General features: G+C 42.7%; 2 protein-coding genes and 1 long non-coding RNA gene across 3 annotated transcripts; 1 reads left to right on the top strand and 2 right to left on the bottom strand.

The window, feature by feature from the left end:
• Positions 1-23,310: 23,310 nt before the first annotated feature.
• LOC145343441 (uncharacterized) lies at positions 23,311-38,978 on the bottom strand. The gene is made up of 3 exons (XR_013886704.1): positions 38,843-38,978; positions 36,708-36,856; positions 23,311-26,110 (listed from the first exon to the last, which is right to left on the bottom strand). It is a non-coding gene; the product is annotated as an uncharacterized LOC145343441 (long non-coding RNA).
• Positions 38,979-46,629: 7,651 nt separating this feature from the next.
• On the bottom strand, positions 46,630-53,299 carry LOC145343440 (cryptic protein-like). The gene is made up of 6 exons (XM_080189676.1): positions 53,277-53,299; positions 53,146-53,192; positions 52,891-53,061; positions 52,176-52,290; positions 51,979-52,091; positions 46,630-46,745 (listed from the first exon to the last, which is right to left on the bottom strand). The coding sequence occupies exons 1-6, from the start codon at positions 53,297-53,299 to the stop codon at positions 46,630-46,632; spliced, it is 585 nt and encodes a 194-aa protein (XP_080045802.1).
• Positions 53,300-70,071: 16,772 nt separating this feature from the next.
• On the top strand, positions 70,072-132,816 carry LOC145343030 (leucine-rich repeat-containing protein 2-like). Its single transcript, XM_080188773.1, has 9 exons — positions 70,072-70,212; positions 96,468-96,620; positions 101,848-102,073; positions 103,320-103,476; positions 114,614-114,750; positions 123,055-123,200; positions 126,154-126,306; positions 129,355-129,491; positions 130,543-132,816. Exons 2-9 carry the CDS (start codon positions 96,496-96,498, stop codon positions 130,590-130,592), a joined length of 1,131 nt encoding a protein of 376 aa, XP_080044899.1. The 5' UTR covers positions 70,072-70,212; positions 96,468-96,495; the 3' UTR covers positions 130,593-132,816.
• Positions 132,817-144,179: the final 11,363 nt, after the last annotated feature.

Here is a 144,179-nt window from a genome sequence, read left to right as displayed (position 1 = left end):
CATTAGTTCATTGGGAACTCAACCTTGGAGCTGGGAGGGGGTCCCTGCTTTTGGAGCAGCAATGTGAGTGGCTGGTGCGGCTCTGAGGGCAGTGCATCTGAATGCTCTGCCTCATCCCTATCCTCATCTTTATTTGACTCTCCAAAACCTTGTTCTTCTTGCAGCACCAAACGTTTTTGATATGCAGTGTTGTGCAAAATGCACTGCAGCATAGCCATTGAAGAGATCCTTACTGGAGAGGCTAAAGGGCACATTCAGATCAACCAACCATCAACCAAGTTCGAAGGGGGATCCTTTGTCTCCTCTTTACCACCTCTTAAACCTACTTACAGATCCAAAGACATCAGAGAACTTGGACAATTGTAAATTAAAAATATCATGGCAGCTCCCGGGGGGAATCTGACCACATTTACAGAAGCCTTTCCATGCTTTACACCAGCTGAACGTTGCTGGAATGGAATCCGTTGCGATTTATGAATATTTCTGGTTGATCTGGAGATGCTTGAAATACCTCATGTGCAGCCCTAAGTGTGTGGGAAGCCAGCCAGAGATGCAAATCTAGCAGCATCACAGCTGAATTTGGTATAAATACTAGCCCTGGCAAGCAATTCATGTGCCACCTGCCTTATGCATATATGTGTGGCTGAGTGGCAGATTCTCACTGTAGCCTGGATTTTTGCAGAGTTGGAACGGTGTCAGCGCTCAAGTGGGGCTCCCTCCCCCCACATCCTATCAGTCATGAGCCATTTTCACCACGAGGAAAGGATGGGGCAGATTTTGCCCATCCATGTTTTACAGAAGGGACAGCACATTTAAAAGTGTGGCTGACAGCAAGCAGAAACGATTTTCACTTATGGCACTTCTTCCAGAATCCAAGTCATGTGACCCACGACTAGGTGTAAAAGTTAAAAAGCTGGCAGACATTTTTGGAGAGATCAGGAACTGTTTTGGAGGGTGCATAGAAGAGTGTCATAGACACCCATGGGTGTTGAAGAGTGTGGCCTGTGACCTTGGAAAGGCATATCTTTCGGGACTCCAGACTCGAGTATCCAGTTGTGCCAGATAAGGGTATGAGTGCACATTGTGCCAAAGAAGCTGCACAATGGGGTTAGCACCATCACATATTCGAGCCATAGAGGCACATGAGCAACGTACAGCCAAAGGGAGGGGATAAGGCTAGGAGCTGCGGCAGCATGCATCAGAAAGGAAGAGGTAAGAATGAACCAACTCCGGAGGTCAGACCTGGATATGACAAAAAGCAGTGCAGAAGGAGGCACAGATTAACCTGAGAATTAGTTACAGAGTTATATGCCAGAGCGCCACAAGATCTGGTACCGCAGTCTGCAGATCCACATACCTTGTCAGTGGCACAGGCAGTGATAGTGCCTCTATTTTTTATGTTGCCGGTTCTTTCCACGGGTCAGCCACAGGCCACACACAGATGCACTTAGGCAGTTACAGCTTCCCTTTTTGCTTAGGTGGGAGAGAAGATAAACGTCCCAATAGATGGGTCAGCGCAGATACAGAGCTTTGCAGAAGTAGGAAGCTTCCCTCAATTACAGGGAGCTGTCGACTTCACAACTGTTGCCTTAAGGGCATCCAAGTCCTCAACTGGAAGCCATCATTTACAGGAAATCCTGTAACGATTCTTTTATACTGGGAAGTCTGCAGCTCCCTCAGCTTTTTCAGATACCAACATAAGTACATGGTTGACCTCTGATGGAATAAGGAAGTGGCTGATGAACCCTTTAGGCGACCACACGTGGAGCCTGACCTGCAACACAATGGAGCAGACTACATGAAAATGTGCTTTAGGTGCATTGGCCTTTCTGGAGAATCTCGACAGCATTGCCCTGCAGCGATCTCCAGAATAATCATCGTGTGCTGCATGCTCCACAATGTACTTCAGCAGAGGAGCTTACAACCATGGGGGCAGGAGCTAGCATAATAGTTCTGATAACTGAGAAGTAGGAAACCCCCACCTAGGGTCATGGGGATGACATGGAGGAGCAACAAGGGGGTGACAGTGGAAGACCTCCTGAGGGTAGGCCCATGTACACAAATTCACCAAAGATCCTTAGACAGCACCTTCCAAACCCACCACCATTTCATTCTAGAAGGACAAGGGCAGCAGATACATGGGAACACCACCACCTGAAAATTCCCCTCCAAACCACTCACTATCATGACTTGGAAATATATCACCATTCCTTCATTGTCGCTGGGTCAAAATCCTGGAATTCCCTCCCTAATGGCATTGTGGGCCAGCCCACAGCATATGGATTGCAGCGACTCAAGAAAGCAGCTCACCACGACCTTCTCAAGGGCAACTGGGGATGGGGCAATAAATGCTGGCCAGCCAGCGATGCTCATGTCCCATGAATGAATCAAGAAAAAACCCTAGCAGAATTTTTACAGGAGATGGTTATCGCCAGAAGCCTTCTAGTTCTGAACAAATTCTCCTGAAATGTCACCAAGTACATCAGCCAGTCCCAGTGAGCAACTTCTATATAATTAACTCATTAACATACAAACCACACTTCCTCAGAAAAAAGCCTGCCCCCAACAAAAGAGAAAACTGACCAAACATGCTGAAAGTCAGTATCATAAACATGGCAGAAACTACAGCCACCGTAAACCTTGCCTCACCATAATGCACAAATATATCTTGAGAAACCCAATACAATTTGGAACTTGCACTAATATGTTAAAGGCTGTCAAAGAGTCAGCAAAGAACACTACCTTGCTTCAAGTGAAACTGTGCCCACTACACAAAGAAGGCCTATAGGAAACATGACTCTAGATGCACTTTAGATAGGATTTTTTGTGCTGACAGTACTGCAGTGACTACGCTTTGTGCAGGGTGATGCCACATGTGTGTTTGCCACTCCTATTATCTTCCACATTATCCATCCACCACCAGCATCCAGTGTCAGGAGTTTGTGATATCTGCAATGCTGCAAACACCTCGGCTAGGATGTTATGTTGGCAAATCAGGACTGCTGCCATTCTGTGCATGTGTAAAATCTGGTATGATGATAATGCATCGCAAACCCAATGTTAACAAGCCATTTCTCATAATAGAGCAGGCAGGCGCACAAACCAACTGCCTATCAACCATTTAAAATAAAATTCATTAACAGGCAATTGAGTTTGTTAAGCCAGTTTTCCCAAATATTATACAGTCCATGCCATAGTGCAATTTGTGTGAAGAGGTGGGCATGAGTGGGAAGTCTGCTTTTGCAATCTGAGGTGAAAAAGTAGGAAGCAGGGTGGGGGGGTGGGGCTACATCCTCAATGATGGTGCCCTATACACATCGGGGGGCACCTCCAAGATAATTCCCCAGCCCCAAGATGACACCTTCCCTTTTGTGCCTTTCCCCTTTTGTGACTGGCCTCCGACACCAAAGTCCACAACCCCCTCGCCCTCCTGTCTAGGATGCCCCATGCCTTTCTGCCAGAAAGGCCTGACTGGCTGAGTCTCTGATCCATTGCTCTTTTCATTGTGTAGTCCCAGCAGCACCCACCGCTGTGGCCTGGGACTGCTGGAGCTGCTGGGACTGCTGTGAGTGTTGGGACTGAAGAAGCTGTAGGGGCTGCTGGGATTGCTGGAGTTACTGGGATTGCTGGAGCTGCTGGGATTGCTGGAGCTGCTGGGATTGCTGTGAGTGTTGGGACTGAAGAAGCTGTAGGGGCTGCTGGGATTGCTGGAGTTACTGGAATTGCTGGAGTTACTGGAATTGCTGGAGTTACTGGGATTGCTGGAGTTACTGGAATTGCTGGGGCAGCTGGAGTTGCCAGCTACCCTATTGGTTGACTGATCTTGAGCGTGGGTCTTCCTCCTAGTGTGGGGCAGAAGTCTCACTCTCTGCTTGTTTGGGTCATCTGCCAATCGTGGAACCTCTTCCTACACTGTGTCCAAGATATGATCCCCTGCCGTACCCTTGGCAGAGGCTATCTTCTGCCATGTCCTCTTTATGATTGTGGTGAGTTCCGCCAACTACTCGGGTATAATGTGCTGCTGTGTCTCTGATTTCCTTAAACAGGATCTGAAGACCCTGGTCACTGAAATGGGGCGCTGCTTCTCCTGCTCCTTTCCCACTTGACTTCCTTTGCGACATTCTGGCGTGATTATTATAAAAGACATGTGAATGAGTTCCTGCTTAGATATATTAAACATGTTCTCTAGTTCAGCAGTGCCTGATGTTGGGTCAGGAACAGGGGATGGGGCTGCACGAGTGCAGTGGGCCTGACATCTGTTCCTGTCAGGAACACCAGAGGGCACGTTGTGCTCCCAAACACAAATTACCCAGTGGACCTGCTCCATCAGAGTCACACCGTTGTGCGAGTCTGCAGCTGTGAGAGTTCTAGATTTGGCCCAATTACATGGCTTCATCCTGAGAGATGGGTGGAAGGGGCAGAGCTCTAAGGTGCTCCATATGGTGTCTAGCAATCATCCCTGATGCATTATGGCAATCTGAATCAAGTAAAAAGTCTGACAACACCAGGTTTAAGTCCAACCGATTTATTCACTAGCTTTCGAGGTTTCCCTCTTCTTCAGGTGAATGGAGAGTCCTGGCCTCCAATCAATGCAGAATGTTGTGAGTAGCTTGCAGTCTTAAGATGCAGCCACCTCCATGGCTACATTTTGCAATGCTTTTCCAGTCTTGAATGGGGTCCTTCATTACAAGGCAACAATAATCTCTACATTTTTCTCTGGTGGTGGGTCATTTCTGCTGTGTCAACTAGTTGGACAACTATTAAATTTAGTGCTCACCTGACTCTTGGTTGACATCTCCTCCCAGAATCAGCACCACTTCCTGCCTCAGAGCAGTAACTCCTTACAGGCTCGCCTATTATACCACATCCAAGATGTGCTCACCATGCAGGGCCCACCTCTGCATCTCTATTGCTGCCGCTGTATATAGGCTTCCACCCCACACCCAGAAACGGTCTCCCACCATCCCCCTCCCCACAAGTGAAAATCTTGCCATTTGGGGCAGTTCCTTGGAAGGATCCAGCGGATCTAGAGGGTAGCCTAATTGCACAGTGGTTAGCACTGTTGCCTCACAGCTCCAGGGACCCAGGTTTGATTCTAGCCTTGAGTCACTTTCTGTGTGGAGTTGCACGTTCTTCTCGTGAATGCCTGGGTTTCCTCTGGGTGCTCTGGTTTCGTCCCACAGTCCAAAGAAGTGCAGACAGGTGGATTGGCCATGCTAAGTTGCTCCTTGGTGTCCCAGGATGCATAGGCCAAAATAGATTAACCCTGGGAAATGTGTGGAGTTACAGGGATAGTGCGGGGAAGAGGGCCTGGGCTAAATGCTCTGTCAGAGAGTCAGTGTAGACTCAATGGGCCAAATGGCCTCTTCTACACAGAAGGAATTCTACGATCCTATGATATGATTCTATGAAAACAATATCGAAGATGGTGCTTACTTTTGAAATCAGTAGCAATGTCCTGGTCCAGCAGGAGACTGCATGGTGTCTTCCACCACCTGAAGTAATAATTTGAACCTTTGGAAACAGTGATGTCTGACAGTTCAAGAAAGCTGAGTCTTTGCCTGTAAAACCTATTACATTATTAGCGCCTTCTCAACTTTAACCCCTCTGTTGCTGCCTCCTCAGATGACCAGTAGGCTATTGCTGCTGCAAATGGACATTTTGTTCCATGTCCTGATGATGTGAATGTTGATACTTTCACAAATTGATGTCTCACAAGAATACGAGCATTTATATGGCACCTATTGCAACTTTGCCACCATCCCAAAGGCATGGTGGCAAAGTAGTTTCCTCCCACACTTCAAAAGTTGCCAGTTAGGTTGATTGGCCACACTAAATTGCCCCATAGTTTCAGGAGGTTAGCAGGGTAAATACGTGGGGTTATTGGGATAGGGCCTGGATGGGATTATTGTCGGTGCAGACTCAATGGGCTAAATGCCATCCTTCTGTACTGTAGGGATTCTATGATTCTACTCTTTGAAAGCTGTTTCCAGTCAATGAATTATCTCTGAAGTGCAGTCACTCCCAATGTGGAAAACACAAGTCAATTTTCACAACAACATGACATTAACCAGATAATCTCTTTCAGAGACGTTAAGTGAGGGACAATCATTGGCCAGAAGAATGCCCAAGCTCTTCTTCAAAAAATGCCATGGAATTATTTACATCTGCATGAGGGCAGACCTGGCCTCGTTTAAAATATCATCCAAAGGGCAATCCCTCTGAAACTGCAGCACCCCCTCAGTATTAGACTAAAGTGTCAACCTAGGCTTTATGTGCAAGTCTCCGGAGCAGGGCTTGAATCCACAACCTTCTGACTTAGTGTCCAGCAACTAAAACATGGCTGATACCTGAATATAATACTCTCACCAAATCCTTTCCCAGTGAGAGATAAGGAAGTGGATGTGAGTAATGGGCCTTTTAAATCTTTGTGTTTGTGCCTTTTACTTATTTCTGAACAGTCTTCTTGCGTTTCTTCCAGTGGCAACTGTCAGGAACATCAGGAAACCTATACCTGATCTGTGGGGTTTCAATGCCAGTGAAGATCTCATTAAAATTGTCTGGATAAATTTTGGAATTGCTAACCTGGCTCTCCAGAGGGGATAATAGCCAAAGGCATTTAAGTTAAACCTGAAAGTCAACATATCAGAGCCAGCATCTAACCATGCTTTCATTTGCGGTTCTTTAGCCCACACACCCGAGTCCCAACTAATACGGTCTTGACTATATAAACTTTTCCCTTAAGAATCAAAGCACAGTGTGTGATTGGAGTCACCTATAGACCAGAAGAGCTAAGCTCCCCTTCCTGGTTCAGTTTGATTTGAGAAAACAATCCAACAGCTTTCATATTAATCTTCTGATACTGTCCTACAAATATCACAGCTTCCCATGATAAAATCTGAATTGCCGATATCTTTGTTGCTGGTTCAGTACTAGAACCAGCTCTGTCTCATAAGAGAAGATCCCTTTTCTGCACTGTGGCTAATGAAATTGCAAACCTCTTTTTAGAGCTGGGAAGTGGGGAAATGTGAAAGAGTCATTTTGGACTCCTCAGCAGTTAAGTGATACTTTAAAGCAGAAAACGCACTTACTGAAAAACACTTTGTGCACTTTCATAGATTCAAAGAAGGGATATCTTTACAAAGGATCAACTAAGGGCAATGAACTTTACACAGGATATTATGTTGGTGATAGTCCAATGTGCGCTTCTTTCATTAATGAGAAAGTCAAAACCTATGTTTGTTGTGGAAATTTGCAGCAGGTGCAAGGAACACTATAAAGCCTTTGAAGGTGAACTATTCCTGTCTGAAGTTTGGAAACTGATGTGATGAGATTGATACCGACATATCAGACCATTTTCTAATTTGATTATGGATTTGCAATAAAAGAATTCTGATATTAATTAATCACCGTCATCTCCAGAGGTGCTATCACTCCAGGATCAGTAATGTGTAAATACTAGTCTTGAGTAACACTAAAGTGCAGCTTTGATCTTTGTTCCTTGTTTTGAAATGATGGACATGTAGCAATATGTCGCATCAATGATACAGAAAATCCCATCAGATCAAGCTATTAATACATTTGGCCGTTTATTAGCACTATTCACAGAACAGTAGGATAAAATTAGATTTCGGATTCTCTAATGTTGGTATTAAGTGTGCAGAACAGTCTGTTCAATCAGCAGTGCACTCAAGTACATATTGATGAAGATCTGACATGCCACATAAGTATCATGCAATGACCAACAAGACAGGCAAATAAGAACAGAAATAGGTCACTCAGATCCTTAACTCTATTTTGTCATTCAATTAGATCACAGTTCATCTAATTTGATCTACCTCTCATGGGTTTCTGACCCCAATATCCTCGCCTAACAATAAACCATCAATCCTAGCTTTGAAACTTTCGATTGACCCAGTCTTGAACTATTTGGGAGAGAGTTTGAGATTTCCGCTGCCGTCTGTGTGAATTAATCTTTCTGACATCATTCCTGACAACCTAGCTCTAATTTTAAGGTTATATCCCATTGTTCTGGACTCCTGAATGTTTTTTTTAAATCTAATTTATTAGCTCCTTTTATTGTCTCTAAAATCTCAGTAAGATCACTCCAAGGAAGATAAGCTTAATCTCTGCAATATGTCCTCATATTTTAACCTTTCAGACCCTGAATCATTCTGATGTATCTGCACTGCACCTTCCCCTAGCTAAGGACATGCAGTGCCCAGAACTAAACACAATATAGGACTCTAAATGGGGTACAACCAGAACTTTGAACAGCTATAACAAAACTCCCACCCCTTTATATTGCTGTTGATTTGAGTACACATCCGTTATCCCTATCATTACCAGAGAAATCAATAACCAGTGACTTGATTAAAGTAAATAGTAGAAAGATTAGGGGGAGTTAAGAAGAATTATTTTTCACACAAGAGGTGGTAAGGGCTGGAACTCATTACCTAAAAGGGTAGTAGAAGCAGAACCCCTCTTTGCATTTAAAAGGTGTCTGGATATGCATTTGAATTGCAGTAACCTACAAGGCTTTTGAACAAGAGCTGAAAGCGTGAATATGCCAGATTGCTCTTTTTGGTCAACACAGGGTCAATGGACTGAAACTCTGTGTTGTAAATTTCTATGCTTCTATAATTCTCTCTGTATAGTACCACCTAACCAATTCCCCTTACGGCCTCTTCTTCCATAAGCTTACATTTTTTGTTGACAGCCTCTTATGTGGACCCTTCTTAATTATCACTGGAAGTCCATATGAATAGCATCTATGAACGCTCCCTTATCTAACCTCCTCAAAATATTCAACCACATTTGTTAGACATGATTTACACTTGCAAACCTGGCAGTGCCAACCTATGCCTGGGTAAGTATCAGGGTGGACCATAGTGGAAGCCTCATGACAAGGTATGTGTAGTGGGGAGGGAGAGAATGTTCGATGAAGTGGGGGGGTGAAATGTGGCAATGATGTTGGGGAGAGGAAGAAGGAGATGCTGCCATTGAGTGGGAAGGGATGTGGGAAAGAGATGCTGGCATTGATTGGTGGCAGGCATTGTTCAGTAAGGTGGGGGAGCAGCCCTGGAGATCTCCATAGCGGGGTCAGAGGGAGGTTAATCTTGATTTGAGTGGGACGCCATTTAAAAACGATGCCCCGATCTCGGTGGAGCAGGCTTTACTGGCGTGTTTATGCCCTGCCCCTCAAAATGACAGCTTGAAACATGCCCCTTTTTTTGGACAAAGTACCATGAGATCTGGTGAGAAAGTCTGCCTGTTTCTCTAGAGAGAACCATGCCAGCTTTCAGACCGTCCCTGACACTTTGCCATTGTTTGGTAAGATTCTGCCCAATATGCTGTAATTTTACATTTTACTTTGATGCACAGCTGGATTTTCAGAACAATGCCTTGTTCGGTTTATGTTGCTCCTTCTCTTTGCTATTAATTAAGGTGCTGTGGTGAAGTAAAGTTAACTACAGCATTAAAAGGCTGTTAAACTTCGGAAAAAACTGTACTCAGTATAGCTCCTCCCCATCTTGTTGACTCTGATGAACATGGCTGTCCCAGTGGATGTACAAACCAACATGAGGAAGTCAGGAAGAATGCTGAACACTGGCTTCAGGTTGATGAATTTCAGGTAAGATTTGAATGTGTACTTTTCAGAAGGCTAGTCAAGATTTCAGTTCTCATTCAGTCTGACCTCCTTGTGCAGAATGATCTAGCCACATGCTTACCACTCTTGCAGAGTCGGCATTAGCCTAGCTAATCGTGGCTAAGATGTAGGAGTCAATGGCCATAAACCCTGATCCCTTCTCTGCTGCCCTGGAGTAAGAAATACTCTTGGCCAACAAATTGCTGCACTGAGAATTCTCCTTATGTCACTCTGGCATAATGCCTTGTGAGTCAACGTGTTCTGCTTGATGACCTTGGCTTGTCAGAAACTTGATCAACTCACCGAGCTTGAAGCACTCAACCTCCCTCTACAGCTTTTTCCTCCCTGGGAAGTGACAAACTACATGTCCCTGACATAACCCAAGACAATCCTGAAAAGCAGTTTGTCCTAATCAATGAAGTATCTCTATTCATTCATAATACCATTATTAATATAATTGAAGAATACTATGCGAATGGTACAGGTAGTGGCCCCTGGCAATAGTGGGTGGGATTCTATGGCCTCCCTTGTCCCAAAACCATAAAATTCCGCCAAGGTCATCGGACCTTCCCATGCTCCGCCCCTTGCCTGCTCCAATTCCCGTGGCAGGTGGGCCAGTAGAATTCCAGCCGGTGAATCTGCCTGGGTCCACGCAATGCCGCTGCATAAAGAAATTTCTCCCTGACATCATTTGGTCATCAATTTTTACTTTTTATTTATTTGGGTTTCCTCCGGTTGCTCTGGTTTCCTCCCACAGTCCAAAGATCTGTGGATTAGGTTGATTGGCCATGCTAAATTGCATCTTAGTGTCAGGGGGATTAGCAGGGTAAACATGTGGGGCTATGGCCTGGATGGGATTGTTGTCGATGCAGGCTCAGTGATCTCCTTCTCCACTGTAGGAATTCTATGATTCTGTGATTTACAGTTGGTTTCAGATGAGCCTTTTTTCACACAGATGGAAGAAAAAAATGAACGGCAAAATTCAGAAGATTTTTAAAAATCCTCCTTTCAAGAGGTTGGATGTATCAGAAATTTTGAATATTGCGTTTTGCAGTTTGACAATGTGAATATGAACACTGCCACATGATATGTTATGACGAATGGTAATTGTACTGCAAAGGCTTTACATCCAGGAGGATTTGTGGAATTTCATTTTGGTCTTATTAATGTCTTGGGGAACCTTTGCACTTTTTAATCCCTGTTGTCAAAGCTTGACTTTAAAATGGGAGGTTTGCATGCACTAACCAACTATTAAAGTTGTTTAGTGAATGTGGTTAGGCAGACTTCAACAGTTTGGCACAGATAATCACTCAGGCAACTTAACTTGCCTGGCATTCCTTTGTTGTTCCTCTTTTTTTCCCCATGGTCTTCAGAGGATTTGAATTGAAACAATAATGGCCTATGTCAATTAAAAAACTCACAAAGGCTCATGAGAACCACACTGCAAGCAGGGAGAAAAAAAATGAAAAATGGATCACAAATGCCATTAAATTTTTGAACGAATTTTCATTCTAAGCTTTTTAAACTTACTTTCATCTTAAGTTAGTATCTGGTGGTGGGTTATACATCACTCAGTTCATCTGCTGGATTCAAACCCGGATCCCCAGAACATTTGCTGAGTTTTTGGATTAATAGCCCAGTGTTCTTGTGTTAATATAATGAAGTTCCTTTCTCTGTGTAGCATCCTTGCTGTCCAAAAGTCACTAATCATGGCTCAATGATGCCATGATGTCACAATGGGGCAAATGGAAGAAGCAGGCCCTGAGAAATACCTCAGCCATTGTGGGGATAGAAGCCACACTGTCAGCATTATTCAGTCCCAACTGAACTAACCAATCCTATATAATGAACCTTCAAACAAGAACTTGCTACACCCATATCCCAGCTGATTTGAAATATATGCATATGCATGAGAACATATTATGGATTCCTGCCTCTTTTTGCTTTGCATGAATCCCTCAAGAACTGGCATACATGGGCCTTTCGCAAGAAGAAAATCAATTAGAAATTTAAGTCGCACATTTGTCTGGAGACCATGCCACAGCATCAATGCGGAGATTAGAGGATAACTTTAATTTTGCTCATCTAAATATTTTGATACAACCATGATGAAATCCTAGAGGACCTTTATAGTTAACAAAGGCCTAAAATTGTAAATGTTAACCTAGTAAACAAATCTCATAAATTTCTACTGCACAAATGGCCGATGTTTACAGTGTAACATGTAATGTTCAATTGTTCTGTGTTTGATTAGATCATCTATTTATTGTGTTTGATTGGTTAAGCCTAGGTGTGGACTCAGAGAAAAAGTAAACTGTAGAAGCAGAACATTTAAACCCCGTTACACACCTAGAAACAAGTGTTATCTCTACATAGTTCAGTGATACCAAATATAAAACACAGTATAAACTTTACATGTGAAAGGCACAGCTTCTTTCAGATGTGGTTAGAGGATAAAAATAGCTGAATGTTATATTTTTAGGAAATTCCACTGTTCCCATAGACCATGGAATCCCTACAGTTCAGAAGTCAGCATCAACTCCATGTCAGAGTATTTTACCCAGGCCCCTCTCCCCCGCCCTATCCCTGTAACCCCACACAGTTTACCATGGCGAATCCACCTAACTTACAAATCTCTGGATACTAAGGGGCAATTTAGCATGACCAATCAACCTAATCTGCACATCCCTGGACACTAAGGGGCAATTCAGCATGTCTAATCAACATAACCTGCACATCCCAGGACACTATGGGGCAATTTAGCATGGTCAATCCACCTAATGTGAACATCTTTGGACTGTGGGAGGAAACCAGAGGCCCCAGAGGAAATGCATGTAGACATGGGGAGAACGTACAAACTCCACACAGACAGTCACCCAAGGCTGAAATCGAACCTAGATAGCTGGCACTGTGAGGCAGCAGTGTAGTAATGTAGTGAGAAATAAAGTATGTATTAGCTCACCTTCCCGAGCACATTACAATAGCAACAACATGTAACGTAGCAGAACAGTCAGAGGCACTTCATAAAAGAATCCAGTAAAATTTGCCATCCAGTCTGGAGATAATAGGACATTTGACCAAAAGCTGAACAAAGAAGTAGGTTTGAAAATGTGTCTTAAAGGATGATAATCAGGTTGAGGTGGAGGGGTTTTAGGACGGAACTCCAGAGCATATTTCCTCAGCATTGAAGGCACTGCTATGGATGGTGGAGCAATTCAAATTGGGAATGGCCAAGAAGCCAGAATTAGAGGAGCGCAGAGATAAAGAGAGGTTAGGCCACCGAGGAATTTGGAGGTCAGGATGAGAAATCTACAATTGTAGCATTGCTTAATTGAGAGCCATTGTCGGTCAACAAGGACCAGGGTAGGGGTGGAGGGAGACGGGGGGGGAGTGGGTGGGGGCGGTGTGGGAGTTGGGGGGGGTGCGGTGAAAAAATGTGATATGGACTAGGAAACGAGCAGCAAATTTCTAGATTTAATGGAGGCTGAAAAGTGGGAAGTCAGAGAGGAGCATAATGGAATAATCAAGTCCCAAGGAGCAACAAAGGTATAGCTTTGGGTTTAGCAGCAGATGAACTCAGGCAGGGACGGATTGGTTGATGTTACAGAAGTGGAAATATAACATTATTATTGCATAATAATATAAGTAATCTGCTGCTTCTGTTGTGTCTCCCAGAGATCTAACATCAGTCCCCTCCTAATTCTCATCTACAAACTGCCCCTCAGTGACTCTATCTTGCAACACCACATCAGCTTTCATGTACACATTGATGACATCTAGTTACACCTCAACATCATTTCTTACAACTCCTCAGTTTTTTCCAAATTATTAGATTTCTTGTCCCACATCCGGTATGCGATGAGCAGAAATGTTATACAGCACCAATCTGCAAGCGGTTTAGTTAGCCTCAGACAGGGAGAGGGATAAAGTCAGAGGCTACGGAATGGAGTTTATCACAAGGGATCAAAGACATAGGGCAGGATTTTCCATGCCCCCGCAACCACTGGCCAGCAGGGGAAACTTCTGCTCCAGCTGCTGTCTGTGCATGAGAAGTGGGTTTCCCAGCAGCGGGTGTGCACCATTGACAGGACTGGAAGATCCCACTGATGGCCAATGGCTTCAATCTTATTTGTTGGCAAAAAGAGGGACGCAGTGGTGTGGTGGTATTGTCACTGCACTAACATCCCAAGGCTCAGAATAATGCTCTGAGGATGCATATAGACAGTGAAATTTGATTTGAATAAAAATCTAGAATAGAAGTCTACTGATGACTATGAAACCATTTTGATTGTCATAAAAACCATCTGGTTCTAATATCCTTCAGGGAAGGAAATCTGTCGACCTTACCTGGTCTGGTCTACATGTGACTCCAGAGCCACAACAATGTTACTCTTACAGGATAATTAGGGATGGGCAATAAATGCTGGTCCAGTCGTGAAGTCCATGAAAGAATTTCTTAAAGAATTACTTTTTCATCCCAAACTGGATGTAGGACAAGAAACCTAATAATGTGGAGAAAATGGAGGAGTTGTAAGAAATGAGGTGTAACTGGATGTCATCAATGTGCATGTGAAACCTGGTGTGGTGTTGCAAGATGGTGTTACTGAGGGGCAGCTTGTAGATGAGGATTAGGAAGGGGTTGATGATAGATCTCTGGGGGGAACAACAGAGGTTACAGATTATCTGTCACATGTTGGGAGGTAACAGAATGAAAGTTCCTATCTCATCTTTTAAGCTTGCAAAAGAAATCCATCACTCTCTTCAATATTAGAAATCAGTGAGATTAGACCAGTCTCCTGCATGTCCTGAACAGCCTGAGTTTTGAAGGACGTTTATTGCCAGGAATCTTTCTCACATTAGATCTGTTTTTCACACACTCTCTGAAGAGGGTCACCACCATAATATCAAAAAATCCATCCCAGGTGTTGATCATTGCTTTGTGAAGAAATACTTTCCAGCTATCAATCCAAAATATGCCTTCTACTAGTTTGAACCTCTGTCCCATTGCAATTTAATTTTAAGTAATGTTTTAGATGTATCTTTTTCATTCTCTGTATGAATACTGTGGTAGAGAACTTCAATAATCTGTGAGTTAAATTGCCTCTGTAACATAATAAAGTTGAGGATCATTGTAATTAAACCAGTTGGGCACAAGTGCAAGTGAAATCGGTTCTCTCTTTCCCTTCCAGTTAACACCTGTTCTCTAACTTGTTATCCAAAATGCCCCAGGGCCAACTACAGCTTTGCTGAGATTATTATCTGATCCATCTAAAAACATACCACCCAGTTCACTGGGAGCCTAAAGCAAGATCAAAAATCCAGACGTTTTATTTCTCCCTTACCAAGGGTAAACCTGTGATACTAATGTAGAAATAACTGGCCTCACATCCAAGCCGGATTGGTGAAGCATATTGGCAACACCAACATTTGCAAATTACACCTGTAGATTTAATGTATTCATCAAACCACATTACAGCCTCAGTAAAACCACAATTTTAAAAAAGTCTTATTATTATAAACATAATATTTAAAATCTATTACGTAATTACTGAAGTTTTAACTTAATTCTTCATACCTATTTTCTTCTGTTTTAATGCATTTACTTTACTCCATTTGTTTACTATATCTTTTCAATGATTTGGTCCTGAACTTACAGTAATATAAATATTTTATATGTTCTCCTGTCACTATAAGAATGTTAAGATCCTGGCCTGAGTCAGGAATGAATAGTTGATATGTGAAAGTGAAGTTAAATAGGTCAGAGGCACGTAGTAAAGACTGAGTGATAAAATGTACTGGAAATACAGTGATACTATGCCACAAAGTCTCCAGCTTGTATGAAAATTGGAGTAACTCCCGCTGGTTTTTTTGGTGTGATTTCCAGACGAATCTCCCACACTTTGTGTATCACAGAGTGCCCTAGTGAGATCCACTCTGAAAATCAGTGGGCAGAGCCTATTCCCACTCGAGAGGCCAGCAGCATAATGCTGAGTGGGCACTGCTCATGCACCAATATGTTAGCGCCAAAATTGTTGCATATGTAATAGCCCTGCATTGCCGGCCTCCTGATCGCTGGCCAGACTCGCGACCCTGCATTGCTGCCCTGCCAACCACCCCACCCCCTCAATCACTGACCCCCTAGACCACTGCAGGCTAGCCCAATTGTTTCCCCCACTGGCCAGATGACCCACAGGCAGTCCAGATGTTCCCCCACCTGAGTAGTTCCAACCACCCACGGCAACCCCCCCACCTACCCCCACACCCAAATGGCCAGCCCCGAACACTATCCACCCTCCCTCTGCTTGCAATACCATTGTAGAATACCCTGCACCACTACCGATTGCCCCTTTTAGACCCTGCTGCCAATAGACCCCGTCGCTCTATCCCCCTGCCCTTGGGCATTACCAGTTTGCCCCTTGGGCAGCGTCAGAGCGCCAGGCTGGCACCGCCAGGTTGACACTGGCCAGAGGGCAATCCCTTTATCTCCGACCTTCTTGGGGGGTCTCTATTTCCTCCAGCTGGGTCGAACTACCTGTTCCCTGTTAGTGGCAAGCAGTAGTAAACCCTGCTGGAGTGAACCATTCCTGGCCGAGGGTGGGGGGAGAGATGTTAGCGGGCCCGCTAATGGGATGTTAATCCTGATTTTAACATTGAAATCAACTCTGCACCAATTTCCAATGTGGAGTTGATGGTGTTGAAAATCCTTGTCCCAGAGAAGTGTGGAGGCCTTGGCGCCCAGTGGGGAGCCCGCGAAACAGCCTTTACCCATCAAACAACGTATCCAGGTGAGTGGGCAGCTAGACTAGGCCGAAGAATGTGTGACCAACCTTAGTATCAAATGGCAATTGAGGCCAATAGAGTGTGATCTGAGTGAGTGCTTGGATACAATATATGATTGATGGGCCAGTATGTGACAGGGATACATACAGAAAAGGGGATTTGTTGTCATTTGATGTATCAATTAATCTGCACATTGCCATATAGGAGAAGCAGATCCATAACTCAAAGGAGAGTGCAAGAAGGAAAACCTGATCTACAATTCCTGTCTCGTGCCAAGGAAGGGGCATCTCAGATTGGAGGAGAGCTGGGTGGCTGAGCGATCTCAGATGGCATCAGAGTGAGGATGCATCTAGCCTGCTGCTGGCATACGGGCACATATTTGCAAGGAAATGTAATTCACGCAGAGACTGTGCAGAATCTTAATGTTTTTCCTTTTGCTTTCCACTACAGGGCTTTGCAATCTGAAGCCCAGAGCACAGCCACAGCAAGAGACCAAGGACCTTACTTCTGGTAAAATCACATCCCTGATCCAGAGGATAAACCATCACCTACCCGCTTTCACATCCGCCACCAGCACAATGCCATTCACAAAAGGTTCACATTTAGAATCACAAGCACAGCTGGTGAGCACTTTGTAACTTGAAGGAGACTATGATGTGATACTCGGAGGATTGATGGATACAAGGTCCCTGCTGAACTCTACAGTGATGATGGACCTCTGGTTATGTCTGCTGGACATGCAGAAAAAGGTAAAGAAACATAAAGCAGAAATGTCAAAGATTATGCACAGCTTTATGCTGATGCTGGAGGATTCAATGCAAGCCATGAGTTCTTCCATATCTAAGGCATATGAGTGCGTTGCTTCAGCCAGGGAAAGAATGGCGACTGCCATGGAGAGCCAAGTCCACACTCTGTCATTCCAGCCCTTGGCTCCATACAGCAGTGGCTAGGTGATAGAGGGATGAGGCCCCTGAACAACCCTCCAGGTGCCGTTGCGTACAGAGATGGAGCAGTGTGACAGCCATCCAAGACTGTCCTCTCAAGGCACCCCGAGTATGAGTGGTCTGTCCTCGTCCTCTCTGCTGGTCACCCCAGAACCTCCAGCAGGCAAGGCCAAAGCAGATGCCCTGCCCTCATGCAGAAGACCCCCTGCAGTGGATGCTTTCAATGATTATCAAAGGCAATGGGGCAATCTCTGAGCAGACTGCCTCCACTTTAGCTGCTGATGTCGGGATTGCAGCAAGATATAATGTCTGCAAGCAAAACACTACGAATGTGTGAGAACACAAAGGTGGTACAGGTGTTTTAAACACATTACTTTGTCACATGTAAATAATGCACTTTATACTGGCTTTACTTTGTACACCATCATTATTTGATGTGATTAGCTTAACAATGTTGTGTGAATTCAATCTTTATTTGATGTTCATGCGTGTGTTGAGTTTTGTACTCACCAGTCTGTCAGATAATTCACTTTTGTCACATTCTATCTTCCTGCTCCTGAGATTGCAAGAATATTGAATGCATTAGACCATACCAAACCCAGTAACTGAACTGCGTGAACTGTACCTTTCCCCATCACCTTCAAACCAACTATTACCCTTGACCCTGTAACAGTGGCAATTGACATGCCAACTCTCCCTCTCACCCTTGCTGTTGATAATCCTCCTCTAATCCTGAACCCTCCCCTATCATCCTTTACATTCTTAGAATCCCTTGACTTGCTCTGAGTCCTTTGGTTATTCCTGCATCAGAATGGACCTACCCTCTGACTGCACAAAACTCTGCCTTGTAGTTGTGGACCTTTCCCATGATGTGGATGTGCCGGCGTTGGACTGGGGTAAACACAGTAAAAAGTCTGACAACACCAGGTTTTAGTCCAACCGATTTATTTGATAGTAAACTCACAAGCTTTCGAGGTTTCCCTCTTCGTCAGGTGAATGGAGAGTTCTGGCCTCAGACAGAGCATATAAAGCACAGACAGTTTAGAGATTACTGATTAGAATGCGAATCTTTACACCTAACCTGCTGTTCAAGTCCTAAAGTGGCTGACAAAGTGTGTGGAAGGAGCACTGATCACAGTTTAAAGAGATGTGTATTGTCTCCAGACAGCACAGTGAGTGAGGTTTTGCAAACCCAGGCAAGTCACAGGGGTTACAGATAGTGTGACATGAACCCAAGATCCCTGTTGAGACTGTCACCTCACTCACTGTGCTGTCTGGAGACAATACACATCTCTTTAACCTGTGATCAGTGCTCCTTCCACACACATTGTCGGCCACTTTAGGACTTGAACAGCAGGTTAGGTGTAAAGATTCGCATTCTAATCAGTAATCTCTAAACTGTCTGTGCTTTATATGCTCTGTCCGAGGCCAGAACTCTCCATTCACCTGACGAAGAGGGAAACCTCGAAAGCTTGTGCGTTTACTATCAAATAAATCGGTTGGACTAAAACCTGGTGTTGTCAGACTTTTTATGACCTTTCCCATGTCAGAGGGCTTCCTCATTTAGACAGCCAGGGTGCAACAGTGGATAATACTGAACTCACCCCTTAGTCCCCACATTTTGCAATTCCTAATTGTTCCCTCTCCATCCAGAACCATTATTCCAGGTTCTTCCTCGTGCGCACTTCCACGCTTGACCCCATCCATTCCCCTTTCTTGAAACCCTCTTGCTTTCTCCCAAAAAGATTCTAAGTGTCAAATTCACACAAAAGTAGGGGTAAATCCTGCTGGATTTTGCAGCAGGATTTTCAAAATGAATCAGAGTGCACTGGTGTGAATCTCATTAAAAATCAGTGGGCAGGGCCTATTCCCGCTGGAGAGGCCAGCAGCATAGCGCTGAATGGGCCACTGCGCATGTACCAATCATTTGGAACTGAGATTGGTGCGAGTGCAGTGGTCCCGCACTGCCAACTCCCCCACGGCCCGACTGCTGGCCTCCCAGACATGTCTGGGACCAGTCTCCCCCCATCCGTGACAATCCTAATCCCCTGATTCCTTCCGCCACCCCCCCCCCTCCCCACTGGCAGCTATGACCCTCCTCCCGCAATTCTGACCACCTCCTCCACCCACCCTAATGGCCAGCCCCATTTTCCTCCCTATGTCACCAAATGCAAGTGCAAAATGCCAACAGGCCCCCCAACCCCACCCATCTCCCCTCCCCCCAGTGGCCCTGCCGCCTCTAGATCTGCTTCTGACCCCACCTCTGCTGGGCCGTGCCAAGGTGTCCCCTGGTCATTGCCACTTTGCTCCTTGGGCAGTGCAGAGGACACTTTCCCCTTATTCCCAATCTCCTGCGGGGCCTCCATGACCCCCTACAATCTGGCAGAGTCTGACTGCCAGCTCCCTGATAGTAGGGAGCTAATGTAAACTGGAGTGAAACACTCCTGGTGGGAGCGGAGGGGGGTGGGCAGAGGCTAGCCGGCATAGAGGCTTGCTTAATTAATATACAGCTCTTCGTCCATTTCTGGCCTCTGCTTGAATCTCCTGGCTCCATCGCTTGCTGGGAGAATCGCCCCCAATACTTTGTGCTTATTAACTGTACACAACACAAGACACCAAATGCTCATTAGGAAATTGGTAAGCACATTGTGGGTTCATTTATTAAAATTAGGCACATGAGGTCTTTTATACATAGGTAGAAAGCTTGAAAACATCAGAGCTGTGTGTGTTGCACTCTGTGCAAAACAAAAGTGAAACTAAAACTGGACCACATGATACATTTCTCTTCTAGTGATGGCAAGCTGATACCCCTTAAAGACATTTTGCAACAAGAGAAGAGTGGGAATTGGCAGAGTTGATTAAGTTTTTGAGTTACAGGTGGGAGCAGAAAGCAGTCTCCATACAGTTGTCAATGTACCAGAAAACAACAAACTATCCTAAAGCCACCCAAACTGATTAAAATTTAACTGTTTAAAATACAATAACAGTAAAGCTTCAGCACTGAAGTTGGAATGATGATTTGGCCAAACACCTAGAATTAACAGTTCTACGACCAAGCTGTTTGATTTGGGTGGATTGTATATATAAAACTTTACATCTAACAATGAGTGAAACAGTGGTCAGAAAGAGGTGATTTGACCTGTTGTCTTGAAGCTGTAATCTACAAGAACTGATCATTTGTTGATTGGTGAATTTATGGTCTTGAGGTTGTGAATGGCTGTACAAAAATCCAAATTCCTTCTTTCATCGGCACCCGGGTCTGGGTATGGATTTTATCGTGCTCAAGTATGCGGGTGACATGGAACATCAAAAGTTAGAACTGTGATGTAAATGTCACAGGCTGAATTTTCACCTCCATTTAGAAGTAAGCTCAGAGGCAAGCGTGCGTGAGAATTTATGCTGCCAGCCAGGATGCCAGTTTCCTGGCACTGTCCTGCCATTGGGTCATTTTTCTGGTAATGGTGTGAGGTTTGGAAGAGCTACCTGCCCACTAGCAGAGGGTAACCTATTGAAGTAGATTAACTGGCCTTAACTGCCTGCTTACAGTGGCCTTTTGGACTAGGACATCTCCGTGGAGCTAATCTCCTGGCGACAGACTGTGGAGCAGCATTCTGTATTTGAAACCGTCTCCATCTGTCTTGCCTGAGCGGAGGCCGCAGCAGGGATTTCCCATCTATAGCAGTGGCCTGACTGCTGAGACCAACTTACTAGTTGCCTTAAAATGGAGGCACCCACTCACACATTCTCTCTTTCTCACTTACGTGTACTGCAGGCTCCATCGCCTTCTAAGCTGGAGGGCCTCCAGTTGTCCTTCCAAGACCCCAACTGCCATCCTTAATTGGATGTTGAGCCCATCCTCTGGTCACTAATTGGTCAGTTTGGGGAGAATCACAAGGAGTGATTGTTTCCTCCACAGTGCAGAGTTGTGACCCTCTATTTGACTGCACTGCCCTGATCCAGAAGGCAAAAATTCTGCCCTACATTCCAATGAATCTTCCGTCCCCCTTCAGATAGCTTGGAAATATTTGATACATAATGTGTGCAACATGGTAAGTCAGAGTCATACACCATCTACACAATAAGAGAGTGGAAGTGCTTTTGACTGAACACACAAAATGCTATTGTTAGACAGTGCCTAAATAATGATTTGCATAGCAAGTCAGCCAAGTTGGTAAGAGCTTTAGCTGCCTTTCCAACTGCTCTGATTGCCTTGAGCCAATGTTGATGTACTTGAGTGCATTGCAAATGGTGCATTAATCAAAATGTGTGATGGCTTCTCTGGATTGAATCCTGACTCATTTCTGTGCTTTCCCTCATTGGGATCTGGCATCGACCAGTTGCAGAGAAAAGGAAAAGTTTAAATTTATTTATTAGTGTCACAAGTAGGCTTACATTAACATTGCAATGAAATTACTGTGAAAATCCCTTAGTCACCACACTCCAACACCTGTTCGGGTACAGTGAGGGAGAATTTAGCATGGCCAATGCACCTAATCAGCACATCTTTTGGACTGTGGGGGGCAACTGGAGCACCCAGAAGAAATCCTCACAGACGCGGGGAGATCGTGCAGACTCCACACAGACAGTGACACAAGCTGGAAATCAAAACCAGGTCCCTAACACTGTGAGACATCAATGCTAACCACTGTGCCACCCATCTGTTTTAGCCTTGACTATCACCGGAAGGACAATGCTCTCTGAAGGCTCTCATACAGTTACTTGTTCAGGAACGAGCATAGTTTTGTCCCAGCTACTTGGACATCTTTACCTTTGTATGTTTTAACGTGTATTGCTTCTCCAGTAAGGATAACTACCTAGTGCTTAGCCTGTGGATTGTCCCATGTAGTAGGCATGAATATTCGAATTAGGAGTAGAAGTAGGCCATTCAGCCCCTCGAGCCTGCTCTGCTATTCAGTTAGATCATAAGCATAACTTCCCTACTTTTGTAATCAATCTTCCTCACAATAAACAATGAAATTTTATGAGCTTTCCTCATTACTCGCTGTTGTCATTGCTGCGAGTGATGTTAGATCCCACCAAAGGATTTTAAAAATTGTTAACCCTTTTTACAAAATATAAAGATCAATTCATTAAGTACCAAGACCTGACAATATTTTGGTTTGAATATGAGTTAAGTAGTTTTATTAACAGGAGCTGCTTATTAATGAATCTTATCATCTAATCAATCCCTATTTTTAATTGTTACTGTTTGATCAGTTTTCTGTATTCCCAGAATTTTTCTGATTTTCGATTTCCAACATCTGCAGTATTTTTTCCCCAATTGTGTCTAAGGGCAGAATGTTATATGCCTCAAGGGAGAGGTTGACAGGGGGTCAGGATGTGTAAAATTGGGCATAATCCCATGGGTGCTTTTCTCGGTGTCGCTCCAAACCCAGTTATTTTACACATGGTGAGACAAGCAGCAGGCAGCCTACTGATCATTGGAAACTGGTAATTTTGGTATCATGATCTTTTAGTAGTCTCTGGATGATGTTGCAATGCTAGACTGTTTTATTCCATAAAGTGACTATACCAACTTGCTGTTGCTCTGAAACCTTTGAGGGATTCAGAGTTTGATTTGGCTCAATTTAGTGCATTATAAACACATTGCATTTCTTGTGTCAAAGAATCCATTTTGATGGTTTTTGAGGCCTCAACACTGATAAATGCTACTTAAGATCAGGCCGGTGGCTTGTCCAAGTTCTCAGGCTGCACTTTCCCTTGGCCATTTTTTTCAGTGCGGATTGCTTCTTTTTCACTAAAACTAAATTTCCTAATTTAAGGAGAGAACCCTGCCAGTGAGGAAGTTACTAGCCTTGGCAACCTTGTCCTGTATTTCAATATATTAATAATACACCATCATTACTTGCTTATTCTCCTTCATCATAGAAATCACCATGTAGCAAAATAGCAATCACAGAACAAATTTCACTTGATTCAACCACTTTTATTTTACTCCAAGACATTTAAAAAGGAGCTTTTAAATGAACAATGATCATTTATATGTGTATATTTACGTACATTATTGAAATTAAATATAAATTATTTTCTGCCTTTTCGGATGAAGAATCAGCACATACATCAGACTATTCACAGTTAGTAAGTCCATGCATTCTAGCGAACTGTGACTATAACCTGTGAAGGATACAGTCACAGGCTGCAGTTTATCCTCATTGATATATTTTTCTACTGCTTCAAATGTTACCTCTAAGTCAATCTCCACCCAAACCCTCCCCCCCCAACTCCATTAGTTTAAAGCCAGTTTTGCCCACTCTGACAATATTTGGAAAGATAAAGGACATCAACCCTGCCACAGATTGTGCACTCTTTCTTAAACTTTCATCTCATTAAATGTGGACATTTGGTTCTAGCACAACTGACAGCCCATATCCAAATGATCATTCTTCATGTGTGAACTTAAACAATGAGCTTATTGAACTACAGGAAGCACCTTAGTCAAACCCAATGGTATTGTCTTGTAATGTCATGCCTTTGGAACTAGAATCATTTCTTTGAATACTTAGTTGTCACAAATTGTGGTGCCCACACCATTAACCTGGCACAAACATAGTGTAGATCAAGAGTTAAATTTGGGACATTTTGGTATCAAACCTATCGTAACATCAAGACATTTGAGGTTGAGAGCTACATGTCTATAAAATTAGTTCATTTGAAAAACAAATTTCCAACCAAATCCTAATCTTTGTAGTGCTGTTTTTTCAGTGTAAGTACTTACTATCTGATATTTTAATTGGCTCCTGAAAGGTTAATGCGAAAAGCTAGTAGCAGTTATAAGTAGTGTGGTCAGGGATATCTTTTAGTATAAGCAGGTGGGAATAACAGAGTACGATTAGCAATGAGAACATAAGGAAAGAATTTAGTTCAGCTGATGAATATTTAGAAAAGCTGACATTAGCTTAGACATGGTTTCAAATACCATAATCTACCTCTCGTTCTGTTATTTTGATATATACCATAATCTGCTGAAGCGTTTTGATTTGCTGGAGGTAATTCGTTGTCAGTATGGACTGAAAATAGTGAAAGAAAGCTTTCAAATAATTTTTACATTGCATCTGCTGTCCTTATTAGAAACAAAATAAAATTATTCAACCTCAGACACTCTCTTACAAAATGAAATGTACCCTGATTTCTTCTGTGAAATTCTACAACTGCTTCCAATGTCCTTGGGCTAGGGAGGAGAAAGTTCTGCCAAGCTTTCCTTTATCACTTTTCGGTGACCTCTGTTGGAAAGTGCACATGTTGGGATGTTGGACGAGGAATGGTTTGAACCTGGCTGCGCTCCAGAGTCAAATAACTCAATGGCTCGGCTTACACTTGCCGAATGGCTGTCAGCACTCAAGGAACCAAAACATGGCACTAACATTAGGAGAGGAGGAGAAGGGGTGGGGGGGAGCGGAATCTAAAACCATGATTGCGGTTTTGGTTGAGAAATGAAAATGTTACTGCACTGTTTATGAGTTTGATTCAGGTCAGCAACAGAAAATAGGCGTGGAGTCATTCCTGACCTATAAAATGTCCAGTGTGATCTTGCGAGTGTAATCACCTCTATCACACCATATACTCTGGCACCCCCTATCTCACAAAGCATTGTGTTTAGCTGAAGTAAAGTATTTCTCAGACTTGCCTTTTCCTTATTAATGTCCGTTCAGCCTTGATATTGAATGTGAAATCAAGGAGTAGCTATGTTTGAAACTACCTGTTCAGGTGTGTCACATTAAATTCCCTCAGATGACCTCAGTCAATCCAATTACAAATGGAAATGGAATTACAATGCATAACTATTCATCCACATACCTCTGTTTCCTGCAGTGCAATAATTCTGCAAATTACAGTTCAAAGAACATATTTTTTAAAAACTCCAAATTTCCAATCTTTTCCTTGTCCTGCTATGATTCCCATGTTCTACTTGTGAATCTGCATATTTAACATATCGGACACCTTTTAATTACTTTCACTACCAGATCACAAAAGCTCCTTCTCCAACGCCCCACTGCTTCCATTACCCCCTCTGTACCCACATACTCCGCCTATGATAGTTCGACCTCACAGAAGCATCCCCAATCAGGTGACCCCTAATATTTTCTAGTTATACCAAACATCACTCCAGTAAATAACCCTATTAAACAAATTTAAATTTATCATAACAAAAATATTTCAAATCATTGTGCTCTGTGTGTTTAACCGCATTATTTTAGCCATTGTCTTACTAAGAAGCACTTTTGGTTCCAATAACTCTTGTCCAATTTGAAGCCCAAATTGTATAACATGTTTCAGGAGTTCTGTCGCCAAGACTTACAAAATTCTGATAAATTTGTTATACAGGTAAGGGTGTAATAAAGCAAACAATAAAAAATACTTATTGATATTTCATTGCAAATTCGGCAAATGACAAGAACAAACAGGTTTGATAAAGTTATTTTTCACAGTTAGTAAGTCCATGCATTCTAGTGAACTCAGGATGATTGATATCCTAAATCTATACACGTAGACAGTGAGTAGTTGAGTCTGACTGTTTTTATAGTTAGCGTCCTTTAAATAACATTGCTGTCTAATTGTCCTAAATCAACCTAATTGCATCTTCAATAATTAAGCACTAGATGGTATTTGCTGAACAGGACTTTCAATTGGTACCACGGGTTTCTTTTTGTCATCTTCATGATATGTTTGCATCAGCTTTTTTTTGCTTTCAAGTCTTTGGTTCCATTCGTTGATGAGTCTGCAAGTAGAACACATTACGCCATGTTCAGTGTGTTGTATGTGCAATAATCTTGATCATTTTCCAATTATTTGAGAAAACCCTAATTCCCTTGTTCAGTAATAAAGGTATTTTATGTCTTAGTGTCACAAGTAAGCTTACATTAACACTGCAATGAGGTTACTGTGAAAATCTTCTAGTCGGCACACACTGGTGCCTGTTTGGGTACTCTGAGGGAGAATGTAACATGGCCAATTGCACCTAACCAACACATCTTTCAGACTATGAGAGGAAACCCGCACAGACACAGGGAGAATGTGCAGACTCTGCACAGTGACCCAAGCCAAGAATCAAACCTGGGTCTCTGGCATTGTGAGGAAGCAGTGCTAACCACTGTACCACTGTGAATAAGAGTAAGACTATGGGGTAATTTTAGCTTTTGTCAATACTGTGAAGCAGATGGCATTGGATTGGCCATCTATTACATATCACTCTTCATTTTAATTTGCACTCAAGTAGAATGAAAAATCAAAGCCAATATAACAGATGACTAACCTGACATTGTGTAAGGCACAACATTAGCCAAAGTTAACATTATTTCTTTTGCACTTATTTTTCCTGCATTCATATTTATCACTGGTTAAAAGAAATTGCCAAACATGTCGTGAGCTGGTTGTGTTAGATTCACTTCAGATGATTATTTTTCCTTCTCTTTCTTTTTCGCTTTAAGCTGACCCCTTGCCAGGCAATTGTCTGCTCCCAAACCTAGGAGGTGCCAAAATTAATCATTGGATTTTTATCACCATTAGGGCAGGGATCACCTAGCTTAGCATTGGATGAATCTGGAATCTGAGTGATATGATTAGAATAGTCACTGTATAACACAGCAGAAATACCTGAGAAGATCAGACAGCTCACAACAGTGCTGTTAGCAAAGCTTGATTTACCGATGCCCTTGGTTTACAGTTGGATTCCTCCACTGAAAGCAATGAACATTTTGCTTCTGTGAACCTCATGTCTGTTTGACAGATCTAATTTTCAATAGTCATAACTAATGCACTTAACCTGAGTATCCAGAAAATGTTAAATGTAGTACACTTTATAGTTTTGATTAACTGTGTTCAAACTGAGATATAACATTGTATCTATTAATTACTGAGAATCAGAAGAATTCTCATGGTCTTGGGCATCAAGATTATTTGCGGTACCCCTTCCGCATCCACAATAAAACCACTCGTTTCCCCTCCAGCCCTCTGGGTAATTAGGACAGTCTTGTTAGGATAGCAAGAAACTACGAAAGGTCATGAATGTAGCCTAATTCATCATGCAAACCAACCTCCTATCCATTGATTCTGGCTACACTTCCCGCTGCCTCAGTAAAGCAGCCAACATAATAAAAGACCCCACACACCCTGGACATACTCTTTTCCACCTTCTTCCATCAGGAAAAAGATACAAAAGTCTGAGGTCACGTACCAACCGACTCAAGAACAGTTTCTTCCCTGCTGCTGTCAGACTTTTTAATGGATTTACCTTGCATTAAGTTGATCTTTCTTCACACCTAGCTATGACTAACACTACATTCTGCACTCTCTCATTTCCTTCTCTATGAATGGTATGCTTTGTCTGTATATCATGCAAGAAACAATACTTTTCACTGTATGTAATACATGTGACAATAATAAATCAAATCTTGACCTTCGAAGGATACAGTCACCGGCTGCTGTTTATCCTCATTGATATATTTTCCTATTGCCTCAAATGTTACCTCTAAGTCAACCTCCACCCAAACCCTCCCCCACTCCATTAATTTAAAGCCAGTTTTCCCCACTCTGACAATATTTGCTCATGTACTCTTATGTTTGTATGCCCAGTCTCTTCCTGTTTCCAATACCCGTACCACTATTGCTTTGTCCTTTGTCTTTAAATTTCCACATCTTGCCTCATGTGAATGCCTCCTACACCAGTATTTAATTGAAAACCCTCTCTACAATTCTTGTTATATTTTTCATCAGGACATTGGTTCCAGCCTAGTTCAGGTGAAGTCAATGGTATAGCTTCCTCTTTCCCCAGTACTGATGCTAATGCCTCATGAATTGAAACCCATTTTCCACCGCACCAATCTTTGTGCCATACGTTCAAGTCTTTGATATTATTTATCCTATGCCAATTTCCTTGTGGTTCAGGAAGTAATCCAGAGATTATTACCTTTGTGGCTTTGTTTTATAATTTAGCCCCAAGTTGCTCATATTCCCTCAGCAGAACATTTAACTTATGCCTATCCATGTTGTTAATACCCAAGTGAATCACAAGAACTGGATACTTTCACTCCCCTCTCCAGCCCCAAGTGGATGTCCTTAATGTGGCATCGAGCAGGCCTTTGAGACTGACTCTCTCAGCTGCCAAACTGCCAACTATGCCCTTTGCTATACTGTCTTTGACTACAACTATAATTTTTTTTTACTTTGCTACTTAAATGGCGTCATTACCCTGGTGCCATGGACAATTTGCTTATCCTCCCTGCTGTCCCTGTTCTCATCCAAGCTGCAGGAACATTGAACCTTTACCCAAGGGGTCAGGGAGGCTCTCTAGGCCTGCCTGGAGCACTCACCCCAGGTCTGTCACCGGGACGCCACTATCAGGCAGTTAAACTGTCCTCTACCAACTTTGGAAGCCTGTGGAGACTTGTGGAAAACTGTGGTCACAACTGCCCTTTCAGTAATCTCAATAGGCTCTTAATGAGTATCTGCCACATGCAAGCAAGAACCTTGTCACTCAACCACAACCACTCCCCCACCAAATCCTTTTCTGCAAATAGGTCCATGGGCAGGATGGAGCCAGGGAAGTATTTTTACTGCCTACCCACCTCCAAACCCAACTCTGCTGGGGGTTCAAAATCAAGTCAAGGTGTCAATAAGTAATCCTCAGTCAGAAATCATTGAATCAGTTGTCTTCTTTTTAGCCTGAGAACATTGAAACCACTTACTGTAGCTTTTAGCTTATACACAGACTGGAAATTGAACGTGACAAGCCTAACGTTGAATTTCTTGTGTTGTTGTGAAGGTCCCAATTGACCATTATACTGATAGTATCTGAGCCAACGGGTCATAATAAGGACCCAGCTGCCAGGAAAGTGGAAAAACCACTGCACAGATATAAAGATTTCAATTAACTTGCAGGGAGTGTACTCTACACTCTGCCTAACTGATGATGAGACAGTGGGTATGAGCAGGATTTATATTTAACTCCTTAAAATTACCCTTGGCAAGGAATGGGGAAAATGACAATAACCTTAAAGATCAGTGTCAAAATCCACCAACCTCAAAATCCAGGATAAAGACCTCCCCCCAACACTGTTTCATTGCCAGAGCAGCTGCAATGGAATTTGTTGGCCTTTTTCTCCAGGTTTCCCAGTGTGTGTTTTGGAATTAGTCTTTAATTGGCTGAGTGGGGTTCAAAGGTCATTTTCTTCTATTAATTGCAATACCAATTAGAGTTTGATGAGTGACATTGTTAGGTCATAGATATGCCCACAGAGTGGTGCTCTAATGCTCCACGGATTAAATTTATTTCCATCCTTCTATCTCATGGTGACCATCTGATTTTTTTCAAACCATTCTACAAGTGCCATTCCATAGCCGACTATTAGAAAGTAAGCAAGCAATCCAGATTGATTCCCATTAACTTTGCTGATGGATTATTAATAACTAAAAAAAAAGGCAGTTTGGAGAAATGCTGGTGTGAATCCCCATTCTATGATCCTGGATACATAAAACAGACAAATTAGATGAAAAGTATCATTGCTATTTGCTGAACTAATAAAACATGTCCAATCATTTCCCATTATCCTTCCAACAAAGTGTGGGACAAAACTAGTCACAGCTGGCTGAATATCTGTTCGGATTGGATTTTGTTTTTACAATAGAGACTCAAGTCTCAAGCTCATTGTCAAATCCAGAGCAACCATAAAACTTCAAGACCATTAAGAAATTATGGATGCTTTCAGCCAAAGGACTATTCAAGATCAGTTACACCATTATAATGAACTACACTGCATGGGTTATATCATTATCGCTAAGTTAGAGTCTTCCAGTTCTACTAACAGAGGAAATTGTGGTGGGTAGGGGCACTTAATATTTCAGGATGCAAAAAATTTTTTTCCCTTTGGCGAGATATGAAATTTTGTTCGCCCAGCTTTCAAATGTATTGGCATCTCATGCTTGCTACCTCATCAAACTCAAGTTCACCTTCCAAATTAAGCGCCCTCCAGCAAGAATTTTTAACATTCAGTTATATGACTGTGTACAAGTGGTCTACACCAGGCAAGCTTCACTTCTTTTTGAGATCAGCAAATGTATTTTTCATCTTCTTTGGGATCTCACATAACTTCATTTGTATAGGATGGCAGTATCTAAAGCTGCACCAAGGCTGGAAAAGGGAGACAAGTAAAGTCTGAGGTTGAGGAGATTTGGAGGGACGGAGCAAAAGCTGGGCGGGGAAAGCTGGCTGAGTGGGAAGGGATGGAAGAAAGAGTGTCCAGGGAAGGAGGCGACATAGTGTCTGGAGTGGTCTGGTCTGGTCTTAGAGGGTGAGGTCGGTATTGTCAAATGTAGGATCTTGGGTTTGAACTCAGAGTATTGGTGATAGGAGGGAACAGTGATAGTTAGAAGGGGTAGTGGGAAGAGGTAGTGTGGCAGGCCTAGGATGAAGGTCTCATGGAGGGGGGATGGGGTGGTGGTCACAATGGGAGACTAGACAGGTTGTTCAGATAACATAACGGGGCAGAGTCAAGATGGGGCATGGGATGGTAATGGGTGTTGGCTCAGAGAAGAAATGTGATGTCATAGAGGTTTACAGCATGGAAATAGGCCCTTCGGCCCAATTTGCCCATGCTGCCCTTTTCTTTAAAACCCCGAAGCTAATCCCAATTGTCCATATTTGGCCCATATCCCTCTATACCCATAATACCCATGTAACTATCTAAATACTTCTTAAAAGATAAAATTGTACCCACCTCTTCTACCACCTCTGGCAGCTTGTTCCAGACACTCAACACCCTCTGTGAAAAAATTGCCCCTCTGGACACTTCTGTATCTCTCCCCTCTCACCTTAAGCCTATGCCCTCTAGGTTTAGACTCCCCTACCTTTGGGAAAAGATATTAACTATCTACCTTGTCTATGCCCCTCATTATTTTATAGACCTCTATAAGGTCATGCCTCAGCCTCCTACGCTCCAGAGAAAAAAGTCCCAGTCTATTCAGCTTCTCCTTATAACTCAATCCATGAAGTCCTGGTAGCATCCTAGCAAATCTCTTCTGCACTCTTTCTATAATAGGGTGACCAGAATTGCTCGCAGTATTCCAAATGTGGCCTTACCAATGTCTTAGACAACTTCAACAAGACATCCCAACTCCTGTATTGAATGTTCTGACCGATGAAATGTTCTGAGTGGTGAAGAAGGCCGAATGCCTTCTTCACCACTCTGTCCACCTGTGACTCCACTTTCAAGGAGCTATGAACATGTACCCCTAGATCTCTTTGTTCTGTAACTCTCCCCAACACCCTACCATTAACTGAGCAAGTCCTGTCCTGGTTCAACCTACCAAAATGCATCACCTTGCATTTGTCTAAATTAAACTCCATCTGCCATTCATCAGCCCACTGGCCCAATTGATCAAGATCCCATTGCAATTAGAGATAACTTTCTTCACTGTCCACTATGCCACCAATCTTTGTGTCATCTACAAACTTACTAACCATGTCTCCTATATTCTCATTCAAATCATTAATATAATTAACAAATAACAATGGACCCAGCACTGATCCATCAGGCACACTGCTGTCACAGGCTTCCAGTTTGACAAACAACCCTCTACAACCCTCCTCTGGCTTCTGTCAAGAAGCCAATTTTGTATCCATTTAGATACCTCACCCTGGATCCTGTGAGATTTAACGTTATGCAACAACCTACCATGCATTACCTTGTCAAAGGCCTTGCTAAAGTCCATGTAGACAACGTGAACTGCACTGCCGTCATCTACCTTCTTGATTATCCCTTCAAAAAACTCAAATTTGTGAGACATGATTTTCCACTCATAAAGTCATGCTGAATGTCCCTAATAAGTCCTTGTGACTCTAAATCCTGTCTCTCAAAATACCTTCCAACAATTTACCCACCACAGATGTGAGGCTCACCAGCCTGTAGTTCCCAGGCTTTTTCCTGCAGCCCTTTTTAAACAAAGGTGGATTAAGGTAGGATCCAGAGTAATAGAAGGAGGTTCATGAATGACAGAGGGGAGTGGAATGGTGTTAATGGGTGGGTTAAGGGTAATGGAAAATGGTTGGTGACAGGAAGAGAGTGCAGTGAGTTTGAAAGGTGACATGCACTATTTTTCAAATCTTTGACTTTGACCACAGAGTTAGTGAGATCACTCAAAGTGGGAGGATGATTTTTTTGGGTGCGTGGAGTTCAAGATCAACACAACTGGCTGACTAAAGGGACACCACAAACATTGAGGCAAATGGATGTCAACCATGCTGAATTGTCTTCTCCTCTCCATGGTGAAGCCCGGATGGCTGCAGGTTTGTTTCCGACTCATGAGACTCATAACATTGAGATCCCAGCAAGGTGTGGAGTTGCTGTTTGTTCTGTGCTATTTGCCATCGGCTGCAGTCAGGGACAGGTTGAAAGGAGGGAAGGAGATGGACGCCTCCAACAGGCCTGGCTGGTGGAGGGCAACCAACTCAACTCCAAACCACCATCCTCCTGTGTAAATGGTCATGGCTGACAAGGGTCCATACAACTTGATTTTGGTTACTACAGAGTGTTAAGAGTAGTAGAGGCAAGCATGTGTCAAAGGAAAGCTTCTCACACATGGTTCATCATCTGCTGAAAGAGCAATATCTCCATAAGTATTTACATGTCGGAATTGGAGGAACACTCACCTCTGCTCCTCCACCTGGAAGGAGTGGGGTGGGGGATATAAAGTCTAGAATGAGGCCAGATGAAGGGCTGAGCGCTGCCTGCTAGATGTGACATGGAGGGAAACTAAATATATCATTTCAATTTCTTCAACTTGTTCACACATCCACTAAAGCGTCAATGATGCGGCTGCAGGAAACCCTGCCTTGATCATGGCACTCATCCAAATTAGGAAGAGGGCCCATTGCCAGTTAGCACAGGGCCAGGAGGAACAAGGTCCTGCGAGAAAGAGGCATCAGGACTTCAAGATGCTGGCATGTGTGGACCTCTGCAATGGCGAGCATTGGCTCAACCATAGGTGAATCTCAGATGGTGTCCTTATCTAGAGATGTGTAAAAGGCAATGCTGGAGGTGCCCTTGTATGTCTCGGGATGTGGTTGCTTACATCTGCCAGCTTCTCCAGTACAGCCTGTAGCCACAGGATTCAGGGGGAGTAATGTGAAGCTCCTGGCCAGCATTTAGTGAATGACAGTCTAGGTGGCATTTAAATGTGACATAACAGCGGACAGGTGACTTCCTGCCAGCTGTGCCATGTGATTCACGGATCTCCTTGTGGATGCATAAATAATGAGCTGAACAGCAGAAGATTGCACATGTTTAACCCTATTGCCGCTCATTGGGAATTACGCTGATTTCCCAGCCTGCCATCAGACTCCATAATGGAAGATTCTGCCCTAGATGACCAGAAAAGACTCAGTTAAATTATTAAATTATTGACTCAGTTAAACTTTTTTGTGCAGAATATGCAGTCTAAAATTACAATAAATAATATTTTTTGTCTCTCATCTCCCAAGTAATGTGCAATTAAAGCATATAAATCCAAAGGTCTCAGGCATGATTCCTGGTCTCAGTGTGGGCTATATATTTAGGTGCCACGGCAGACATGAGTACCCTGGATTATGGAGAAGGGAAAGGAAGAGGGATCCCTGATTGCTTTTTGATAAGCTATGCTATAAAATGTGTGTCATTGGTGAGATCGGACCACATTGCTGTGATGCTGTGTTTACACATGAAGATTGGCCAATTTAGCAAGGTATCCTAAAGATGGGAGAACTCACTTTCACCTCCAGAATCACTGCTGGGGAGTTAAATGGGAATAAAAGAATACTTGTTAAACTCCTCTCATTTTGTAGTTTCATGACAGCAGACTATAAAAACAAGATTCGTGTCAGCCTCACCACTTCCCACCTATTTTTGTGTAATCTGTAAACTTGGCAATAGTACATTCACTTCCCTCATCCAACCCATTATTACATATAAATAATTGTGGACCCAGCACTGATCAGAAATTGGCTAGCTGTAAGAAGACAGAGGGTGGTGGTTGTTGGGAAATGTTCATCCTGGAATTCAGTTACTAGTGGTGTACTGCAAGGACTTTTTGGGGGCCACTGCTGTTTGTCATTTTTTTATAAATAACCTGGATGAGGGTGTTGAAGAATAGGTTAGTAAATTTGTGGATGACACTAACATCGGTGGGGCTGTGGACAGTGCGGAAGGATGTTGCAGGTTACAGAGGGACATAGATAAGCTGCAGAGCTGGGCTGAGAGGTGGCAAATGCAGTTTAATGCGGAAGAGTGTGAAGTGATTCACTTTGAAAGGAATAACAGGAATACAAAGTACTGGGCTAATGGTAAGATACTTGGTAGCGTGGATGAGCAGAGATTGAGTTTCAGAGCCACGAAGCCATGTTGCAGCTGTACAAAACTCTGGTGCGGCCGCACTTGGAGTATTATGCACAGTTCTGGTCGCCACATTATAGGAAGGATGTGGAAGCATTGGAAAGGATGCAGAGGAGATTTACCAGGATGTTGCCTGGTATGGTGGGAAGGTCTTATGAGGAAAAGCTGAAGGACTTGAGGCTGTTTTGTTAGAGAGAAGGTTAAGAGGTGACTTAATAGAGGCATACAAGATGATCAAGGGATTAGATAGGGTGGACAGTGAAAGCCTTTTTCCTCAGATGGTGATGGTTAGCATGAGGGAACATAGCTTTAAATTGAGGGGTGGTAGATATAGGACAGATGTCTGAGGTAGCTTCTTTACTCAGAGAGTAGTAAGCGTGTGGGATGCCCTGCCTGCAACAATAGTGGACTCACCAACATTAAGGGTGTTCAAATGGTCAGTGGATAAACATATGGGTGATATTGGGATAGTGTAGATTAGGTGGGCTTTAGATTGGTTTCACAGGTCGGCGCAAAATCGAGGGCCGAAGGGCCTGTACTGCACTGTAATGTTCTATGTTCTATGATCTTTGTGGCATTCCACTAGTTACGGGTTGCTATCCTGAAAATGCCTCTTATCCCAACTCTGCCTGTGAAATTTTCCTGTCCCACCTGCCACTGGAACCATAGTGGGTGGGACATGGACCATGCAAAGGTCCATTGACCTCAGGTGGGACTTTCCCATTTCGGGGTGACGCAGCCAGAAAACCCCACCCTCCATCTTCTATCAGGAAGGACAGTCCAAACTTTCACATTAAAAATTGCACTTTTTGTGGGGGTAGAGGTACAAGAAAAAACCAGTGTCCATGTCTACCCAGCACGACCTAACATTTTAATGGGAAAATGGGTAGTTAAAAAAGATATTGAAGATTATACAATGCTCCAGTTCTGGTCAATGTAAACCTTTTATTTATATGAGATATGAATTAACCCTGGCTAATTTCACTGTAAGCCACATTTTGTCACTGTGCTGCCTTCTTTAAATTTTCTTTATGAAACATAGTGTGGTTAAAATGCCACATTATATTTCTCTACCGCCTGCTCCTCAATTTTATTCACTACCCTCCTGATAGTATTGGCTTAAGCTGGAGCGTGAGCCTACATGTAATCACAGCCCTTGATACCCAATTGAGTGTATGTGACAGCTTTCCCCATTCCTACACATACACATATTCAATGAATTAGATGCACCCCATGGAAGAAAACCACATCTGTGTGTATTGGGTAGAGGGCTACAATAAATGCCTGGAAGAAAACGCATCAGATTTTATTTTGTGTGGATACAATAAATCAGGTAAGCGATTCTATTTGATAGATTTTCATTCCCACCAATCTCATAACAGTCATTGCACCTGTAATAATGCTTTCTCTTCCCTCCCCAGAACCTATACAGCAGAATTGCTCCCCTGTTTACAGTCAAAAGAATTGATCCAATAAATAATTGTTCAACTCAGAAACTAAATAAAGTTATCTGTAAAAAAAAACAACTTCATTGCCACCAACCTCCCCCCCACCCACCGACTTCATACAATGCGTTTTTGTAGTGAGAAGATCAGTATGAAACATAATGGGGGTGACTTTCTCCCACTTGTCTACCATAACTTCAGCAGAAATGCTTCTTTTGTATTATTTCAGTGCTACTGCAGCCTTTCTGTCAAAGTTACAGAGCAGGTGAATGCAAGTGTCACTGCAGAAATTCATCCCGATTGATATCATTAATCATCAATCCCATGTACTTTACTGTGATGCTCTGCGCACTATTTCCTTGATTATTTCCAATAAGTTATTGCAAAATGTAAGCTGGTTCATAAAGTCTAAGCCAGAAACGCGATGTTCTTAGCAAAATGACTTCTACAACATCAACCCCAAGCTGTCTCTTGAATTACAATTTATTTGCAAAATACTCAAACAACGCACCGATTTAGGGCACTCTTATTCAACCTCATCCTTTCCTGCTCCAGCCACTCCGTCTGCTTTTCAATTCTCTTCTCCCAGATAGCTTTCAGGTCATACTGGGGGCCAGCTGCTCTCTCCCGGCTGGACAAATAAGATGAGCTGTCCATTTCCTAGAAGAAATAAGTAGACAGTGACTGGAGTTCATAATGCTGTGCTTTTCCATTAGTTTTACAGTGAGAGGTTCTGGTTTCCTCAGGGTTCAGCTAATACAGTTATCGTGACTTTCTAACTTTCTGATGCCCACATGCATGAAATGGTACACTGGAAATGGCTCCTTTTTTTGCACCAGAAATCTGGGCATTACTCCTTGATATTAAAAGCTCCTTTAAAATTCCATTAAATTTCAATCTTGAAACAGTATCCTTGACTACAACATAGGCAGATGTGAAAAAATAATGTATTAGTTTTCTTGAGGGTGCACTGTTCTGCAAGTGAAGTGAACTTGGATTTTTTTTTGCTGTTTTTGTTTACTTGTCTCCTGTGCTTTTGCACAGTGCTTCCTTTTCGCTCTCTTTCACCATTCGAGGCGCACAGCCATGTTACAAAATGGCAGAAAATCCAGGAGAAAGAAATCCTCTCATAGCCATGTTTTTGTACCTTCAATGAAGATTGCAGAATAAACCTCTTGATTCCTCAATATCCATTTACAGAATCACTACCGAATTAATTGCCCTGCAAACCACTGCCTTCCTCACCCCTCCAACCCCCAGCTCCTAGTGTACATGGGTAGAAAATTTCCTTGTTGCTTTTAGATTCCAATGCTTCTGTCAGTTGAAAATCAAGAAGTAATTTTTCTAATTTGATTCTTAATCCTTTGATTCTTTTTCTGTTTGCATTCCTGCACAAAGTATTCAGAAACATAATTTTTTTGGAAAATGAAAATGACATGGAGAATATGACTTTCTGGAAAATTATCCCAGATATGAAAGATTTACTTGCAAACTCCCCCTTCGTCGCCTAGTTGTCCTGGTCCTGAAGGTGTTGATTTCCTACTGGGGTAAATTCCACAGTCAATCTAAAGTGCCAATTATCTGAATAGACATTATTTAAGGGCAACACAAAATAGCAGAAGCTACATCACAGCCTACCCCAGCCCTGTCTTCACCTGATGTTCACGTATACATCCCCAGTAGCTGGATACCAATCAGGAATAGGAACATTTGTCATTTTGTTTCTTCACTCATTGACAGGCCAATAAGGACAACTCTGGTATTACCAGCTGCTAAGATTTGCTAAGGCAGCAGAGATCAGGGAATAAACCTGGGCCCCTATTGGTCTGAGTCTTAGCCAGCTGAACCTTTAGAGGAATAATTACAATTTAGGGTTTTGAATCTAGTTAATATCACCTCATCCTTTGCAAGCATAGTGCGAATATAAGGTTGATTTGTTAAATGAACACCTGTTTGTTTTAAAATTTTTACACTGGCTCCCCGAGTATCCCATAAAAGTTGAACACTGCTTTAATCTTGTATTTGAAATACTGATATGTTCATTTACAAACGCACGATAATGCTACTTACGAGTACTATCACATCATCAGTATAAATTAAAATTGTTACAACTTCATAACCAAATTCAGTTATAGATCAGAAGGATGGTATATTTCAATCAACCTTTGTTCTAAACTTTGAATTTGTACCATACTTAATTTGGCAATAAACCTGGACTGAAAACAAATGTTAAATCTTTAAACATTTGACAAGATTGATGAGATAAATGTATAATTTTGGAACATATCTCACTGAATTATTTTATGTAGCTACAGCTCAGCAAGTTGAAATTCAGTCTCGTGACATGATTTATTGTACACAGTTCCTAGAACTTTGATGGATCTGATACGATGAAAGATTTGTTTAAATCAGGATAGGCTTCCAGCTGAGAATATTTGGCAGTCATATCCAACACTCGCGCTTAACAATAGCACATTTATTCAACAATCTCCTTGCATCATACAAACTCAGTCAATGTGAATGGTTGGAAGCACCATAAATATTTAACGACACACAGACACAATTGTGAAACACAGTAATCTCGGAGACGAATTTCGCATCAAGGGAGTTAACTCAACATCAGAAATTACAGTAACATTTTCTTACCAGAAGTGGATTTTTCTGTTTGCTCTGGCAAGGTGGTTGTGCCTCGAACCGTGATGCCTATCTGTTTAGGGACGTAACCAGAGTGAGCAGTAGTGAGCCTGCACAAGCAACATTTCTTTTTGTTGGGTCTCCGCCTTGTTTATAAGCGAGCTGGTGACAAGTCTATTTTGAATACAGATCTTGGATCAGGGGGCTTGTATCATTCCATGCATTTTGTAGCATAGTATGCATGATGGCATTATAGACTGTGAGCTCCAGAAGCATCATCCATGGAGCTGGATAGTCGCTGGCAGGTGTCATTAGATGCCTGCAAGCCAATCATAACTTGGCAGGGATGAAATGGATATTTCTTTGAAAAGCACATCATTCACTTCAGTGCAGCTTTCAGGAGTCTTGCTCAATTTACTTATGGCCTAACAGGAACTGCAAGTGTGAAATAGCTGCTGTAACAATTCATGATGCAGTATCACATTACCTGGAAATTGGCAGAGAAAATACATCTGATTCTTGACTTGTGATATAGTCAAGTAAGACTTCAGAATTTAACTGTTAAATGTCACAGGGTCACTCATTAAAGTACTGCAACAGCATCCTTCCACGTGTCAAATTCTGTTGTAGGTTTAAATGCTCCGGTTGATTTGTAGCTATCATTTTAGATCTCATGTTTCCGTCACCATCACTTAAGTGAAACGAAACACGGCAAGAAAATTTGGTTTACAATGTTACTGTTTTATAAGAAACGCAGGCAATATTTTCAAGTATTCAAAACCATATTTTATGTAAATGAATAATCATGCAGAATTTGCTTTCATTCATTCTGCAAATATAGGGTGGGATTTTCCAGTTAGGTTTGTCGCAAGGCTGGGAAATCCCACCCAACGTCAATGGACCTTTGCACAGTCTGTGTCCCACCTGCTACAATTCCCGTGGCAGGCAGGACGATAAGATTTCACCCAGTGTCTCACGTTGGATATGCATCCACAGGCCAGAGTGGTCACTCAACTGAGAGTGACATGGTGGCACAGCGGTTAGCACTGCTGTTTCACAGCTCCAGGGGCCCGGGTTCAATTCCAGCCTCAGGTGATTGTGTGTGAAGTTTGTCAGCCCCATGTCACTGTCTAAGAAGTCCAGGAATCCATATAGCTTTTTAACCACTTTTCCCAAACTGCCCTACCAACTTCAATGATTTACGTACATACTCCTAGATCTCTCCATTCCTGCATATCCTTGATCTTATATTGCCTCTCTTCATTCTTGTTACTAAAATGTATCACTTTATTGTATTAAGTTTTGTTTGTCAAGTGTCCACCCATTCCACCATACTATGTTTCCTTGAAGCCATTCACTATCCTCAGTTCACAAAACCTTCAAGTTTTGAGTCACCTGCAAATCTTCCGTTTTGACATTTTCATGGAAGTCTTGACAGTGTTCTGGAAATATCTGACGATGGAGGGTATCGCGCATACACACCCATCTGTAGATATGCAGAGTTATAGAGCATGAGATTGTAGAATCCCGACAGTGCAGAAGGAGGCCATTCAGCCCACCAAACCTGCACCAACAACAATCCCACCCAGGCCCTATCCTCGTAACCCACATATTTACCCTGCTAATCCCCCTGACACTGTGGCCATGTTAAAATTGATCCTAAAAACCTAATCTGAACATCTTTGGACTGTGGGAGGGAGCCCACGCAGACATATGGAGAATATGCAAGCTCCACACTGACTGACCCAAGCAAGGAATTGAACATGGGTCCCTGGCACTGTGAGGAAGCAGTGCTAACCACTGTGCTGCCTGAAGATATTTGACACAATTAAGTTGTATGAGGAATGTGTGTAAAGTGTTATATATCCATGTCCCAAAATGCTTCATATGCATTCAGTAGGATGGCCATCACTGAATCCCCCACTATGAAAATCCTGGAGGTTACTTTTCACCGGAAACTGAACTAGCCAAGAGCAAGTCAGAGGCTAGGAATCCTGTGGTGAGTAACTCACCTCTGGCCTCCCTGAAGCCTGTCCATCAACAAAGCGCAAGCCAGGGCTGTCATAGAATATTCTCCATTAGCCTGGATCAGTACAACTCGAGACATCACCTTCCAAACCCATGATCACTATCACCTAGGACAAGGGCAGCAGATGCATGGGAAAACAATATTTTTTAAAACTAGCACAAAAGAAAGTTGTTTGCGATTGTTGGAGGAGAGGCCAAGCATCTCAGGTCCAGGATATTGTTGCAGGTGTTAGGACCAACACCTTCAACTATTTCAACGACCATCCCTCCTTCATATATTCTGGTCATATATTCTGTTAAGACTTCCAATCTTGTGTCACACCAGCAGCAAATCAGGTCAGAAAACACAGATGGACAAAAGGATCAGCAACATTCTGGGAATCCATTGTCCCAATCCAAATCAATGACTGGGAGTTAAGCACAGAGGGTGAAACATCTTTATAGACTGGGGAAAAAATGAAAACAAAAACCCAATTGATAAAGGCAGTCTTCAGTTCACTAGAGACTTCGGGCTGAGTACAACATTGCCTTAGTGCTGCGCCTAATGTGTTGGTCATCGTTCTGCAGGAGTAGCCTGTTCCTCCATCTCTATACTGAGCTAGTTTTCATGGACAGCACTGTGATGCTGGTCCCATGGATCCTCCTGTATCACTGAGTCAGATCAGTATGAGCCTGGGAATGGGGAATACAGGGATCTCCTTGGCCCTGGTACTCTGTCCAGCAGTTTCTGGACAGGACTCATGCAGCCCCACTACAAAGGTCCAAAGTTTGACTGGGGTTGGAGTATGAGGTGAGGCCAGAGGGGTAGGGTGGCCTGACAAAGACGAAGGGGAAGAAATGTGAAAGGAGGGCTCACAATGGCAAGCAAAGGGGACGGGTAGTGGATGAGGATGATGCACAACAGAAAGCAAAGGGAAGACCAAAGGGAAGGAAGCAGTACCTTGACAAGGCCAAATGCAAAGCTCACAAACGAGGGGATCAAAGTGAAACCACATTGTTTACCGTAAGGGGATGCAGAAAGATTCCAGATATGATGGGTAGAGATCCAAATGTCTTACAAGTGTTGGGCTTTGCCAGGGTGGGGACAGTGAACAGATCTTGACTTGTCCCTCTAGGTTGCTGACATTCTGCTCAGTCTAGCAAGGACAAATGTGCTGGACTGGGATTGAAATACAGCTCCAGGATCTTCAAATCTGCAGGCCGACAGCAGGCAGTTGTCAACCTGCCCTCGAGGGGAAAACACGCCTGTGCAGAATTTAATGAGCTTCCAAGCACACATCGTAGCACAGGATTGCACCGTCCCAACCAATAGGAAATGTACAACCAGAGCTGCTAGCCACTGCACTCCAGTCTTGAAATGGGAGAATTCCGTCCTTTGTTCTCAAGGAAGTTACATCCCTTAGGGTAGGGCAGCACAGTAGCTGGCACTGCTGCTTCACAGCTCCAGGGACCTGGGTTCGATTCCCAGCTTGGGTCAGTGTATGGAGTTTAAACATTCTCCTTGTGTCTGCATGGATTTCCGCTGGGTGCTCTGGTTTCCTCCCACAGTCCAAAGATGTGTGTTAGGTTGATTGGCTATGCTAAAATTGCCCCTTAATGCCCTGAGATGTGTAGGTTAGAAGGTAAATACGTAGGGATAAGGCCTAGATGGGATTGTGGTTGGTGCAGACTCAATGGGTCAAATGGCCTCTTTTGCATTGCAGGATTTCTATGATCTGACTTGGCCAATGGCTAGGAGCAGGAGGGTGAGGTAGGTATGGAGATCAGGAAGGTAAAAGTCATGGAGTCACAGGCCTTGCAATTCTCCAACAGGTTCTTGCAGTCAGTATGAACCAAAGCAGGAGCTGCAGAGTGACTGAGGGAACTAAGCATCTTGTTAGAGGAATCCATTCAAACAGAGTTCATAGGAATACATTAGTAGGTAACAATATAGTCAGGGGGATTGACACTGTTCTCTGCAGTTGAGCAGGAGACTTGAAAGTCACGTTGCCTACTTGGTGCCAGGGTTCTGGACATCTGCTCTGGACTAAGGAACTTGCAATGGGAAGATTATCCAGTTGTTGTGATGGGACATCAGTACCAATGCCATAGCCATGCTTTGACAGCATGAGCAGCTAGAGATTAGAGCAGATCAAAATATCTGGGTTATTACCCAAGCTGTGAGCAAATTGGGGTAGGGTAAATAAGATCAGAATTCTTCAGCTCTAGGGATGCAGCTCAGTTGTGGCCTTGGGTAACTGTGTAGCGTTTGCCTATTCTCCCCACATCTGCTTGAGTTTCCTCTCAATCAAGATGTGCAGGTTAGGTGAATTAGCCATGGTAAATGTTTCCCAGTTATGGGGATAGATAGGCAAGATTATAGACTCATTGGGTTGAATGGATTGTATGATTAAAATGTGTGGGAGAAATGAGTGTTTGATTCATGGGGCACTAGCACCAGTACCCCTAGGGCAGTGTAGTGGAGGTGTAACTTGTTCTAGCAAGTTATGTAATTAGGGCAGTAGAGTGCTTAGTTCCCAAGTGAGGAAGGATATGGTAAACAATAAAGGAAATGATAATCAGTACAATTCATAAAAAGGCAGATGAATTAATAGCACAAATGCTAGTAAACATATGATCTATTGCCATAATTGATCAAGGATGTTCTATATTTAGGGACTATAGGCCAAAAAAAAGGAAAAAAGTCAAGGTTTTAGCAAAAAGATGAAATCAGTATGAGAGAGTGGATCTTAGATCAGAAGATCCAGATGTAGAATCAGTTTGGGTGGAGCTGAGAAACAGCAAAGAGTATGAAACATTGTGAGTTGTTTGAGCCAGTTGTGGTGATGTAGGAATGGCATAAATCAGGAAATTAGAGGTATACTCAACAAGGGTAATGTATTGTCAGCTTGCAACAGAGGCCCTTTGGCCCATCATGTCTGCACTGGCCATCAAGCATCCATCTGTTCTAGTCCCATTTACCAACACCTGGTCCACAGTCTTATGTTTCACTTGCTCCTCAAAACATTGTGTTAAGGATAGCTGCTGCCTCTACCGCATGGAAATTGTGTTTAACGAATCAAGCCACACTTCCAAATGACTGCTAACTTGATCCCAAACAATTCTGGAAGCTTGAAAACACAAATTAAACTGACTGATCTATGCTGGCTGGGCTTATTCTTACAACTTTTTTTGAACAACTTTCAGTTATTGGGTATTTCAATCTAAATATAGACACTGAGTAAACATAACTAAACTGGTGCTGTGGAGGATGAACTCCTGGCAAGTATACAAGATATTTTTCCTATAACAGTATATTGAGGAACCAACCAGGAGAACAGACTATTTTAGATATAGTATTGTGCAAAAGAGGTGGCTAATAATCACTTTCCAGAGATTACAAACTAATGAATATTACATCAAGTTTGAAAGTGATATTTTAAATTCAAAACTAAGATCTTAAATCTAAATGAAGGAAACCACAACATACAAAAGGCAAATTGGCAGTGGTAAATTTAAAGTGCATTAATAGGTATGATGGACAGGCAACATCTAATTTAAAGAATTAAAACAGTTCACAAAATTTACATTGTGGTACAAAAGGTGATCCAACAAATTACCAGAGAGGAGGGTCGACAAACAACAAATAGCAAAAATTGAAAAGCTTTTGTAGGTACTTCAAAAGGAAAAGAGATTAGCAAAGAAAAAAAAATGTGGGAGCAGTATAGGCAGAGACAGGAGAATTTATGGGGAATGACTGTCTTCATGGAAGACACAAAAATCCTCAGGAATAAGAGTCAGTGAGAAGGAACTTAAAATGGAGTTTTTAGAAAAATTAATGGTAATTCCTTAGACTTGATGATCTACATCCAAGAATATTGAAAAAAGTGTCTGAGATAGTGAAAACATTAGTGGTTATTTTTTAAATTTCTATAGATCCTAAGAGTTCCTAAATTGGGATGTAGCAAATATAACCCCACTATTTAATAGTGAGAGAAAATGGGGAACTACAGATCTGTTGCCTGAAGCCATTATAGGTTGTAGCATTTTCTTGCCAAAGGATGCATTAGTTATCCTGGAGTGGCAGCATGCCATCTCCTTGAATCCTCAGCAAAAAGGATGCTGGTTGGCAGCCTCTATACAACATAGAGATTGTTGTACAACAAATATGGGTTTTGGACACCAAATTGAAATAAACTCAAAGGATTGCAGGAAAATCTAGTGTTGAGCTGTCAGAATACCTTTGTCCAGATGTTGCAGCTGAAAGCAGCCTTAAAATGAACTTTCTGGGATGCATTCCCCCTCCACAGTAATGGTCTTGGCATCACCAAGCTTTAATCCTGCATGCAAACAGATGAGAGGCTCTTTTTGCTGTCAGTAACTCCAGACTGTCCTTGATTGACAATATACTCCACTGGAAGTTTTCCATATTATTCAGTATTAGGTGCAAAGGGTCTTCAGCTTGCATTAACCATTGTTAATGCAAGTTGACTTCAAACATTGATATTCCTGGGAATTTTTTTATTCTATCCTATTGCAAAAACCAATGGTTGAAATTAGTTTTTGGGGAAGACATTCCCCAATATAAATCTTAAACATCAAGATAAATTGTAAGGTTCCATAGACATAGGTTGTCTATTGAATCAGCATTCATGTTGTACTTCTGTGATTCAGACTAGTGCCCAACTCAGCACTAGAAAGTTGAATATTTTCTGCCTTTAAATACAAAAATGAAAAGTGGAGTTCTGATAAAAGGCCTCAACTAGAAGTATTTCTCTCCACTGATACTGCCAGACTCAGTCTTTGTAGTTCTTAAAAAGAGAAAGATCATTTGGCTGGACTGAGGAAAATCAATTATCCACTAGATGGCAGCAATACTTTGTCTGTTGACACCCTTTTTTTTTACACACACAAGACTAAAGGACTGCCCCATCTTCAGGTGTAACCAGACATCCCCAGAAAAACACTTTCAGTTCCAAGTAAATGTGGATGGGAATGACGTTTAATTGCATCTTATTTCTGGCTTTACTGCCAGACATTAAAACAAACCATTTACAGAAAAATTAGCAACATACTAATTAAAACTGATCAAAGATTTACAAGTTAAAACTAGCATTTACAGCATTGGAAGTATTAAATTTGTACTTAAATATTTCACAAATATTATTTTCCAACTTCAGTGAAGTGGCTTTCATATGGCACTGCTTTACAAAGTATTGCCATTGACTCCTGATCTCAGTACATGATTGAATAAGGCTATCAACAATATATTACACAGAAACCACTTTACATAAAGACATGCATTGTTTGCAACTGAACATTTTCTCTCCACATTAGAAGTCAGGGCTGTTGCATAACATTTTAGAGTACTTACATTACCATTGCCCAATATTCTGGGGGCAAAGAGGGGAAGAAATTAATTCAGATGGGCAAAACATCATTTCAGGATAATTCTAAGCGTTGTAACCAGTGCTAAATTTGGCTTCACATTTTCAGGGTGGTGGATGGAGAAAAGCAGCAATGGAATTCTAATGTCTGATTATCCCACCCCAAGTACAGGAAATACCAGTGTGGATATGTTACAAGACTTCAGGTAAAAGACTTGGCTGTGTTGTACTTTGAATAGTTTGTCAAAATTCACTACCTAGCCTTTTGAATGAAGTCACTTGCATCATGTGCTAGAAATGATTGGTGTCTAAGGAGATGGAGAAATTTCCACCAAATGAAGCAATGCCATAGCCAAGGGCCTGCCAATATATTAAACATTTTGTGCTATATAAATTTTATGAAATTCATAATACAAATGCTATGGCAAGGCAAATCACAGGCAGCAGCAGCAGGGATCTTGTTAGTATCAGGCCAGAGGCATCAGCAGTCAATGTCTCATAGTAATCTTCCCAGTCTGGATCTAGAATGTAAAAATAATGAGATGTCACTTGTTTAACATGCAAGGATTGGAGAGAATAAAGTATCTCTGCATAGGTTCAGGTCAATTGGAAACATTTATAACTAATAGGTCAATGGTGCCAGACAATATTTCCTAGTGTTGCATTTTCATGTAAATTATCAGGCTAATGAGGTTTCCAACAGTTAAACTATGTGACAGAATAGAAAATAGCAGCCATCAAGCAAGTCTGGACAGGAAATGAGGAAGGAACCATTGAACAGTAGGAAGTACTTCTGAAACTATGCATATCAAATATTCTTGGGGAAGGGGCAGTGAATTTAGATCCATTCATTGATGGGTGTCATGGTTTATTTGCAAACTAAAACTTGAGATAAAAGCAAGTTGTGATGCTGGAATTTGAAACCAAAAGAGAAAACACTGGAAAATCTCAGACCCAGCAACATCTGTAAAGAGATAAAAAGAGCCAATTGAGTCCAGATTTTTGTCAAAGCTGATACACAGGGCTTTGACAAAGGGTCATTTGGGATCAAATGATCAGCTCCTTTCTCTTCTTACATATGCTGTCAGACCTGATAAGATTTTCCAGCATTCTTTTGGTTTCTCAATTTAGGATTTTTAATCAAAAAAAATCACTGCATAAAATAAAGAGCAAAATACTGCAGATGCTAAAAATTGAAAATTTTGGTAAAAGGTCTGGCAGCATCCTCCATTTCAATGAAATGTCACTGGCCCAAAGTGTTAACTCTGCAGATGCTGTGAGACTCACTATTTCAAGCATTTTCTATTTCTTCCTCCCCCGCCCCAATTAATGGCTCACTTTTCAAATACTGTCTGGCTTTCCCTTTCAAGTCATCAACTTAAACAAACAGTCTTGACTCCCCTAATGACAAGTTATAAGCTAACTTTTCTCAATTGGTCTTCAGCCTTTGACATAAACCACACTACCTTCTCCCATTGTCCAGCTGGATTGGACTGTTCTCATCTGTATAGACAATAGAACCAGCTGTAACCAGGGAATCACTTCCTATGGCATTTCTTCCCATTTACACAACTACCAAGCTCCTTCAGAACCTATCCTTGCCCCCTCCATATTGTTCCTTGGAAGATGTCCCATATGTGGGACAAGCAGGTCCTACATATGGACTGCAGCTTTACCAACACCTCTGCTTTGATTTGTCATACAAGTGACATAAAAAAATGGATGAACTGTCCAAGGGAAGCTATTGTCTTCAATCCCTGTCACAAACTGTTCCCTAGCCACCTCAACTCCATCCTTCTTGTGTTTTCTGTATCCCTCTTTCATGTGCTTTTTCCCTTCCAGGCTTAAAGCTTGTTGTTGATTTCCTGAGTAGCTTTCCATCTTCTACTGGATGAAGTCAGCCAAACATCTTGTACACATACTCAGTCCAAGCCCCATTTATCCATCATGCCTGTGCTTGCTGACTTGTATTTTGTGTACAGCACAGTCCAAGATATTCTTGATCTTCTCTGATGGTCAACCCATCATTGTGGCACACAGGCCTTCAGTTGCCTGGATCTCAAGCTCTGGAATTCCCACACTGTTCCTCAAATCAACTTTTGGTCATCTGTCCTAATGTGTCTGGCATCAAAACTATTTCCCCCAATCTTCTAGGAAGTCCTGGTAGTCACCCAATAACCTTTACCAGGGCTCATACTCCCATGATACTCTCCCTGGGAGATTTAATCAAATTCTATAGAAATGAAGCTGTAGTTCAGAACAGCAACTCATGTCACAGATGGATTAACAAACCATTTGATAGTTGGCCTCAAGCTAACCAGTTTCAATATGATCAACTGACTTCAGTCATCTCAAATGAGCAGAGAAAAAGGGTGTGGCAGATAGAAATCCTGATGATGCTCCATTGCTCACCACTATCTAGTGGCACTTGCTTGAATACATGAACAAGATCCAATTTGCTTCCAATGAACTTTCAATATAAATATTGCTGAGATTCACAAAGAATGGTCCTTGTGGAATGATACAAGGACTCCTGGAAAGTTTGTATAACTAGAGAAGAGATTAAAAGTCAATAGAGTAACAGTCAACTACATATGACAACTTCAAGTAGTAATTAAAACAGGAGAGCAAAACATTAAAGTAGAGAGACAGGTTAAAGTTTTATCCTAAATAAGCCTAGCTGCTCTACAAGGTGAGCAGACAATCAGGGTAATTAAAGGGCCTACTTAAACTAGGGATTAGAGGGACACTTGGGATTTTCCAGTACCTGGGAGTGCAGGTATATATAGATGTAAATGGTAGATTGCATAAATGTAGAGATTAGTCAAGCACATAGCAAAAGCACTAGGGGAAGTGAGCAGACTATGTTCTTGTGTCAACAAGATGCTATGCCATATTAAATTTAGCAGTGAGTCAGATTTAGTCATAGCCTAAGTGTGCATGAACATATTAATGATTAAAAGTTTAGATTTAGACAAGGCATATTTGAATGAGACTGTCTTTTGTTCACTGGGCAAACCAGTTAATGGGCACAATAATGGATCAGTGGGAGGTGGCTGCACTAGGCTATGGGTTGATCAGTGTCAAAGGATAAGTCTGACCACTGCTGTGGCATTCTCCAAGTAGTTGGACCTGCCCATACTATCTGTCCAAATGTAGACACGTTTATGCAGAAGAACACTTGACCAGGCAGTGGTCTGCACATGACATTCTAGAGGTCTACAGAGAAAAAGGATGATGGATCCCAAACAGACTTTCAAAACAGCACCAAAATGTAGTTTGGCTGGTGGTGAGAGAAAGCCCCTGTCAGATCCTTCCTCAAAGCTGAGTCTCACCTCATCTGCATGTTGCCCTTGAAGTGACAGTAGTGGAGAAGGGATTATTGTTCACCTTATGGAATGTGTCTTTGCAGAGTAGGTTGGGAGAGAAGAGTAGTTTGAGATTGATCCCAAGCAGCTCCATGACAGGACTGTGCTCTGTGGCACAGAAGCAGTGGTTAGCACTGTTGCTTCACAGCTCCAGGGACCTGGATTCAATTCCCAACTTGGATCACTGGAGTTTCAACATTCTCATGTCTGTGTGGGTTTCCTCCCAGTCCAAAGATGTGTGGGTTAGGTTGATTGGCCATGCTAAAAAAGGTCCCTTAGTAGCCTGAGATGCTTAGGTTAGAGATTAGCAGGTAAATTAGGGATTTGGGGGTAGGGCTTGGGTGGAATTGTGGTTGGTGCAGACTCAATGGGTCAGATGGCCTCTTTCTGCCCTGTAGGAATTCTATGGGCTGTTCCCAGGGACGCAGAGAGAAACATTTGTTAGCGAAAGATCTTCAACTCAGTGAAAGATGCTCTTTGGTCTGCCCAAAACTTCTTATCAGTCTTCCAGTGCAAGAGTCTATCCTTGAATGAGTGTTGCAAACTGGCACATTCCAAAGCTTGTGATTGCATGCTGAAGGATGCAGTAAAGCTTGGGGCAGCTACTAGGAGGTACAATGGGGGAAGGGTGCTGTCAACGCCTTACAGCCAGTGAACCAAGGGAGCTGAATGACCCACTGAATACATGTCCTTCTGCTGTTGAAGATTCTAAGCCACTTACTGCTTAAACTTGCACAGAACAATTGCCATTTGAAAGAATGGAAGGAAAGCTAGCATCTATGGACTTATACCTCAGTGGAAAAATTCCTTCAGAATTAAAAAAGGAGAAAATATTGATAGAAGAAAAAAGTGAATACAACTTGCTGGCACCTATTATTTAGAGTTTGGACTTGTGCAAATAGGAATTCAGACAAAGTGCTGGATGCACTTTTTATGCAGGTGGTGGCATGGTGATACTATCACTGGGATGACGGAGGCCCAAGTTTGAATCCCATCATGGGATATGGTGAAACCAAGTTTTTTTTTTAGGGCAGCAGTGATTGGTGCTGCTGGCTGAGTGCTAGGGACTTTGATTTGACCTTGAGGCCAAGGCCTCAATGAATCCAACAAACAAGTTGAAATCAGGACAAAGTAAAAAAAAAAGGCAGCTCCCCAAAAGCAAGGGGAGCAGCCCAAACAAAAAAGTACAAAGGAAAAACTTGAAAACATCAAATTAAAATGTGATTTTAGGGTCAATAATGCACCCCAACCCCTGCAGTGCACAACTGGCACAAAAAAGGTGTCAACTGCACCTGTGGACACCATATGCTCCCTCTCCAGACACCTGGCTGTGAACATAGCCATGGTAGAGGGGCAGACAGTCAAGATGGACAGCCCCCTCAATTGCCTGCTGCCTGGACCTGTAAATGGCACATTTTGTCAGGCCCAGGAGCAGGCTCATGAGGTTGTCTTCCTGACACTCCCCTCTCCACACTAGGTGTTCTTAGATCAGGAGTGTGGGACTGAAGTGCAAACAGAATATTAACAAAGGTTCTTCAGAAAAACAGAAACCCAAGACACGATACATAGGCATGGTCCAGACTCCACAAGGCCACAGAAGGGGCAAGCTTCAGAGCCCGTGAACCCTACTGTTGTAGTAAAGTGCTGCATGTATCACCCTCCTCCAATTACAAATCGGGGACCTGGGGTGGAGATCCCTCTGTAAAGGAACCTCCACTGCCTGGCAGCAACAAGGCCCACCAAGGTGTATCTGGGCGACAGGCGAGGATGCAATAGTGGAAGGTGTGCAGCAGCCACCTGTACAGTGGACATTTCCATGAGACAGCTCATGCTATGGGGCACCTGACCTGAGGAGGTGGACTGAGGCTTTGGGCCAATGTGGAAATTGCATCCAAGCTTGGGCAGAATCCCACCACACGCTTGTGCTGCCGCAAGACTGCATGCACTTGAGGCTGAGCACGACCATCTTAAGGTCTTGGATGGCTTTGGCGCCAGATGGCCATGCCCACAAACCAGCATGTCAGAGGAGTTTGCATGTTAGCCCTATGTCTGCATGGGTTTCTTCCTATTCCCCAAAAATCAGAATCCCATAGTGCAGAAGGCCAGTCAGCCTATTGAGTCTGCACCAACTCTGACAAAACAGGTGAGGTGGATTGGTCTTGCTAAATTACTCTTTAGTGTCCAAAGATGTGTGGGTAAGGTGGATTAGTCATGGTAAAAATGTGCAGGATTAGGAGGATAGCGCAGACTGGAGGGCCTGGATGGTTTTTTTTGGAGAGAGTCAATGCAGACTAATGGACCATGTGGCCTCCTACTGATATGAGGTATTTGCTGCACCCATACAAGTTCCACCACCCTAGGCTTCATTAGACTAATTTTCACTTACCACAGTCCTCAACCTTCCCAAATGCTTCAATGCAGTGTAGACTCCCATAGCTACACATACACCACGTGCAACTCTTTAGAACCCACTGGCCATCTTTAAATTTGCCACAGTCTCTGCCAAAGATATGACAAACAATTTAGTCTAATTAGCACAACACTACATAAAATAAGAAAAGAACATGAGAAATATCTTCTTACTTAAGGCGCTCATCCAGCTCACAGTATCGCCCAATAAAGTGAATTGGGCAAGCACAGAAACTGCCCAGAATGCACGTTCCACCATTCCTGCAGCAATTCCTATCCAGCGTCCTGCCTGGAGACCAAGAACACGTTAATTCAAAACTTTGACTATAAAAGCAGCAAGCTAGAATCAAGGCCAGTAGGTTAGTTATACAATATATAGACTATGCTGTGAAGCCATAACCACTTAGATTATGTGCTGTACGTCAACGTTGGATTACGCAGAGAAACTATGTTGGAGAATAAATCCTGAGTCAGCAGCATTTAAAGTGTAACAAGTGCAGCTCTTTATTAGAAATAAGGACCATGGCACTTCATTAACACCATCCATACATAAATGAGTAATACACTCGAAAAAGTCACTGGCTGGGCAAATCAGGAAGTTAAAGAGATCCATTGCACTAGTACACTCCCTATACATATTCTGCTAAAATTAGTATAGCAACATTCAAAATCTAGGTAAAGAAACCAAAACGTTTTGAATGTTACAAGAGTTAATAAGAAATGAGGTTTGAAAGCTGAGAATTCGGCTTTTATTTCTAGGTAAGGCTGTTTACTATTTGATTTTGGAAAGACAATACAGTTTTACTGGAACATTAAATTTAGACACTAAATGTTGACAATTTACCGGTTACTAAACAGAAACCCGAGTTATAACAAACATACAACTTACTCTCTGTCAAGCCAACGAAGCGAATGATGTTGGCAGTCTCGGAAGAATTCGGTTCTTGATATTCGCCGTTGAGTTTCTTAAATTCAGTTAGAGATTTGGGGCTTTTGCCGAGTGGTTTGTGAAAAGTGGATTTTACCATCTGTCGCTCACAACTCCGGTCATCTCCACAATCTGAAACAGACAGTACAGAATGTGGTCGGCGGAGATGGACTCTAGTCCATATAGTAAATTGATTAGCAGACAAGGGTCACTTACCATCCCCAAAACCGGCAGCCTGGAAGAGGAAGAACACAAGAAGATACCTGCAAAAAGCAGGAGCAAGATTACTAACTCAAATCCAACCACGGTTAAAGTTTTATTGTCGTTCGAAAAAGATACAAACTTACCGGATAACTGCTGAAAATGTCATTATTTCACATTAAACAACAGTCAATCACACAACAGCTTGTTTCAGATTTTTGAATGTGGAATCTGGAGGACAATGATCTGACCCAAGCACCAGACAGTCACCAACACAAACCCCATTAACCATTACCAGGTCATTCTCACCTCCACCTTCCCAACAGTGCACCTTAAATACCAACTTCTGCATCCAATTAAGAATACAATTCATATTCGACGACCTGCTCGCAGGACAAAAGATAAGAACCAATTCACTGATAAGTATGTCTCCTCCCAGCATGACATTCCTTCCTTTCTCGTTGCGAAAAAGTAATTCTGCCTTAAATGTTTTCCATTTTCTGACCGAGTGCTCACACAAATCCCATTTTAAATTGAAACAGAAAGTTGGTATTTTTTTGATCACGACATTCTTTTCATTCGTTTATAAGAATCAGTATTTCATAATTTTCTGAATAGAGAATAATGTTTGACGTGACGTTTAAACAAGAAATATGCAAGAAACAGCATATGCATGCTGAAGAAATATCTTTCGCATGCTGAAGAAATATGCAAATATTTCTTCAGCATGCAAAAGATATCAGGGTTTACAGTTTGACTGCTTTCCGGTATTACATATAGTGCAACGCAAGTATTGATAGTTTAATTCCATTTACACCGTATACCTTTTAACTTCCAGTTACATAGTTTCACTTTCCTCAGTCAATTTAATCAAGTCTTGTACTTGGGGAAATGTTATTCGCTATTTATTTTGTCATTGTCTTTAATGTTCTTAATCCCTTTGCTGGGGATAATTTAATCAGTTATTTGCAAACCTCCACTGATTTAGCGTAATGCTGCTGATGATCTGGGTATATAAGATAACTGTCTTTTTCAATTGTCACCATTCAATGCTCTTGGGCAGTTCTTTTCATGTACCCAACGAGTAAATGCTCTTGGGCAGTATGTTCAAAATTCACCCTAATAGTGGAAATAAATTAGTGTCATAAGAATGAATGACTTTTTCCAGTATGTGGCCAACACCAAGGAGGAAACATAATTGCAATGCTGATAGACCTTCATTGATTTAATCACAGGCAGACTCTGGATTTATTTTCATCAGCCTATCTAAAATAAAGAGCGGCATGGTGGCACACTGGTTAGCACTGCTGCCTCACCACCACGCATGTGGGTTCAATTCTTGGCTTGGGTCACTGGCTGTGTGGACGTTGCACTTTCTCCCTGTGTCTGCTTGGGTTTCCTTTAGGTGCTCTGGTTTCCTTCCACAGTCCAAAGATGTGCAAGTTAGGTTGATTGGGCCATGCTAAATTGCCCCTTAGTGTCAGGGCAACTAGTGGGCAAATATGTGAGAGTACAGAGATAGGAGGGCATGGATGGGACTGTTGTTAGTCTAGGCTCATTGAGCCGAATGGCCTCTTTCTTCAATGTAGGGAGTCTAAATTCTTTTGAGAGGGACACAAATAATACAACCCAGATTGTACAAAAGGAAAGAAGCTCAATAAATTAAATGTTATTTGCCTTATCCCCTACACATTCCACGCCCCCTTTAACCAAATTTTATTAAGTTTCTCAAATGTTTCTTCAGCAGTAATGGTAAGTATTTTCCTAATTTTTAGGTTTTTTTGTCTCTTTAGTAATTCTCACATGCCAGCATTTCCAAAGTGTTCAGGCATTATTTTACAGATTAGCAAACAACAACAACAAATTATATTTATTTATCTCCTTAAATGTAATGTACAGGTCCCAAGGTACATGCAGGAGGATAACATCATAAAGTATGACACCAAGTCACATAAGCAGAATTTAGGTCAGATGACCAAAAGTGAGGTTCTAAGCGTCTTAACCATAGAATGCCCACAGTGCAGAAACAGGCCATTCAGCCCATTGAGTCTGAACTGACTCTCTAAAAGAGCTTCTCATCCAGGCCCTTGCATTCACCCTATCCCTGTAACCTAGCACATTTACATGGCCAATCCACCTGACCTAAACATCTTTGGCCTCTTTTATGGTCAAATCAAATAAACAAACTCAAGTTAAATCAGGACAAAGTAAAAGGGGCAGCTCCCCAAAAGGAAGGGGAACAGCCCAAACAAAATCAAAAGTACAAAGGAAACTTAAAAACATCAAATTAAAATGTGATTATTAGGGTCAGTAATGCACCTCTGACCCTGCGGTGCCCGATGGGTGCGGAAGGCGTCAACCGCGCCCGTGGACACTGCATGCTCCCTCTCCAGGAACACTTGGCCGCGAACGTAGCGGCGGTAGAGGGGCAGACAGTCAGGATGGACAGCCCCCTTGTTCGCCTGCTGCCACATCTTTGGACTGTGGAAGGAAACCAGAGCACCCGGAGGAAATCCATGCCAACACAGGAAGGAAGATAATTCTCATTTGTTGCATTACCCATCATACTATGATGCAAATTCTGCATTAGATCTGTTTCTGTCCACTTGTTCTGAAATTAATAAAATATTAAATTAAATCATCAATGCAATGGCTGGGTATTGAACCAAGGTCAACTGTTGGAAGGCAGCTATGCTCACCATTGTACCACCTGGAGGGAGTGTGATGGAGGGAGAGCATTCCAGAGCTTTGGGCTGAGGCAACTTAAAGCACAGCCACCAACGATGCAGCAATTATAATTAGGAATGTGCAAGAGGCCAGAATTGGAGGGATGCAGATACCATGGTAGGGTTGTGGGACTGGAATGATTGGAGATAAGGAGGGGCAAGGCCATGGAATTAGCTCATAAATTAGCTTTAGAAAGGGCAAATAACAATAACATTTAAAGGTGTGTTTTTTGGGACCTGAACCCAACCTCACTGGAGCCTATGTCATCCAGACTATGGTGTATCCCACTGAGATGGGAAATGAGAATTCCAGGGAATCTCCCATTCCCAATCCTAGCCCCCCTTCCCACTCCACCAACCCTCAACCCCTACTCCCTCCCCTTCTCCCTTCCTCCTTACTTCCCTATCTTCTCCTCTCTGCTCTATTTCCCTCACCCTTCTCCCCTTACTAATCTCCCCTTCCCTGCTCCCTTCTCCTCTCTTTTAGCTTTTATTGGTAGAGGGATTGAATTTCGGAGCCGTGAGGTCATGTTTCAACTGTAAAAAACTGGTGCGGCCGCACTTGGAGTATTGCGTACAGTTCTGGTCGCCGCATTATAAGAAGGATGTGGAGGCATTGGAAAAGGTACAGAGGAGGTTTACCAGGATGTTGCCTGGTATGGTGGGAAGGTCTTATGAGGAAAGGCTGAGGGACTTGAGGTTATTTAAGGTTAAGAGGTAACCTAATTGAGGCATACAAGATGACCAGAGGGTTAGATAGGGTGGATAGTGAGAGCCTTTTTCCTCGGATGGTGATGGCTAACATGAGGGGACATAGCTTTAAATTAAGGGGTGGTAATTATAGTTTGGATGTCAGAAGTAGGTTCTTTACTCAGAGGGTAGTAAGGGCGTGGAATGCCCTGCCTGCAGCAGTTGTGGACTCGCGAGCTTTAAGGGCGTTCAAATGGTCAGTGGATAGGCATATGGATAACATTGGAATAGTTTAGATTAGAGGGTCATTAAATTGGTTCCACTGGTCGGCGCAACATCGGGGGCCGAAGGGCCTGTACTGCGCTGTAATGTTCTATGTTCTCGTTCTTTCCTTCTCGCTCCATCTTCCCTGCTTCCTCTTTCCCAATTCTCACTACAACTAACCCCCCCTTCAATCTCCACTGCACACCATTGGACTTACATAGTGATGGCACCTAGCAAACTTCGATTTGGAACCTATACACTCATTGATGAGAAGACCTGGTCCGAGCTTTGTTTGCCAAATCTAAAAGATTGTCAAAAATTAATTTGTTAAGGAAAAGCAGTTGATGTAATGTATATACTGTAAGTTTTCAGAACACACTCAGTAAGGTGTCTTGCAAGGGACTTGTTAGAAAATACCAGATGTGACATATAAAAGAAAATGTAACTACATAGATAGAAAGTTGGCTGATGGAAAGGTTTAGGGAAAGGTCAACGTAATGGACCTACCTTGCACTAAGTTATTCTTTCCCTCAACCCTAGCTAAGATGGTAATACGACATTATGCACTCTCTCATTTCTTTCTCTATGAATGGTATGCCCTGTCTATTTCGTGCGCAAGAAACAATACTTTTCACTGTATACTAATACATGTGACAATAATAAATCAAATCAGAAACCTAGAGTTTGCTCAGATAGGGGAAGGTTTAAGTGGTGTACCCTGAGGTCAGATCTAGCTCCACTTTTTGTTCTGATTGAAAATGGATGATTTGGACTTGAGGATAGAAAGTAATCACCAAAGTAACTAAACGATGAAGCGGACTGTAGGAGATCATAGAATCCTATTGTGCTGAAAGGGGCCATTTGGCCCATTGAGCCTGCATCAGCCACAATCCCACTGAGGCCCTATCCCCATACATTTACCCTAGCTAGTCCCCTTGACACTGAGAGTCACTTTAGCATGGCCAATCCACCAAACCCACATATCTTTGGATTTTGGGAGGAACCAGTGAACCCGAAGGGAACCCACATAGACACAGAAAGAATGTGCAAACTTCACACAGATTATGACCCAAATCAGGAATTGAACGAAGATCCTTGACGCTGTAAGGCAGCAGTGCTAACCACTATGCCACACCGTGCCACCCAAGATTTCAGGGAAGTACATGCAGTTTAGCAGAACAGGCAAACAGGTTGTTGATGCAATTTAAGGTAGCAAATTGTGAGGTGTAGCACAGAAGGGATAGATGTATAGAGAGATCAGTGATTGAACTACAGAGTTTCCTGAAACTGAATGCAGGTACTTTAATTCATTTAAAAGGTCTAATACAATTTTGGGTTTTAAAATAGGAGCACAGTGTATAAGGGTAAACACTTAACAATGTTGATAGGTCACAGAGCACTGTGCATCATTTTGGATGATTCATTACCCAGGCTGGCTATTTTGGGTGGGCTCATTCTGCAAGGTTGCATCATATGATTGTTTGTTTCCAGCTGTCCACCCTCCCAGTGTAATGAAGACCAACTTTCACTCTGAAATATTGCATTTATTCCCATAAAAACCCAGGCCCCTATGTAGATCAGAGCTGACATCGGATATTGTCACACATCAACTAGGAGGCCCAGGAGCAGTAACTTAGGATCTAAAGGTAGATGACCTTCTATGCTTGAAGGACTAGATGAACTATAGTGAGACAATATTCTCAGAGCTGCACTATTTAAAAAATTATATCGGCCTTTTGGCTAAGATCAAGCTTAAGATCAAGTGTAAGATCATGCATAAGGACAGATACCTGTTCTTCTTCCCTTGGATCTGTCAAATCCCTTGTCTGGGGACCATGAATTGAATTGGTTTTCGGAACAAGGAAATAGATTAGGAGCTTGCCCCGTTTACTCTGCGCATTGGCTTAGTAGTTCTGAGAAAGGAATGAGAAAAGATAGATACTACGTTTAATAGACTATTTTCTCTCTCTTAAAATCTGAGATTGCACACAATGATATAGTCAGAAGAGTTTTAGGCAATAATTTCAAGGTGGAACAAAACGTAGTTGCACAGCACCTTCTTTCACACTGATTACCTAGGTCTATAATCCAATATAAACTATCGGGCAAGTATTCCCATAGAATCCCTACGATGAAGAAAGAGGCCATTCAGCCCACCGAGTCTGCACCAATTATCGAAAGAGCATCCTACCCAGGCCTTCCCAGCATCTGTGGAGAGAGGAGTGCCAATGTTTTGAATCAGGATGACCCTTCCTCAGATTGAATATAGTTCAATCTTTCATGTTTTAAATGCATTACTGTATTTATGGTGAAAGTATAACTGCTCAAGAGATCAATCTCCACTAGCTGGAGATTACAGAATAGTCCAGGAGAATTGGCAATCCTACCCAATGTAGAAAAGGCATGGAAGTTGTCAGGACTGCACAGATTGATAGATAACTGGAGTTTGGAGGAGTGAGGTCAGATAGTGGGATTCTTTCAATTGGGGGAGAGGACGATAAAAGGCAATCGAATGCAAGTTTTAAAATTTATCACTAAGAGTGTGAACATAAAGGATAAAAGAAACTTAATTACAGAGAGGATTGCTTGGCATGAAACATTTAGGATTAGGCAAAGACCACTGTATTTGTAAGGGAAAAGTTAAGTGATTGAGGAAGCAGAAGATCTCAGACTATGGGAGAGAACCCAGCTGTGGATCTGGTTTTGGATTGCTCGACTAAAGAGACAGCAGAGACAGAATGGGTCAAATGTTCTCCTGTGCTATAAACCATTGCTTTCTATCGAGGTGAAGTCCTCCACGATCGAGCAACTAGCCAAGATTCACAAGGTTCTCATGGGACTTCAGTCCGTCAGTGGGAGGAAGCCCACCTTTCACCTGGCCAATCTGACTTACTGGCATCTCCAGTAGTAAGAAGTCTCACAACACCGGGTTAAATTCCAAAAGGTTTATTTGGTAGCAAAAGCCACTAGCTTTCGGAGCACTGCTCCTTTGTCAGGTAAGTGGGAGTTCTGTTCACAAACAGGGCATATAAAGACACAAACTCAACTATTGAGTCCAATGCCAGCATCTCCACATCATCTCCAGTAGCCCCAACATTGCCAGAAGTGGGCACTGTTGAGACTGCAAGCAGGCCCAGGAAGAAGAGAAAATGGATGTCAGGGAGAGGTAAATTGGGCCTTTTTGGGAGGAGAGAGACCAAGCAACTGAGGCAGAGCAAGTGAGGAGATAGGGAACTGGTTTTGAAGGCTAGTTAGAAGAAGCAAAGGCAGGGGTAAAAGTTTGGAAGAGTGCCCCCAATGGACATGACTTCTTTCATTCTTGCCTTTTAATATACTCGCTTAAAAAGCATTGTGCCCCCTCCCATCAGCCCGCCCATGCCAGCCAGATTATATCTTAGTTATATGGTACATGTTAATTGACTTGTTACCAAACTCAAGTAATGTTTAATTATTTCTGGAAAAGTAACGGACAGTCTGCCAATGATTGTTGGGTACAAAGTTGGTGGGCTTAGCACCCATTATATTCCATGTTCCCCTCTCCCTCCCAGTGGGGCAAATCCAGTCTCTAGTGTTGAGCTGGCTTCACGTGATTTGGGGCATTGGATCCCTTCAAAAGTCACAAATTCCAAGTGAAATAATTATCCTGTCTTGGTAGAACTGGAGTGGCAACTATTCACATACAATCTCAACACATTCAATAGAACAATGCAAAGTGCCTGGAAACTACTGAATAAAGACATTTTAGAACTGACCATGGGATTAACATAAATACAATACAGACACAAATGTGTGAATACCAAAGAACAGTTTTCAGCCTTTAGTCAAGGTACTGTTGGCCCTCTGCTACTGTTTATATTCAGCATAGAACTGTATATGTGTAAAAATAAATCACACGCTTTCTAACCAATTATATTTGTTTTAATTTTTAATTATTTGAAGGCAGGGTTTTCTTCTAATATCTTGACCAGTATTTATCGAGAAAAAAAGATAATTTAGCCACTTAATAATGTATTTGTTGTGGGACCTGTGGTTGCTGACTACAAAGTGACTGAACTTCAAAAGTAATCCAGATTGAAAGATCACAGGATGTGACATGGTGCGAGGAACAGTGTGTCACCTATCTCTGCTTCAGTGAGGATGTCTGCATTGAAATCTGACATCAACCGCAGCCATGATGTGGAGATGCCGGTGTTGGACTGGGATAAACACAGTAAGAAGTCTCACAACACCAGGTTAAAGACCAACAGGTTTATTTGATAGTAAACCCACAAGCTTTCAGGGTTTGCCCCTTTGTTAGGTGAGTGGAGAAGGGGCAAACCCCAAAAGCTTGTGGGTTTACTATCAGATAAACTTGTGGGACTTTAACCTGGTGTTGTGAGACTTCTTACTGTATCAACTGCAGCCACAGTAACAACTTCAATGCAGAGCAATAACCTGCCATTGGCTGTGAAGGTAACTTCATGAGCTTTCACATGTCATGCATCTTCCAGGCAGATATTTGCACCATCTCCCAGTTTACCATCCACTGGTACAGAAGACAGAAGAATCATAAAACCCCCACAGTGCAGAACAAGGCCATTCGGCCCATCGAGCTGCACCAACAACAATCCCATCCAGGCCCTATCCCCATAATCCCCACATTGACCCTCCTAATCCCCCTGACACTAAGGGGCAATTTATCATGGCAAATCAACCTAACCCACACATTTTTGGAATATGGGAGGAAACCGAAGCACCAGGAGGAAACCCATGCAGATACAGGGACAATGTGCAAACTCCACAGTCACTCAAGGCTGGAATTGAACCCAGGTCCCTGGCGCTGTGAGGCAGCATTGCTAACCACCATTCCACTGTGCACAGTGGTTAAGGGGTAAGTGTTATTGAGACTCCAAGCTGAGCTCTTTGCATTCCCTCTTGTCAGAGAGAAACAAGTGGAACAACAAGTGGGCTTTGTGAGGACTGCAGATTTCCCCATGGTACAGGGTCCATCAGCAGCGTGCATGTTGCTCTGCAGGTGCTATGTGTAAACTCTAAGAGATGTATTGCAAATGAAAGAGATTCTACATTTTCAACTTTTGGCTGGTATGTGGCCACCAAAGTGAATCATGTTGGACAATGCCCGGTACCCTCGCAGCAATCATGAAGTGTTCATTTTGTGGCAGCTTGGCCACTGTGCCACATGTATTTGAGCCACCATGGCCATTCAAAGAGTAACTATTGGGTGACATGGGCTATTCTTTGATTACTTGCCTCATGACTCCAGTGTGCAACCCATGCACAGACGTGTGACATGCAAGTAATGAAAGTCATGCCATTACATGGAACCTAATAGAGCAGACCATTGAAGTAAACAACCTGGGGAGATTTGGATGATCCCTACAGTATTCAACAGACCCTGTGTCAAAATCTGTGGTGCTCTGCTCCATGCTGCATAATCAGTCCCTCATTAAGGGCATAGTCCTTGGCTCTGGTGATATAGCAACTAGATGATGTGGAGGAGAAAGCAACCCGTACAGCCTCTTCTTGGGTGGGCTGACCATGATTTTTGCAATGCGAAATCTCCATTCACCAACAGTCCCAATGCTTTACCTTCTTGTGTCACTGACCTCATAGCACTCACTTCATTCAGCACATTGCTAAAAAATAGCCATTAGAAATTGGATGTTCCAAACCAAAGATATAAAGAAAAGCATACCACACTGCATACAAACATTAATTAATCACACTTTTCCCTATTTGCCTGTCTTAAGGATGCCTCTGCTTATCCTAGTACTCATACCCATATCATAGAATCATTGAAATCCTACAGTGCAGAAGGAGGCCATTCGGTCCATTGAGTCTGCACCGACCACAATCCCACCCAGGCCTTATTCCTGTAACCTCTCACATTTATCCTACTAATGGCCCTGACACCAGGGTTAATTTAACATGGCCAATCAACCTAATCCATGCATCGTTCAAGTGTGGGAGGAAACTGGAACACCCAGAGGAGACATGGAGAGAACATCTGAACTCGACAGTGACCCTAGGCCAGAACTGAACCCAGGTTCCTGGCACTGTGAGGGTGATCACCCATTACCAACACTGCTCAATGCACACCCACCCACACAGCTCAATGCACACCCACCCACACAGCTCAATACACCACCCACCACCCACACTGCTCAGTGCCCCACCCACACTGCTCAATGCACACCCACCCACACAGCTCAATGCACACCCACCCACACAGCTCAATACACCACCCACCACCCACACTGCTCAATGCACCACCCACCACTCACATTGTTCAATGCATCACATGCCATCACACACTTGAGCGGCACACCCTGATGCTTAGGATTCACCCCTAACGTCTGTTTACTACATCACACACACAAACACTTTACAGTCATGCCTGTCATGCACCTCTACACATCGCAACAAACTTAGTGATTCAGCTATGGCAGGCACATCGTCCAAGCACGTTGCCACACTATCACTATAGGCCTTCTTTCTTGCAAGCCAAGGTGACCACAAGACGAGGGAGACCCACAGAACTGGTGCGTGCCTGCATCCCCTTTGTTTCCTGGTGGGGGGTGGGGTGGGGGGGTTGGTGCATAGAATAACCAGGATCAATGCCAGAGCCAGTGACAGAAGCCAGTGGCAGATGATACAACCGAGACCATTGTGGGTAATGGTAAGTTGGTGACTTATGCACCTTCTCCACTCATTCCTCACCCTGAAAAGAAATAGAACACACAGATGGAGTCATGGTGGAACAGCTGCTTTCCTTCCCATCCCCACCTTTCTTCACCCTTATGCTTTTGTTGTTTCCAGATAATCCAATCCCTAAAGGGGCACATGGAAAGGAAACCCCATCAGAATCAAAAGGATGCACTGGAACTTGACCTTACACTTGCAACCATCACTCATTTAAGAACTTTAAGCTGGTATAGCATCAGGATCATCATGTGTTGGTTCACCTGCAGCCAGGCCAGTTGGATCATACAGCTTGTATGCATTCTCCCCAGAAGGTAAGGTCATATTACTTTTTCTCCAGGTATTCAGGTGAAATCCTCTTTAGGGTGGACTACAGGAAAACACCGATAATGGTGATCCCCACTGAGCTGTTTGGTGTATTAGCAGGCTTTCAGCTTGCCTCTATTCACTGGGAAGAATGCAGGAATCAGACTGCAACATGGCAGTGAGTGTTACACAGAGCTTGGAGACCATTCTTTCCATTGTCGGAGTGGCAGCACTGCTGTGCTGACCCATGATGGAGAGTCTGCCAGTCACGCTCTCAGCTTCCAGTGCAACGTTGACCTCCTGATATCTGACTGCAGCAGTGGATGTTCAGACAAAGGTCATGAGATCCCCAGTCTGCCATGCAGTCTCAGACTAGGGTGTAGATCTCAGTGCTTCAATAGGCATCTACACAGGCCATACAGGAAAAAGCCAGATGCAAAGTTTTGGGGTAGGCCTTAGCCAATCCAATTTTGAGAGAAAAAGTGTCAGAGATCTTTGTGAATTCTATTTCTGTCTTTTACAATTAATAGATTTTAATGACTTTTTGTAGTCACATAACTTTGCTTTAGCCAAATTAATGTTGCAAAATTTTTGTGATTTGGTAAATTTCGTTTCTTTTTTTATTTTGACTTCAGTGAGAAGTAAAATTGGGTGAGGTGTAAAACAGATGACCAATCTGATTCTGTCAGTTTCCCACTTTAGGTTAAAATCACTCCCATTGTATGTCTAGGTAATTTGAAAAGTGGTTTTGAAAGTTTTTAAACTTTTTTTATCAAACAAGTTCTTTATTCTTCTGGGCACCAACAAGTTAAAGGGTGACATTTCAAAACCTACTTAATTCCCAGTCAGATGGTCATGGGCCCGACTACAAATCCCAGCCTGTCTTCAAGTGCACCTGTTGTGGTGGTTGAGTTGTATCAGCAATTGGTCAAACCACTAGAGGGCGAGCTACATTATAAATGAGCAGTATATCCTCAGGAGCATCAGGCCCCAACATAATCACTCCTGTTCTCTGTAACCTTGGATAAAAAGCACCTTTTTTTTAAAATATAGGATTCAGAGTTTTCCCAGCTTGTGCTGCACTCATTTTTCACCAAAAATAAACCAATGTTTCTATGTGTGTAAAACACTGCTGAAGATAGGCTTGGGTGGAATTACTCATGTCTCGTTGTCAAGTCTGACTGTAGAGCAGCATTGGGCAATCCAGGCTGGTGAGTGAGCCACATGAGTGGCCCTCCTTCCTCTCAGTGGGCCACAAGACTGAAATCGGGCTTGTTCACTAACCAAGACCCCATGAATAAGGTTAAGTACATTTAATACATGCTGGATGTTTCATCAGGAATTATAGAAAATGTTTAATCGTTTGTATATTAATAGAACTATCAACAACTTCAAACAGTGAAAACAAAAGAAATATTTGTTGTGTGCAATCAGCACACACCTCACCTCACGTGCCCTTGTTTAACGTGCGTATCACTTCAGTCATTCAGGAAAAAAACTTAAACCAACAGAATGTGGCAACCATCAACAAAATGTCTGGTGGGCTGCACTCAGAATCCAAATGTGGCTCCCAGCCCACCACTGCTGTAGAGACTTCAGCACATACTCCAGACCGACATTCCACTTCAATAAGGGAATTCGGTATTGCTGGAGTTACTGCCAAACTAAATAAACCTAAAAAATCCCATGGCATTATTTCAAAGAACAAGATTCTCCCTGGACAAATATTATTAGCTTTTTCCATAATCCCTTTTAGCCATCGAAATGTCCTTCTCAGCTCTCACTTTGCCACGTGCAACTCTTTTCATCCTAATTTGTGCACAAAACACCCTCTCTTCTTAAAACCAAATTGCCCCACTGAAAAGAGAGGTGGACTCAGGCTGCAGCAGTTACTGAGAGGAGACTTTGATGGAAGGAAGAAGACTGGTAATGTGGCAACAGGCCATGTTAAATTGACCCTATCATCACGGGAGATCAGCAGGATAGATAGTGGGGTTATGGGAATAGGGCCTGGGTAGGATTGTGGTCAGTACAGACCTGATGGGCTGAATGGCCCTCTTCTGCACAGTAGGGATTCTACAATTCTATGGATAAGAATGCAGGGCAGGCCATATAGAAGCTCATGGGCACCAGTGTAATCCACAGTAACTGTAGTAAGTATCTATGGCTTGAGGACTCCAGAGTTCATGAGTTGGAAGCTTTGAACACTGCAATATATTTGGGAGGTCCAAATTTATCTGGATACTTTGTCCAGCAGTCAGTCATACCCCTTCGATTTGGTGCATGGTCAGCGTGTGACTGCAAATGAAGAGGCTATGGGAATCAAAAAGGTACAAGCAGAGGAGCCTCAGGCCTTTAATTGTCCAATGGGTTTGAGTTTCTTGCAGCTTATATAAATAAGAATGGGGGCTGTCAAGGTGGATGAACAAACTGACCATCGCATTGTCATAGAAATGTAGAGGTAGCCAGAGATGGTATAGTCAGGGGATTGGCACAGTTCTTCACAGCTGAAAGCATGAGCCCAGAAGGCAGTGTTGATTGTCCAGTGCCAGGGTTCAGGACATTTGCTCAGGATTTAAAAGGAAGTTGCAGTGGGATGGGGAAGATCCAGTTGTTGTAGTCAACATAAGTAACAACGGCATAGACAGAACGAGGAAAGAGATTCTGTTTAGAACTAAATTAAATAGCAGAACCACTAAGGTAGTGATCCCCGCATTAACACCTGAGTTACACACAAATTGATGTAGGGTTAACAAGGTTAGAGAGTTGAATGCATGGCTTGAAGATTGGTAAGTAGTAGAAATGTGTTTCAATGCATGGAACACTGGCACGAGCACTGGGGAAAGTGGGAGTTGTACTGTTAGGATGGTCTTCACCTGAACAGTGAAGTGTATGTTAGAGAGTATAGGCCTATCCAATTAAATCTCTCCTCAGAGGACAACCTTTGCCTCCAGAAAGCAATCTGGTGAACTTTTGTGTGCCAAATGTATGAGTATATCCTTTCAGAGGTTCAAAAGGTCACTCTGCAAACTTCTAGCAGATACTTGCACCTTGTGCAGTAAGGCGTTCATAGATATACTGTACATTTCCGTTAACACCTGAAATGTGGTAACCTGCCACAGACATCACTTTGAGGGTGACGCAGAGAAGCCAGTTAATGCAAAGCCAAATCTATGTGCCACATCTTTTGGGTGAAATGTTCATCTGAGGTCGCATTTTATCTCTGCAGTGGCTGTAAGATGTTCCTGGGCAGGGAGTATTCCTAATTTCCTGAATAATCTGGATCTGTCAGCCACACCATCAAAACCATTTCCCTTGGGTGGAATGTTGCTGCCCTACTTTTTGCTGGAACGGCAAATAGAAACTGGAGACGGGAGTAGCAGACTGTCTGTTTGAACTTTCCAGAAATTGTCCAATTAGGGACCCACCTCCAACATTGCCATTAAATAAGGGATGGTTGACGGAATGATAAATTGGAATCATGGTTGTGCATGCAGAATTTAAAGGGCCATTGGCAGCCTACACAACGACTTCACTGATATTTGTGCTGTGGAGGAATTACCACTTAAGAAGGTAGAAAGGTGACAGGGAATGTCTGTCGTCTTATTGAGTTGTGAAAAACTCTTGCAGAAACTGCCTGCCAGAGATCACTATCATTAATAACAGCCTCAATGACCTGCTCCTGTCATGGCAAGCCTCTGCCTGTAGCTGACCTCAGGATTGTCACTTTCCTCTTTCAAAGTACTGAGTTCTTGTCAGTCTCAATGATATTCTGTTGTGCATCTGCCATGTGGCCTTTCTACTATAGACAAATTGCCAGTGTGGGCACAACGTTTACCGAAACTGCTTCCTTAACTATTTTAATTGCTTCGTGCTACTGCTGAGAAAACACCCAACCCACCCCTGGGAAAGACCAAAAAAGGCAGGAAGATATCAGGGTACCTGCCTGGTGGTATTTTTCCCAATTTTCCTGGCCCTTCACCTTCAAACTCACCTCCTACAATCTGTAACAGTTCACCTTCATTACTGCTTGTGGGATCTTGCTGTATGAAAATTCTTACAACAAGGGTGACCTTTCATTGATTGTACAGTATTTTGAGATGTTCTAACGTTATGAAAGTCAAGGTATAAATGCAGTTTCTTTCTTTCTTCCCTCTCTCCCTCTCTTCTTTGATTTTTACATTCCTTGAAGCTAAATGTTTTGCTCCCTTTCTACTTTTTACTCATCTCCTTACAAATTAATTAAAACTTTACAACTAATTGCTGCATTATTTCACCCTCTCTACAAGGATCTGAATGACATTTTGGTTGAGGTGAAGGTTGCCCGTCAGTATTGCCTTCCCTTGTTCAAGAACTTACTGACATATTTCAAGAATGTGAAATCTTCTCAAAGAAACTCTACAACATACTATTGACATTTATTAAAGTCTCTTTTCAGAGTGTTTACCCAAGTACCTCTAATGTGTAATTGAAGAGTCTCAGTTGTATTGGCATCAATGTGAGCAAATGATCCACAGGGTCTTAGGACTTGCCAGATCCTTGAGTTTTCCATTACCCTTTGGAGTTTCCTGGTTCAGTTGAAGCACTATTGCCATGATCTTAAACTTTGTCCTGATGGCAAGGTCAGGCGAGAAGTAAAAAAAATCAACGTCCTGCCTGGCTTTTTGCCTCCCCTGATCTTACTAGCACTGTTTTGCTGGTGAAATCGACTTGTCACCCAAATATTTATGACACCATTTGAATGTCATCAGCGAGTCCCAGACACATCGTCAGGGCTCACTTACCTGTACCACCTCACCAGCCAAGGTTCTCCCCGACAAAAATCATGTAAGGACCTCACCAATGGGGATCAGGCATGATAGCTTCACTGGGGGGAATCAGAGGCCATTGAAGCCCCTCCGTGGTTGGGGCAGGGCCCCTGGGACAGTGCCAGCCTTGCAGTGCTCACCTGGCACCCTGGCAGTGCCCATCACGCACCCTGGTACTGTCCACTGGCAACCACTACTGTGCCAAGGCAGTGCCAAGGGGACAGAGGCAGAGTGGGTATGGAACCAGAGCTCTGCAGTGGTGGAAGGGAAACTCTGCCAGAGTGGCAAGGAAAGGGGGAACTCTGCCGGGGGGGGGGGAGGGGGGCGGGGAGCAGAAACCATTGGGGAGGGAGGGAACTCTGTATTGGGGGGTCAATCTGCAGGGGGTATGGCGATGTCTGTGGAGTGGGGGGAGGCTAATGTCCTGATATCTGTGGGGCAGGTCCCAATGACCATGGGGTGGGTGGGGGGACTGTGGGAGGCAGGATACTGCCAATAAACTGGAAGATCAGAGCACTTGCACAATGGTGTTCCTAGACCTCAGCAGCCAACTTCACTGGCGAGCTTATGCTACAAGCTCTTGCTGCTGGTGAGAATTGCATCCTGTCACTTTTTTTGCACTAAGTGCCATAAGATTGCATTTTCAAACTTGCCCAAAGAATGAGTCTGAAACTCTTCCACTTTTGCACTCATTCAGTGCTTAGAATCTTTTTCATAAGACCACACCCCATAATTTTGTTCTGTTCGATGTTAATGAGTTTTTCTGGAATATTCATTTAAAGTACAGGTTTTGTTTTCATAAAATCGAAAGGAATCACACACAAAAAAACCATAGGGATGATTTTCTTGTCAGGTATAGTGCACGTAGTGCTTTAAGAGGTGGAACTTATGTCTATCCTTTGCCTGGACCCCTGATCCAAATTCACTGCTGTGGTCAGGGTAATTTTACATGTGTAGGGCTGTCACTGGGGCCTTGTATGACACTTTCCCCAGCTCATGGGAGGAGGAACTGCAGCTTAAGATAATGAGCAACTGAATTTTTTTTTTAAATCATAACAATCCATTTTAAATAAATAGAAATCCCCATAATAAACATCAGTGTGACTCTGTGCACTTTGAATCATTGACCGGTGGCAGCATATTCAAGAATAACATTCTCTATAAGGGGCAATATCAAAGCACAGAGCAGCACTGTGAAAAATGGCAACAGATCGCAATAAAAATGTCTTTTCAATTAGGCTAATCCCAGATGGAAAATAAGAAAACACTGTATGATACAATTGTTCCTCAACTTGATAACTACAAGTTCAGTTAACTGTTTGACCTTTCAATCTGTCTATGTTGATCCACATGTTTTGAATGTTTTGTGGAACACGTGTATCTGGTGTACAGTTTACAGATCATATCAACAGAATACAAAAATAGTGTATTACAGCAACCAAGAGCAGAGTCACACTAGAGGTTTGGCAACTCTGACCCACCATGCAGGGGATGCTTGTCAGAGAAGTTATAAACATCGAGGTACCTATCAAATCTAAGTGGAAAAATCTGGAACTTTCAGCAAGCAAAACATTGTTTTCAATTTGGTGAGTAAAAGAGTTGAAACGACCAGCAGATAATTATGTTCTAGTTTTCTGATGATGATAAGGATCATGTTACACTGTGTTTCAAAGCAGAATTCAACTGAATTCACTTCACTGAGATTCAACATAATGGATTGTGCTTAATTCAAGATCTTGAACAGCAAGAAAATGCTATGCTGCTCTTTGAAGTGGGATTATCAATTCCAAGTTTTAATCTTAGTTTTAAATTGTGTTGAAAATAACCTCTAATCTCTATGGAGCTGGAATGAATCTAGATTGGAATCCACCTGGACTGATTGACTGGGAACCATTTAGCAAAACATAAAATTTGTGTTAATTTGATAGATTTAGATTTGCATCTGTTGGCTGAAAAGCTTGGAGAGAAAGGAATTCAATTCTGGCAGCAACGCCAGACTATGCATCCAGTCCCTTTTTTGTTTTAACTTATTAATATGTTAATCCCTATTAGACTAAGAGTTCATAGCATCATTGTGGGGTGTGTGTTTAAATCTGATGGCCTACACTGAAGAAGTATGTAGTCTCATAGTCTAGATCCTTCTTTCCAATTGATGTTAATCTAGTGAGGAATGCTGTAGTCTATTTGGGCACAGCATCATCCCACAAACAGCCACGAGAAAAATGATTAGGTAATCTGCTTTTGATGTTGTTCGTTGAGTGATAAATGCTGGCCAGGGTATATGGAAGAAATCCTGTGCTTGTCTTCAAAAAGTGTCAACAGATATTTTCTGGATGGATGCAGCCCTGTTTTAATTTCTCAGCCGAATAGCAGCACCTGCAACAGAACAGCACTCCCTCAGTACACCACTGAATTGCCAACCTAGTTTTTGTATTTAATTCTCTGTAATGGAGCTTCAGCTCACACCTTCAGAGGCAGAAGTGCTATCAATGAGCCATGTACAATGCCTATTTTTTACCTGACAATGAGTGTTAGCAGGCTATTCAGCTATTCAGATACTTTTTGAAGACAAACACAGGATTTCTCCCATATGAATGGATATCATCCAGGACACCCACTTCTGGAGCACCAAAAATAATTACGCACAGAATTGAATGGTGGAGAAGGGTTCTGAATGAACAGCAGTTGAACATGGGTCAGTCGGTCCTAAGAGATAGGCTAATTAATGGGGCAGGAAGGTGGCTGGGTGGAAAGCCCATTATCTTCTTGGCTCATCCCAATTATCTCCAAGGTGGGAAAAGTTGGCCTTTCCAAACTTAGGCCAATAGATGCTTTTAAGTGGCCAGTTAAGGGGTCATACCATGTGGGGAGGCCATCAAGTATAACTTGCCTGTGGCCTTACAGGAAAGAGGTCCCTCATGCTCATGCACCTTGTGTCCAATGGAGGGACCTGCCAGTGGCAAGGGCCATGCCTGCAGGGAAACTCTGGTACCTTTACTGCCCTTGGTGGAGGTTGCCTGACTGCCCTCTCATTCTGGCAGTCCAGTGATATTCATCTTCCCGGGCCTTCTGGTGTACCAGCAGTGGCCACTACTCCTGCTAGTGCTGCTGGTTCAGAAGAGTTGTTGGTATCTGACTGGCAGCACATTCATTGTGTGGGCTGAGGGAATATTAATGGCAGCCAGGTAGGTGCCTGATTGGCAGTATATCACATTGGGACTGCCAGAAATGGCTGCAGTGGGTTTGCTGCCAGCTCTCCAGCTGGTCAATGATCCAGCTACTGTGGCCATTAACTCTAGCTGTATGTGTCCCACTGTCACTATTGTTTTGAGAGCTTTCTAAAGTTCAGGAATACTGGTTATTTGATCTCAGTCTCTGTAAATCAAGAATTAATTTGTCAGTCCAGTTGTGTTTGATTATCCAGCCCGATACCAATACAGCATCTTTGAAACAAGGATTGCCGGATAGCAATCGGGAGTGTAAAGATTGGCAGGTTTTATTCTCTTTTCCTGTAGTCAGCTGAAGCATCACGGAAGAAACCAGTTCATGCAGCACCGATTGACAATTAACTTCAGGGGTGGGATTTTCTGGCCCTGTTTACCCCAAGATTGGAGAATCCCACCTAAGGTCAATGTACCTTGGCATGGTCTGCCCTGCCTGCTACAATTCCCTTGGCGGGTCAGACAGGAAAATTCAGATGCTCCAGTTTTGGTTGGGTCAGCTATTCACTACCTTAACTTGCCAAAATGGCAGAGCGGCCAAAGAGCATTATGTTAATGAAATATTTCACCTTTTGGCTTTTTATTTGTTTCATTTGTATACACATCATATGATGATGTAAGTCATGTTGAAATGTTGGGATTGGTTAATTTGGATCATCATGCCTGAATTTTGCTTAAGCTTCTTCCTCAAATGTAAGTGGCTTGTCAAGTAAATTTCAACTTAACTGTGCTATCAAGAATAGGCCAACCAAATCTATAGCCTATAGGTAGAGTACACCATGATGTTCTGCAGAGTGAGTGTGGAATTTTAACTGTGGTGCAACATTCCCAACATTGGAACAGGAAGTGGCTGCCACATCTGCTCTTGTTTTTTGTTTGTTCTCATATGATTACAATAATAATTGAGATGCCGGTGGTGTACACGTGAGACACGTGTGATCATGAGACATAGGAAGCTTTTCAGTGGTGAAACCTGCCATCAACTAACAATGCAGCAGGTATGGGCAGTAATAAAAGAGCTTCCAGTACAAACAGAGGCTCTGCTTCCTGGCTACAACTTTGATGCCTAACATAGAACGTATGGTCTGATGGCAGCACAATGGTTAGCACTGCTGCCTCAGTGCCAAGGGCCTGGGTTCACTTATGGCCATGTGTGGAGTTTGCATTTTCTCCCTGTCTGTTTCCAACAGTGCTCTGGTTTTCTTCCACAGTCCAAACAGGTACAGGTTAGGTGGATTGGCCATGCTAAGTTGTTCCAAGGTGTGTAAGTTAGGAGTACTTTTTTTTGCCCACAATGCAGAGGGAGGCTACTTGGTCCATTGAGCCTGCACTGACAACAATCCCACCCAGGTTTTATCCCCGTAATCCGTATATTGTTTAATAATGAATTTTTTGTCTCCACAGGCATTTAAGTCCACCTTGTTGACCAGCAAGGGGCATGCATGCGGCAGGTTGTAGTGGGCTGCTCTTGGATGTTGCTTCGGGAATTGCCTATTGCTTCATGTCGTTAGTGTGCTTAAACTGGACCATCTCGAGGGCAACATGACAGCTCAGAGACTATCTCTGTTGCTGTGCGGACACATGGATTTGGGCCTGTGTCTGTGGGAGTTTGCGCGTTCTCCCCGTGGTTGCGTGGGTTTCCTCCGGGTGCTCCGGTTTCCTCCCACATCCCAAAGATGCGCTTTTAGGCTGATTGATTGGGTAACAAATTGTCCCTATATTGGACCTCCCTGATCCTCGCACATTAGGCGTAGACTAAAATCATGAATAGGTCACTGAGACAATGGGACGGCGGCGCGGGCTTGTTGGGCCGAAGGGCCTGTTTCCCGTGCTGTGTTGTTCTTTGTTCTTTGTTCTTTAATCCCATGTATTTACTCTGCTAATCTCCCTGACACTAAGGGACAATTTAGCATGGCCAACCAACCTAAGCTGCACATCTTTGGACTGTAGGAGGGAACGAAAAAATTCGGAGGAAACCCATGCAGACACAGGGGAACATGCAAACTCCACACAGACAATCACCCGAGGCCAGAATTGAACCCAAGTCCCTGGCGCTGTAGGCAGCAGTGCTAACCACTGTGTCACTATATCACTTACAGTAGCCATTAGGCATTAGCGATGGTAAATGCGCAGGATTGAAGGGATGTCTGGAGAAGTCTGGGGAGGGGGCTGGGTAAGTTGCTGAGTCAGTGCGGACTCAATGTTTTGAATGGCCTACTTCTGCACGGTAGGGTTTCCATGATTCTATTGAGAGCACAAATGTGACAAAGGTGTTTCTCAAACATAAATTTCACTTGTAAATATTTGACTTTTCCCATGTGCGCATCATTTGCATAGTCCAAGAGCTAAATATACAGGCACAACTCATAGTTGGCACATTTTGATGGCTACAGTAGAATGAGATGTTTCTCGGGGAAAAAACAGCATTTGCCAAGATTTTCTGGTCACCGCCGGTATCCCCTGGTTCTGCCAGTATCTTCTGGTCCTGTTGGAAGTCTGTACAACTTTGATTGGCCCACAAAATCCCCCATGGTGGATCCCACCACAGCGGAGCGAGAAAATCCCAGCTGATGTGTTTTTGCATTTGCTCTTTATTGAATGGTCATGTTAGTTAGGATGCCAACTGCAATGGATTCCCGGTGGTTTCATCAGATAACTTCATGAAATCATAGAATCTCCTACAGCACAGAAGGAGGCCACTAGGCCCATCAAGTCTGTAATGACCACAATCCCACATCAGCCCTATACCCATAATCCCATGCATTTACCCTACTAATCCCCCGACACTAGGTCAATTTAGCACGGCCATGGGGTGAGGACATGGAAGAATGAAATGGGAAAGGCTTAGTGTCCTGATGTGATGGGCGTATTCAGTCAATGTAAGAAAATGAGGGGCCTAAGGGGCAGCATCAGTATTGCCCAAATGCGTGTCCATCTCAGGGTATTGGCTGGCAGAGTCCTTACAGTGCTCTGAATTCACCTACAACAATGGATAGCTTTGGACTTGACCAATGCTCCAGCTATTAGTTGGCCAATGCACCCAGCCTTGTGACATACTGCCTTCTTACGCCAATTGGAACACAAAAAGACTCATTACCCAATTGGATGATGTTTGACTCTCAGCCAAACAGTCTTTTTAAATCCATTTTCAATCTTTTTATATCTCATGAAGAGAAATTTTCAATGAAAATGAAAAGAAAGTATTTTTTAATATCTCTGTAAAATTTCTCCAGGATTGCTAACAGCAGTGCCCTGGAGATTGATCTTCAATTCCGGGGGTGTCCGAGCTAATCCTGTAGGGCTGGCAACCCTAATAATGGTGTCCAGTGTTGTATTTGCCACGCTGTGGGACCTGGCTGAATTTGCAGGCTCAGCTGTCCCCCCTTTCTGCATTCTAAAGGATATTATCAGAAATCACTCCCTGTAGGGATAATTTCAATGCTGTAGGTGAATTCCGAGCACTGCAAGGACTCTGTCAGCCAATACCCTGAGGTGAACATACATTTGGGCAATACTGATGCTGCCCCTTAGGCCTCTCATTTTCTTACATTGACTGAGTGCTCCCACCACATCAAGACACTAAGCCTTCCCATTTCATTCTTCCATGCTCTTACCCCCATCCTCTTTCCTCCCTTGGATCTTTCCTCCACTCCTCCATGCTCGTACCTCCAAATCCTCACCCTCTCATTACTGACTAACCCTTGCCAGTCTCAAGTCTCCACTCAAGCCACCATACTCCTGCCCTACTCCCTCGTGCTGCTGAGTTCAACCGGGAATCTGATGAGCTGCAACACAGCGGCACAAATCCAACTCTTGCACGCCACCTTTAAATGAACCCAAAGTGGGTGCCATGAGATTCTCATGCATCGCTGACTTTATCATGTAGGCAGGATGTAATTACAAAATGTATTAATGTAATTAGTATTTCTGGCATGCAAATATATTGCAAGTAGGGCAATAAGAGGCCCCATCCCCCCATAAATATGATGCTGAGTTCATCTCTAAATTTGAGTCTGCTACTCGTAAAGTGAAATTTCAGCTGCCACCCAATAAAGTCACTGTGAACCATGTTTTATGCTCTTGCAGGCACCATAAAATCTCCCCGAGTTTCCATCTTTCCCAGTGCAGAGTCTGAATCAGGTGCAGTGAGGCTGAAAATCTGAGGGTCAATCCACTTTGGCATAAATATTCTGGACTACCATCATCGATCTTGTCAAAGCCGATGGGTCTGGGAAAGTCTTGCTATTCGCCTAGTCCTGGCAGACTTGGAATGCATCTGGGAAAGCAGCCCCCTCCTCCCCCTCCCCCGTACCTCCCCCCATCCCTCCGCATTCACAACAGTGTGGGGATATCAGGTCTTTCATCCCTGGTAAAAACTTCCAGCAATTTGCAAGGTGTCAAATTATTTACAACAACCTAGAAAGGGTGTCAAGGTCATAATCTTGCCCTGGGTCATACAATATGCTCCACAACCTCAGCTTGGGTGATCCCAGCAGGCATATTTGTGCTAACCATACGCTAAATCCCTAAGTCGGCCTGAGATGTAGGGTCTCCAAACTCTGGAGTCTCTAACCTTACTTAGCCCTTCTTATCTGGATAGACCTGTGGAGGGGTGGGTAGGAATCTGCTACACCAGGCCCTTCTAAAAAGTGTGAACTAAATTTGAATCCAATCAGCTTCTTCAATTTCCCATCTGCTTAATGCATACCCATTAACGTAATGGCGGAATTAGCTGGCATGTTCAAAACTTTCACCCCCAGTTTAAAGATGGTACCTCAATCATAACAGAAATAAACCTCCAGCCCACCATGGAGGTGTCCCTCCCCACCAGTCAGAATCAACACCCCCTTTCCCTTCCACATTTATTATCCCACCCCCCCTCCCCTGGGGACTATACTCACCATTACATCCCCTGGGAGACCCCCATGACAGATTCACGTGTGGATGAATCTGCTGTAGACAGTGCCAATGTGACGTCACATCGGCACAGCCTCAATATATGGCAAGCATGGATTTATGATATTAAGCTCCATTCAAATTAATGTAAAGCAGGCTCGTGCTGTTATGGGCCAGTGAGAGTTGGGGAAGATCCGTGATCACAATTTCCCGGTAAGACCTGCGACTTCCAGATCTTGAGCCTCCACTGGCTCAAGACGGTGAACACGTTCTCAACATCACCTGTAGCAAAATAAATCATTTAAGTAATTGCAGTCCAAGTACATACTTTGCTGGATCAGCCTAACATATTCTGCTGTATTCATTCTAACGGTTACAAGACAAACAAATCTAATTCTAAATTATTCCAAAGAAATTCTAAGTCCAAAGATGTGTGGGTTAGGTTGATTGGCCATGCTAAGAAACTGCCCCTTAGTGTCCAGGGATGGGTAGGTTAGAGGGATTAGTGGGTAATAATATGTAAGGATATGGGGGTAGGGCCTGGGTGGGATTGCGTTTGGTGCAGACTCGATGGGCCGAAGGGCCTCTTTCTGCACTGTAGGGTTCTATGTTCTATGTTCTATTTGTTCTTATCTCAAATCAACGTTTCCTTTCCTAGTTCAGTTCCTGCTCATGTACATGCAGGACTGTTCTGATGTCCTCCACCATAATCCAACATGCCAATGTCAACTACCCGTCATTACAAAGGGAACAGTCCCTCTTCCCCTCTATTTCTCATCAAGACAGCCTATTGCTGTTTCCTCCTTGTACAACCTTCAATCAGTCTCCACCCACCAGGTGGCTGGAATTGTTCTCACATTGAACGACTTTTCTTTTAACCCCATACACTTCCTCCAAATAAGAGTGTCATGATGTGAACCTACATGCACCCTGGCCATTCCCATCATTTTGTAGGATGTGTTGAACGTCAGGACCTAATCCAGTCCCTCCTGTAATCTTCTCTTCCAGTAGCTGTTTTTTTTAAAATTTATGCTTGGGATATGATCATGAGTGACAAAACCAACATTTATTTTCCATTCCTAATTACCCTTGAGCAGGTGATGATGAGCTGCCACTCTGAACTGCTGCAGTCTGTGTGGTGTAGGTACGCCCACAGTGCTGTTAGGGAGGATGATTCAATGACAGCGAAGGAATAGCAATGTGGTACCAAGTCAGGATGGTGTGAGACTTGAAGAGGAGCTTGAGGCAGTGGTATTCCAATGCTTCTGCTACTCATGTTCTTCTATTTGGCAGAAATTGTGGATTTAGAAGGTGTTGTTGAAGAAACCTTGCCAAGTTGTAACTTATAAATGGTTCACGTTGTTGCTGCTGGGCACCGGTTATGAAGGGAGTGAAAGTTCATGATGGTAGATGGGGTGCCAATCAAGTGAGCTTGGATGGCGTCAAGCTTCTGGAATATGTTGGATTTGCACTCATCCAGGCAATGGAGGATATGCCATTACACTCAGAATCACAGGGATATTACAGTGCATAGGCAAGTTATTTGGCACATCGTGCCTGCACTGGTTTTCCAAGATCTCACACCACAAAGCCACCAGCTTCAAAATCTCAAAGCCATATCACACCAGCCTTCAGCCTCACTTTAAGTATGTCTATCCCCTTTGACCTTCCACTCTATTTTTTTTTCTGCCCTCTAGAGTTCCTCTTTCCAGGATTAATTAATCTTATTCTTATTACTTTATGGCTGCTATATATATGAAGTAAACTTATATTTTGCCTCATACATTTATGATTTCCAAATTGTATATTTCTTTTGAACCCCACCAGTCCATTTTAAAACTACTCTCTTATCTGCTAATGTAGATTCCTAATCAAACTGTTTCCTTGACCCACTCATTCGTTACCATTTCAACCTTCTTAACTACTTGCTGCATGAAAATATTTTCTGTCATATCACTTTTGCTTCTTTTGTCAATTACTTTAAATCTTGCCATCTCATTTTTGATTCTTGCATGAATGTCAAGAGTTTCTCCCTATCCACTCTGTCCAGACCCTTTATGATTTTAGATACCTAAATCACATCTGCAATCTCTCCAACATCTTCACATCCTTCCTAAAGTGTGGTGCCCAGAACTGAACACAGTAATCCACCTGAGGCCAAATCAGTGCCTTATATAAGTTCAAAATAATCTCCTTGTACTTTGATTTGTGCCTTGTAGATGTGGATAGTCTTTGGGGATCCAGGAGTTGAGTTATTCAGTGCAGAATTCCCAGCTTCTGACTGTTCTTGATTATATGTCTGGCCCAGTTATGTAGCCAATGATAACCTCGAGGATATTGATAGTGGAGGATACTGCAAAGACAGTGACATTGAATGTCGGGGAATGGTTAGATTCTCTCTTGTTGGAGTTAGTAATTGCCTACAGCAGACATCACTTGCCACTTACCAGCCTGAATTTTGCCAAGGGCTTGCTGCATGTGGGCAAGGACTTCTTTCGTATCTGAATGGTATTGAACAATCATCAGCAAACATCCCCACTTCAGACATTATGCTGGAGGGAAAAATCATTGATGAAGCAACTAAAGATGGTTGGGCTTAGGATCCCATGCAATGACAACTTGGCTCTGTGTAAGAGAAGTAAAGAATTTATTATCTGCTATATGTTAATTGTCTGCAAGTGGTAGAAATTAACTAGGATTCACTTGTGCTCCAATAAAAAATACTGAAATTGTGGTTGTTGTATGTGTACAATTGTGGTTGTGGGATGTGTATCTTTTTATTGTGTACCTATGTAAATAAATATTTTGAAAAGTGTGTCAGGCTGGTTCCAATTATATTCTACACCACCTGGCTTTTTGAGTTGTGATATGTAGCACACAATAGCTCCTGTCTAAAGGCCTCAATCAAGCGAGACCGCAAATTCCTGCCCGAAATCAATGGACATTTCTATTGTCCGCCCCTCGCCCCCTCCGACTCTGTGGCGGGCAAGGCGATAGAATTCCAGCAGAAGTTTGGAAACCAAGATAAGAAATTTCAGACAGAAAAACTAAAATCCTAATGGTCATAGTGGAAAATGGGAAGAAGCAAGCGTAAACTGTTGAAGTATGATAAACGTCTAATATTCTCAGAGTCTAAGCTGTAATATCAATGGAAATTGTAGTGTATGTGGAAACAAGTTATGTCCCTACTGAAGAGAAAATAAGGTACGGTCTTGGCATTGTCCTTAAAAACAAAATCAGATGTAAATATTTTGTGAGAAGGATACCCTTCAGTTGGATGGAGATGAAGGTTTTGACTTTTTGTGCTTTCATAGATAAAATTAACAAAAAAGTGATCTGTTATGTGCCTCTGAGGCATAGTTACAATTTTATAAATTTCAGGAAAGTGATTGTCTTTTCATATTTATGGACTTTCAGATTGCATTAACGATTCAAAGATTCTATTTTAGAATCACCAGTATTATTTAAATTACTGAATTGTCCCAAGTTGGCTCATATGGAATGGCTGGATCTAAGGGATGTTCTGTTCTCTGTCCTATTGGATCAGGTGTCTGCTGCCTTCAAAAGGATTCCTGGGGAAGCAGTCATTTCCTTTAACTTTCATGGAACAAATGAGACATTCTGCAGTGACATAAAGAATAGCTGGCTCAATGATGCCAGATTTCAAAATAGTCCAGAAAGTGGATTCAGGCATGAGTACAATGGAAGGATTAAAGACAGACAGAAAGAGGATGAAAGCATCTTTAGAAGATCTGGTTGTTGCAGCAGAGATCAAAATAGGAGCAGTAATAACAGGCAAATGAATTCCAGCATACTTATTGTGCTGGTGAGAAGACCAATAGTAAAGTTGCAGGCAAGTTTAGATATTGGTTAAAGTGTTTAGGTTGAAAAGCCAACTGTGTAAAATGGGTCTCTTGCAGTGCTATATAAAAGCAAATTACTGCAGACGCTGGAATCTGAAACCAAAAGAGAAAATGCTGGAAAATCTCAGGAGGTCTGGCAGCATCTGTAAGGAGGCAAAAGAGCTGATGTTTCGAGTCCAGATGATCCTTTGTCAAAGCTCTTTTGGGCTCTTGCGGTGCTATATGGCTCCATAAATATCCTTCTGACTCCCATGTCTCTTATCGTCAGATGGTCCATTTCTGGTGCTCTACTTTGCTTCCTACCTTCTCAATCTCCACCTCTGGGGATAAATTACCCAGAGTTATCAATAACAAGGCCACTAACTCCTACAGCAACTTGGATTATACTTTTTCTTACTCTGCAAAGTCTTCTTTACTAACATTCAAACTCTCCATCTCTGACATGTCCCCAGAGCTTTCAAAGTGCCCTCCTTTTTCCTCAGTCGAAATCCTCTCTCCAGACTGCAGGGATCTCACCTCCATCTGTCCCATTTCCCAAAGTCGTGACCTCACCTTCCTCCTCCCTCGTAGAATGATGATTGGATGCTCTTTGACCTCACCTTCATCCTATCAGTCTCTGCATTCATTGGATCTTCCCCTACCGATGCCACCATCTCTTGAATTTTCCAATCACATTGCTCCCTTTCAGCATACCAAAGAACCATACCAATACCCTGGAACATCCCTCCATCATCTCCAGCACTCTGTCATTTAAGGGCACGTGTCCTTTCAGCACATTCATTCACCTCATCCAAGACTGAAACACTTCCTTCCGGATGAAAGTGTGATTTATTTATAGTTCTTGAATGGGATGGATAGGATAGAGGTGGAAAGACTCTTCCCGCTCAAAAAAGACAATAGGACTAGGGGGCACAGCCTCAAGATAAAAGGGGGGCGGTTTAGAACGGAGTTGAGGAGGAACTTCTTCGCTCAAAGGGTGGTGAATCTTTGGAATTCTCTGCCCGTTGAAGTGGTGGAGGCTGCCTCGCTAAATATTTTTAAGACGCGGGTTGATGGGTTTTTGATAGGAGAGGGGATTAAGGGTTATGGGGAGAGGGCGGGAAAGTGGAACTGAGCAGCGACAGATCAGCCATGATCTTATTGAATGGCAGGGCAGGCTCGAAGGGCTGGATGGCCTACTCCTGCTCCTATTTCTTATGTTCTTATATCAGCTCACGAAGCAGTATCCTCTACATGTTTGATTGCTTTGATGACCACCCCCATTCTGTCCACAGGTGTGACCATGATCTTCCAGTCTCTTGTCATTTTAATTCTCCTTACCACTCCCACTTGGCTCCCTGCACTGTTCCAATGATGCTGAAGTTGAACTTTCCACAAGGCACTTTACAGCTTTCCAGTATTACCAATAATTTTAGCAACTTCAGACTCTGAGACCTTGCTCCCATTTTCTCCAGGATGGAGCTTCTGGTAATGAAGAAAGGATTTCCAGTAGCTACTCAGAATGGGAGTGAGATAGGATGATACTTAGACACTTACTAGTTCATTGCTGGTGAGCAGTCAGTGAGGTGGTCTGTAGTAGGTTCTACCTGCCTTCCTCCTTTCACATTTCTGAGTCATGGGAGCCTTCTCTGCCTTGTCAGATTTTCCAAATATTAGCATGTGGAAAATGACGGGAATCCAAAGGTTAACTGTTGACCTTCCGTTAGAAACAAAAATTGGGTGATCTGTAACAGCTTGTATTTAATCTGGGAGTATAGGCAACATTTCACCTCAGGGTCACTAGGTAGCAATCAGGGCTATTAGTAAAGATAAAAATGCTGGCAATACATAGAACATGAATTAATACCTGAAAAGCAATGATAGATTTATGTTGGGGATAAAGACTCTTCACTAGATCAGAATTGGGAATCTTTCCTTCCCAAAAATGGTATAATTGTACCTTCCCAATTGCTGTATCAATAAAGATGAAGGATTAAATCTGGAACCTTAGGAGATAAACTTACATAATTAAAGAGTGATCTCACTTGTGCTGCAAATGTGAGAAGAGCACTTATGTTTTTCCATTTTGAAACTTGAGCCCTCTGAACCCCAAGAATAGATTTTCACCCTGGAATAAATCCACATTCTGTATAATTAAAGAAAACATTACCAAACATTCATTCAAAAAGTTGTATACTTTTCCCTTTCCATTTTGCTTTGTGAAAACATTGATTATTGTTGGTTCCATCCACAAAGCTGGCACAAGTCGTTATTGTTCTTTTGTCAAAATCTTGATTGTGGGTATCTTATTCAACAGTGAGGCGACATCACAGCCAATCCTCAGCCCAGTCTACCCATGCCTATTTCCTGCATTGGTTAGCATTGAGGGATGGAAAGTCTGGCCAACTCTTCCCTTTCTTAACCCAGAGTCCCCAGAGTCAATTGCAATGCACCTTCAACCTTAACTGTGATCACCTAATTCAGGCCAGATCTCGGATCATGCACAGAAATCAGCTATTCACTGTTAAGTCTGCTGAGCACTGCGGCATCAAACACTGAAATTCTGAACAGAATGATTTGGCTGAGGCACTGCTGTTTTTGTCCATTCCAGGTTTATGAGGTAAGCTGGTAGTTAAAATGACAGCTGAAGTGGTACAGTGTGACATTCACAGGAGGTTGTTAACCTTGAGATACAATTACCAAAGGAACATTATCTATGACCAGTACTAACTATATTTTGTTTAAAAGAAGAAAACAGATTTACATGTATGTAGCATCATTTCACAACTCAAAAGGCTTCATATGAAATAAATTATTCTGAAATTAAATGTTTGCTGTTACAAAGGTAAGGAGAATAGCAGAATGCACACAAAAGACCCTGCATTAATTAATCTGTTTATTAATGGTTTGGCTTGATGGAAACATTTTAGTTAAAGAGGTTATTTCTTTCTTTCTGGAAAGTATTGTGGGATATTTAATATGTATCTCCGCCAAAACAGGTAAAAGGAGCTTCTTATAACAACACCTTTGAATATCTCACCTGAGACACTCAGATGTATCGGTCTACGAAGATAATGGGCTCGATTACTTCTAAGTTTTTAGGAACATCACCGCAGAAAATGCATATTGTCTTCGGATTAGGCTTGGAAGAGATTCATCAAAATGACACCAGTTGCTCAAGAGTTGAAGTCTGAGGAAAGATTGAACTAACTAGGTTATTCCTTTTTCCTTGAGTTCTGAAATTTGATGAGTGGTCTAACCAAGGTTTTCAAAATCATATAAGAGTTTGATTTAAATGCTGAGAAACAATGTCCCTTGGTGGGAAAATCCAGAACAAGTGATGTAATTAGAGCTAGGCTATTTCAGAGTGAAATCAGGAAGCACTTAATATCACAAAGAGTAGAGGGAAATCTGGAATTCATTCCCTCAAAAGGTTGTGGAAACATCAACTGAAATTTTCGATCGATTGAACTTTGTTGGCTGGGGGAAGAAGTGGTATGAAGCAAAGATGGATAAATGCAATTGAATCTGTCCTATGCCTAATCCAAGGGCAATATGCATTTCCTGAGGTGATGTTCCTAAAACTAAAAGCAGCTCAGCTCACTATCGATACAGTTCAATGAATTTTATCAATCTCAGATTTGAAAATTTCAATTGCCTTTTGAGAGAATAAATTCTAGATTTCCCCTACTCTTAGTGATATTAAGTCCTTCCTGATCTCTCTGAAATGGCCTACCTCTACTTATATCCCTTATTCAGATTAACCCTGATCTAATTGAATGGCGAAACATGCTTGGAAAATTGAATGCCTACCTCTAGCTTTCTTCATTATTATGCACTGGAATTGGGGTTTGAACTTTGAATCTTTTGACTAACAATAAAATTGAGACTCCTACTGAGATGAGTGATCACATATAGTCTGGGATTCTGGAAATGGTGCAAGACCAATTATTGGAGGCAAATTCCACAGATAATTGCAGCAGAATTTCCATGCAAGAAGCAGGCAAGCTCACATATTAGGAGATACAGGTGTCTCACATGGCTGTAGTTAGCAAGTCAAGCTCATTGTGGAGTCTCTGTATCCACAGAAGGGTATGACACTGAATAAAATAAATTGAATTGAAGATTCACATTCCATCAGAAATGGCTGAATCAGCACAAAAGATCAGCAAAGTTCAAACATGAGTGAGTATTCCCAAAACCACTCACAGTGAAATTGTAATGAATCAAATTCAGATGATGCAAAATACTGGTTATGTCAAAATCATTGACCAATCCCATTAGCAGAATAGCAAATCCCAGAGAATGATGCCCACGATAAACTGAAATGATCCCTCTGGTAACTCTGGATTAATCAAATGTCTCTAAACTTGTCATATGGCCATGCCACCTAATCAGAATGGATTGCCCTTGGAGCGTTGGGCAAACCATCAATCGACAACGAGACCTCCCTGTGAAAGAACAAAGAACAGTATAGCACAGGAACAGGCCCATCAGCCCACCAGGCCTGCGCCGACCCATGACGCTTTTCTAAACTAAAGATCTTTGCTTCTCCGAGGTGTCAGTAGCCCGCTATTCCCTGTCTATTCATGTATCTGTCAAGATGCCTCTTAAACATTGTTATTATGTCTGTTTCTATCACCTCCTCTGGCAGCATATTCCAGGAACTTACTTGTGTAAAAAAAATGCTCTCATATTTCCTTTAAACTTTCCCCTTTTACCCCTAGCAGTTGACATTTCTACCATGGAAAAAAGACTCTGCCTGTGCATTCTATCCATGCCTCTCATAATTTTGTAAACTTCTATAAGGTCACCCCTCAACCTCTGACTTTCAAATGAAAACAAATCAAGTTTGTCCAATCTCTCCTCATAACTAATACTCTCCAAAGCAGGCAACATCCCAGTAAACCTTTTCTGTGCCCTCTCCAAAGTCTCTACATGCTTCTGGTAGTGTGGCAAACAGAACTGAATGCAATATTTCAAATGTGGCCTAACTAAAGGACACTACAAAGCCTACGAGTATTGCCAAATTTGTGAGAAAACTAAAAGGTTTGTGAATCAGACGGTGAAGTTGATACAGCATGTAGAAAACAGTGACACAAAGTAGAAAGCGGACTTTGTGAAGGAGTGGGAGATTCCACCGTTGAGTTTGTCACCAAAATGAAACACAAGGCAATCTTGGAACAGTATGACATGCAAGTGACTTCTCCAGCAAGGAAGAAGATGAAAACAGCTGCCTATCCCGACATTGAAGAGGTTCTGCGAAAGCGGTTCAAGGTAGCCTGAGCAGAGACCATTCCCATCTCCGGTCCAGTTCTGCAGGAAAGAGGAGCCACCCTGACAGAGAATACACCATGGAGTACATCTGTAACAACTGCAGATTGATTCAAGACTAGGCACAATATTGTCTTCCAAGTGGGAAATGGTGAGTATGATAGATGATTGGTCCTACCCATGTCTTGAACGAGTTTGCACCATGAGACATTTTTAATACAGATGAAACCAAGCTGTTTTACTTGATTTTATTAGACTACTCTTTGATGTTTAATGGTGAAGCATTTAATGATGGAAAGCAGTGCATATATTATGCCGTGTGCCAATATAGATGGCACCTCTTGTGATAGGAAAGTCCAAGAAATCACATTGTTTCATGAATGTCAAGACACAACCCATGCAGTATGAGGTTAACAGGACCACCTAGATGACCTCCAGCAGTTTTGAAGTGTGGATCAGTATTAACGATAGGAGAGGATGACAAACTGAATTTCTTTCCTCTCACCAACTGTCCAAAAGCAGTAGGTATTTTGAATTACTGGCTTTGTTTTCAGGACTGATAATGTCCCAGCCATTAACCTTTGAAAGAGTGACCATCCATTTGATGTTTTTGTGTCAGGAAGCCATTGGGGATGATTTTATGAGAAAAATTCTAAATGTCCATCTAGCAAGAATACGAGAGAGTTTCAGATCTGCAAGTGTTTACTCCCATGCTTGTGGACTTAGACATTGAAAAAGTGGGATGGTCCGTTTCCAGCCAGTAGAGGCAGTGGGCGGGGCTTAAATCACCAGCCAGTTTGCTCTAGCAGCAGAGGGAGCTATTGCACCTCTATGGCTGCACATGCCCAATAGTAACAGCAGAGATCTGGCAGGCTTCTGCTGTTGCAACCAGCCCCAAAAGACCTCTCCCAGCTATCGCGGGGGCCAGCAGCCAATTGCAAGACCCACAGTGCCCAGAAATATTGTCCCCAGCACCCTCCCACCAATCTCCTGCAGTGAGACAGTGGGCACCCCCTCCATCCACATACTGACTGCATGCAGAGTAAAAAGTCTGACAACACAACACCCACATCATGCATGCAGAGTGGCAGCGAGCCCCCTTCCTTCCCCATACCAATTTATTTCTCTAGGGAGCTCCCCTTCCCTCCCATACCAATCCCCCCCCCTCGCTCTTTGAACAGGCTGCCCCAGCCTGGCCCTGCCCCTTCAGGCCCTGCACCCCATCAGCCTCACCCCCTTTAGGCTCTGCCCACTGGCACAGCTCAGTGGATATTGGCACTGCTAGCCTGGCACCTTGGCAACGTGTCAGGCTCGTACTGCCAGGCTGGCACTGCCCAAGGGGCACCCCCCTTGCCCTCGACTTCCCGGGGGAGGCGTCAATGGCCTTCAGTTCTACCAGCAAGGGCAACAGGACTGTTCCCCCATTGCTGGGGACTAGCAGTTTTCTCCACTGGAGAGAACCTCTCCCGGTGAGGCGCAAAAGCAAATGAGCCTGGATTCTTGAGTCCCGGGCTGGCTAAACAGATGTAAATGATGATTTAAATAAATTTAAGTAAATAATTCAGCCTGTCACTGGAAATGGGTGAGAGGCTGATTGCTTTGGAAATCCAATGCCAGTAGGATTATGAGAGCCGAGAAATCGGGCACAAACCTGACTTCTTAGCTCTCATGAATTTTACCGGCTTGCCCCGCCCATCAGTGGCAGGGGTCAAGCTGGTAAAATTGTAGCCATTGTCTATTAGACCCTCCCCAGAGAAATAAATTGATCAAAATGCAAATAATATTTATTGTCCTTTAAAGTCCCCTTTTGAAATGGACTTGGACAGCCCCAGGTGTGACCTATTAATCACTCTGCAGGCATAATGAGTTTCAATCTGCCAGTCCCCTGGTTTCGTGAAGATGTTCTTACAATTGGATGTGAGATTCTTCGATGATAGGAGAATTATTTTGTTCTTGTTACTCCTGTTTGTAACTTTCAGAACAAAGGGGTAATCATTTGATTATGTGTCTTGTAGCAGCCATTTTTTTTGGTTCAATGGAAAGTCCATTTTCAAAATAGCAAAGAGAATAAATTTTTGATACATAAAGTTTTGGATTTCTTCATGGACACAGCAATCAGGAAAATGAACGAAATGTATCCAGAAACGAAAAGGAAGATTATCATCATTTCAGATAGATGCTCTCCACACCCCAACATCCTTGGCCTCAAGAGCATCAGTTTGAAGTCAAGCTGAATAGGAATCAGAAACCCACTGCCAGCAGCAGCTGAGCTCTCAGTTTTTTGAGGCTGTCAATAATAAGCAGGAAAGCAATCCAAATATTCTCGAGGCCATGTTATCATAAACAAGGGTGGAAGATGGTGACAGAAGGCACAGTTGCCAACTGCTTCCACCATGCTGGGTATGACTACACAAGACATTGAGAACAAGAAAGAGCAGGGTGAGGCCAACCAACCTGATCACAAGATACCTTTTGCTTGCCTGTGGGGGGACTAGCTGGTAATTCCAACAGGGACAACCGTGGAAACTTACACAGAGGTGTACAATGCTGTACACTGCACAACGGAACTGACAGATAATATCATCCTAGATATAGTATGTTCTTCAACCAATGTCTCCAAGGGGACCAGCCTGTTTCCCTAGCTGATGGTGCAATGGCTGTAGAGACCCTCCACAATTTCTCACTAAGAACAAAAACACCAAAGTCATGTTTGGCTACATTGATGGCATGGTGGACTATATTGCCCTTGTCTTCACCCCACTTATAACTGCAACACTAAATTCTGCACCATGTCCTTTTCCCCTATGTACTTAACGAATGGTATATTTTTCCTGTACAGCACACAAGTAACAATACTTTTTGCTGTATCTCAGTACATGTGACAATAATAAATCAAATCAAAGATAGCAGGTGGGATTTTATGGCATCGCTCATTCCGAAACTGTGAAATCCCACCCGAGGTCATCGAACCTTTCCATTGTCTAGCCCTCACTCGCCCTGATTCCCATGGTGGACATGGCAGTAAAATTCTGACCAGAATGCCAGCAGAAAAGGATGAATAAGCTTCTCCAGAGCTAACTTCTGGCATTTTTCAATGCAAAGCTCCAAACTTTTACAAAGTCAGTGTATTATAAGATGTGAATAAATTGAATAAAGATGTTTTCGCACATTTAATGCTTTACTGCGTGTTCATTTGGCATTTGATTTTGATGTTGTTTTGACACGATGTTTGTTGGCATATCAGGTTACATGGCAATGCATTCATGTGGAAATGGAGCCTCCTTGGTTATCACAAAGCTCTGTTTAGCATGAGTTTGTGGGCGGATGCCATGGGATTTGATTCATCAGGTTTTTACTCACATCAGGAGTTTTCACAATCTTTTATATCAGTTGAAGTCAGGCAAAAGATCTGGCCAAATCCTCAGGTCAACACTAAGGAATTCTGTGATTAACTTGGTTAGAGAAGGCTGTTCAGATTACACTTATTTTCTTAGATTTCAAGGCACTTTTTAAAAGACTTTGAGCAATTTGACTAGTGTACACCAGTGAATCTAATAAGTGGATCAGTACAGTTTTTTGTCATTAAAGGTAGGTTGCTCACAAACGGAGTACTGGGCTTTAAGTTGCCTTTTTATTGTGAAGAACACATATTTGGCTGAATGAATGAAGCTGCTGCAGCAGATTAGTTCTCAAATATATCAACGAATATTTGTTCAAATCTACTGGAGTTCTATGAGGATGTGTCTAGGGCGGTGGATAGAGGAGAGCCGGTGGATGTGGTCTTTCTTGATTTTCAGAAGGCGTTTGACAAGGTACCTCACAAGAGGTTATTGCAGAAGGTGAGGGGGCATGGAGTTGGGGGTAGGGTGTTAGCGTGGATAGAGGACTGGTTGTCAAGTAGGAGGCAGAGAGTGGGGGTCAATGGGTGCTATTCGGATTGGCGGATGGTGACTAGTGGAGTGCCCCAGGGGTCGGTGCTGGGGCCTCAGCTATTTACCATTTATATAGATGATCTGGAGGAGGGAACCGAGTGTAGGGTGTCGAAATTTGCTGATGACACCAAAATTGGTGGAAAGGCAAATTGTGCGGAGGGTGGTGAGAGTCTACAGAAGGATCTAGATAGGCTGGGCGAATGGGCCAGGAAATGGCAGATGGAATTTAATGTTGGCAAGTGCGAGGTGGTCCACTTTGGTAGGAATAATGGTATGAAGGATTATTACTTACGTGGCGAAAAACTGCAGCAGGCGATGGTGCAGAGGGACCTCGGGGTCCTTGTGCATGAGTCGCAAAAACCTAGCTTGCAGGTGCAGCAGGTGGTCAGGAAGGCAAATGGGATGCTGGCCTTCATCGCGAGGGGGATTGAATATAAAAGTAGGGAGGTCTTGCTGTGGCTGTATAGGGCATTGGTGAGGCCGCAGCTGGAGTACTGTGTGCAGTTTTGGGCGCCGTACTTACGCAAGGATATTTTGGCCTTGGAGGGAGTGCAGAGGAGGTTTACTAGGCTGATGCCGGAGTTGAGGGGGTTGAGCTATGAGGAGAGGCTGAATAAATTAGGCTTGTACTCGTTAGAGTTTAGAAGAATGAGGGGAGATCTCATTGAGACGTATAAGATGATGAATGGGATGGATAGGATAGAGGTGGAGAGACTCTTCCCGCTCAGAAAGGATAGTAGGACTAGGGGGCACAGCCTCAAGATAAAGGGGGGCAGTTTAGAACGGAGTTGAGGAGGAACTTCTTCACTCAAAGGGTGGTGAATCTCTGGAATTCTCTGCCCGTTGAAGTGGTGGAGGCTACCTCGCTAAATATTTTTAAGACGCGGGTTGATGGGTTTTTGATAAGAGAGGGGATTAAGGGTTATGGGGAGAGGGCGGGAATGTGGAACTGAGCCAAGACAGATCAGCCATGATCTTATTGAATGGCGGGGCAGGCTCGAAGGGCTAGTTGGCCTACTCCTGCTCCTATTTCTTATGTTCTTATGTTCATGGAAGAGCTTAAGTTTGAGAGTACACAAATATATTTCAGTGCAAACTTGAATTGCAACCTCTTCACTATCATTTTGGGCGCATTTTGGTGGCACGATGGCACAGTGGTTAGCACTGCTGCCTCACAGTGCCGGGGACCCAGGTTCAATTCCTTGCTTGGGTCACTATCTGTGTGGAGTTTGCACATTGTTCCCGTGTCTGCGTGAGTTTCATGCGGGTGCTCTGGCTTCCTCCCACAGTCCAAAGATGTGCAGGTTAGGTTGATTGGCCATGCTAAATTGCCCCTTAGTGTCAGGGTGTTAGTAGGGTAAATAAATGGGGTTATGGGGTTATGGGGATAGGGCCTGGGTAGGATTGTGGTCAGTGCAGATCTGATGGGCCCAATGGCCTCCTTCTGCACTGTAGGATTCTATGGATTTTCAGTGCAATTTCTCAATTGTGGCCAAGCGGAGAGTCTACCCAATAAATAACTAATTGAAAATCCTACACCTATAGGAGCAAGAAAGTGTTACGTCATTGGAAAAATGCCAATTTGTCTCTGGAGCAAGTTTTATAATGCTGTAGGTTGAAGTGTCCAGAAATTGGAGGCAGAATCTTTATAGCCAGTGAGGGAGAGGGGGAATGGGAGCTGGGTTCAGTTGAGCACAGGGATTTAAAGCCCCCAAAAAGTAGCATCAGGTTGGAAATCCAGCATGATCCTGTCCAATTCTAAATTTAACTGGGGCACATTTGGAGTTTGAGATTGTGTTGGTTGGCATATCAGGTTACACGATGATGCATTCATGTGGGAATGGAGCCTCCTTGGTTATCACAAAGCTCTGCTTAATGTGAGTTTGTGGGCGGATGTCCCTGTGGCGATCCCGGGTAATTAAATGCAATATTTACAAAGGGGAAGAATTTAACTCAGCATTCTGGTTTTAACAGCCAATGCATGCCTTTTTCAAGCTGTGCGAAGCTCCCCAGTGTCAATAAGGCAAGGACGTGTTTAGTGAGGCAGACAGACCGAAAGTCTTTAAACAGTAAAACTGCTTCGCTGCAGGACAGCCTATGCAAAAAGCTTGTGCTGACAACACTCATTAAAGAGACAGCTTTTTTTGCAGCTTCACAAGTGATTTCTATCTTTTTGGAAGGCACTTAGCCTACTATTGACTTTACTCAGCTTGATCTGAGTTTCCCTTGCTATCAGCCTTCACAGCACAGTAAGAAGTCTCACAACACCAGGTTAAAGTCCAACAGGTTTATTTGGCAGCACAAGCTTTTGGAGTCTCAGGATCCTTCATCAGGTGAGTGGGAGTTGTGTTCACAAACAGGACGTATACAGACACAAACTCAATTTACAAGATAATGGTTGAAATGCAAATCTTTACTGCAAAACACTACCAAGCAGACATGTAAAGACTCGCATTCCAACCATTATCTTATAAATTGAGTTGGAGCAACTCTAACTTAAACTCTGATAAGTTACAGGAGCACCAGGAATAGTCAGTATGATACTATAGTCATAGTGGGAGCTTGGCTTGAAGGAGGACAAGAACGGGCATTAAAAATTCTTGAGTAAGTGGTATTCAGGAAAGACCAGGAAGGAAAAAAACCGGGAGAGATAACAACATTGAATAAGGAGTGCAGTACAGTTCTGGAGAAAAACATGTCCCAGAGGGGTCAAGGACAGAATCTATTTAGTTAGAGCTAAGAAACAATAGAGGTACCATCACATATTGTGTATGTCACCAACTAGTGGGAAAGATATAGGGGAGTAAGTTTGCAGGGAAATTACAGAGAGGTGCAAGAATTATAGAGTAGTCATAATGGGGGAGGGGAAACTTTAATTATCATAATACAAACTGGGATAGTAATAACGTAAAAGGCAAGAGATGGGCAAGAATTTCTACATTGTGTTGAGAAAGGTCTCAGTCCTATGAGGAAGGAGGATTTGCTGCATTTTGATCTGGGGGGTGGGATAGATCAGTTGGATAAAGTGTCAGTGGAGGAACGTTTGGGGAACAGTACCATAAGGTTTAGGATTGATTTGGATGAGAACAAGGAGCAATTCAGATTAAAAATAATTAACTGGGGAGAACCTACCTCAATGAAGTGTGAATGGACCAGCCTAGATACATTAGATCAGAGATTGGGAGTCAAAACTAAACAATAGTCTGCCTTCAAAGAGAGGCAGTTCAGGTATAGTCAGGGCAAATTTTCACAAGGGATAAAGGAACAGTGCACAACTGCGCAAATCTCATAGAGAGTCATGTGAAACAGAAAAGAGGACATGGGAGATGTCAGATGAATAACACAATTAAAAACTGGACTCAGTATGGAAGATTAAGAGCAGAAATGAAAGAACAAATAGGAAGAAGACTAGCAACTAGCATAAAAGGGAATCCAAAAGCCTTCTATAGGCAGATACATAGTAAAAGGGCGGTAAAAGGAAGAATGAGGCCCAATAAAAGGGGATTTATGCTTGGAGCCAGGATTTAAGGCTATGATACTAAATTAATACTCTGCGCTAGTCTACTGATTCATCCACCATTTCCCCACTGTACCCCAAAGGAGAGAAAATGTGGTTAAAGATCAAAACAAGCACATAAAAAGACATTGATTAATAGGCTTGTCAGCAAAGTCAGTGGTATAAATGAATTGGATTATATGCTGAGTGCGGGCTCGCCACACCCCAGTGTAAATTTTGGGAATGAGCCTGACTCACACTATTTTTTTGACCGGGAAGCCTTTTATTACTTTGAGGGGAGATTGCTTCCTCTCTTCAGGATGAATTCCTCCCTCATAGAGCTGCTGACTGATCAGATATTGGAAGCTCTGCATTAGTGGCAGTGACACTGGGAGTGGCAATCACTGTCAATACTGCAACTAGGGCAAGGAAGAGGCATTCAGTAATGGATCCAGAACTTCAGCTAAGTGAGGGATCTCGCCCAGGCTGCAAACTCCATAGAGGGGAATGAGTGAGGTAGTGAGGCATGTTGGACTGGGTTTTGGGAGGGGGAGGGTGAGGGTGGGGCTGCATTGGTGGGGAGAAAGAATGGGACTAGGGAAGGAAAACTGTGAGGGGAGCAAAGCGGCACATTGGGCACAGGCCTTTCCCACAAGTGAGGTGAAATGAGGCCTTTAAGTATTGCCCACTTATTCTCAATTTTACCATGGGCAGGCAGCTTATCAACGCTGCTCGTAAAGTCATGGTGGGGGCTGAGATGGGCACTGGGGTGAGTGGATCGGCAGCGGGCATGCTGCTGTTGGCATGATGCTCTATTTTGCAAGTCCATCCATCTACTTTCCCACCACTGTGTGGTCCATAAAATCAGCAACATGGATACAAAGCTGGCTCAGTGACTGGAAATAGGAAGTAGGAATATTGTTTTTTGAACTGGAGGAAAATTATTTCGTAAAGTTCTCCAGGAGTTGGTGTGAGGACATCTCCTTTTTGTATAAATTAATGAACTAGACCTGGGAGTACAGGGCACAATTCCAAAATTTACAAAAACATATTGTGAGGCAAAAATGCTGAATTTAAAAAGGACAGAAGATAGGCTGGTGAAATGGGCAGGCAATTGGCAGATAAAATTTAATGTGGCAAAGTGAGAAATGAGTCATTTTGATAGGAAGAGTAGATGCAATGTAAAATAAAGCATACAATTCTAATGGGGTGCGAGAGCAAAAGGATCTTTTGATGTATGTGCAGAAATGATTGAAGGTGGCTGGGCAGGTTCAGGGCATTATTAATAAAGCAAACAGGATCTTGAGCTTTATAAATAGGACTACAGAGAATAAAAACAAGAAGTTGTGAAATCTATATATAACACTGGTTCAGCCTCAACTGGAGTACTGTGTCCTATTCTGGGCGCCATACTTTTGGAAGGAGATAAAGACGTTAGAGCGGATGTAGAAAACATTCACGTTTTGATTCCAGGGATGAGGAACTTTAGCTATTGGGGTTGTCCTACCTGGAGAAGAGAGAATTAAAAGCAGATTTGATAGAGGTATTAAAAATCACAAGGAGTCAGGCCTGAGTATATTGGGCGAAACTGTTTCTGTTGGCAGAAGGATCGAGAAACAGAGGACACTGAAATAAGATGATTAGCAAAAGAAGTAATGTTGACATTAGGAAAAACTTTTTTACACATTACTTGGTTAGGATTTGGAATGCACTGTCTCTGTGTGTGATGAAGACAGATCAATTGAGGCCTTCTAAATAGAGTTAGATAATTGTCTGAAAAGGAAAACAATTGCAGGGCTTTGGGGAGTGAGTTTAAATGAGTTGTTCTTGGAGAGCTGACACAAACATAACAACTCAAATGGCCCCCTTTGCGCTGCAAACATTCCATGATTCTATGATACCAAGCACGCCTTCACTGTGGATCAGGTTGCCAGTTGTTGTTAAGATGTTAGTGTTGTGTGCTCTTTTCTGTACGAGGAGCAGCAGAGAGTTATGAGTGTGAGAAAGGAAATGTGTTGAGACGGGGGAAATGAGACTCTTTGTGGAGGGCGACTGTGAGGCATTGGTGTGAAATGGCAGTAAGATGAGGTGGAGTAGCTCCTCAGCTGAGGATATAAGGAAGTGCTCGAAGGGAGAGGAATGAATGGAGCTACAAGGCGTGAAGGTTTGAGGGTGCAGTGCATGATAATGCTGCAGAATTCAGGATATGGAGATTAACACATGGAGTGTGAAGTCCCCCTTGGTCTCCTTTTCATCCTCGTGTTTGTTGAATGCTCAGTTATCTTTGTACAGTTCAACCATTCCCAATGGTAATTTGAATCTATGGTCCCAAGACAAAGGAATCTGGCAAAATCAACCAAGCAAGGTAAACAGCTAATCACAATGAAGAATTTTCACAGACGGCAAACAGGAAGTAAAATGCACTGATTATCTTTTTTTTGTATGTATAGTGAAATAAAGATTGGAACACATACATTAGAAACTGAAATATCATAAACAACCTTTAAAAGTAAGAATTCATATTAGATAGGGTGAAGAATTTTACAGCACCTCCTGCCGGTGGGATTTTCTAATCTTGTCGAAATCAATGGACTTTTCAAATGGCTCGCCACATTTTCTGGCCATACCCCTGCCATGACATGGCCATAAAATTCCACCATGCAAAATTATGAGCTTAATGGAAAAAAATGATATTACATAAATAAAAAATTAGTTTTCTAGGGCCAGAGAAGAATCTCCACTGTAGTTAATTAGTACATGATTAAAACCCCAGTTACAATTTATTAACAATGCTTAATCTTTCTGGTGTGTTTTAACAGTGATATTGCAATGCAAAAGGGTGAGTTCTCATCAATTCAGTGATTTCTATTTGATTTTCATCTGCACAGTCTGTAAAGCACAACCTCAAGGGGAGCAGAGAATCACTGAAAACAACTGCTGAATTCCCATGTTTAGCTGCATATATATTCCCTCTCTAATTTGCTGTCAGTTTCAGACGATTAGTGATAGCAAATGTTGACAGTTTCACTGTCATTATTTCTGCAAAATCTGAGTTTATAACTCTGTATTTAACATAACTTTGAGCTAACAAGTAACTGTGAGACGAACTCAAATTCTGTATTTATAACTCAGAAAAAAATAAGCTACAAACAACCTAAGTGTAGACTGATTAATCAACAGATAAAAAGAAGCAACAGAAGACTCCAAAATGGCTCCCGTTGTTGTTATTTATGATTTGTCATCTATCAGAAGCATTTGGGAAGGAAGAATAATAAAGCATAAAGAACGGCAGAAGAAAGAGAGGGAAAGACTGGAAAAAAGTGCATTGGCAAAGTAAGTTGTGTTTATTGTTTGCACCAAATCAATTCATGGACCAAAAAAATCTAACCATAATTCTCAGATGCTTATCTCTTTTGCTTAATCAATGTGCAAGTTGTTTGTTAGCATAACTTCAATGGTAAACTGTTCATAAACTGCATCCACTGACAAAAACATGCACATTGGGGGGGTATTCGCTGACTATGATCACCATGGGCAGGAATCCCAATCACCTGCTGAATGGGATGTGAGCCACCCCAGTTTTCCCACTGGTATGGTGTAATAAGTCTTCAGAGATAGAAGTCCCTTCATCAAAATCCCTTTATTTACAATGCAAACAGCAAGACACCTTCAGGAGTGCCAGAGGAACTGACACCCCCTGTTAAATACAAGGAAAAACTCCCTGATTGGCCCATCAATTGACTCCTTAATCAGGGAGTTCATATTCCAATAGGCCAATGACAATGGCCTGATTGAAGTCATTACATGTGGGCACTTAGTGCCAATTCAGGTGAATCACGACCATTGTGTTTAATCTCTTGTTGATAATGGTTTGAAAAGCTTAATGTTCAAAGTTTTAAAAATGTTCATTATCTGGTGAAAGGCAACACTGGTTCACAATGATGTCAGAGAATTTCAGACTAGTAATATTTTAAGATATAATTAGAGCAATTGGACAAGGCCAACAAATAGGTGGAAGGATCCCAATATACAGTTAAGTTTCTCATAAAACAGCAGACAGACTTTGTGCTGCCTGCTTATTTAAAAAATTGCAAAGATAACTTACTGCTAAGTGACTTTACATTTCAGCCAATGTCCTGCGTTAGTTCAAGGTGTATCTGCACACCTTAAATCAAGCCTACACCTCTTAAAGGGAGGTGCATCCTGACTGGAGGAGGTGATGGCCATGCCTTGGGGAAAGTGTCTGACCCATGAGAAGACTGAATATAGTGTCACAATGGAGGGAATACTCTCTCAAGACTCTTAGATCTTGTTGCTGGGGGTGGACAGGAGAAATGATGTCCTCTACCCACAGGGCACCGGGAGACTCTCTAAAGAATGGAAACAGATATCCATCACAATCACTGCCAAAAGTGTAGCCCAAAGGATGCAATGCTCTGCAAGAATGGCCTCGCATGGGTGCCCTAGATCAGTGAATGCATCTTCAAATATCACATCCTTATAACTGAACAGTAGCCTCCACACAGCTCCACTCAACACCCTCATTTCACTTTCAATCCTTCCAACATTCTCTTATATTCTTAGCTTCACATGACCCTCATGCACGTACCAGTGCTGCAAATTTCACATCCACAATCTCAAAGCTTGCTCACATTGCTAGTCATTGATCAATAATAAGCTCATTGCATAAACACATTGCACCACAGCCACAGATACACTTGTCTTTCTCTTGAAAGGCAAGGTCATGCTGAAATGTAGGCAGCAGCACCCAGCCGCTGCGGGTGCAAGTGGGAATAGGATTGGCATGGTTGCACGTTCTCATCTTGATGAGGGAATGGTGCTGGAAATCACAAAATCATTGGAGAGACCTCGGCTAATATTGGGGATGGAAACATAAAAAGATGTTGGTAGGTTCCTACCTAATCCACCTTTTCACATTCCCTTTTCCACTCACTCCATCCATATTTTCTGAGTGCCTTGCTGCAGGTGATCAAAGTTTGCACCCCACTGCATCCCAACTCTTGTGCTTTCTCCTTTTAGACACCCAAAATTTGCCACCTAGCCAGAAATTGGTATCAATATGAAGTCCGAGAGGAATAAGAGACTGAAACAAAACCTCTAGGGCTTGCCTAGATCACAAGCTATCAGTTCAACCCACTGGGTCTGCACCAACGCTCTGAAAGAGAGTCTTACCCAGGCTGGCAGGCAGCCCATTCCACCACCACCACCACCAACACCCCCCCCCCCCCCCCGCCCCCACCCCTCACCTCGCCCAATCTCCACAACCCTGCACGTTTACCATGGCCAAGCCACCTAACCTATACATCTTTGGACACTAAGGGGCAATTTAGCATGACTATTCACCTAACCTGCACATCTTTGGACTGTGGGAGGAGACCGGAACACCTGGAGGGAAACCACACAGATACTGGGGGAACGTGCAAACTTTTCACAGTTACCCGAGGCTGGAATCGAACCTGGATCGCTGGACTTTGTGACAGCAGTGTTAATCATTGTGCCACCATGTCATCCATATGTTATAGACACCAAATTTGCAGAAATAAATGGAGGAGTGAGATGCATGTTGGAAGGGGAAAGGTAGCCCCATGGACATGCTACTCAAAGACATGTTGGAACAAGTTGGAAGAGCATATTCTCTTTCCAAAGGATGACAGGAGGAGGCCAGCCAGCCATAAAGCACTTGGAACCCAAGACTCCCATGTAAGGACACAGTCTTAAAGGTCAATACAGCCAATCTCTCAATTAACTTCAATGGAATGACACCAAGTACCTCTTGTGGTAAACTATCCAAAGTACTTGATTCAAGGAGCTGTTATCAGTGCTGCTAGTATTACATTATGGCTGGCACACCATGCCTTTCAATGACAGTAGGTTGCACCCTCAATTCTGCCCTCTGTGCTCTCACCAGTCTCACCTTGTCACATTGCCAACATGGCATTTGACCACTGCAGTGTTAGGCAAGAGACATTGCACCCATAAAATGGCTCTTCATTGGCTTCTTATTCATCCTGATAGGCTATATGTTGTACCTAACGTGATAGGCAACCTGGGAAATTCAGACGGAGACGGAAAAGCATCGGGTTATTTACCCAAGGCATTTATTTTCCATTTGCACCACCTCCCAAGGTCTGGGAATATTCCCTCCGGTGAATCACTAGACATGAGTCGGCTGTAGCCAGGTTGGGGGAAAGGTGCCAACAGAACTGCAAATGGGTTTCACTGCAGAGGACTCAGTTGGAGATTTCTATGGCATGGCATAGAGAAAAAGGTTAGTGGGTTAGCAAAATGAAATGCTGGGAGGATTGACTGGCCCGCCGAAAGCCCTGATGTCATTGACTAGGAGTATGGAGGAATCCAATTACAAATTGGCACAGGGCCGAATGTAGAGCTTGGAGTCCATCACTTTGTAGCTTCAAAATGATGCCAATTCCATGAGAACACTTGTAGACACAACCATGATGCAGGTTTGATGGCAGATGTCTCAACTCCCATTGCAGCACAAGCAGATGCCACACTGGTCTGGAAGCTCAGGGGGCGATCTTATCAGATTGCCACACTGGTCAATCAACATGGTGAGCTGGTAAGATTGGGGGAGGTGTGAAATATCAGATTCACACATGGTTTCCCGCTTCTCATAGTGATACCGACACTGAATTGCTGGTGAAATCAACCTCATTCTCAGGAAGGGTGTGATGCTGATTTAAATATTCACTGGAAATTTCACAACAATTAGCGAGTCCTGGAAGCAATCGTCCAGACTCACTTGTCCTTACCTGTTCGTCCATGGAGGTTTTCATCAGTGAGGATCATGTATGATCGCCAGCAACGGGGACCTGACATTATGGCCTTCCCGGTAGGACCAGAGGCTATTGAGGACCCCAGGTGGATGGGCAGGCAGTGCCTGTTGGTCAGTGCCACCCTGGCACCAGGCAGTGCCCACTGGGCACCAGGTCGTGCCAATGGGGTGGGGTCTATTGGGAAGGGAGGGGCCTGAAGGGGGTATGGCCTTCAGGTGGTGGGTCCATGGCGGAGATGCGGGGGCGGGGGGGGAGGGGAGTTCTGTGGGTGGGTGGGTATTCTACATTGCAGGAGGTAGGGATCAGCTGGGAGAGGATCATGGGTGGCAATTGGCTGGGGTGAGGTGATCAGAGGCAATGGTCAGTTAGGGGCAGTTTGGGCATTACATCCAGTTGGTGGGGGTGGGGGGGGTATAGGGGGTGGCAATTGGCAGGGGGTGGCGATGAGAGGCGGACATCTGGGAGGGACATTATCTGAGGTGGGTGGGGCGATATCTAGGGTGAAGGGGACAATCGGGTGGGGGCCATGTCGAGGAAAAGGTGGGTGAGGGGGATCTCCCACACTTTATTCAGTGCATTGGGAGATTGGGGTGCCTGTGCAATGGTGCTCTATAGCTTTGAAGCTGGGTTTCTGATGTGAATAGGCCCTGCCTACTCCCTCTACTGGCAAGAATCACATATTGCCTTATTTATTTTCTAAGTGCCACATGATTGCATCTGGAAGCTCAGCACAGTTCTCTCTCCATTTTCACACTCATTTGGCACTAAGAACAATTTTGGTAAGATTGCACCCTCAGACTGCCATGTAACTGAAACTTGCTGTCATGAAGGTGCACTGCTGCCATTATGGTTGCAGATACAAGTTCTTAAAGGAGCTTGCATGTTCTTATGGCAATCTATGAGAATTGCTAGGATTATGAGACACTATGTGGGAGTGCTGGTGGCACTGTGGAACAGTCACATGAAAGTGAACGTGAGATTTTATTGCCCCAACACGACTACTCCACTTGCTGTTGGCTGTCAGCCCAGATTGCTGTTGTCCGTGGCGCAGTCCAAAGTTGAACTTTTAGAGCCAGACCTACTCAAGAGCATCTTCTGAGGCCAAATGCATTTCCCCTCCATCAAAAGTCAGTAGCCTTTCACCAGGCAGGGTGCATCTTCTGCATGAGAACATTAGGCCAGGGACACCCAAAAGACAGGCACTAAAGACTGCCTGGCACCACGCCCCCCCTCCTCACAGTGCACTCACATCACGGCAGCCCCCTCCCCCACCCCAACACACATGGAATCCATGGCAGGCTGTTTGTAATTGAGTCCTTGGAGGCAGAAATTCCTTTACCAAAATCCCTTTATTTACAAGTCTTGACAACAGCATACAGAGCGCTTTCAGTTCGCAGTCCACACTAGGAGTCCCACAGGAACTGACTCTCCTGATTAATTACAAAGCAAGAGGCTCCCTGATTGACCCATCAATTTGACCGTTAATCAGGGAGTTCATTTTCTAACAGGCCCACCTCAATTGCCTAATTAAAGTTATTACACAGTCCCTTAACTTTCTCCACAAGAATTGATCATCCCTCCTGCACCAAAACTGAGCATACAGCAAGGGTACCATTTTGATATGAAAATAGCACAATTTGCAGATGCTATAGATCTGAATTTTGTGGTCATGATTTTGAATTTACATGATTTTGTAGCACAATGTTTAAAAGCTGACGCCATTTCATCATTTCTTATTTCAGGATTAATGAAGACTGGAATGTGCGACTTGAACGTAGAAAAAGAGCCATTAACATGTACATTCAGCGGAGAAAAGATCAATTAAATGGCGAAATGCATGTTGGAAGGAACAATCTAACTAACACTGGAAAGGACGGTCAGCTCATTGGATATTTATCAGAACTGAGGAAGAATATCATCATCGAAGAGAGAAAATTTATTTTTGAATTGCAAGGATTAGAGTGGAAGGTTTGTGCAAAAAAAATCTTGTGTTATAAAATACACTAATTATATTTTCAGAACTGGATTGAGCTGATGAAAAGAAGTTTAAAATCTAGGCTGGACCGAACAAATGGATATTTATTTGGTTCTAATTGAAGTAAGGTAAATAATATCCACTATTGAGTCTGAGCTAGCCACCACAAAATTCCTCAGAGTGTGGCAGTGAAATTAATAACCCACTCAGACAACCGGTAAGACCAAATGAAGATAGTGCCACAGGGCCTGTAATGGCAGGTGATTGTGGCGGCACTGTTCCCGATAGCCAGACTGGTGTGAAGTCCTGCTTGATTCCACACTTGGAATCTCATTAATTATGCTGAAATGAGTATCTTACCAAATCCTGCCAAATGAGCAGGTCAGGAGCTGATTTGTCCGTCCTTCAGCTGGTGGGTTTGAAGGTCCAGGCACCATATTTAAATGCCAGCCCAAAACACTCTCCAGCCCAGCTCTCTCCAGCCCTCTGGGCACCAGGCAGTGCCATTGAGCAGGGCCATTATGGGGGTGGGGCCATGATGGGGCAGGGCCTAGAGGGAGGCAGGCGGGGGAGCTGCATACTCTGCAGTCGTGGATTGACTGGGCTATGTGGAGGAGTCAATCAACTGGAGGGTGTTGGGGATCCAATTGCCTGTGGTGAGGGGTTGGGGGGATCAGCCAGGGTGGGTATTGGTGGGGGAGTGATCCTCTGGGGGCCGGGATGAAAACCAAGGGAGTGGGGGGGACTAAAGATTTCTGTTCTGTTGCACACAACAGGGAAGTCTGCACATGCATGATAGCATCCTCTAATGTGGGCAGTCGGCTTTTCTGTCCACTCCCTCTACTAGTGTGAATCACACTTTAATTCTTTTTTTGCACTAATTGCCACAAGATCATGTCTGAAAACTCACTGAAAAAAATGGTGCGATGCTCTCCCATTTTCACACTCATTCAGCACTTTCTTTTGGTAAGATCGCCCCTTTGCTCTCTCTGTTCACAGAGCAGATTATCTTTAAGTCCCAAGAGGCAACCTGGAAAAATGCAACTGTTTTACCGGGGAATTTATGAACAAGGTAGATTTATTTGTCACCTATGACTGGTATGCTCCATAAAGTTACCATAGCAACAGTTTCAAGAAGGAGGTGATTGTTTAAAATGATTTGTAAATGCCCAATTTTATTGCGAGGCCAAACACTATTGAAATTTTGCTTTGCAATGTGATTATATCTTGTTTTTGCAGGAACTTCCCGAAAGTTTAAAGGACAAGACTTACCTGAAAGAGTGGCATATTAAGAAAACAAGTATAGAAATCATCCCATCCTTTATTGTCATGTTTCAGGACCTGATTGTGATGGATTTATCCAGGAATTTTATAAAGGAACTTCCAGCCGAAATAGGTACTTATGGTTCCTACTGAATTGAGAAACTGTGGGCTTTAAATTGCTATAGAAATCCCATGTTTTCATATTTTTGGTGCCTGTCCTTCAAAATATGATTTGCTATTGCACAGTGGGCAATGAAACATATCCTCTTAATGGGGCAGTCCAACATAATTCATTAACGCTGCAGTAGATATGAATCATTCATAGTGTGAAATGCATATTCCATTACCCAGCATATTACATTCTGTTCATTTTATTCATTCCAGCAAGTACAATGTAGAGAGAAGACAGCAGAGCAACGTTAGTTTTCTTAACAGAGATCTTAGATACCAAGAATTTAATACTGCCTAGAAAGACGAGAGGAGCATAGAAAGTGCAGGGGTGCAGGGTCAAAAGGCAATTAGGAAAGCGAAGAGAATGCTTAAAAACATGTTGGCAAGTAAAATCCATGAAAGCCCGTAGATATTTTGTGGAAGAGATAAAAGCCAGAGGATAATGAGGAATGTGTAGGGCCTAGTAGCAGATTTTCACTGTAGCTTTATTGCAGTGTTGATGTAACCCTACTTGTGACAATAATAAATAAACTTTAAGAAATGATTTGAGACTAGAATAGGTAACCTGTATATGGGGGTGGAAGACATGGTTCTCAATGAATACTTGCACCTGCCTTCATAAGGGGAGATGAAGCAGACATTGCAATTAAGACAGAGCAGCGTGAAATATGAGATGGAATAAATATAGTGAGAGAGGAAGTATTAAAAAGTTTAACTTCTCTGAAAGTAGATAAATTGCCAGATGAAATCATTGAAACTTCAGTCACGGGGTAAGTTAGTATGACTTTGAATATTTCATATTTGCTCCTATGAAGTGTTTGCCCAAGATGGCATCTTGTACAAAGAAACTAGAGTCATTATTCCTAAGGAGGTGGGGAAAGAGATGCTGAAGCACATCCGTGCAAGCCATCAAGGAATCAAGTCTAATCTGCAGAAGGCATGAGAAGTGCTTTACTGGCCAAACATGAGCAATGAGATCAAGGACCATATTATTCAGTGTAGTGGCAAAGCTAAAGGGCCTTTCAAGACTCATAAGAACATAGACAGACCATGGATGAAGATTGGAATAGATCTCTTCACTCTCTTTAGAACTGACTGTCTTGTTACCATTGACCACTATTCAGACAACTGGGAGTTAGACAAGATGACATCAACGACCACCAATGAGATTGTAAAATGCCTGAAAGTAACTTCAGTCTTTATGCATTCCTGACATTGTAATGAACGATAATAGCCCCCAGTTCATGAATGAAGAATTCAGGCATTTGATAAATAATTGCGAAATCCAGTAATACACATCATCTCTGCACTATCTCCACACAAATGGAAAGGCTGATGCAGTGAAAATTATCAGAAGTTTCATTAAAAAGTTGAGTAGATCCAGCATAAATGTGTACAAGGCAATCCTAGATTGGTGAAACACGCCTACAGAGGGCATTATTATCAACTGCTTCCAAACTACTCTTCCAGCAGCGAATCACTACTGAAACCAGAAGTGATGACAGGCATGAATATCAAAATCAAATTGAAACAACAGAAAGCCAAATTTCACCTCGATCAAGCTGCCAAATCATTGTCAGGGCTGAGAATTGGAGAACTGGTCAGAGTGCAAACATTCAACGTTCTCAACAGAAATAAGCCTACTCGGCAACTTAGGATTTGTGTAGATCATGTGCAGTAAATGTGAATGACCAAATATAATGTCATAATCACAGGCATATACATGGAACTGGAGAAGATGTTCCCTTGCAGATGTGGAAGATAGAAGCCGCACAAGGAACTGAATGACCATCAGTCCCAGAGGTGAACTATTTCCCAACAAAGGCAATGGATCAACAACAACAATTACTAATACAGCAACATGTGCCAAGGCAGCAAAATTATCCGGAGAAATAATGTCACCCCAGGAATGAGCAAACACACCAGGTGAACAGCTAATAAATCGCACAGGTCCCATTAGAAGAGCTGCACATTTTAATGATTTTGTGTGAAATGCCTGTGTAAGGAAAGACGAAAGTGGGTCAGACTAAAATAACCAATTTTCTGTACATGTATGATGATTTTCGTTGTAGACCATGTATGTACTGACTTGCAAATGATAGTGTGTCCAAGGGGTTTTTCTATATAAAAAGAGAGATGTTTGGGGAGGTGCTTTGGTGCAGTATGGCCAAAGGCCTGGCATGGCCATCCTTGGTGTATGAAGGCTTGAGAACAGAAGACATTTCATCCACCACTTGGAACAACCCAACCTACACCATGTTGGGGGAATTCACTTATGGTAATACCATTGACCATTGTTAAGGGATGGTGATTCAATTTTTTCTTGTTGGAGATGGTCATTGCCTGGAACTTGCATGACATGAATATTACTTGGCATTTATCAGCCCAAGCTGAACATTGTCCAGGTCTTGTTGCATGTGAGCAGACAGAACTGTGCAATAGTCTATATATATCTCCATTTTTGATTTTATTTTATTTATTGTTGTCACATGTATTAGTATACATGTGAAAAGTATTGTTCCTTGCATGCTATGCAGACAAAGCATACCATTCACAGAGAAGGAAATGAGAGAGTGTAGAATGTAATGCTCCAGTCGTAGCTGGGGTGTAGAGAAAGATTAACTTAGTGTGAGTTAGGTTCAATCAAAAGTAGATGGTGGCAGGGAAGAAGCTGTTCTTGAATTGGTTGGTATGTGACCTCAGACTTTTGTATCTCTTTCTCAGTGGAAGAGATGGAAGAGGATATGTCCAGGGTGCATGGGGTCCTCTGAACTTATGATGGAATGAAGGTCATTGATGAGGCAATGGCAAATGTTTGGACCTGAGCAATTTCAGCAGTGATGTCCTGGGCTGAGATGATTAGCCTCTGATGCCCACTGTTATCTTCCTTTATGTGAAGTATGACTCCAGCCATTGGAGAATTTTCTTCCCAATTCCTATTGATTCTAATTTTACTAACACTCCTTGTTGCCGCGCTCGGTCAAATGCTGACTTGACGTGCTGTGCAATCACTTTCACCTCACCTCGGAAATCCAGCTCTTTGGTTCATGTTTCTAATGAAGTCTGGAGCCAAGTGAGTCTGTTAGAATCCAAACTGAGCATCAGTGCACAGGTTATTGATGAGTAAGTGCTGCTTGACAACACTGTCAATGACACCTTCCATCATTTTTGCTGATGATTAAGAGTAGACTGGTGACACAGTTATTGACTGGATTGGATTTGTCCTGCTTCTTGCAGCCAGGGCATACCTGGGTAATTTTCCACATTGTTGGGTAGATGCCCACACTGTTGCTGTGCTGGAACAGCTTGGCTATAGTGTGACTTATTCTGGAGTGCAAGCCTTTGGCACTGCAGCTAGGGTATTGCCTGAGCCTTTGCTGTATCAACACACTCAACTATTTTTGATATTAGAGGGAATTGGCAGACAAGTACTTCTGTGATGGTAGGGACCTCAGGCAGAGGCCAAGATGGATCAACAATGGAGCATTTCTGATTGAAGGTGGTTGCAATCACTTCAGCCATGCCTTTTAAATTCACTTGCTCGTGACTGTCATCATTGAAGAGTTTCATAGAGACTCTTTCTCCTGTTAGTGCTGAATTGTTCTCCACCATTCATGACTAGAGGTACCAGGATTGCAGAGCTGTGATCTGGGGTTGTCAGATTACTAACGTCTGTTTATAGTGTGTTGCTTCTGCAGTTTAGCGTGCATGGAGTTCTGTGTTGTAGCTTCAGATGTTGTCACCTGATTTTTAGGTATGCCTGTTCTGGGAATTGCCTTTTACATTCCTTATTATTAATCAATATTAATTAACTGGCCTGATGGGAAGAGCAGGACGAGAGTTCCATGGGATTACAGGTAGTAGTAAAATACAATTCTGTTGTTGCAAGTGGTCCACAGACCCTCGTGAAGGCCCTGTTATGAGCTTCTAGAATTGTTCTGCATCTGTCTCATTCAGTGCCACACAGCACATTGGACGGTGTCCTTACTGCGAAGAAGGGATTTCGTTTCACAAAGACTGTGCGGTAGACACGCCTGCCAAAGCTTTCATGGCCAGATCCATTCACGATATGTATATTGGTAATGATGTAGTTTTTCCTTGATGTTGCTTCTCTCACTGCTTGCTGCAAGCTCAGTCTGAAAGCTATGGCCTTCTGGGTTGGGTTGTTGATTTTACACTTCTCTAAAATTGAGTGATCTAAACTGTCCCAATTCCCATTTCTTTGTGTTTGTCATAGGCACTATGTGGGAGGTCTATGAGAATGGATGTGCAGATAAAGATTGTAAAGTGGTGCAGTTTCACTTTTTGTTTTGACCATACAGTATAAAGGTTGTGTTCTGGACTGCAATGGCAGTTAAGAATAAAGCATTTAAGAGCAACTTGGGACAAGATAGAGGCCATATTTTTGCTGTGCAGTTCTTCATCTTATAAATTCAGCCATACAGTTCACATTTTTTGGTTGTTAACTGGCCTGCTAAGCACTCAATAAAACAGGCAGAAAGTTAATGTTTTAAGCCAGAGGTGCAGAACTAGCTCTGTTGGGAAATTAAAATTAAATATTTGTAAACTGTCTATGCCAAAAGAGCTACAGATGCACAAAACTGCACTTTTATATCTTGCTCTTTTTCCAAACATTCCTTGAGCAAATAACTTCGAACTTGTCCTCTCTCTGTGTTTTAGGAAGTGGTGGCTTATTAAAAACTCCCCACCAAAGTGTACAGAACTGGACGCTACACCATAGCAAGGATGTGAACACAATGGAGAAAGTAGAGAAGGAGTTTACAAAAGTGGTTCCAGAGATGAGAAATTACAATTATGAGGATAGATTAGAGAACTTGGGATTGTTTCCCTTGTTATCCTCACACCCTCCCAACACCCCTTGTCCTCCTGGTCCTCAAAGCTGTAATTCCCACACCTTGTCCGGCAGCCAATGTCCACTCACATGTCTGGCGCCCTTCCAGCTTCATCACTTGGCCTGCCCGGTTAATGCCAATATCCCTTCAGAATTACCAAAAGCCTCCCATCTGGTTGGTCCCTCACTTAATATCTACTTCACAAGGGGTTCTGGCAAGTTGTTTCAATGGCCACCCATCCCTCATATGCAGGGTCAACTGGGTACCTCTGTAAACATTGAGGGCTATTGGATTCTCTATGGCAGATGCGTTGTGCGACATGGAGGGACAGGCGCAGACAGTGGCACACTGGTCAGCAACTTGGGTCACTGTCTGTGTGGAGTTTGCATGTTCTGCCCGTGTCTGCGTGGGTTTCTTCCGAGTGCTCCAGTTTCCTCCCACAGTCTGAAGATGTGTGGGTTATGTTAAATTGCCACTTAGGATCCTGGGACACATAGGTTAGAGGGATTTGTGGGATAAATATATGAGGTTATGGGTATAGGGCGTAGGAGGGATTGTGGTTGGCACAGATGTGATGGGCCGAATGGCCTCCTTGTAAGGGTCCTACGTTTTGTATGAGTTCTATGCTGGGTTGCAGCTGCAAAGCTTAATATAATGCCTCCCAATGCCTTGCACCCAACCTTTAATCCTTGGTGCATAAATTTTCACCCACTCCCTGACTTTGAGAACAGATAGCTGACATTTTTAAGGCTTAAATCATGATGGCCAGTTAGTTAGACAAGAGTGTCTCAGGAATATTTGAGGGCACTATTACTCTCTGAGGCAGAGACAGACAACATCAATAGATACTGTACATAGTGAGGACTTGTCATCCCAAAATCTCATTGCTGTCGGGCCTTTACCCTTAAAACGCTTGAACTGCCAAAGGATTCTGATCTTTTTCATTTTTACAAGCCACTGAACCCAAACCCATTTTTGGGAAGTGAAAAAGTCACATGTCAGAATGATAGAAAACTCTTTTTCAGGATCCATAATGTGTCCTTGCAGTGATCAAGAGCGTAGCAATACCATGCACATTTTCCATTAAATTGTACTATATACTTGGGAGAAGTTCCTGCTACTTGCTATTAACCAAGAGAAGGCTCAAACCTGTGTGTGTCAGTTGTCTAATGATCACTATCCTTCAGAAGAACATAAGTGAGTTCTCTTTGTGTTCTAATGATACCTCGTGATGAGAAATTGAAGTCCTCTGTAGCAAGCTCTGTTAGCTGAAACTGGAGCCAGACATGTTTGTAGTACTCCAGGGTGACATTCACAATTAAGCAGCTAGTCAAATTCATTGATCAGACATGGAGGCGTAGACATGTTGTTGGAATCAAGTCACTTTTTGTGTGTTAACCTGAATCTTGTGCATCACTGAGCTATTGTCATATGGGGACATTTAGCTAAATTCTGTCATCACCAGACATCAAACTGCATATTTTCAGCAGGGAGCACTGAATAGCAATAAGTAGTAGCAACTCTTGCAGATATTTGCCTTCCCTACCACATGAATGCTGAGGACAGTGCTGTTCAGGCTGGGCTAGTTTAACACAGAACTAAGGATAAAATCTGACCAGTGCGCCTCAGTTTCATACAGCGCATGCCTGAATCATAGTAGCAATGATTCAATTTTTCAAAGAATAATAGCCAAGAAATTACTGTTTGTGATATTATCTTAGAAACACTTAATCCGTGCGCATGAACTGTCTGCTAGTTCATCAGTGTTGTTAACCTGCTTATTTCAGTTGTGTTAATGCCCAGGAACGCCATACAAATGTGTTAAGCATTTCTTTTCTATTGCTGCAACCAGTGATTTGTGGGCTATTATTACTGTCTATTGCTTCAGCAACATGCTTCACTGCACCACAGTACACAACCCAGTTCTGCAGTTGTCTCACATGATTGCTAAAGGTTTTAGCTCTTGTTTCAAAATTGTTCAATTGAGATAACTATTCAATATACAGTAGCTTATTTTTTGAATATTAAAATGAAATTTGCAATTGTCAGGTAATTTAAATACTTCTTGATGGTTGTAGCCTGAGGATACAGAATATTGATAGAAGCAGAACAGCTTGTGAAAATGGTATTAGGTTCAGTTTTATCACTGTGTTCCTTTGATTCATGCTTTAAAGTTCCCTCAAAGAATCATAGAATCCCTACAGTGCTGATAAACACCAATTGGCCCATTGAGTCTGCACTGATCCTCTAACAGCATCTTACCCAGGCCTTATCCCCATAACTCCATGTGTTACCCCGCTAATCCCCCAATCTACACATTTTGGGATACTAAGGGGCAATTTAGCATGGCCAATCCACCTAACCCGCATATCTTTGGCCTGTGGGAGGAAACCGGAGCACCCAGTGGAAACCCACGCAGACACAAGGAGAATGTGCAAACTCCACACAGTTATTCAAGGCTGGAATCGAACCTGGGTTGCGAGGCAGTGAGGCAGCAATGCTAACCCCAGTGCCACTGTGCCTTGCTCTCCAGCATAAGGTGATAATAGTGTCAATCAATCTCTTTCCCTTCAGCCAAATATGCCAGCAGCATATAAATGCCGCAATGACACTACAACAAGGTTAACCTAGCTCACATTATTACCCTTCATACTACATTACTGATTTCAAAGGATATCAGTTCATTATCATGCAGTATTAATTTATTATCTTTCATACATTTGCATAATTTATCATATGCATAATTTAGGTAAAATCCAAACTCCAGAGAAACAATAATTCTTTTATTCACTGGTCTCTTAATTTAATTACAATTGAAATTCTCACTATTTCATATTACTGTGATCAAAGCATGCTGCGTTCATCCAGTTAAGCTATCTGAATTGATATTTCCTGTTAAGATTTAGTCATAAGGAATCACACAGCAAATTTTCCAATTGCATGGAATAAATAGCAGTGTAATGCATTGTGGCATGAACACTAGTTCTATGTTCAGAGTGGATTATTTCTTTAAGTGCCCTTTTGAATTCCTGAAATTCTGGAAAGCATCACAGGATTCAAGTATTTTGGCACCTTTCTAAACAGTTGTTCCATACGCTAATCAGTTGCAATCATCTAATCTTTGCTACAACATGCATTTCATGAAGAATTCTGCTGTAATTTTTAAATGATCAAAGTCAGAGTGATATTTTCCACTGTTCCATGACGCACATCTCAGCTCGTGTATTCCAATATTAAATTCAACAACTGCTACATGACTTCAACGTGAACAGAACCATATATCATATCAGAGTGTTCCACTCTTAACGATTTCCAACAGTCCCACCTTTCACTTGTTCCTAGTTTTCATTTTTTTAAAAAAATAAGCCTATTTAATCACTCACTACATGCTATAAAAACAGATTGACTGTTTGCAAAAAGTAAAAGATTTTTTAAAGTGTAGATGAGTTCTCAGTGTCCTGGACAATAATTGTTAGTATACCAACTTTCCTTAAAAAATACAGATTATCTGGGCTTTATCATATGCTATTTGCGGAACCTCGTGATGCCCAATTTGGCTGTTACAGTTGCTATATTACAACGGTCAGTATGGGCAGAATTTTCCCCTGGGGTTTTGGACCCTGATGCCAGAGCCTTATGGAGCTCCCCAAGCGCGTGCTTGCCAGGAGCCAGTCTGGCTGCACTATATTCCTGAAGGTGACCTAATTAGCTGCCTTCACACTTTTGGGCAGGCTCCTGATGTTGTCAGGGACAGGAGGATGTGACAACGAAGGAGGCAGGTAAGAAAGTAGAAGTACTGGAGCACCAACCCTCGCAATTGTCCAACATGTTTGAGATTCTTGCGACTTGTGAGAATGAAAGACTGCAGGGCAGATGAGCAAAGTGACCAGGGCACAGTGGTACAGGGACTCTTTGAGGTTGGGGGAGAAAATAGGAACCTATTGGTAATAGATGTCTGATAATCAGGGAGATTAACACAGTTCTCTGAAGCTGAGAGTGGGAGTCTAGACGGCTGTGTTGCCTGCTGGTGCCGGGATTCAGGACAAATGATAAGGGCTGAAGAGGAACTTGCAGTGGGAGGGGACGGATCCAGCTGTCATTGTCCACATTGGTACCGATGACATTGATAGGATTAGGAAAGAGATTCTGCTTAGGGTTTATGATCAGCTAGGGACTAAATTAAAAAGCAGAATCTCAAAGGAGATAACCTCTGGATTACTACCTGAGCCATGAGCAGATTGGCACATGGTAAATAAGCTTAGAGAGATAATTTGCCTTTCTATTTTTTCTGCCAAAGTGGATAACCTCACACATATCCATCTGCCAAATTTTGGCCCATTTTCCAGCCTATTTATACTTATCTGTAGAATCTTTATATCCACTTCACTCACTGCTTTCCCACCTATTTTAGTATCATTCACAAATTTTGCTATGTTACACTCTGTTCCTCCTTACAGGTCATTTATATAGATTGTAAACAGTTGAAGTTTGAAGACTGACCTCTGTGGCACCCTGCTAGTTACATTTCACCAGCCAGAGAAGGATCTATTTATCTTAAACCTCCGCTTTCTATAAGTTCGCCAATCCTCAATCCAATCTAGTGCTCTACCCCCGGTCCCCTGCGATCCTACCTATAGGATCAGTCTTTAGAGCTGCACTTTGTCAAACACCTTCTGGAAGTCTAAATATATTATATCCATAGGTTCCCTACTATCTACCTTGCTGATTACATCCTCAAAGTACTCAAGCAAGTTTGTCAAGCATGACTTTCCCTTCATAAAGCCATGCTGACAATGGTGGATTAAGCTTTGTCTTTCCAAATACTCAGTCATTTCCTCCCTGATGATCGATTCCAGCAAACTCCCCACCATAGAGGTCAAGCTAACTGGCTCTCCTTGCCAACTTGCCTAGTTCCATTGACAGTTCATAAGAACATAAGAACATAAGAACATAAGAAATAGGAGCAGGAGTAGGCAGTTCCAATTGATTTACACATAAGCATGTCTACTTTTTTAAAATTCTAAAGGTTTCCTCACATCCCCAAAGTGTGTCTTATCTCCCCCTAAGATGCCCATTACCATATCAAAGATATACCTTCCTTCTTCAAAGGGGTACTCTTGGCTACTTAAACAAATTCACTAAGTTCCAACCCGGTCTTACCTGATTTAATCTGCACACTTTGGGTTTCAAACTCCTGGTCTATCAAAATCTCACTTCTGCAAATAACCAGTTGCCTCTGCGAACATGACTTCTGCCCCGACTCTGCTCCCTGCACTATGAAAATGAAACATGCCATGTTTGAGGCTGGAACTTTGATTTCTGACCATTCTGCTATTCTCACCACAATGTAGACTCTCTGTCATGATGGAAATCTGGCCCATTATTATATTGGAACATCTGCATTGTTTCTAATGTAATAAAGTTGCAGTTTGTGCAGGTGTCCTTTATTTGGGAAAGGAAAAGTTAGGGAGAAAAATCTATCTCGAGATTCTGCCGGTAATCCCATTTGGAAGAATATCTTGTAGTTTCTAATGTGGATGTGCTTGGGATTTGATATGATGCCGCATGGGAGTTTGAGAGCTTGGTAATATTTAAGCCTGACACATAAATCATGGTCACTTGGATGGAGCATCCAAGGATAGAAACACTTGGATTTGTACAGTGCCCTTCCTGACCACTGGAAGTTCCAGAGTGTATTACAGTCAATGTAATACTTCTGAAGTGTAATCACTATTGTAAAGTAGGGAACTCACAGAGTGATTATTGTCAGATAATCTGCTTTTAGTGATGATGTCTGAGCAATAAGTATTGGCCAGGGCATGGGAGAACAACACTGGTCTTCTTGGTGTTATTGCATCCACCTGAGAGGACAGTTGAGGCCTTGGTTTAACATCTTAATGGAAATATGGCACCTCTGACATTTCAGTTCTCCCCTCATGACTACACTGAGTGTTTGCCTAGAGTTTTGAACTCAAGTCTTTGAAGTCACAACTTTCTAACTCAGAGGCAAGAGTACTATCAACTGAACCACAGCCGACACCATGGTGACAGATGCCCATGGAATTGTGTTCTTTAGGAATGCTAGATAGTAGGGGACCAAACTGGCAGAGCAAATAAACAAGCATCAAATCATAAAGAAGATCTTGTCATCCAATTGCTCACTCAGTAAATTGTACCTGCCATGCTTCCTTACAGTAAAGATTGATGGTACTGATAAATAAAGATCTGATGCTTGTGCTTTGACAGGAAAAATGACCAAACTGAAAGAACTGAATGTTAGTTATAACAAGCTGACATCTGTTCCACTGGAGCTTGGGTGCTGCGAGAACCTCGAAAAATTGAACTTATCAAGTAACCTGGAACTGACAGAGCTCCCATTTGAGGTAATGTCTTTGGATGAAACAACTAATGGTCTTCGTGCTGTGGATAATTTAAATCAAGACCTGTACAAGCTTTATGCCACAAAGAACATGTGGTGTGTTTCTATATAGACGTGTGCTTATTGTTCAACTGAAGCTATTTAAAGTGGTTGCTTTTTGTATCGTGTGGCACTACTGTACAATTATCAAACTCTTACTTCCAAAGTATCCTTAAAAACAAGGTGCTTCTAATCTTCTAATTCTGTATCATCACCTGATATTTTCAAGCAATGTGTGACTGTCTAAAAATGAAGTGATTGGCCATTTGTTTAACTAAGCAGGACGCACATCTGAAGAATGAAATTAAAATATTCACAAACAAATTTTAGCTACAATTCTAACCTTTATCCATGCAAACTATAACCTGTCTTTTCTATCCGACCTTTCCACAGTTCTGTTTGAACCCCTCCAGTCAGGTTTCTATCCCAACTGTAGACCTGAAACAGCTCTTAACAAAATCACAAATGGCATCCTATATGATTAAGACTGAGGTAGATTATTTCTCGGAACACTTCTCAGCCTGGCTGCAGCCTTTGACATGGTCTGCCATCCAGTTGGGTGGGACAGCCTTCCAGATCCATTGCTATCTATTCACTGAGAACTAGAGATTCACCTGTAATGGCCCTTTTTTCTTCTTTTGCACTATTACATCTGGTGTTCCCCAAAGATCTATCATTGTTGCTCTCCAATTTTTCAGCTACACATTGCCCCTTATAATATTATACAAAAACATGTAAGCTTCCATAAGTTCACTGACAACACCAGCTTGCCTCAGCACCTTCTCTCACAACTCCTCTGCTGACTCTGATTTGTCAGGTTGCTTGCCTGACATTTGAATGTTTGATAACACTCCTGTGAAATGTCATACCAGAGTGGATTTTCATCTTCACCATTTGCATGGTAATCTGGTGGAACAGATTGCCTGTTTATTGTAAAATCCTTGTGAAATCAATGGAAATGAAAATCATGTCTTTTTAAATAATGTCCAATGTAGGAGTTTGGATTGGGGGCCACAGATACTTAAAATAGGTAGTCGACTATTTGCAAGTAATTTTAAGATAGCATATTAAGTTTATTAAAAAGCAAAAGTCTAAATAAAATGCAAGAATTAATTAAACAGATGAAGTATCATGACAGTTGAGAGCAGTTGAGCCAACCGTCCATCATTCCAGAGGAATGAATACAGAGTATTGATAGCAGAATTCTACTCTTTACTCAAAGTGTTAGGAAAGTCTTCGCTTGTTCTTCCCCTCCTCCTCTGATCCATCATTCCATCTGAAGAGGTGGCTGCCTCATGAGAACTGGACTTCACAGGAACTGTCCCCTGTCCCCGAACACATGTTAATTTGCCTTTTTCTGGGGTCGGTAGCTTACCTACTGTCAATCCTAACTCTAATCCTACCCTAATCAAACCCTGCTGAACAATGGATACAGGATAAATGCTGAAAAGGCCAGGGCAATCACATCCCCCACTGCTCCGGCTCAGCTTTTTAGTTTACATCATGTTGTTGTGGGTCTGATCCTTTCTAAACATTTACACAGATTAGGGGGTGCACAAGTTATCATCCTACTAATTTAGGAATTTCAAGATGCAAACCTGAACTAAGTGGCATGCTATTTCCAGAGACTGTTCAGAATTGTAATTTGTTTCGAAATTATCTTTCCAGACAGAGAGGAAATCAGTGTTGTATTAGCTAATCTCATAAGAGCTCTACATAATGCACAAATACCAATTTAAAGGCCCTAATTTCTCATATCAGGTGATCAGTTTCCTCAATTCTGTACCCAGTGGGTAAAGCTTAAGGTGGCCCCCATTGTTTTGTCTCCTGTGAAACACTTTGGGATGCTTTACAATGTTAAAGGTGCCTTGTATGTACAAATTGATATTCTTGCCTATTCAGATCTACATTTCATTGAAGATCTGTATGTACTAGCATGTGACTAGTTAGTACAAGAGTTACCTCCAGAGGGCAGCTCTGTACTTGTTTCATACCAGTTTTGGACTAACTGCACACAGCACCTACCCTTTGAAACTGTTTGCCACTGTGGAGAATGTTGATAATTAGATGTTACATTTAAAGTTGTATAGAGCTAATTTTTAAGTCTATTATATCCTGTGCAGTGGACCTGTGACACAAATTGTTGATCAAGAAAAGACCAATAGAGCACATTTCCAGTGGACCTCGACTTGTGCATAGGAAGCACCCACTGAAATAAGTGGGGGCTCCATTCAGATAATAAATAAGAGTAACTTTGTCAGGCAACTAATTTTCTGACATTCATGCACAAAGGATGCTCAGTATTAATCAATTTCATTAAAAACAATGTAGGTAAGCTTTGTCTTCACCTACTGGACAGTAAATCAAGGGGACAATTCACCAGGACAAAATAAAAATCACGATTTTTATTTGCATTGATTTCAACGGCATGAAAATTAAGAACATTCTTCAATGAACCGGTAATCTGTTCCAGCAGATTATCATGGTGAAGATGAAAACTGGCTCTGATATGTCATACTTTAATTGGTGGTGCATATGGCACTATAGTATAATTGGTCACATCCCAATTATATTTTCAAGATATGAAACACCAACTTGGCACCCAGGGGTCCTCATCTGCTGGGAAACTAAAGTTGGGCTTTTTGCTGCAAAGCCACTTGCAGCTATTAAGTGATACAACCCTGGCACAAGCAGAAAGCAATGTGTCTTTGGCACTTCAAGCCTCTCTCCACCTCTTTCCCAGACATGCAGTAACGCTGATTTAATCTGCTCTAAGCTTCACTTTATAGGTTGTCATGGAGACAGCATTGTTTTTTTTCTCTAGGTGTGTCACTGGAATTCATGCCAGCGCTGAGAAACCCACACTTGGCCAGCACCTCACAAAATCCATCTCGCCCACACCTGCCCAATTTTCTGGCTAGGTTCTCTTAGGGCAGCACTTAACATGTGCCAGGGCCTCCCATCCCCTCCATCAAAAAAAGTCAGTGGGGAACTCACACCTTCTTGTATACAACGGCCCTGCAGCCATTTAGCACTGTAAGGAGCATTATTTCACCTGGAACGAGATCTCCGCCCCATCTGATTGTCGGGCACTTCTCGGGCATTACCAGACAAAGGCCAGATAGTGAGACAGCATCCAATGGGTCAGAAAGGCAATAGTGAGAGAGGTTCCGATTGTGAAAGGGGTCTTGATAAGGGCTCACTCCCCCTTTCCCGCACAAGGTCCGAGCAGGCTACCCCTCCCATCCCACCCATCCCAACCCTGTTCCCGACCTCCTCCTGTTGGGCAAATAAATTGCAACCAGGGTTGGAAGTGACCCTTAAGGGTTTCAATTGGTGTGAGGGTTGAAGAGCAGGCCTAAGCCTTGTCTGTAAAATTGCAACAAGGGCAGGGGAAGGCAGCAGAAAAACGACTTACATAATTTTACATGCCCCCTGTAGTGGCCGTAAAACTCTGCCCCAATTTCTGCCTTTAAATTAATTAAGTGCAATTGACACATTGATAAGTTCAGAGAAGGCCATATATAAAGGTCAACTTCACAGTAAGTGCTTAAATAAAAGATTATAATGTAAATTTGAATTTTGATTCTTTTTCAGGTACAGTTGGTATAGTTTATCTAAATTGGATTCAGTACGACATAGGAATTACACATTATAGTCAATAATCATAAAACCACACCCAGAAATGAAGCACTGAACTTGAAAAAGGTGCTAACTCTGTTCAATTGAAGCTTCAACTGTTGATAAAACATTGGTTTTGTTTATCTTGTATTCTGAATGTGTATATTGTACTTACTCAAAAATATAACTTATTATAACATCAATAACCTCGTTACAAAGGATTCAATTGGGAAGCAAAGTAGAAAGTTCTTTGCAGGGAGGCAACATTCAAGTGATAAAAATGAGTAAATGTTGAGTGCACAGTGTTTACTCGATTTTTGCTGAAGATGAAAATGTTTCTCTGTATAGAACTTTTCACTAAATAAAATTGTACAAATAATATTCGAAGATTCACCTTTTAAATAAGCTTCTACCTGAGCTATGGCTTTTTTGCCCTCTAGTGGATCCAATGTGCCTATTAAAGACAAAATCAAAGAAATAATGAAATTATGAATCAATACTATATTTTACCTGTTTGATTCTGCAACAAATAGAAAGATGAACACCGCCAAATGAGCTGATGTGCTATTGCCTACTGATGTGACAATGTCTGGACTGGTGCTTGATACTGAGAGAAGGCTGGCTGGCTGGCTGTGGATGATGGCTTATCCGAGGGATGAAAACAATTGTCCAGAACTTAGTCATAGCACACAGATTCAATGTCCATGATCTGCAGCCCAGTGTGATTGGTATCAATGGCATTACTGTGGTTCAGTGATTGATGCATTATTGAAATTCTTATGAGGGCTGTGACGCCCATACATTTGTTTCACCTTCAAGCTGTCTCGCTTCAGCCCACTGGCCTCTTTGAGACTTGGTGACCACCCTCTCACGCTCAAGCTCCAGGGCTCCCAGCTCATGGCTGCTGAGGAGTCCCAGGTTTGGCATCCCACCACCAGTAGCAGATCTCGCAGAGTTGTTTCCAGTCCCTTTGCACACTTGATCCTTTGATGGACCCAGATCATCTCTGCAGCCTTAACTTACAGGGGAAGAGATGTGTTCTGAGATTCCCAGATTCCCACATGTTTGAGTGTAACTCTGGACAAGCCCCTTCCTCAATACTCCATTCTGGACAACTCAGAATTCAGCTTTGCTGAGCGTAGAAGATCAATAAACCTTTTCCGGTATTTTATCCACATATGCTGGACATGCCATGCCCACTGAGCTCAGCTGCCACTTCTGCTCAGGCCTTCTTAGTTAGATGGGGTGACTTCCTCCTTCCATCCCTCGGCATCAGGATATCCCTCCTGGCTGTCACCACCTCCACAAGGGCATGCAGACACTCTGAAAAATGGGGAAGTTTTGCTGCCCACCTTGCAACGCTCCTGTCTGGATTGTCTTCCTGGTGTTGCAGCCACTACAATGTAGATGTCCCTCTGCCTTCTCCAATGTCTTCAGCAACCTCTGACAGCTGCCTTTAAACTTTGCACCAGGCCACCATTGGACCCAGCACCCATTGTACACCCACTCTGCCGGCCCCGCTGAACCTATCTGGATGCTATCCTCTTAAATAGCCAGCCAGCGTAATATCATGAAGCATAATTGATCTCAGGTGGGATTGTCAAACTTCTGGTCAAGAATATGGCTGAGGAGGACACTGGGTTGCAGGGGAGTAGAATAGACAGTATTACAGTTGATAAGGAGGATGTGCTGGATATTCTTGAGGGATTGAAAATAGATAAGTCCCCTGGTCCGGATGGGATTTACCCTAGGATTCTCTGGGAGGCAAGAGAAGTGGTTGCAGAGCCTCTGGCTCTGATCTTCAGGTCGTCTTTGGCCTCTGGTATAGTACCGGAAGATTGGAGGTTAGCGAATGTTGTCCCATTGTTTAAGAAGGGGAACAGAGACTTCCCCGGGAATTATAGACCGGTGAGTCTCACTTCTGTTGTGGGCAAGGTTTTAGAAAAAATTATTAGGGATAGGATTTATAGTTATTTGGAGAGTAATGAATTGATTGGAGGTAGTCAGCATGGTTTTGTAGCGGGTAGGTCACGCCTTACTAACCTTATTGAGTTTTTTGAAAAAGTGGCCAAAGAGGTGGATGGGGGTAAGGCAGTTGACGTGGTATATATGGATTTTAGTAAGGCGTTTGATAAGGTTCACCATGGTAGGCTTCTGCAGAAAATGCAGATGTATGGGATTGAGGGTAATCTAGGAAATTGGATCAGGAATTGGCTAGCAGATAGGAGACAGAGGGTGGTGGTTGATGGTAAATATTCGTCATGGAGTTCGGTTACGAGTGGTGTGCCTCAGGGATCTGTTTTGGGGCCACTGCTGTTTGTAATTTTTATTAATGATCTGGATGAGGGTATAGTTGGGTGGATTAGTAAATTTGCTGATGACACCAAAGTCGGAGGCATGGTAGATTGTGAGGAAGGGTGTCATAGTTTGCAGGAAGACTTGGACAGGTTGCAGAGCTGGGCCGAGAGGTGGCGGATGGAGTTTAATGCGGAGAAGTGTGAGGTAATTCACTTTGGTAGGAATAACAGATGTGTTGAGTATAGGGCTAACGGGTGGACTTTGAATAGTGTGGATGAACAGAGGGATCTAGGTGTATGTGTACATAGATCCCTGAAAGTTGGGAATCAAGTAGATAGGGTTGTTAAGAAGGCATACGGTGTCTTGGCGTTTATTGGTAGGGGGATTGAATTTAGGAGTCGCAGCGTCATGTTGCAACTGTACACAACTCTGGTGCGGCCGCACTTGGAGTACTGTGTGCAGTTCTGGTCCCCACATTACAGGAAGGATGTGGAGGCTTTGGAGAGGGTGCAGAGGAGGTTTACCAGGATGTTGCCTGGTATGGAGGGGAGGTCCTATGAGGAGAGACTGAGGGATTTGGGGTTGTTTTCGCTGGAAAGAAGGCGGCTAAGAGGGGATCTTATTGAAACATATAAGATGATTAGAGGTTTAGATAGGGTGGACAGTGATAGCCTTTTTCCTCGGATGGAGAAAGCTAGCACGAGGGGGCATGGCTTTAAATTAAGGGGTGGTAGTTATAGGACAGATGTCAGGGGTAGGTTCTTTACCCAGAGGGTGGTGAGGGATTGGAATGCCCTGCCTGCTGCGGTTGTAAATGCGCCTAGTTTGGGGGCGTTTAAGAGATCCGTGGATAGGTTTATGGACGAAAAGGGATTGGTTAAGGTTAGTGGGTCATTGTTTTTTAACTGGTCGGCGCAACATCGTGGGCCGAAGGGCCTGTTCTGCGCTGTAATGTTCTATGTTCTATGTTCTATGGTCCTGCCTGCCATGCACACACATTGTGTTCAAAATTCAAATCCATGTGTATCATCATGTCAACAGCCTTACCCTTTTCAAAAATCTCCAGGAAGTTAATCTCAGTAATGGTGACCACAAAACTATCATTGATTTTTGTAAAAACCCCTCTTTGGTTCACTAATCTCCTTTAGGGAAAGAAATCTGTCAACCTTATCTGGCCTGGCCTACTTTTGACTCCAGACCTACAGCAATGTGATTGACTATTGCCTACCCAGCCACTTGGTTCACGGGCAATTAGGGATGGACAACATCCCATGAAGTAATAAATTAAAAAAATTATGATTTTTTTCCCTTAACAAATCCATACTGGCTTTCCTTAATTAACCTGCATTTGACCAAGTGACTCTTAGTTTTGTCCTGAGTTAACATTTCGTGGAGCTTGCTCACATCTGAGGTGAAACCAACTGGCCTGTAGTTGCTGGACTTGTCTTTCCATTTTATTTTGAACAAGGGTGTTGCAATTCTCCAGTTCTCTGGCACCACTCCTGAGGCTAGACTGGAAATTAGGGCCACATATTGCCTCCCCCAATTTCCACTTCCACTTCCCTCAGTATCCTTGGATACATTTCAGCTGGTCATGGTGCCTTATCAGCTTTAAATACAGCCAATTCAATACCTCCTCCTTTTTCATTGCAAATCCTTCAAAAGCACTAACTCGCTGCTGTTGATGGTGACAGTTGGTCATTTTGCAAAAAGCATTACAGCTTCAGCCAACATTGCCACCATTTTATTGAAATAGTTGAACAGGAAGCTTTTTCATAACCAGAGAAACAGTTGGGATTAATGAAATAAATATTTTGGGATTGTGTCTATGAGATACCAAAAGGAAGTTGTCGTGGTCAAATGTAGAAATTCTATTGCGTGGTAAACAAGAGATGGAATCAAAATGGAGATGCCTGATCAATGTCAGAAAAGTAGCAGGTTTGAGATTCAAATGCTAACATTCGAAAGCCATGTGACAGTTTCTATGACTGGTGTATGGTCCTTTTCTGTACTGACATACATACATCACTTCTTCTGGTCAGGCAACCGATATCAGAAAACTTAAGCTGAATGTTACTCCAGTGGGATTTTACAGTCCCACTGAAAGCAATGGATTTTTGAATGGCTCACCGCATTTTACAGCCCTGCCTCCGCTGCAATGGTGCCATAAAATTCTGCCCTCTGTGAAGGTGGAGGGATAGGTCTAACAGTTACTTGGCCTGCTGAGTCTAGAGAAAGGAGCAAAGAAGATCTATTTAAATGGTTAGTTTCAACACATGTTGGAGATAGAAGGCCTTGACTATGTTTGTAATGTGCAACCAAAATGATTTGAGTTTTGTTTGTGTTTCAGCTACGTGACCTGCAAAAGCTCAGCTACTTAGATCTGTCCTCAAACCAGTTTCTGAGCATACCTATCTGTGTGCTTCGAATGTCAAACCTCAAGAATCTAGACATTAGCAACAATAAGCTGAAAGACCTGCCTCAGGATATAGACAGGTAACTGCCTGATTAACCATGGAAGAAGCCTGTACAAAACCTGAAGTGGCCAAAATGGGCGCTCAGTAAAGTTTTTTTATTATTCGTTCACACGATCTAAGCATTGCTGGCAAGTTCAGCATTTATAGCCCATTGCTAATTACCCTTGAGAAGGTGGTGGTGAGAGACCTCTTTGAATCATTGCAGTCTTTGTGGTGTAGACTCTTCTCATGGACATATATAGCCTGGAATTCTCCAATCTTGCCAGCGGTTAGGATTTTCCGTCCCCACTGAAGTGAACAATAATTTGGCTGAGTGCCAAACTCTCCATACTTGTGGCAGCAGTGGCGGGGCATACAATATCGGAGAATTCTGGCCATCATGTTTTGCGGCAGAAAGTGGGTGTAAGAAAGTGTATGTCACAACTTGGCCTACATCTTTGATCCTTTGATTGAAATCAAGTACAAACTAATGGGATGAAAGTTTTGCCAGACAATGTCTAGAGTTCTCAATAAAATGTGTTTTCAGTCACAATTCAGTCCTCCCAAAACTCTGGTTTGATACAATTTGGAGTCCTAAAGCCTCCAGATTGTCCTATGTGGACAGTGTTCTGAAAAAGTGCCAAAAATGCCTCCAGCAATTGGACTTTATAAACTGGAGATTTCTTTAACTTGTGCTTAACGCTCTCTCCACTCGCATTGTCTGTACTTTTAAGGCTTGATTACCTATAAAGATTTGCATTCCAAACATTATTTTGTAAATTGAGTTTGTGTCTTTATATGCTCTGTTTGTGGACAGAACTCCCACTTACCTGACGAAGGAGCAGCACTCCGAAAGCTAATGGATTTTGCTACCAAATAAACCTATTGGACATTAACCTAGTGTTGTGAGACTTCTTACAATATATTTCCAAGTCAGAATGTTGTCTTACTTGGAGGGGAGCTTGCAGTGATAATATTCCTTGTTTTTCTCATAATTAGGTTGTAGCTTTAGAAGATGCTGCTGAAGGAATCCTGGTGAGTTCCTGCAGTGCATCTTGCAAATGGAACACATTGCTGCTACAGTACCAGTGGTGGAGTGAGTGAATGTTTAAATTGGTATAGATAGGATACTGATCAAGTGAGTTGCTTTGCCCTGGATAGAGTCGACTTTCTTAAGTGTTGTTGGAACTGCACTCAGCCAGATAATTGTAGAATATTCCATGACTGACTTATGCCTTGTAGATGGTGGGCAGGTTTTGAGGAGTCAGGAGGTAGGTTACTCAGTGCAGAATTCCCAGCTTTTGACTTGCTCCCACACTTCCGTCTCTGAATCAGAATGCCAATCATTATCAGCCTGACGCCAAGTACCCATTATCTTAAGCCCACCTGCCAGCCTAACTCCAAGAAAACCCCTCTCATTGAGCAGTACACCACATCTTCTCACATCAATCAATCCCCTTCCCAATGTTCATATGCCCCATCATTGCCTTTCCAGATCTGCCACTTCCTAAGTCTACTTTCCCACCACATGCACACTTAGTATTCCTTTCCTCATGCTACCACACTGCAAATTCCATGCTGCCACAACAAAGTGCACATTCCCACTACACCCAGTGTTTCCCTATTAATACTACCACATCCCAGGTCCAGTTTCCCATTCTTCTCCCACACAGAATTCCACTTAGTTCTTCCAAATAATTCTTCTATTGACCCTTTGCATAGTTGCCTCTGCTAGATATCATACATCCTGCAATTACTGAGGAAAATCCCTCCCAACCTTGCCAAGTAACTCCAGCTGCAACCAGCAAGCCTCACTCTCCCTCTCCCCTCCCCGCACCCCCCCCCGAAAGAAAAGCCTACTCCTTGCTAAAATTAGTTTCAATCAATTTCTGTCTGATTTCTGATTTTTTAGCTCCCCTTACTAAAATATCTGCCCAGGCCAATATGTTCCCCATTTCCATTCTCCTAATTAACCTCAGCCACAGTGTTACCCATCTTGTTGTCACCACTTTCAATATATTTCACACTCCTCCAGGCTCTGCAAAAAGCACCCATTTACTCAGCAGCCCCTGATGGTCCATTTAAGGACAACTAGACAGGCCGCTTAATGGCTGTTACCAATGGGCGGACTGTATGTGGCACATGCTCCAAATATTAGATCGTAAACATAGCATTGGGGTCCTATAATGATCTGATACATTTAATGGAAAGTGACTCAACAGATTTAATTATTTGATTACAGTTCCTGCTTCTTTCAACTGGAGTGTTAGTTTCCCATTTTGAAGTACACCAAGTGTCAGGAAAAAGGTCCAGCTATCTATTAGCCTTTATGTGAAAAGTGCCTCCTTATTTTGCTCCTGACTGGCCTAGATCTAATTTTAGGATCATGTTGCCATAACTTTGAGAAGAAATCATTTCTTCACATCCAGCTGCAATTCATTGGGAACTCCACCCATATCACACCCCTTGCTTGGCTCAGAGTGCACAAAGAATATATCTAACCATGAAATGTTGTAAGCATTTCTTGTTGAGATCTTTCCCTGGAGGTGCTACTAACTACTGACTATTACTACTGCAACAGAACAGGGACGGCACAGTGTAGCACTGCTGCCACACCGTGCCAGGGACCTGGGTCCGATTCTCATCTTGGGTCATTGTCTGTGTGGAGTTTGCACATTCTTCCCGTGTCTGTGTAGATTTCCTCCAGGTGTTTTGGTTTCCTCCCACAGTCCAAAAGATGTGCTGGTTAGGTGCATTGATCATGCTAAATTCTCCCTTAATGTACCCGAACAGGTGCAGGACTGTGGGTGAATAGGGGATTTTCACAGTAACTTCATTGCAATGTTAATGTAAGGCTACTTGTGACAAATAAATAAATTTTTAAAAACTGCATAATTGGCTTCAAAATCTTAGATGTAAAAATACTAAAAAGCAGCCATTATTTGCATTTATAAAGCTTTTCAAATATTGTGTGCTATTTTTATAATTTACAGACTTAGTGAGCTAGAGTCCCTGTTCCTTCAGAAGAACAAGCTGACCTACCTCCCCAAAGTCTTGTGCAGATTGACTAAACTGAAGATGCTGGCAGTCAGTGGTGATGACATAAAGAAGTTACCAACTTCTCTGACAACTGACCCCAATCTAAAGTAAGTGCTGCAATACAATCTTTCCGTTTCCCATTTGTATAAATATTTAAACACTCTCCCTCTCCCTTTTAGCCCTGGTTTTGCTTCAGAGAAAAGCTCATTCTTCAACTCCAATAGCCGGTACTTTCAGAATGTCCTTAATGCTACTGTGAAACTGACTCAGAAATCAGCTAATGTGAAAAGTGGGTAATGGGACCAGTTCCAATAGAACACTCCTACCACCTTACCTTGGACATTTCATTGCTTTACAATTGTCCATTTAGTGTAAAGATTCTGACTGACAAAACTTACCTGGTGTCAAAGGTAAGATTTAAGGTGGGATTCTCTGATCTTGTTCCTTCCTGCCCCGCTGCCAGCAAAAATGAAGAATTTGGCAGTCAACCAAAACTCCATTCACCGCAATGGCACCAGAGAATCTGAGCCACAGGCAAAGCTGAAGGATCCTGGCATTAAATACTTGGCTCGCTATTGCTATAAGGCCACTCCAGCACGTTAATCATTAATAGAATGTCCACTGGTGCACGTGAATGAATAACATTTACTGAATGAGCAAGTTGTACTGAATGTACAACACTTACATCAAGAGTGCTGGGAAGATGCGATCTGGGGCCTGGGGTCCAATATTAGTAAACACAGGTAAGTCCATAAAACAGCATCACTTTGGACTTACAGAACATCGTTAACAAGGCCAAACATCCCAAAAATTTCCACAAAAGTTTCCACAAAAACTGGAAAAGGGATGAACACCAACCAGGAGTTGGAGAACTGTTCGAAAAGATAATCAAAGGACTATCAAATAGATTGTGAGAAGGCTGTTGAAGAAGAGATGCAGCTAAAAAGAGAGTTTGGAAGAAGGGGTGCATAGAGCTAAAGGTTCTGACTCAATATTCGAGTCAAAGGTGCACACAGTAGTCTCAAGAAAACAAAATGAAAGATGCTGAGGCATTAAACTTGCGAAGGTTTTACTGGATGGTTTTCTGCAGTGATTTGAAACTGAAGGTTTATTAGTTAACATTGGCACAACTTAACCTGTCAAGCCACTGTTTGGGACCAAACCAGTCAATTACACAGGTTATCATAATATTCTTGTTTTTATACTCTGGACGGGATTTTCCAGCCATGCTCAACCCAAAACCGGAAAATCCTACCAGAGGTCAACATGGTCTGTTTGCATGGTCTGCACCTCCCCACCCCTGCCTGCTATGATTCCCATTTTTCTCCTATATGTAATTCTGCTGATCCACATCCATTTTCATTGTAATAAGCTTGCAGAATTGGTAGGTAATAGAACTTTATTTAAAGTATTGTGCACAGTTTACATCTCAATTAAAGAAAGATAGAGCGACAAATAAGAAAGTACAAAAAAGATGAACTAGAATGATATCTGAATTGAGAAGCTATACCCATCAGGGGAGATTGAACAGGCTGTGAATTTTTGCTCTAGAAAAGAGAAAGCTGCAAGATTACCTAATAGAGATCTTTAAAACTGTGAGAAGGTTTGGTAGGTTGGACACAGAGAAGTTGTTTCCATTTATGAAGGGAGGACACCATAACTAGGCATCATATGGATAAGATGGTCACTGAAAATCAAGTAAAGAATTCAGGAGTGATTTATTTATCCAGGGGTAATTGAGGCAAATAACAGAGATGCACTTAAGGTGAAGCTAGATAACCACATGAGGAATGCAATAATGGAAAGTTGTATTGATAGGGTCAAAAAAAGTGTGGTGGTGGCCTTAAGAGGATGATAAGCACCAGCATGGCCCAGGTGGGCACAATTCTGTGTGGTATAATCTATGTAATTTTACGTAAAACATTACCGCCACGATCAATTTCCGTACCTGTAATCTACAATTCTTATCACAACGACATTTAATTATGTTTTAAATATCTTTCCCCCATTGATTTGAAGGATTGGTTAGGAGATGGCACAGAACTAATAAGGTGAGCAGCTGGAAAATTTGGGAAGATTTTTTGGATTTAGTTTGGGAACCATTAAGACCGTGCCTCTGATGATGTTTATGTGTCAGCTTATTCTGGTTGCACTCCTGCTTCTCGTTTGTGGGCTCAAATCCAATTCTGGGATATAAAGTGTATAATCTAGTGTTGAGAGACTGCAGTGTTATTGAAGGCCATATCATTCAGCTGAACTGCTACACTTGTCATGTTGGTAAAAGTGTTGCTTAAAAATCCCATGATACCAATTAAAGCAGAACTCACAGTCAGACATGTCTTTTTCTAAATTCAACAGTATATATAAAAGAATGCTCAATGTTTTGATATTGTCCTGAATAACAAATGAATGTACAAATTAGAAGCAGGAGTAGGCCACTCAGACTTTTGAAGTTGTTCCACCACTTGATAAGATAATGGCTGATCTGATTGTGGTCTCAATTCCACTTTCCTCGCTACCCACTATAGCCTTTGACTCCCTTGTTAGTCAAGAATCCATTTGCTCTGCCTTAAAAATATTCCTCTCTCTGGGGAAGAGAATTCCACAGACTCACAACAGTACCAATTATTTTAGCAACCTGGGATATAAACTATCCAGAAATGGTGACTTATCCACACTAGGCATAGCCAATCTCTCCAATAGCCCCATTCTATCAGTTTTCACTCCACGCATTACCTCTACCATCTCTATTTCTACTGATAATTTTTGTCAGTATCCTTGTGAGAGAATGGGGATGTGGGACTGATCTTACTGTGGATTGACTATATCCATGTTTCAAGATGGCACCAGAGCGTGACGACTCTTTGTGAGCTTTGTATGGAATGATTTGTGTGGATAGCACACAAAACAATACCTTTCACTGTAAATCAAGTCAAACCCCCTGAGAGATAAAAAATTATCTTTATCTCTATCTTAAATTGAAGACCCCTTATTTTTAAATTGTGCTTCCTAGTTCTAGTCCCTCCCACAAGGGAAACATCCTTTCAGCATCCACCCTGTCAAGTCCCCTCAGAATCGTATCTGTTTCAACATGTTAAAAAAATCAACATCCAATACGGTAAATGGATTAATCCTCTTCTCTTTCCTATTAACAGATATATTGATCTGCGGGAAAATCCACTCGAAAGCTTAGAAGACGAGATGCTCAGTCAACTCTTTGAAGATGATGACGAGCACCAAGACTTTGAAAAAGATTTGATGCAAATGTACTTTGAGGATTTGAAAGAGAGAGGTAACTGCTGGAATAAATTTACAATCTCTTCTTTAGAAGAGAAGGGACATAATGGTGTAAAGATAAAGGACTGGATTATACCTCTGGGGTGGAAAACAGAGTTTGGGACAGTTTCTGGCTCACAAACCTGCCTCTGGGGGGAAAACCTTTACTTATTTTTGATTATCCTCAGCAGCAGCAAATCAGTGGCCAATCGGCAGATTCATTGTCCAACTAAAGATGGTAGGTGGCTCTCGAAGCTGGAGGGCCAATCTGGGGCTGTCCATCTTGAGAGCAGCAGCAGGCTGCAAAGAGGCAAGGAAGAGGGCAGTTCAAAATTGAGGCGCACTCTCTCCATCTTTTTAAAATCTTTAATAAAAAAATGGTCATAAGCCAGGACATCACTGTGGGAGAGAATGGGACAGGTTGGGGAAACCTCCCTGCAGTGCAGCCTGTGGCTACTGCTGCACTCAGGCAGGCACAGAGGGCCTCCAGGCCTACTTGGACTGCTAGCACCCGAGTCTGCCACTGGGTTCTCCTCTCCAGGCACCTAAACCGGATCCCTGTCACCTGCTGGACGCTGACTGGAAAAACTCAGTCAGACTCATTTAATTGGTCTCAATGAACCTGATTAGTAGCCCACGATATGCAGGTGTATAGCCCTGCCAGCCCTGATCCTTGTTCCACATAATGACACAGAGGTGGAATGGAGGCAGAGAATTGGTATGCCAACTGGTGGAGCTAATTTTAGCTCCAGTCTACCTCCGATCATTAATATAAATGACAAAAAGCAATCTTCCTATTATTGATCCCAGTGAAGACCCCTATATATTTTCCTTCTGTCTACAAAACAACTTCATGTTTAAATGCAGGTTCCAGTCTGGATACCTGAAATATCTGTGCAGTGGCAGTTCACTGGTTCCGGCTGGTGAATATCAGAAAAGCTGAAGGCTGCCCAAATGTCCCCCAGGAAAGTGGTCAAGGTGCAAAAAGTTTAAAAAAAGCCACAACCAATCCACATCCATATTATTTTTTGATAATCTAAAACAATCTTTGTTTTGCTTTGCTGCAGATACAGCTCCGGCCTATACTACAAGGGTATCACTAAGCCTACAGATCTGACCAGATACATTACCAAAATTCATCAAAATGTAAACTGGATCGCAAGAGAACAAAAGATGTGTGATTTGTGAAGAATCTATCCACTCCAGTGAGAAATTGCTATAGAAAGCTGACCATGGAATACTAGTACTCACTTATAATCAGATGTAGCTGTATAGAGGACTATTAGAGCATCATTTTGCTATTGTCTTGATTTATGGCACGTACAGTGGCTGAGAGGAGGTGGTTTGTTGATGGAAGTAAAATGTTCAGAGGGTTACATGACCAAATGTTAAAGGTAAGCAATAATGTTATAATCTGGATGTCTGTAACATGGATGTATTATACTTATTTTAGAACAGAATAGAAAGATTGTTAAAAAAAAATTAAAAATGTGTCTCTCTTGGCCTGATTTTTAAATTTATAATACTGCAGCAGAACCTTGTCTCAATTGGAAAGCTATTTTAGCACACTCACTCAGTTGTATTTCATTTATTGCAAAATGAAAGCATTTCAACAGCGCTCACACATTTATTCCTCTTTATATAAGACAGTATTTAATGTTAAAAATACAACAGGATAATTTAGGATACTCTTTAGAGTTTGTAATAAGATTTCACTGTTTTTATTTCCATTTACTCCCTCCATTGAGTGAAGGTCTATCACCACAGCCTTCCTTTATCTCCCTTCTTTCTCATAGTCTCTGAAGACAAAAATAAACTACCCTATTCATTTGCTGAACATATTACAAAACAGCCCCAAAGTATCTGGTTGTTTTTCTCTTCTAATGAACAATAATTGAGCTTTCAAGGTTTAGTGGCTGTCAGCAAAAGGAGTTGGTAAAATACACTAACTGGTCTTGTCCCAGTTGACAGTAGCATCGCTGAATTATTTCAGGTAGGTCACTATGAATACTAAACAGTCCCACTTTATGCATTTTGCTGAAATCTATCTATGAATGCTCTTTATAAGAGCAGGAAAGGCAGAAACTTGGTTCCAGTGCCTTTTTACATCATTGGCAACCCCTTTATTAATGATGGCAACTCAGTTTCTATTTACCCGCAGTAGCAAAAAGCATCCAAAATGTTCATCTATTGAATATTGTCACAAGTTTAAATTTGTGACAGACAGTTAGAAATTCCTATCATACTCTCCAATTTAAATAATTTGTAAGTAAATGATTGTGACCCTTGTTTAGTACCATAACACAGAAGCTAAACCAAATCTTTTTATATCACAACTAATCACTGTCCATATGAATTTAATATTCCAGACTGAATTATTTCAATAAAATAAATGCAGCTCCTCTTTGGAAAAAGTTCAATTTCTGTAGCATGTGAAATTAAATTGTAAAGACAGTTTAACGGAACAGTATTTGTTTTGCCATACAAACCAGGGAACCCCCTTGGTGTTCAATTTTTGGCCAGTGTTAAAGTTGCTAGTCTCAGCCAGGGAAATAATAGTGGTCGTTATAATTGCCTTCAAAGTTCCAGTGAAGGGGAAACATTCATGGTGGTTCCCAGTTGTGACAGCTGTCTTGTAACCTCTAGTTAGAAGTGCATGTGTACGAATGTTAGATGTGGGCAGGGTTAAGTTTGACTGTGGTACCCCAATGACATTCACCGTTCAGGCTCACGCATGAAGGATAGCCACTGGAATGCAGTCCCAGATGCTGCCATCTATGAAATTCTCTCCCACTTCAGTGGAGGTAGCCTAGGAGAAGAAAATAGGAAAAGGAAGAACCGAATTAAAAAATACATAAAATGCAGAATGGATATGCTTGAATATTTTTTAACTTCTTGTAATGTTATTTTGTTTATATTACATTTAATATGTAGCAACTTAATTTTTTAAATTATGTTTTAAACAGTTTAAATTTATTTTTGCAAGTTATTCAAATAGTAGTTGGCATTGTCCCTGCTATTGCCTCATAAATGAAGCACACACTTCCAGCATAGAGCTCTTCATTAGGGCCTTTGCAGGATCTGTGTAGGAAGGTCTTGTGGTGTAGTGGGTGGCATCCCTGCCTCTGAGCCAGAAGGTCCAGGCTCAAGTGAAGTATTTATGTTATGATTGTTTATGACAAATATATTAGAATGTATGAAAATTGCTCAGCAATATACCAATTCTGGTTAACATTAATAACTGATGATATAAACTGCCAAATGCTTGTTGCAAAATATTCCTCACTATTCTGATGTACTTGAAATTCAATTAAATACATACAAAAAATGCTTACATTTCAGATAGTTTGTCAATCATTTTGTGATAAATGTTATGGCTTGTGACACAAAAATATGTATAAAATGATTTAACATTGGACAAAGGAGATCTTCCTGTTCAGCAGTGCAATTCTTTTTTGCAGGGTACCCAAAAGGGAGGTTTTATAAACGCATCAGTTATTTTCTTTTTCATTTTAATTTTAAGACTGTAAAATCATTGTACTAATGAATACTCCAATTCCCATGGATATATTCCATGTGGCTATTAAAAGCCTCCAGTTCACTCATTGTTTATTGCATATTTTGGTTTTAAAGCCACATGTTGCCAATTTTATGGGCTGAGAATAATTTGCACTGGGGTTTTATCCTTTAATAGCTGCACTATAATTTGTAAAGTGATCAGTTAACATGAAATGTGATGTTAGGGATCCCAAATCCCATGGCCTGAATTCCCATTGCACCAAAGAAAGATTACAATTAAATAATAGAGGAATAGCTGCTGCTGATATCAGTTGAGATTGATGGAAGTATAGAATTTTGAAGTCTGTATCCTGAAGAAACTTTGAAGAGCAATTGTTGGATTTGAAACAGATCTTTTAAGGTCCTGACCTTGCTATTGGCAGCCATGTGAGGCCAAGGGGAAGTTTATATCCTTACCCACAAAACAGAAAGAGGTCTGAGTCTCAGGCTTGGGATTCCCGATGGGCATTCTCTTGACTGCGATTTTAATGGAAAGGTAAAGAAGGATCATTGCAGGATAAAGAGAAAGAGAATGAGAAATTTGAAATGACATAAAAGCTGGAATAAAAATTCAGAAGATGAGCATTCATCTGAATGAATCCAAATCAAATAACATCAGGATCTCATTTGATGCAAATCACCTTGCCAACTGGATTATTTGTAATTGAAATATTCATTCACCTTTTCTAGCTAGCCTTTGCCTGCAAGATATTAATTTCCAACCCACTCTCACAAAGAATTTACAGACCACACAGATCCTTCTTTCTCAGTTCTCTGCCTGAAGGCAAATCTAACCCATTGCACCACAATCTCCATCACAGGTGAGGCAAGGAGGCAGATCCCAAATCCATCCCAGCCAGAATGGGGATTAAACTCTGTGCTGTTGGCAACAATGTGATCCAGGCCAGTCATCCTGCCAACCAAGCCAACCTGTTCCCCCAAGGAGCCTGAGTTTTTGTGACAACATATACTTAAACATGTATGTAGTGGTTTTGGACAATGATGAAAGAATCCCCAATTTCCTTTTTGTCATACTACTGACCAGGAATTTCTCCCGGTCTTACTGCCTGCTATTGGCATATGTTGGAAGGAATTCACAGTTGATAATCAACCTGTTTGTTCACATTATGGACAACCTTCCTGGGTCATCAAGTCTTGGATTGGGACTTGAACCTGGGATTTCTGATCCAGAGGCAGGGATGCTACCACTGTGCTACAAGACCTTGCTACACAAAGCCTACAAAGGCCCTAACGAACAAAAACAAAGAAAAGTACAGCACAGGAACAGGCCCTTCAGCCCTCCTAGCCCATGCTGATCAAAAAACAAAGAAAGTGCTCAATATTATAAGAGTATGCTTCATGCATGAGGCAATAGCAGCTGCTATTTGAATTTCAAATTGAACGGGAGAAACATCACGAGTAAGCAACACAGTGCATAATACAGGAATCAAACTGAATATCGATCAGCCTGTTATTCACCTCTTCAGTTCCACTTGTTGATAGCCTCTTATTTTTTAGTTTGGAAGGATACATCAATGATATTTTTAAGAGTTTCAATTCATCTGCTGGGGCATTTGTACCCTCTGAGTTTCTACAGTGTGGCACAACCCAACTGGACAGGCTGGGATTTTTTGGTGGACAAAACATGCTTCAAAAATGTTTTTGTGTTGGATCTTGGCAGGGAATCCTGGTTTGTACAGGGATTGAATTTGAATTTGCTTCTTTGCCATCTGCTGTTATGAATTCTAGATTTGTAAAATGTGGTTTGAAAGTGATCTGGTAATAATGCTTAGTTTCTTGGCAGAAACTGTGAAAGAAAATTTTGATGGAATTAATCCAGCCAACAAGATAACTAAAATTCTTAAGTGAAACTTTGCTTTAATTAGATTCAAATTTACTATTAGTCAAATGCTAGTCTTCTGCTATGTTACGCCGGTATTTCTGAATCCCTTCACAATTGTTTTTTTTGGCACCGAACTGATTGCTTTCAAATAAGCCTGACAGCTTTCTCACAATAACTTTGAAAAGTCCATTTATCACAGGACTGAGTGATAGAAGGAACTGCGTAGAGCTTCTTGGATTTTGTTATTCTGTGTGACAGATTGTACCATGCCTAAGTGCAAGCATTTTGGTTGTCTATATCGTATTAACAACAAAGATGCTAATGAATAAAACTGAACTACATTGAACTGGTCTAGATTCCATGGACAAGAGAACTGGGGTTTTTCAAACACTTTGAGGATGGCTTTGGAGATAGGGGGCAGGAAGTGTTTAATATTCCATGCTGAAGTTGGTTGGATCAGAGTTTCAAGGTCAACAAGTCAAATTAAATTTTACGAGGGGCAGATGACATAGTGAGAAAAAAGGATGTAGAGATCTGACATAAAGCTAATTAAGGCACCTAAACGCACAGAGACTGTGTTTTTATGTGATTGTCTCAATTGAATGCATAGTGCTCTGGGGCTATGACAGATGTATGAAAGCTGCAAAGAAGTGGCTGATTAGATCAAGACTTTGTCATCTACTGGGTGGTGCAGCATGCCTTGACAGAAAGGCTAGAGCAGTACAGCTATTGGACTAAACTAGAACACTTCTTTCTCCTTGCACCAAAATGACACTCAGACATCAGGAGTTATCTCATTATCTGTCTGTAGACCCTCGCTGCAGGGCTTCCTCTCCTTCACATAGATGATGACATGCAGATCTGCACGTATCTCCAGCATTCATGAAATGATCTGCTAGATCTCCCTGTCCAGGTAAATTCAACAATCTCTTGGTGGAGGAGGCCACACGTACAGACAAAGGCAGTACTCATGACCAGGACAGACTCCTCTACTAACTAAGCCTCTATGCAGATATCATCTTGAATCTCCACCAAATCATCACTCACCTCATGTTGAATGATCAGCATCTGCCACCTCACTGACATCTCCAGAGGCATGTCATCAGTCAGTGAATCAGCTTGGGGCTTTGCCTCCCACAGTCATCTGTCTGTCAATTGCCTCAGCTGTCACAGTCTCCATCAGATGCTCAGATGCATCTGTGAGGTGCTCACCAACTTGTGACCTAGAATCTAAGCATGAATGGATACCCATCAAGGTGAGAGTATCTGCTCTGGTAGAAGGTGTAAGGGAAGATGTGAGGGTGCAATCTCTGAGGTCCTCCCCTCCTCCTTAGAGCTAGATGACTGTCCTCTGAAAACAGGAGTTCTCTGTTCATGTGGTTGACCAATGAGAGTGAATAGAAAGATCAAAGGATATTTCCCTTCCAATATCAGCTGGTGTTTGGATTGTATGTGCAATGGAGGACACAGAAGCAAATCCCTCTATACAACCATGAAGTTACTCACTCTATGCCCACATTCCTGCCTTGGTGTCCACAATGGAGCATACATCATTCTGCCACATCAGTACCAGTGTCTCCTCTTCTATTGGTGTAAGGATGGAAGCAATGGTGCCTTCTGCTCTCTGGGCCCTTTGTTTTGCTCTGTAGGATCATTTTCCTGCAGAGACAAAGGAGCACAGTGTTAGTGGCCTGACAAAGACAAGCACAATACCTTAGCATGTGGCAGACTAAATGTTCATTCTGGGATCCTCAAATGCAGTTGTCTTTCAACTACTCTGGAGCAACCTCGATGCAGTCACTAGTCAATGACAGGCAAGCACCCATTGACGGATCTGCATTCATTCCTCTTAGAGGAGATCCTGTGAATTGAGCTTTCTCTCCCCCAACAGCAACATCTTCACTAAGATAAAAACAAGTTACTGCAGATGCTGGAATTTGAAACAAGAACAAAAAATGCTGGAAAATCTCAGCAGATATGACGAAGAGTCATCCAGACTTGAAACATGAGTTCTGTTCTCTCTCCACAGATGCTGTCAGACCTGCTGTGATTTTCCAGCATCTTCTGTTTTTGCACCACATCTTCGCATTTGACCATTTGTAAGCTCTGAAGAGTATTGAGTTGTGTGGCACTCACTTTGATGGATCAGATAAGCTAATTCACATGCTCACAGAACTGACATCAGGTTCTCTGGATGACCCCCTGCTGCTGACCTCCTCTGTGACCTCCATCCAGGTTGGCTTGATTAGTCATGGAGATCACCTTCTTTTCCTGGGGAAGAAGGCCACCTGAGCAGCCTAGAGGAGAGTCTGCAGAAAGTTATTCCTGAACCATGAGGCTACCTGGGATTTTCCTACTGCCATGTCAACTAGTGCCTCATTTCTCCAACCTTCAGAATGTCAACCTCAGTGGCCAATGGGTCTTTTCAAACTGGCCAGACTGCAGGCTGTGGCTTCACAACAAGCTGTGTGGATATAGAGCAGTCTGCACCTTCAGAACAAGAAGTGCTTTCAAGACTGTCTTTAGCTGTATTCTTGGAGTCCTGGCAGTCCTTTAATGATAACACAAGGATATGCCTCTCTGCTTCTGGAAATAGTCACCACCTGCATTTGAAACAACAGCAGTGGGGGCAGTTTTTCAGTATTACTGAGTTTAGACCCTTTCACAACTGAACCTCAACGATGTGTTTTGGTGGGTTATACAGGAGGTGGTGACTATGTGCTAGTAATGCAGATGCCCAGGCTGATGTTCTGGAGGACATGGGTTTAAATTTCACACTGGTATTTAAATTCAATTAATAAATCTGGGATATAAACCTAGTCTCAGTAATGGTGACCATGACAACTACCATTGGATATTGAAAAAGCCCATTCAATTCACTGATACACTTTAGGAAAGGAAATCTGTCATCCTCACCCAGTCTGGCCTATATGTGACTCCAGATGAATAGCAATGTGATAGACTCTTAGTGCCCTCTGCAATGACCTAGCAAGCCATTAGCTGGCCACTTAAGTCCTCAATAGGCCCAAGGGCAGGGGGGTGCCTGATGCCTTTCCTGCCAACTGTAATAGGCCAGATATGTTGGGCTGGCTGGCAAGGCCACCCACTTTACTTAATGAGCACCCCCCCATACCACTTTCAAATTTGCTCCATGTCTCACTTGCTTATTGTCTTCCACATATAGGCCAAGGTTAAGAACTCACTCCATGATACATTTCAAAGAAATTTAAAGTGCACTGTCAACACACTGTGGCATACTATACAAATGAACAAAATCAGTGTTGCAAACAATAAGAATAACTTCTATTGTAGTTTTAATGTAATAAATGCTTGGAGTGCATTATAAAGCAAAACACAACACTGAGTCACATAAGGAGATATTTAGGTCAGTTGACCAAAAGCTTGCTCAAAGAAATAGGTGTGCCTTAAAGGAACAGAGGCAGAGAGATATAGGGAGGGTTACACCAGAGCTTGGGGACTCGACATTTGAAGGTATGCCTACTAATGGTGGACCAATTAAAATCATTGAATGCCAGAAGATCAGAATAAAAGGTGAGCAGGATTCTCAGAATGTTGTGGGGTTGGAAGAGATTGTAGCAATAGGGAGGGATTTGTAAGCAAGGATGAGGATTTTATAATTAAGGTCTTGTTTGAGCAGGAGCCAATGTAGGCCAGTGAGTATAGAGGTAATGGGGAATGGGAAATGGTGCTACTTAAGACAAGGAGAGCAGACCTTTGGGTGACTTCAAGCTTTCAGAGAGTAGAAAGTGGGAGAGCAGCATTGTAGTAGTCAATTCTAGAGATAACAAAGGCATGCATAAGAGTTTCAGCATCAGATAAATTGAGAAGGCACGAAGTTGGGTAATGTTATAGAGGCGGAAATCAGCAGGCTTAGCCCAAAGATGGATTAAGCTATTGACTGAAACTGTTATTCACTGTACTGCTAAATGCTGTTTAATGCAAGTTGGAGGATTTTGTTTTAATAAAGCAGTTTCTAAGTAAATTGAGTCAGGTAAATCATTTACAGGTGAAACTTGTAAAGTAAAAGCTAATTGTACTAACTTGAGTATACTTTCTGAAGACTGGGATGAAGTCCAACACACTGTGGCTTAACAGTTGCTTTTAAATACAATAGATGTGGCATCTTGTATGTACAAATCACAATCGTTAGCTGCACTCATTACCAATACTGTGTGTAATGCTACAAAAGACAAATATAATCTCACCACACCCACTATTGAAACAGCAAATCATAAGGTTGACCAAACAAACTTCTGGTCAAAGTTACATTTCACACTGGCACTCCCACAAATTTTCAAAATTACATATTTCAAAGCAAAGGTAACTTATATTGTTACACCAGATCTTTTATTTTATGGAAACCCTGCAAGGGCAATGCATTTTTTAATTAAGTCATCAGATTGTAGGATCATTCATGTGACCAAAGTGGAACATTAATGCTATAAAAAACTATAAATACTAATTATGGTCTAAGAGGTTAATTTAACTCATTTGACAGTAATTTGTGCAGGTTAAACAAGAGTCTGCAAAGGGATATAGGTAGGTTAATTGAGTGGGCAAAATATTAGCAGATGGAGTTTAATGTGGGAAACTGAAAGGTTTTCCACTTTGACGGGAAGTACAGGAAAACAGAATATTAGTTAAATAGAGGGAGACTCTGGAATGTTGTATTACAGAGTGAGCTGGGTATTCACGATGGGGAGGGAACGGAGATGAATTTTCCAGGTCTGCTAGCTCCCAGCGTGTACAGCGATGGCTCAGGCAATTGGGAGTCAGCAGAAAAACGGCGTCCGTACTAGTGGCCAAACCCGTTGTGACTCTCGCAGGCCGTGCTGCTGGCCCCGATTGGGTTCCCGGCCAAAGCGGGTGGAAGACACATAAATATTTAAATGGCCGATTCAATGGATACTCCAGCCAGAGGTGACTCAGCTGTGAATTGATACAAGCCCTGAAAAGCAGGGGCCTGGTGAACTGGGCACTGAAGGAGAGATAAGTCGCCACTTGAAAGTTATACTGGGATGTAATGGGGTCTTGCAAAGCACCTGTGGGCAGCAGCGTCTGTGCTGGTGGTTCGGGGGTGGCCTCGGGTTCTGCACCTCCCCCCAGGACAGGGGCCTGGGGGAAGAGTTCAGTGAAATCATCAAGATGCCACCCTCAGGCAACTGACCTATCATTATGTAGCTTCATGTCAGTTGCATGTTTCTCCTGTGATACATCCGTCCCCAATGATAATGTCATGCTCCCTGTCCATCTGCCAGTCTGCATTACACTCAAAGGAATCCACAGGTACACTGGGCTTGCCCATGGTTCTGTCGGCGACCCTGACCTGTTGGCACACCTCCATGAACTGCTCCTATTCAGTGGAGTCGTCAGGCGTTTTGGGGATTTTGCCCTTTCAGACTTACTGTGGCCCATGTATAAACTCTTTCAATGTCTGTCAGTCACAACTGCAGACCTGGTTAAGGAGGGGGTCAGCCAAGGAGAGTAAAGTGAACAAGCACATCAGTCAGTATCAGCTGAACCATATTCTGCCAGTCAGCCCATGTGATAGAGCCCCCATTAAAAGGGTCTTTTTTGTCTCAGCCCCACAGCTGTTCAATCTGGCCATATCTACAGGGCAGTCAAAAGGATTTCTAAACCTGCAGGCCTTGCCCACCACCTCCCTGAGATATGAGGTGCTGAATGACAGCCCATAACTCCTCAGCAGTGGTTTCACTTCCCCAGCACACACATTCTGGACACAGCTCAAAGAGGAAGGCCAGGGTCCCTCCATGAGCCACCCTCCACTGTGTTCCCAGGGAAATGCAGGCAGAGTTCAGCGGAGCCCATCATAGACATCTTGCTGTTCCAAACATGGGTTCTCCACGTGGATGGGAACATAACTGATGCCTGAGAGTTGAAGCACCAATGAGCTGTCACCAGTTCACCTAGTGGAGAGAGTTGTCAAGTGAGGTGGGAGTCTGGAATATCCTGGCTTTCTAGGGGGAGGGGGAGTGCATAACAGCCAGGCACGAGTGGAAATGTTGCCTGTGACTTGTGTGGCCACACTGCAGTTAAGAATGTGACGACACTGAGTGAGGTTGGGATCATGCAACCCAGAGGGCATGGATGAATCTGAGGGAGCAGGGGCCAGTGTCTGTGACCCTGCTATCACTCTTGGAGGAAGTAATGTAATGTGTTGGTCAGCTGCAATGGAGAGGGTTCGTCCACCTACAACAGTACATGACTCAGGATTGAGGGCCATAGGGTGTTTGATGATGCTGAGTCTCTCTCTCTCTATCCTCCCCCTTCTCTATCCTCCCCACAGAGAAAAGATGAATACTGGCTTACAGCCAGGCCAGCTAGCCTTCATAATATTGTCAGCTGCCGAGGCAGGTAGGTGTTGGCAACACCACCAGGGTTAGCCCATCCCTAATCCAGCACCACAAGGGACAGACCCCAAACATTAGGGGGCCACCACAGCGGCTCTGGCACTGGCCACCCATCAGGCTGAAGAGAGGGTATGAAGCCAGCCATTCTGTAGGCTATAGCTGTAGAGGGGATGCTGGTCATTCAATGAACTGTCAGACAACACATGCTGCCAAAGACTGCACCTTTGTAGGAAGATAGTGCTGCATCTGTGCCAGGTTTGAGATCACCTGGCACCTGAAGGAGGAGGAGGGCATCCGCTTTTGGTGGCTGTGAAAGTCACAGCTGCCTTGAAGTTTTATGCATCTGCATTGTTCCAGGGCTTGAATGGGAACCTCTGCAAAATTTCTCAAACTTTCATGTACAGGTGCATTTGTAAAGTGTCAGATGCCCTGTATGCCCGGACATGATTACATCACCATCTGCCTGGACCAGGCCCATCAGGCTGTCAAAGCTGAGGGATTCTCTGCCATCACCGGGATGCCTGGGGAGGGGGCATAAAAGATGGCACCCATGTTGCCCTTTTTGGCCCTGTTTCAAGATGGAATGTGCTTCATGAACATGAGGGATACCACTCCATGGACATCTAGCTGGTGTGCGATCACCTCTTGAACATTCTGCGCACGCAATCCTTAGAACGAGCACAACTCATATATTCTGGGACAGTCGAAATACTGACATGTTCGAGGTCAACCTCGGCTGAGGGAATGGCTAGCGGGGCTAAAAGCTACCATCATCATAGCTGATAATGCCTGTGAGGTGACCCCAGACCAAGTTGGAAACCCATTGCCATGAGGCCCACTCTGCCACCAAGAGCATCATCGAGTGGTGCATAGGTCTCCTCAATTTGCAGTTGTGTGGCTTGGATCACTCTGGCAGGACATTACGATATAGCATCCAGAGGATGACACCTATAGTGACTGCTTATTGTGTATTGCACAATCTTGCATGGCAGCAGGGTGATATGGTGAAGGAGGAAGAATATGCTGCCTCATCAGAGGGGGACCAGGATGGTGCAGAGGAGGAGGAGGACGGGGAGGATGCTAAAGGAGCTAGGTATCCTGTGGCCAGGGTCGGACAGGGACATTGGATGAGGGAGACCCTCATTGCCTCCAGGGTCCAGTAGTAGGAGCTTCATTGTTGGCACATCAAACCCCACCATCCCCCCGCCCCTGCCTCCCCGAACCTCATACCCTGGCTTGGCTGGGCCCTTGTTTCTCCTTTCCCTCATTCTGAGCTCCTTTCCACTCTCTCTCCCCCAATCCTTTAGTTCCATCTTCCCCTCCCCTACAATATTCCTCTTATTCACCACCCCCACACTCTATACTTGGCTGGTTAAGTGCAGCTCCAACAACATTCAAAGCTCAACACCATCCAAAACAGCCCATTTGATCAGCACACTACCCGCTACCTCAATATTCACTGCCTCCACTGACACAGAGTAGCAGCAGTGTGTGCCATCTATAAGATGAATTGCAGCATCTCACCAAACCTCTTTTTTTATTCATTCAAGGGATGTGGGCTTCACTGGCTAAGCGGGTATTTATTGCTCGACCCTAATTGTCCTTGTGAAGTTGGGGGTGAACTACCTTCTTGAATCACTGCAGTCTATATGGTTAGGTACAGCCACGAAGGTGTTAGGCATGGAGTTCCAGGATTTTGACCCAGTGAAAGTTAAGGGACAGCAATATATTTCCAAGTCAGGGTGGTGAATGGTTTGAGAGGGATTTCCCAGGTGGTGGCATTCACAGGTATCGAATGCCATCATCTTACTGGAAAGTAGTGATTGTGAGTTTCGGAAATACTGTCTAAAGGAGATTTGGTGAGTTCCTGCAGTGCATCTTGTAGGTGGTACACACTGCTGCTTCTGTGCATTTGTGGTGGAGGGAATGAATGTGAACAGAGTGCCAATCACTGAGCTGCTCTGTCCTGGATGGTGTCAAGCTTCTTGACTGCTGTTGCAGCTCCAAGCAAGCAATATTCCATTACATTCCTGACTTGTCCCTTTGTAGATTGTGGACAGGCTTTGGGGAGTCAGGTGAGTTACTCACCTCAGGATTCCTAGCCTCTGACTTCTTTGGACATGGACTCTGTCCATATCTGAGAAGATGTGAATCTTCCCCACAGCTGACCTTAGGATGGAAGAAAGGTCATTGATAAAGCAGCTGAAGATGGTTGGCCTTAGGGAATTGCCCTGAGGAACCCCTTCGACAGCAATTTCAAAGCATGACCTCTAATACCTAGAAGCATTAGAGCATAAGAACACTTGCATCTACACCAACATTCCTCTCTAAGTCACACACCATCGTTACTTGAACTACATCACCATTCCTTGATTGTTGCTATATCAAAATCCTGGAACACCCTCCCTATCAGTATTGTGGCTGTATCTACACTGCAGTGATTCAAGAAGGCAGCTAACTTTCTCAAGGGTAGTTATAGAGGGCAATAAATGTTGGCTTTGCCAGCGGCTCTCACATCCCCAGAACAATTTTAAAAAATGCCTCATAGCCAACAATCTGTTTCCACATAGTAATGGACAACCTCCCCCTCTATCTCTTCCTTTTTCGTTTTCCTTCTAATCATGTCCCTTTGGTTCCTGAAGGTACTTCTTTTTATGCATTCATGGGACATGGGCATCACTGGCTGACCAGCATTTATTGCTCATCCCTAGTTGACCTTGTTCAGAAGGCAGTTGAAAGTCAACCACATTACTGTGGCTCTGGACTCACATGTAAGCCAGACCAAGCAAGTTAGGCAGATTTCCTCCCTAAAGGACATTGGTGAACTGATATATACTGAAGTAAATTACTATCTATATGGTCATTGCATCCCTATAAGCTAAGTGCTTTCAGCATTTTCCGTGTTTACTTT

Source organism: Carcharhinus amblyrhynchos, chromosome 5 (assembly GCF_965287045.1).
Source record: "Carcharhinus amblyrhynchos chromosome 5, sCarAmb.v2.hapA, whole genome shotgun sequence".
NCBI lineage: Eukaryota > Metazoa > Chordata > Chondrichthyes > Carcharhiniformes > Carcharhinidae > Carcharhinus > Carcharhinus amblyrhynchos.
Note: the sequence above shows the minus strand (reverse complement) of the source record. Positions and strands in the feature narration are given on the sequence as shown.

What these genes read in the sequence shown, in the direction of transcription:
- LOC145343440 (XM_080189676.1), bottom strand. Translation starts at nt 53,299, where the DNA reads ATGACATTTTCAGCAGTTATCCG. An exon ending in GGCTGCCGGTTTTGGGGATG is followed by an intron (nt 53,062 to 53,145) that starts GTAAGTGACCCT and finishes TGTCTGTTTCAG; the next exon opens with ATTGTGGAGATGACCGGAGT. An exon ending in CTTCGTTGGCTTGACAGAGA is followed by an intron (nt 52,291 to 52,890) that starts GTAAGTTGTATG and finishes CTTGGTCTCCAG; the next exon opens with GCAGGACGCTGGATAGGAAT.
- LOC145343030 (XM_080188773.1), top strand. Translation starts at nt 96,496, where the DNA reads ATGGCTCCCGTTGTTGTTATTTATGATTTGTCATCTATCAGAAGCATT. An exon ending in CTGCCTCAGGATATAGACAG is followed by an intron (nt 123,201 to 126,153) that starts GTAACTGCCTGA and finishes TATAATTTACAG; the next exon opens with ACTTAGTGAGCTAGAGTCCC. An exon ending in ACAACTGACCCCAATCTAAA is followed by an intron (nt 126,307 to 129,354) that starts GTAAGTGCTGCA and finishes TCCTATTAACAG; the next exon opens with ATATATTGATCTGCGGGAAA.